Genomic DNA, 103,987 nt, shown 5'->3' with positions numbered 1-103,987 from the left:
GTCTATTCAGATCCTTTACCCATTTAAAAATTATTTGTCTCTTTATTATTGAGTTGTCAGAATTTTTTGTATTTTCTGGATACAAGTCCCTTATTGAAAACGGTAAAGAATTTGCCTGCAATGCAGGAGACCCTGGCTTGATCCCTGAGTCAGGAAGATTCCCTGGAGAAGGGAATAGCAACCCACTCCAGTATTCTTGCCTGGAAAATTCCATGGACAGAGAAGCCTGATGGGCTACAGTACATGGGGTCGCAAAAAGCTGGACATGACTGAATGACTAACACTTTCACTTTCACTTACAAGTATTTTCTTCCATCCTCTACTGCCCTCAAATGTTAGTGTTCCCGATTCTTGGACCTTCAGACTTGGACTGGGACTTATACCACCAGCTTTCCTGGGTTTTTAGCTTGCAAATCATAGGATGTAGTTTCCATAACCAATGAGGTGATCCCTCAAAATAAATCTCATTAAATCTCTTTTACACCATTGGTCCTATTTTTCTGGAGGACTATGACTAGTATAAGAAGTATGTAGCATCTTTTCATTATTCTTAGGTATTCTGAAATTCCACAGTACACGCTGTACATCCACTATTTGACTTCACTGTGCTTCACACTCAGAGTCTTCAATCTGGAAATACATCCTTAAGTTCTAGGAGACTTTAAGTATTTAGCTGGTGATCTGTCCTATCCATTTTTCTCTGTTTCTTTTATTTTCCTTCCTTCCTTTCATTCTTTCCTTCTTTTTAACATTGCCCCTCCTGAACTTGCTGTGTACTTTTTGTCCTATTTTCTCTTTTCTTTGTCTTTCATCTCTATTTTGGGGGATATTTTTCTATTTTTCAACCCTTCTATTAAGGTTTTCTTTTCTTTTTTTTAAATCAGAGTTAAGAATAATAATGTAGTTAAGTCTCCTTGAATGTCTGAAGATTGTGCAATGCAAAAGAATTCAGAAATGTGCACTAAACATAAATACACATATTAATAACGACTGGTAAATCAAACATCCATGTAACTGCCACCCAAAGGCACAAAATAGGATCATTTCAGAAGCCCCTGTGTGCCCATCCTTTATCATAACCCACGTTCTCCCCTAAGATGTAACCACAATCTCAAATTTGGAGATAAGAATTTTCTTGACTTCATAAGTTTTACCATTAACATATGCATCTCTAAAAATACAGCTTAGTTTTTACTATTTTTGCACTCTATATGGATGAAAACAATCCATATTCATTTGTGTCTTTCTTTTTATGCTCACTATTATGTTCATTGAGATTTATTGTGTTGCATGTCAGTACAGTTAATTGATTTTCATTGCTGTATACTATAAAATTCTTAAAAGAAAACAGAGTAGAAAATCTTTGAAACTTTGGGGTAGGCAGAGATTTCTTAGACAGAACACAAAAAAGCACAAATCATAGCAGAAAACATTTACAAATCAAAAATTTTAACTCTTTCCTTCAAAATATCCTCATTAAAAAAAAATAATAAAAATAGGACTTCCCTGGCAGCCCAGTGGTTAAGACTCTGCACTTCCACTGAGGAGTGTGGATTTGGATCCTTGATCGGGGAACTAGATCCCAAACGCCGAAACTAAAAGTTTGCATGCTGCAACTAAAGATCCTGGGTGCCACAACTAAGTCCTGGAGCAGCCAAATAAATAAATAAACGTTTTGTTTTGTTTTATTTAAAGAAATGAAAGGGCAAACCATAGACTAAGGCTTCAATATATATCTTCAAAGGACATAAAGCCTGAATATATGAAGAATTCTTGCTCTGAATAATAAAACAAATGACTCATTTTTTTAAATGGACTAAAACTTTGCCCAGAGACCTCATGAAATAGGATACGCAATGGCCAATAAGTGCATGAGAAGCTATTCAATATCATTAGTTTTCAGGGAAATGAAAATTAAAAGCCTACAGGAATGGCTAAAACCAAAACAGTTGACAATACAAAGAATCAGTGAGAATGTGAAATAACTACAACATACATTACTGGCAGAAATGTAACATAATAAAATTGGGAAGACAGTTTGGCTATTTGTTATAAAGTACACTTAGCATATAATAAAACAAAAGCCCTTCTAAGCACTTACTCAAGAGAAATAATATATAATATATATACAAAGACTTGCATATGAATTTTTATAGCAGCTCCTCTAATAATAATCCAAAACTAGAAATAACTTAAATACTCACCAAAAGGCAAATGGATAAACCATGTGAGTACATCCATAAAATGAAACAGTAGTCAGCAGTAAAAAAGGAAGAAGCAGAAGGGGCTGAAGAAGGTGGAGGAGTAGGTGGACATGGAGTACATCTCTCTCCATGGATGTATCAAGAATACATCTATAGATGCAACAGTTCTCACAAAACACGGCCTGAATACTAGCAGGAGTCCCTGACCACTGGAAAGGATTATATGGATACACGCATATCTGGGTAGGACAAAAGAAAGAAGGGAGAAGGAAGAGGAGAGTAAGCGCTGGGGGAGCTGAAGCAGGGGAGAGATTCCCACATCCAGAGGAATCAGTTGGGACAGAAAGGGAAGCATTTGAGGCTGTCAGGGGGTGAAGAAGCTGATCCGTGACAGTCTGAATAGAGTGAAAACCACACAGACCATCTGAGCCGCGGCCCTACATAACCTGTCCCGGGATGCATGTCCACCGACGCGCATGGCAGCTGGGAGCTGGAGCATGTAGACGGGAGAGCAACCCCAGGGCGAGGACTGCTATTGATTGTGGGGCGATGACCTGAAGGAAAGGAGGAAATCTGCAGCAGGGAATGCCTTTTAAGGGAAACTGGGAGCCTCTGGAAGCAAGGCGCTACTGCTGAGTCACATGCAGGGAGTGGAGCCATCTACGATGTAGCCTCTCTTTCCCCACAGACCAGCACTGGCCCCTGAGCAATAGAGAAGGACCCCAGCGAGGGCAGCCCTTCAAACACCAGCTGCCAGAAGCTAGAAAAGACTCCTAATAGAGTGGCATATCTTGTGCCCATGGCCACTGGCTTCCCTGTGCACCTGGTACTATGGGAGTCCCCACGATCAAGCAGCCATGCCATCTCCACTCCCGGTCATCGCTGGGGCGGACCCAAGTCCTCCAGGGCAGCCTTGGGAGTAGACTTCTATGGATGGCCAGCAGGTAGATGTGGGGATAAAACCACAATTGAGCTCCAGGGGCAGAGTGCCTAAGGAAGAAGATCAAAAACCTTTTCATCAGCCGCTCAAGCTGCAGATTAAATCCATACAATCAACTTGGTAGACTCTGTGTCTGTGGAATATATGAAGACAAAGAATGTTCCCCCAAAAGAAAGCCCTCTAGCTGTGGCCGCTGAAGACATTGGAGACAAGCATACCCAGTAGTAGGGCCAGATCAGAGTCTGTGCTCACAGCAGGTCCACAGACCAGTTTGCCCAGCACTGAGGGCCTCCTAGGGAAGTGGTGATGGGCTGTGGCTCACAGTGAGGGGAAAGGATGCTGACAGCTGAGACCTGAGAAAATATTTATTATTATTCTTATGTTTTGATTCCTTCTGTTGTGGTTTCTGGTTTTTTTCCTTTTTTGTTGTTTTTGGTTTTTTTCTCTCTCTCCTTTTTTCTCTGTTGTGGTTGTTATTTTACTACTATTATTATTTCTATTTAGGTTTTTGAGATTCTTTTAAATCTTACTTTTTCTTTTATATATTCTATTTATGTTTGGCTTTCTGCTGTTCTATGCTTTTTTTGCTTGCTTTATTTGTTTTCTGGGGGTTCTTTTTTTGTTGTTTTTCTTTAATATATGTGGATCTTTTTTACATACTTCTGTTTAACTTTGCTTTTCTAGTTTTTCTTTTTTTCCCCCATCATTTTTGTTTGTTTTGTTTTCTTTGCTTTATTGTTCAGTTGGCACTCTGCTTTGGTTTTGTTTTCTGTTTTAATTAGTTTTGTTTTTAACTGATTGATTTAATTTTTGTTTCTTTTGTTCATCATGTCAAAAGAACTGACCTGACTTTGTTGGACTCTCTTGGATTTTGTTTTCCTTGGTCTGTTTTGATTTCTTTTGTGTGTGTATATGTGGGTGGGTGTGTATGTGTGTTCCTTTGTTTTTGTTTCTATCTGCCTGATTTTTCTTTTACCCTTTGTCTGGGTTTTGTATTTTGCTTTCTTTTTTTTTTTTTGGTCTGTTTGTTTTAATTTCTTTTATTGCCATGACTGGAGAAGGAAATGGCAACCCACTCCAGTATTCTTGCCTGGAGAATCCCAGGGACGGCGGAGCCTGGTGGGCTGCCGTCTATGGGGTCGCACAGGGTCGGACACGACTGAAGCGACTTAGCAGCAGCAGAAGCAGCATTGCCATGACAGCTTGTGGGGTCTTGGTTCCCTGACCAGAAGTTGGGCCTGAGCCTCTGGGATGGGAGCCCTGAGTCCAGGATATTAGATCACCAGAGAACTTCTGACCCCAGGGAGTATTACTCAGAGAGAACACCCACGAAAGCCTCCACCTAAATCCAAGACCTGGCACCATTCAACTGCCTGCAGTACTGCAGCACTGGACACCTCACCTAAACAACAAGCAAGACAGGAACACAAACCCAACCACCAGCAGACAGGGCTACCCACAGACACCCCAAAACATACCACCTCACATGGCCCTTCCCATCAGAGGGAAAAAACTCACCTCCCACCAGGATGCAGGCACAAAGCCTTGACAAGCCACCAGACCAACCTCACCGATCAGGGGAAGAAACCAGAGATAATCTTTCTTTCTTCGCTTCTAGGAACCAACTCTATCCAGATATATCTCCCACCTCTCTGATCTTTCCTTGTCAATCTCTTTACAGACTTCCTTTCTTTCGTTTGTCCCTTAAATAATGGTTCTGTCTTTGACTCTCTTCTTTTTGTCAACTAGAATTTAATTATCTTTTGTTTTAATGATCATATATCCCTCTACCGTGTTTTTCTAGTTTCCATGTCCATCTGATTTCTTCCATGGTCCACTGAAGTTCTATCATCTGTGTCATGAAGCACTAAAAAAAAGTGTTGAGTACAGAATGTGACAGAGAGAGATAGTCAAGGTCAAAGGAAAGAAAAATCATCAGCACCCAAAGGACACCAGCTGCTTCAGCAATGTCCCAGGCCTGGAGGAAATGCTAACACAGATGAAGACCAAACCTTCATGTACAGATGTATCATTTCTGTGCCATCCTGCTGCTGTTCCTTACTTTTGATGAGCTACTTTTATGCTGTTGCTCCACAGCAAGAGTCCCTTTCTTAACATGGCATAAATGCTTGAGCATCTTGGTTTTCCTTTCCTGGTGATTGAATATTTTATCACACGATGCTAAAGAAAAAACACTGGGCTAAGTGCAAGAAGTGAGATACATACTGCTTCAGTGCCTAAACTGAAGTTAGAGGTAGGGTTAGTTCCACACCACTCAGGGCACAGACTCCAGGGGAGAATTTGTCATGCACATATCCCCTCCTGGGGCCTGCAAAAAGACTTTGACAAGGACATCCAGCATTTGAATGTAGGCATGCAGTAAATGGTAGCTATTATTTTACCTATAACATGCTTTTTATATATATCAACTCATATAATTCTCTGGTAGGGACCATTGTCCCCTCTTGACTAATGGGGAAACTGAGGCTTAGAGAGGCTGAATAATTAAGTAACCAGAGTTTAAAGTCATACATGTAATAACTGACAGAGCTAGGGGTCAAAAGAAGGGAGTCTAACTATTGAGCCCAGGTTATAGGAGGAGCATATTACCTGCTGTTAACCAAAGAGATGGCCATGTTGGGAATGAAGATATCACATATTCCCACCTCATACAGAGATGCTACCACTGATCTTCTTATTATCTCTATTACCTTTTCCAGGATGTCACATAGTTCAATATGTAGCATTTTCAGACTGGTTTATTTCACTTAACAATGTGCATTTAAGATTCTTCCATGTCTTTTCATGACTTAATAGATCATTTCTTTTTTAGCACTGAATAATAACCCATTATCTGGATGTACCACAGTTTATCCATTCACCTACTGAAGGACATCTTGGCTGCTTCCAAGTTTTGGAAATTATGAAAGCTACTATGAACATCTATGTGCAGGCTTTTCATGGACACAGCTTTCAACTCCTTTGAGTAAATAGCTAGGTGCACAGTTGCCAGATGGTATGGCAAGGGTATGTTTAATTTTTTAGAAAACCACCAAACTGTCTTTCAAAGTTATCAGTACCATTTTGCATTTTTACCAGCAATGTATGAGAATTCCTGTTGCTCCACATTCTCACCTACATTTGATGTTATCAGTATTCTGGATTTTGGCCATTCTAATAGGTGTGCAGTATATCTTATTATATGCATTTTCCCAAAATATGATGTGCAGCAACTTTTCTTTTTTAAAAAGTCTTTTCCATTATGTTTTATTACAGGATATAGTTCCCTGTGTTATGCAGTAGGTCCTTGTTGTCTATCTATTTTATATATAGTAGTTTATATCTGCTAATCCCAAACTCCTAATTTATCCCATTTCCCCTTTGGTAACTATAAGTTTGTTTTCTGTGTTGGTGAGTCTATTTCTGTTTAGTGAACAAGTTCATTTGTATTGTATTTTAGATCCCACATTTTATTGATATCATATAATGATATGCTTAAGTCTTTCTCTTTCTGACTTACTTCACTTAGTATGATAATCTCTAGGTCCATCCATGTTGCTGCAAATGGCATTATTTTATTTTATTTTTTTATTACTGAGTAGTATCCCATGGACAGAGGAGCCTGGTAGACTGCAGACCATGGGATTGCTAAGAGTCAGAAACGACTGAGTGACTTCACTTTCCCTTTTCACTTTCATACATTGGAGAAGGAAATGGCAACCCACTCCAGTGTTCTTGCCTGGAGAATCCCAGGGATGGGGGAGCCTGGTGGGCTGCCGTCTATGGGGTCGCACAGAGTCGGACATGACTGAAGCGATTCAGCAGCAGCAGCAGCAGCAGTATTCCATCATATACATTGGGGCATATTTTCATGTGCTTATTTGTCATCTGTATGTCTTCTTTGGTGAAATATCCCCTTTGTAAGGGAATTCTCTGGTGGTCCAGTGGTTTAAACTTGGTACTTTCACATTTTCTCTGCTGTGGCCCATGTTCAATCCTTGGTTGGGGAACTAAGATCTCACTAAATCACAAGGCCAAAATAAATAAAGTATTTTTTTAAAAAAATAAGATTTTGGCCCTTTAAAAAAATCAGATTTTTTGTTTCCTTGTTGTTAGGTTTTAAGATTTCTTTTAAAATTTTGAATAATAATTCTTGATCATATGTGTCTTTTGCAAATATTTTCTCCCAGTCTGTGGCTTCTTTTCTTGTTCTCTTAATATTGTCTTTTATAGAGCAAAAGTCTTTAAAAGTTAATGAGGTCCAGCTTATCAATTATTTCTTTCTAACATATGCCTTTAGTGTTGTATCTAAAAAGTGATTGCCAAATCCAAAGTCACTTGGGTTTTCTTTGATGTTCTCTTCCAGGAGTTTTATGGTTTTGCATTTAAGTCTGTGATCCATTTTGAGTTAATTTTTGTGAAAAGAATAAGGTCTCTGTTTGGCATGTGTGTGTCCAATTGTTCCAACAGCATGTGTTGAAGAGACTATTTTTACTCCATTGTTTTACCTTTGTTCCTTTGTCAAAGCGTAGTTGATTATATTTATGAGGGTCTATTTTGGGGATCTCTATTCTGTCCCACTGATCTATTTGTCTATTCTTTTGCCAATACCACACAGTCTTGATTTTCATTGTTCAGTTGCTCAGTCATGTCTGACTCTTTGTGACCCCATGGACTGCAGTACTCCCTTCCCTGTCCTTCACCATCTCCCAGAGTTTGCTCAAACTCATGTCCATTGAGTCAGTGATGCCACCCAACCATCTCATCCTCTGTCATCCCCTTCTCCTCCCGCCTTCAATCTTTCCTAGCATCAGGGGCTTTTCCAATGAGTTGGTTCTTTGCATCAGGTGGCCAAGGTATTAGCGCTTCAGCTTCAGCATCAGTCCTTCCAATGATTATTCAGGAATCAATATTCAAATATTGATTTCCTTTAGGATTGATTGGTTTGATCTCCTTGCTGTCCAAGGGACTCTCAAGAGTCTTCTCCAGCACCACAATTTGAAAGCATCATTTTCTCAGCACTCAGCCTTCTTTATGGTCCAACTCTCATGTCTGCACATGACTACTGGAAAAGCCATAGCTTTGACTATACCGACCTTTGTCGGCAAAGTAATGTCTCTGCTTTTTAATATGTTGTCTAGTTTTGTCATAGCTTTTCTTCCAAGGAGCAAGCATCTTTTAATTTCATGGCTGCAGTCACCATCTGCAGTGATTCTGGAGCCCAAAACCACTTTATTTTCACCAGGAAAACATAGTCAGTCACTGTTTCCATAGTTTCCCCATCTATTTGCCATGAAATGATGGGACCAGATGCCATGATCTTAGTTTCTTTTATGTTGAGTTTTAAGCCAGATTTTTCACTCTCCTCTTTCACCTTCATCAAGAGACTCTTTAGTTCCTCTTTGCTTTCTGCCATAATGCTGGTGTCATATGCATATCTGAGGTTATTGATATTTCTCCTGGCAATCTTGACTCCAGCTTGTGATTCATCTAGTATGGCATTTCATGTGATGTATTCTGTATATAAATTAAATAAGCAGGGTGACAATATACAGCCTTGATGTACTCCTTTCCAAATTTGGAACCAGTTCATTGTTCCATGTCCAGTTCTAACTGTTGCTACTGGAACTTTATAGTAAGTCTTGAAGTCAAGTAGCATCAGTCTTCCAACTTTGTTCTTCTGCAATATTTTCTTGAGTGTCCTGGGTCTTTTGCCTCTGCACATGAATTTTAGAATCAGGTTGTTGATATTCCTAAAGTAATTTTCTGGTATTTTTGTTTGGAATCCATTGAATCAAGTAGGGACTAGTTTTGTTCTGGAGATGACATATATGTATTGGGGGCATAGGGTTACTTTGGAGGTAAAAGGATAATAAATAAGTTAATTAAAATCAGCTACAGGCAAATGGAGAGATTTTAGCATAGACTGAATATTAGATAATACTGTTTATTTATGTTAAATTTCTTGGGTGTAATAGTAGTAATTTTATTATGCAGGAGCATGTCCTTGTTTGTAGGAGATAAATACTGAAGTATTTAGGAGTAAAGTATCACGATGCCTGCAAGTTACTTTCAAATGGTTTAGAAAAGTTTGTGTGTGTGTGTCATTGTGTGTCTATGTGTCTTGAGAGAAATGAAACAAAAGTGGCCAAATGTTATCAATTGGTGACTCTAGGTGAAAGATGTATGTGTATCCTTTAAGCCTTTCTGATTGACATATTCAAAAAGATTGAAAATAAAAAATTTTTATAAAGGGGAAAATACATTATCTGAAATCTGGGCATTAAGAAGCAAGATATATTATACTAGGAAGACATGAACTAGGGAGGTGCTTTGCAGAGTGTGAGTATATTTCTTTCCTTGTTTACCTTTATCTTTCTTGACTAACCTTTAAGATCCATAAGCCAGAAATGATTACACTTTTGTTTCTCATTGAACATCCAGCACTTAACACAGTGCCTGGTACACAGTAGGTCGCTGTATTAGTCAGCTAACACTCACTGCTTTAACAAAGTAACCGCAAAATAGTGGTAGCTTAACACAATGGAAGTTTATTTTGTCATCACCTAGCCATTCAATACAGCTATTTCAGGCAGACAGCTTCCCTCCATGCAGTGATTTCAGGGAGATTCCTTTCATGTTTTGGCCTCACCGTTCCAGGGGTATCTGTTGTCCTCAGCATTCAGTCAGCAGAAGAGGAAAGAGTGTGAAGAAATATAGCTACTTCTTAAAATCCTTGCCTTAAAAATAGCATACATCTCCACTCACATTTCATTGGTGAAAAGTAGACATATTGCCACTGAGAAAGCAAAGTTTGTGTATGTGTGTGGGGGACATCTGGAAAACCATAGTCCTTGGCCTGGCAGCTACTTCCCAAGGACAATTCTGTGATATTGAAAGGTGGTATATTATAGTGGACAGTTAGCCATCTCTATCATAATGTTCAAATATCTGCTGAATGATACGGTTTCTAGGACTGCCTTACTCTTTGCAAATGTAATGCCATGTAAATCTCAAGATGTGAAGGAGCTCAGATGCAGTCTATGCAACCACTTGAGATTTTGTTGACTTTAGAAGTTCTCTGGAAAAATGTAGTAACAAGGCCTAGAGTACCCTCCTGCTTCAAGCAACTGAAAAAACAGGTCAACCAAATGTATAAAACAGTAGTTTTCAGACACTGGACAACAATTAGTACAGAAGCATGATCCTCCAGAGAGATGAGCCTTGGGATTACCCTAGAATGCTGCCTAGAAAGAGTTTCCAGGTCACGACACTGGCAGAGACTGGTAGTCTCTTTAAATTGAGGAGACAGAGTCAGGGAGCCACAGTGGCTAGAGTTCACAGGGCAAAGTCCCAAAGGTGAGAGTGTCCCTCAAGTTTTCAGCTGAGTACTAATTAGTGCGTATGAGGAAGGAAATCATCCAAGTGTGGGGAAGAACTACCTGACAGGAGCAAAGGAAACAATTCTCAAAGCTCATACAGGGACAAAATGTTCAAATTCATATCACACAAAATGGAAAATCTTTTAATTTGTATTTCATTAAGTAGTAGAGAAAAATTAGTCCTAGACTAACAGTTCTATATAACAAAGCTGAAGAGCAAACCTCAGAACGATTTATCTCTTTGGGACTTCCCTGGTGGTCCAGTGGTTAAGAATCTGCTTTGCCATTTAGGGAATGTGGGTTCAATTCCTGGTCAGGGAAATAAGCCTATGCAACTACACAATATCTGCAACTAGAAAGTCTGCACACCACAACAAAGATCCTGCATGCTGCAACTAAGAACTGAGTCAGCCAAATAAATAAATAAATAAATATTTTTAAAACATGTAACTATTTATAAATAATTTAACTGCATTTCCAGACCAAAACTCAAAAATACAGCAATATCCAGCACCTAGAAATGTAAAGTTCACAATGTCTAGCACTTAACTCAAAAATTACAAGAAAATGCAAGGAAATGGGAAAATACAAACCATAAAGAAGACTTCAATCAATCAATAAAATCAGACTCAGAAAAGCCACAGATTATAGAAGTAATGGACAGGGATATTAAAACAGATACTATTCTATATGTTCAAGAAGATAGAGGAAATATTGAGCATGTTCGGTCAACATATGAAAGATTTAAAAAACCCATATTAAAATCCTAGATTCAAACTACAATGTCTGAGGTGAAAAATATATTGCATGAGGTTAGCAGCAGATGAAATATACAAAAAGAAAACATTAGTGAATCTGAAGGCAAAATAACAGAACTATCCAAAATGAAACATGTGGAGAAAAAAAAACTATCAGGGAAGTTTAATAAAACGTTAAGAAACCTAATATATATGCAATTGGAGTCTCTGAAAAAGTATGTGAGGGGCAGAAGAAAACACTGGAAGAAACAGTGACTGCAAACTTCAAATTAGATAAAAACTATAAATCCATAGATCGAAGAAACTCAATGAAACACAAATACAAGAAACATGAATAAAATGGTACCAGATAACATGAACAGTTGCTTTAAACCAGTAATATGAAATGACTGACTGGTCAACCTGTCCCACAACTTTCCTTTTGGACCAGAACTGACTGAACTATACACACGGTATTCCTGGAACTTCGACAAAATATGGAGTTTAGTGTCTGCTGCATTCTAGACTCTTTAAATGAATCAGATCAGCCCTAAAACATGAGATCCAGCCTCAGGCAATACCAGCTGTCCCCAGCTCTCACTCAGATGGTCAGTCATTTACCGTCCAGAATTGTCCTATTTATTTTCTTTGCTTTCCTGGATTGACAATCTCCTTGAATTTTAATCTATGTACACGTTCTTTGTAATTGCACAATCCATTTGGAAAGGATTTCCTATTTCTGGCTCTCAGCATTCTGTTCAGACCTGACTTGGAAATGTCCCCTACCCCAGTCCTCAGGAGCTAAACCAGACAGGTCATGACCATTTTTATCAGTTTTCCTTTGAAAAGTTTCTAGGAAATTTTTAAGAGAATAGGTCTTAAAAGTTCTTATTGCAAAGAAAAAAAAGTAAAACTGTGAGATGATGGATGTTAACTAAATTTATTGTAATATATACATACACCAAATCATAAAAGTTGATGCTGTTAAAGTGCTGCACTCAATATGCCAGCAAATTTGGAAAACTCAGCAGAGGCCACAGCACTAGAAAAGGTCAGTTTTCATTCCAATCTCAAAGAAGAGCAATGCCAAAGAGTATTCGAACTGCAGCACAATTATACTCATTTCACATGCTAGCAGAGTAATAATCCTCAAAATTCTTCAACCTAGGCTTCAATAGTATGTGAACCCAAAACTCCCAGATGCTCAAACTGGAATTAGAAAAGGCAGAGGAACCAGAGATCAAATTGCCAGCATACGTTGGATCATAGAAAAAGCAAGGGAATTCCAGAAAAACATCTACTTCTGCTTCATTGACTACGCTAAAGCCTTTGACTGTGTGGACCACAACAAGCTATGGAAAATTCTTGGAGATAGGAATACCAGACCACCTGACCTGCCTCTGAGAAACCTGTATGCAGGTCAAGAAGCAACAGTTAGAACCGGACATGGAACAACAGACTGGTTCAAAATTGGGAAAGGAATATGTCAAGGCTGTATATTGTCACCCTGCTTATTTAACTTCTATGCAGAGTACATCATGCAAAATGCTGGGATAGATGAAGCAGAAGCTAGAATCAAGATTGCTGGGAGAAATATCAATAACCTCAGATATGCAGATGACACCATCCTTATGGCAGAAAATGAAGAGGAACTAAAGAGCCTGTTGGTGAAAGTGAAAGAGGAGAGTGAGAAGGCTGGGTTAAAATTCGAATTCAAAAAATCAAGATCATAGGATCTGGTCCCATCACTTCATGGCAAATAGATGGGGAAACTATGGAAACAGTGACAAACTTAATTTTCTAGGGCTCCAAAATCACTGTGGATGGTGATTGCAGCCATGAAATTAAAAGACACTTGCTCCTTGGAAGAAAAGCTATGACAAGCCTAGACAGCATATTAAAAAGCAGAGACATTACTTTGCCAACTGTATAGTCAAAGCTATGATTTTCCAGTAGTCATGTACGGGCGTGAGAGTTGGACCATAAAGAAGGCTGAGTTTCAAAGAATTGATGCTTTTGAACTGTGGTGTTGGTGAAGACTCTGAGAGTCCCTTGGACTGCAAGGAAATCAAACCAATCAATCCTAAAGGAAATCAACCCTGAATATTCACTGGAAGGACTGATGCTGAAGCTGAAGCTCCAATACTTTGGCTACCTGATGCGAAGAGCTGACTCATTTGAAAAGAACCTGATGCTGGGAAAAATTGAGGGCAGGAGGAGAAGGGGATGACAGAGGATGAGATGGTTGGATGGCATCACCGACTCAATGGACATGAGTTTGGGTAAACTCAGGGAGATGGTGATGGAAGGAAAGCCTGGCATGCTGCAGTCCATGGGGTCGCAAAGAGACAGACACAACTTAGTGACTGAACAATGACAACAACCAAATCATTATAAAGTATACCTAAAACAAATACAAAGTTATATATCCATCATATCTCAATAAAAAGACTTCCAGAAATAATTTAAACCTTCTAACCACGTGACCAAATGCTAAGCAAGCAATGTTGGGATTCACCTCGGTGTTACAAAAATTTCATCAGGTTGAAAATTGAGAATTTCAATAGCATTTGTTATATAAATTTGGAGACTGAATTAAAATATGTCCTCACATCAAATATGCCTTAAGAGAAATACCTGTATTCTTGCTGCTGAAATCATAATTGAGCAATAAGTGGTAATGCTATTGGCACAAATACTAACTCTACAATAGGGCACTTTTGTATAAATAAAGTTGAAGAAAGTATTTGGGCCGCTTTTACATTACCGAAAAAATTAATTTTTTGGAATTGATGGCTTTTATAGTTGTTACTAAAAAATTCGCCTTCTCACAGTGAATTTGTAATCATGTTGCTCTTTGTTAAAAACACTTGGTCACACTTCTGCTATATAAACAATGCTTACCTGTAGTCACATGTGGCATATGTGTTAAATCCTAAAATAAATCAGAATGGGTGGTGCAGCTTCAGTGGTCCCAAAGGAGGCTAAAACCAAAGAAGTTTTGAAACACAACTTCATTTTTATTTTGGTGAACCTTTGGATCCATCTGGACCCAGAATGGGATGACAAGGGAATAGTGAGATGATAAAGACGAAAATACCTGGTCTTTGTCTCAAGGAGTTAACAGTCAAGAGACAAGATAACAGTCAAGCAAAGTAGAATGAGGCTGCTCGTGCTCAGTCGTGTCTGACTCTGTGCGACCCTTTGGAATGTAGCACACCAAGCTCCTCTGTCGACGGGATTTTACAGTCAAGAATACTGGAGTGGGTTGCCATTTCCTCCTCCAGAGAATCTTCCCGACCCAGGGTTCAAACTTGAGTCTCCTGTGACTCCTGCATTGCAGGCAGATTCTTTACTGCTAAGCCAAAAAATCAGCTTTCATTCCAGTCCCAAAGAAGGGCAATGCCAAAGAATGTTCAAACTACCATACAGTTGTACTCATTTCACATGCTAGTAACGTTATGCTCAAAATCCTTCAAGCTAGGCTTCAGCAGTATGTGAACCAAGAACTTTCAGATGTACAAGCTGGGTTTAGAACAGGCAGAGGAACCAGAGATCAAATTGCCAGCATCTGTTGGATCATACAAAAAGCAAGGGAATTCCAGAGAGAAACATCTACTTCTGCCTCACTGGCTATGCTAAAAAGCCCTTGACTGTGTGGATCACAATAAATTGTGGAAAATTCTTAAAAAGTTGGGAATACCAGACCACCTTGTCTCCTGAGAAATCTATGAAGATCAAGAAGCAATAGTTAGACCAGACATGGAACAGCAGACTAGTTCAAAATTGGGAAAGGAGTAAGATAAGGCTGTATATTGTCACCTTCTTTATTTAACTTATATGCAGAGTACATCATGCAAAATGCCAAGCCGGATGAATCGCAAGCTAGAATCAAGATTGCCGGGAGAAATATCAACAACTTCAGATATGCAGATGATACCATTCTAATGGCAGAAAGTGAAGAGTAACTAAAGAGCCTTTTGATAAAGATGAAAAAGGAGAGTGAAACAGTTTGCTTAAAACTCAATATATATATTAAAAAAAAATCATGTCATCCAGTCCCATCACTTCATAGCAAATAGAAGGGGGAAAAGTGGAAGCAGTGAGAGATTTTATTTTCTTGGGCTCCAAAATCACTGTAGATGGTGACTGCAACCATGAAATTAAAAGATGCTTGCTCCTTGGAAGAAAAGCTAAGACAAACCTAGACAGTGTATTAGAAAGCCATTGCTTTACTGACAAAGGTCCATCTAGGCAAAGCTATGGTTTTTTCCAGCAGTCATATATGGATATGAGAGTTGGACCATAAAGAAGGCTGAGTGCTGAAGAATCGATGCTTTCAAATCATGGTGCTGGAGAAGACTCTTGAGAGCCCCTTGGACTGCAAGGAGATCAAACCAGTCAATCCTAAGTGAATGCTGAATATTCATTGGAAGAACAGATGCTGAAGCTGAAGCTCCAATATTTTGGCCACCTGATGCAATGAGCCACTCACTGGAAAAGCTCCTGATGCTGGGAAAGATTGAGGGCAAAAGGAGAAGGGGGCAGCAGAGGATGAGATTAGATAGCATCACCCACTCAACGGACATGAATTTAAGCAAACTCCAGAAGATAGGGGAGTTTGGTGTGCTGCAATCATGTGGTCCAAAGAGTTGGACATGACTTACTGACTGAACAACAACAACAAAAATGGAATGAAGTAAATTGTAAATTGATTATAAACATTGTGCTGAGGGCTTGAAGAAATGGGGCTTATTATATTTGTGGCAGGAGTTAGGTTTCAGTAAGTAAGACAGGGAGTGAAAAGGAGTGTGGGACATCAGAGAAAACAGCCTGGGGCTTCAAGGAGTTGCTAGATGTTGAGCTTTGAAACCCTTGTGGCACTGCAGCCAAACGGATGTGGTTCATGTCTGAGCAAAGAGATCATGTCTCCTGAGCAAACAGATCATGTCTCAGTGTCTCCTGTGGCCTATGGAGACCACAGGACCCTGAGCACAGACAAGAATGCTTCCTGTTAATCTGTAAGACCAGGTCAGTCCCACTCTGTCATTCACAACTCTCTCACACAGCCCAGGCTGCCACACAAACCCACTATACAGCTGCAAAAGTAAGCCACTAGGTGATGTTAGCTTTTGTAACTCTTTGGAATCATACATTTTATTATGCTATTCATTAACCTTAGCAAGAATAATCAATTGACTTTGACAGGTAGTGGAAAGGGGGAAGAAATGATGTAATACATGAAATAAGTGTGGTAAATGCTTTTATGAAGATAAAAAAGAAAAGAGATGAATATATAAATTGGGTGAAATTCTCTAGTTTGATCAAGATGAAGATTTCTGACATATTATGAAACTCTCAAAATCTGATGGTTATGTTTTTATTTCCTCACGTACTCTTTTTTTTTTTTTGGCTTGTGCCAGGTCTTAGTTCCAGCATGCAGGATCTGTAGTTGTGACATGCGAACACTTAGTTGCAGCATATAGGATCTAGTTCCCTGACCAGGGATGAAACCTGGGTCCCCTATTGGACACATGGAGTCAGCCACTGGACCACCAGGGAAGTCCCCTCACTTACTTTTATTTCTTCCCCCTTTAAAGGATATATTTTAGGTGTTTAGGCAAAAAGAGAAATTTATAGTCCTCATAAACACTGATTTAAAAAAAAAATTTAAGTAAAACTACTTTAAATATGTTCAGTTCAATTCAGCAAATATTGAGGGTTTCCTTTTCACAAAGTATTGTGAAAGAAGAACTGCAATTTTGCATAAATAGTTTAAATGAGGATTTATACTCATTATAAGAATTGTGATAAAGTTTGTTAAAAAACAGAATTAATGAATGGACGTTTTTTTTAAAAGAAGACATACAAATGGCCAACAGGTACATGAAAAGAATGACAGATGAATGAATAAAGTGTGGTATGTATATATAAAATGAAACATTATTCAGTTACAAAAAGGAAAAACCTTGTCATTTGTGACAACAGAAATGGACCTTGAGAGAGAGAGTTTTATGCTAAGTGAAACAAGTCAGACAGAGAAACAAAAATATCATATGTGCAATTCCACTTATACGTGCAATTCAAAAAGACAAAAAAAAAAAAAAGGCAGCCAACCTCATAGATAACAGAGAACAGATCTGTGGGTGCCAAGGTATAGGGTGGGGGATGGGGGATGGGAGTCAAACGACAAACTTCCAGTTATAAAACAGATAAGTCACGGGGATGTAATGTACAGCATGGTGACTATAGCTGCTAATACTGTATTGTATATTTGAAAGTTTACCAGAGAGTAAATCTTAAATATTCTTTCTCATCATAAGAAAAAAATTTCTGTGTCTATGTATGATGATGGGTATGAACTAAAGATTGTGGATCATTTCACAATAAATACAAATAGCAAGTCATTGTGTTACATACCTGAAACTAATGTAATATGTTAATTATGCTTCAATTTAAAAAAAACTCAAATTAAGTCCAAATTAAACATTTGTTGAACTTTTATCATGTGTAAGGTACTGTATAGGAGATAAAAGAATAAATAAGGCAAGTTTTTCAAGGATTTATAACCTGCTAGAGAATAAAGCAAGTATAAAAGTACTACCTGAATTACAAGATAAGGCAAGATATATTTTTACTAGGAGGGTACAAAGTTCTGTGCAATTTTCAGGAGTGAAAGATCGCTGTCAGGAATCAACCTCACTGACTCAAACTGCAGAATCAGTTCCAAATATAAGGAAACACTTACAAGCCGTGAATGAAGGCATTAATACCTTGAGTTTAATCCTTATGTGGCTAAAAATACGAATTGTGATATGTTTCCTTGTTGGAACTTATTTAGCATCTACAGATACAGTTTTAGTTTTAAATTATGTTTCACTATAAAGCCTGGTCTAAATATGAAATCTAATTTTAAGCTTTTATATCTGTGTTAAACCCTCATGCTCTTGGATTATGTTACTATCACATGGGATTCCTAGGTCCAGGTGATACCACTGCCTGTGAACCTGATTCTTCCTCAGTAAGATGATTCCATCTGTGCTGATATAGGGACTCTTTATTTTTAGGACAGTTATTGCTATGGTTACTGTGAACCATAGTACTGAAGAGTTGGCCTTCAGTACTATGTCTCTGAACAGCTTGTATTTCCCACAGAAATTTTGTAGCAAGAGAATAAGTGAAATAAAATATATCATACATTTAACACAAGAAAAGCTATAATCACAAAACATGCACTTGTCACCATTTAAATATATAATGCAAAGATTTTTAAAAATCTCTTCGTTCTCCTACAATAACATAAAAAAGTCTGACCAACGTATTTAAAATAAGTACATTTACAAAGATATTTGATTAATTATCAAATCAGCAGGAAAATGCAAGTTAAATGCTGTTATTTCCAAATTCAGTTTGGGAACTGAGTAATTAAAGTAGGTGAAACATTTGCAGAGGGTATTAAATGTTTTATTTATAATGAGATTTAATTAATAAATTACAGATACTATAATAGAAGAATCCAAATGCAAAATATTTCTTTCAAGCCGTAATTTGCTTTGCAGAGCACTGTTTGAAACATGATTAAGAATTACTCTTTCAGTTTTAAAACAAAAATTGAAAACACAAGACTCTTCCAAATGACACAAAATCTTCAGATTTACATCTTTTTTTTTCTGATTTACATATTAAGTGTACTTAATGTTCTGATTTCACAATGGGATTTCCAGAAACCTAAGTCTTTAGCAACAACCAAAATCCTTCTTAGTCAGTTTGGGGGGGCCACATTTCCAAAGAGTTACTTTTTAAAAATTCTGTATGTGCTATTCACCAGAAAAATATACAGACCTTGAGACAAGATTGTGTTTGTTTTTTTAAATAGCTAAAGTGAAAGTGAAGTCGCTCAGTCGTGTCCGACTCCTTGCGACCCCATGGACTGTAACCACCAGGCTCCTCCATCCATGGGATTCTCCAGGCAAGAATACTGGAGTGGGTTGCCATGTCCTTCTCCATTAAATAGCTAAAGCCATGTTTTAAATTGTTTATACGTATCAAAGGTAATTCAATCTAGTAAGTGACATTTAATAATTTAATGAGTTAGCATTTTGAATAGTTAATTATATTTATAATATATGATAAATGTAATACTATATAAAAATAAAATATAGTACATATTTTATGTATAACATAATATGTTAAAACTCTTTACAGTAGACCCTTTCTAATAGAACTATTGGCAGGTAATGCAATTTCCATTGTGTGGTCTAGTTTCTAAATTCCTAAAGCTGATTTTCTGATCAAAAGAAAAATAAAAACAGAAGCAAAAAGAAAAAAAAAAACCATTTCCTTGTTGCTAACTGATATTGAGGTAAATCAGGTTCACATGGAAGATTGTGATCTCAATAGTACAGCTGTTCAATTTAAATGTCTTGAAATTCTAGAAATTCTGAGGACCCATGAGGATTCTATCAAAATTTGAAACTCATATTACCAAGTGAGTGAGAAGTCATCATGAAATAACATTTAATTTTTGTTGCTAAACTACCAAGCTTTTATATAATACACTATATATTTTTTTAAAAAAAACTTAATCTGATGAGTCCTCTGAATGCTATTTTCTAGTGATAGCTGAATACTCTGAGGAGAAAGTACAGTGAATTCCCCCATCTTTGTCTTAACATTTTATATGTAATATGTAAATATCATCTGCATTATGAATACAGAAATATAGAAATTAAGGGTAATACAAAAACATATTTTTAAGGTTAATTCAGTGATTTTTATTATATTCACAGACATTTGTACCATCATCACAGTCAATTTTAGTAATTTTTGTAAAATGAAATTTTAAGTGTTTTCCAAATCATGATGACTACATGCCATCATTAGTTAATATATCAGATTTATATACTCTTAGGGCAAGGTTCATTGCACTAATAGTGGGTCCAATCCAAATTTTGGTCTTTCTTTTTTGTTGTTGTTGTTGTTGTTTTTGGTTGACTTTTTTTTTTCACGGTTAGATCATTGTATTTACCTGGTAATATTATTGTCTAGTCAAGGCTCTGGTTTTTCCAGTGGTCATGTATGGATGTGAGAGTTGGACGGTGAAGAAAGCTGAGCACCAAAGAATTGATGCTTTTGAACTGTGGTGTTGGAGAAGACTCTTGAGAGTCCCTTGGACTGCAAGGAGATCCAACCAGTCCATCCTAAAAGAGATCAGTCCTGGGTGTTCATTGGAGGGTCTGATGTTGAAGCTGAAACTCCAATACTTTGGCCACCTCATGCAAAGGGTTGACTCATTGGAAAAGACCCTAATGCTGGGTAGGATTGGGGGCGGGAGGAGAAGGAGACGACAGAGGATGAGATGGTTGGATGGCATCACCGACTCGATGGACATGGGTTTGGGTAGACTCCGGGAGTTGGTGATGGACAGAGAGGCCTGGCGTGCTGCAATTCATGGGGTTGCAAAGAGTCGGACACGACTGAGCGACTGAACTGAACTGATTGCTAACAGAGTTCACAACTTATTTTCTTCTTGTTTGCTTATTCTTGCATATCATTATTAGCAATTTCTTTGCAAAACATCTTTTTAAGGCATTTATCCTTCACGAAGGTTAGTTTGGTAAAGCTGCTGCTGCTGCTGCTAAGTCGCTTCAGTCATGACCGACTCTGTGCGACCCCATAGACAGCAGCCCACAATTCCATGAACCAAGTACACATCAAGTATTGTATGTACTTCTGCATTAAGGTGAATTCTTCACTATCTGAGACATCAGGGAAACCGATAAAAAGTATCATCTGCAACAATTCACTTTAAAAAGTCCCTTTGTCCTCCCCTTTGGAGGGCTGAAGTCCTACTTTCCCCTCAGGATACCTTAGTTACCAACAATTCTGTTGGATCATTTGGTAGTCACCAAAAATGGGAAAACCCCACTGTCTATCTGTACATTAAACACTAGCAACATTAATTCATTTTTACCATATGTGAAAATAAATGTTTAAGTTTCTCCTCTTCTCACATCAATGCATAGTCTTGCATATCCCCTGAGTTATCTGTATCCCATTTCGGAGACCACCATGTTAGAAACCGAGTCTATTCTCTGATATGTAAATTTTTAAAAAGAAAAATGACAAGTATGACTAGTAATAGGAAAGATAGAGGAACTATTTCTACTGGAATAGTTTTATTTAGCCTCTAGTCAAGCAAGCCTTGCCAATGTCCTATCCTTCAGAAGTTAAACAAATTTATATTAAGATGTAGGCTGACGTGTTAAAAACTCAACATACCTCAGAGATTTTACAGATTTGGTTCTGTAAGGTCACTGCAATAAAGCAAACAGTACAATTAAATATATATATATAAAGCACCTTCTTTTTCCAAATATCATTAAGGTTTATATTTGATTGAAGTAGCAAGTTGATAATTGTAAATACATCCTATTACACAAGTACTGCTCATTTCTGCTGCTCCATCATGTCCATATTCTGCAATCCCTTCTTTCCCTTTTTTTATTTTCTCCTATTTCTTCCATTATAGTAACTGTCCACTTGGATAAACTCCTATTCTTTTCATGTTTTTGTCTTTGTATATATTATCTATGCCAACTTGTCCCCCAGCGTCCTCATGTTACTTTAAAAAAAATGTCTGAATCTGTTTCATTAGGTGTATCAAAACATAGTTCCATTCAAAGTACAAGTATACGGTAAAATGACTATATTCATTTGCTGGAGTCCTTCTCCAGCTGGTCCAGAGTTTCCCTCAGGATGGATGGCGTTGGCGAAGGGAAGAGAAGACACAGCAAGTCTAGGCAGGTGTGAAGCAGCGTCTGAGCTTTATTTTTCAAAGGGAGTTTTTATATCTTAAGTTGTACATAGAGGAAAACGTAAAATGTAGAGTCATGCCAAATCTGCTCAACATGTCAGCAGTTTTTGACACCTATCAAAACCAGGATACTTTTTGTATATCTTAATTACAAAAGTCTCATGTTGTTTACATCATCTTCTGGCCTGGAGGCCTGCTAACATCTTATGACTCTTTATTGATAAGGGTTGATCAGCCAGAACACCTTTTCTAAAAGTATTTTTGTGTCAGGCACAGAACGTACCAGCTAGATTAACAATTGTCTTATTATTTTTATATTAGTGCTAAACATTTATTTATATAAGCCTCTAACTATTATACTTTTATTATACAGGTTCAACATGTTAGGAGCAAAAACATAGCAAGTAAATATAGCTCGAACAACAGTTTTACAGAATAATATTTCTTATGTTTTTCTAATAGGCTTTCTCCCCCTTGAAGGGTTCTGTGCCCATTGGGACTTTTTATGCATTCAGGCTCTCAATGCTGTTTATTGTTAAGGAGCAGTCATGCACATTAGCTCTAAAGGCACAGGCACATTTATCAAACAAAGATGCTAACGAGAGGAGTTTAGATTAAAATACTCTCTTTTATGAATAATCTTATAGAGTGCCACCGTTTGGGGGGCATGTTGATTAGTTTTAAATTGACCTGGTTAGAAAAGGATCAGGGAAAGCCTTCTGTCTAAGTCACAGAAATTAGGGAGCAGTCTATTATAGCAAGCATCAGAAAGATAGATATCATCTTTAAGGTGAGTGCTGAGGCAGCTTATCGAGATCCCTGAGGCCTGAGTTGCCTTTCTCATCAGGTCTCCTCCTCACCCAAATTTACTGTCTCCATAAATCATTGTTGTCCTTGAGTGTTCCCTCTTAAGTGTCTTTGTGATGACATTGTAACTCAAGTTTGTCTCTGGGCTGTATATCACATTCCTCAGTTTATTTCTTATCTCTTTAAATCCTGTTACCCTCTAGTAACTTAAGCTCATCATCTCCTAAAAAGGCTTTTAGCTATTAGTATCTCTAAAATTCCTAGTTTCTATAAGCTATAGTAAAATATGCCAACACTACAACATACCTTAAACTTCTAGCTTCTAACTATTCTTAATTATTCCTAACCCCTAAACTCAGCAAACTTCTTTTGCCATAAACATTCCCCTTACAGGCAGGTTTCAGATAACGTTGTTTCCCATGGTCTCAAGCTGTAGCCTATGTGCTCATCCTGGAACATTCTTTGTAAAGATCCTTGAACAGACGTCAATAGTTAACTTTATGGATTATAACATTCTTTCCAGCCAACTCAACCGGAGGAAGGAAAGGACAAGTCAGAATCACAAGACCTAACTCCTTTATCCCGGGACTGTACCTGTGGGATGAGGAGAGGGGGTTGGGGCCGTGCCTCCATTTTGTCAGTAATGCCTATCGCGGCTCCCGACATTCATTAGTTCCTTTTTTCATAAAATATTACATTCCATACTTTAGATTTTTAAAAAATCCCTACTGCTTATTTCAAGCATAATTAGAAAGTAGCTCTGAGAAAAGATCCAAAAGGATACTTTTATGGCATCTTATAGTACTTATCAGATACATGATAGGTAACATAATTTAGTGGTAACTATGGATTATGGAGTCTGACCTGGATTCAAAATCTAACACTGGAACTTACTAGCTATGTCATCTTGGGTTTTGTTAACTTTACTATGGACTTGGCCAACATACAAAAAGGGATAATAATACTTTTAATAATCATCTACAGTAGTCATGTATGGATATGAGAGTTGGACCATAAAGAAGGCTGAGCACGGAAGAACTGATGCTTTTGAACTGTGGTGCTGGAGGAGATACTTGAGACTCCTTTGGACAGCAAGATCAAACCAGTGAATCCTAAAGGAAATCAACCCTGAATATTCACTGGAAGGACTGATGCTGAAGCTGAAGCTCCAATACTTTGGCCATCTGATGTGAAGAGCTGATTCATCGGAAAAGACCCTAATGCTGGGAAAGATTGAAGGCAAGAGGAGAAGGGGGCGACAGAGGATGAGATGGTTGGATGGCATCACTAACTCAATGGACATGAGTTTGAGCAAGCTCAGGGAGATAGTGAAGGACGGAGAAGCCTGGAGTGCTGGAGTTCATGGGGATGCAAAGAGTCAGACACGACTGAGCGACTGAACAAGAACAACAACAGTGCTTACTTGTGAGGCTAGTAAACATATAATTAGCATTATTCTCAAAAGTACTTTCATTTTAAGAACAAGAATCACATTTAATTGGCTCTAGTTCAAGTAATTACAACAGCTAAGATGACAGTGATTTGTAAGCTTTGCAACTCCTTAGAAATTCAGGCAATAATTTTAAAATTAAAGTATAAAGAAAACTTTACTTCTTGCTTCCGGCAAAAATTATGATGGACAAGGAAAACCAGTTCTAAGACTGGAGAACAAAACTGTTATCCTCTACTATAAATGTTTCAAGCACTGAATTTTCCATTTTTTTCTCTACCTAACAGAGCAAATGAATTTATAATTAACAAGAAATTCAGTTTCTTTAATCTAGATATGGCTATTCAGGTTATCTGCTTCTTGAGTGAGCTTTGGCAGTTGTCTCTTAAGGACATAGTCAATTTCATAAAAATTTATTGGCATAAAGTTGCCAATAAATATTATTGTTGTTTTAATGTCCCTATGGGATCTGTAGTGGTGTCTCTTCTTTCCTTACTAACATTCCTGATCTGTGTCTTTCTTTTCCCTTATTCTAGCTAGTGCTTGCGTGCTCAGTGGCTCAGTCATGTCTGATTCTTTCCAACCCTGCCGAGCTAGAGATCAATGTTTTCAGCTATACGCCATGAATTTTGCTAATTGTGTTTTCATTTCATTCAATTAAAGATATTTTCCAATTTCCCTAGACTTTTTTGAGCAGGGGGGTATTTATAAGTGTGCTATCCAATTTCTGCATATTTGTAGATTTTTCAGATGCTATTTTTACACTAATTTCTTTATAGCTTGAGAATATATTCTGTTTTGTTTCAATCCTCTTAAATATATTATTTTATGGCCCAGAACATAGTCTATTGTGGTAAATGTTTCATGAGCATTTGAAAAGAATGCTCTCCTGTTTTGGGGTGGTGGTGGTTTAGTTGCTAAGTCGTGTCCAACTCTTGGGAACCTATGGACTGTAGTCTGCTGGGCTCTTCTGTCCATGGAATTCTCTATACAACAGTACTGAAGTGGGTTGCCACTGGGTGGTATGGTCTATAAATATTGTATCAGAATATTTAAGGGATTTCCCTGGTGGTCCAGAGGCTAAGACTCTAAGCTCCCAAATACAGGGGGCCCAGGTTTGATTCCTGGTCAGGGAACTAGATCCTGCAAGCTGTAACTAAAGATTACCCACACACACACACACAAGTTAGTCACTCAAGTTGTGTCAAACTCTTTGTGACCCCATGGACTATAGACTGCTATGCTCCTCTGTCCATGGAATTTTCCAAGTAAAGATTCCACATGCTGCAACTAAAAGAGCTTGCATGCACACTATACTGTGTGTTGCAACCAAGACTTGGTGCAGCCAAATAAATATTTTTTTAAAAAAGATGTTAATGTTGTTCAAGTTTTTTAGAACCTTACTAATTTTCTGTCTACTTAAGTATTTCAATTAGTAAGAAAGCACTGTCGAAATTTCTAACTAGAGACTTGTTTATTTTTCTGTCAGTTCTGTTTTTGCTTTACACATTTTGAAGTTCTGAACATATTTAAATTTTTATGTCATCTTAATGAACTGACTTCTAGTATCATAAAACACCCCTCTTAATAATATCTGTTTTCTGATATTAGATAGCCACTTCAATGTTCTTTCCACTACAACTGGATTCATTAGCACTTGCACAGAATATCTTTTTCCATTCGTTTACTTTTACCTGATGTCTTTAGAGGGGTTTTCACATACACAGCTTATAGTTGGGTCTTGCTTCTTTCCCAAGATGGCAATCAATCTTGTTTTAGTTTAACTTTTAGACCATTTATATTTGGTATAATTACTAATATGATTAAGCTTAAATCTAACATTCTGCTATTTCTATTTGTCCCATTGCTCTTTGTTCCCTGTTAAATGCATTCCTTACCCTCTTTTGCAGTCTTTTTTATGACTCCATTTTAGCATATTCCATTTACCATTAACTTATTAAGAGTTCATCTGTTTCATTTATTTAGTGATTTCCCAAGTTTGTATTTATAAACAAGAAATTTACAAAGAAAAAAAAAATCACCCTGGAGTTTTATATTAGCTTTATTTTTCAAGCAGAATTATTATCCATATTCAGCAAGCTGAGTTTTAAGTCTCAACTTCAGTTAGAGATTTAATTAAAATTTAGAAATTCAATGATATGGGGAGAATGTCTGTTGTTAGAAAATATAGGAAAAAATGTCAAACTTCTCACTATGTGGGAACAATTAGGGCTAAGGAAAGAGTAGAAGGTATCATAAGAAAAACTAACATGATAGATGCACATGTTGTGTTATCATAAACAAGGCAGTCAAGTATTTTATAGTATAAGCTAGGTCCCTCTAAACTACCTACAGAGGATGGTAAAAGCAGCAAAGTCACCTCTTAAAAATCTGGGGACTTCTTTCTACCCGTGGACACCACCGAGAAAGCATTGTTGAAGTCTCCGCTCCCCCACCCCTCAACTGCCGTCATGTCTTAAGTCTGTGTCTCCCAAAGAGTCCGAACAGCTGCGGAAGCTCTTCATCAGAGGATTGAGCTTCGAAACAACAGATGAGAGTCTGAGGAGCCATTTTGAGCAATGGGGAACGCTCACAGACCTGTGGTAATGAGGGATCCAAACACCAAGCACTCCAGAGGCTTCGGGTTTGTCACATACGCCATGGTGGAGGAGGTGGATGCAGCCATGAATGCAAGGCCACACAAAGTGGACGGAAGAGTTGTGGAACCAAAGAGGGACGTGTCAAGAGAAGATTCTCAAAGACCTCGTGCCCACTTAACTATGAAAAAGATTTTTGTTGGTGGCATTAAAGAAGACACTGAAGAACATCACCTAAGAGATAATTTTGAACAGTATGGGGAAATTGAAGTGACTGAAATCATGACTGACCGAGGCAGTGACAAAAAGAGAGGCTTTGTTTTTGTAACTTTTGATGACCATGACTCCGTAGACAAGATTGTCATTCAGAAATACCCCACTATGAATGGCCACAACTGTGAATTGAGAAAAACCTTGTCTAAGCAAGAGATGACTAGTGCTTCATCCAGCCAGAGAGGTCCAAGTGGTTCTGGAAACTTTGGTGGTGGTCGTGGAGGTGATTCTGGTGGGAATAACAACTTTGGTTGTGGAGGAAACATCAGTTGTCGAAGTGGCTTTTGTGACTGCTGTGGTGGTGGCAGATATGGTGGCAGTGGGGATGGTTATAATGGATTTGGTAATGATGGTGGTTATGGAGGAGGCAGCCCTGGTTACTCTGGAGGAAGCAGAGAGACTATGGAAGTGGTGGACAGGGTTACAGAAACCAGGGCAGTGGCTATAGTGGGAGTGGAAGCTATAACAGCTATAACAATGGTGGAGGCAGAGGTGGCTTTGGTGGTGGTAGTGGAAGGAATTTTGGGTGGTGGAAGCTACAATGATTTTGGCAATTACAAAGATCAATATTCAAATTTTGGACCCATGAAAGGAGGAAACTTTGGAGCAGAAGTTCTGGCCCCTGTGGCGATGGAGGACAATACTTTGCCAAACCATGAAACCAAGGTGGCTATGGTGGTTCCAGCAGCAGCAGTAGCTATGGCAGTGGCAGGTTTTAATTACTGACAGAAAACAAAGCTTAGCAGGAGAGGAGAGCCAGGGAAATAACAGGGAAGCTACAGGTTACAACAGATTTGTGAATTCAACCAAGCACAGTGGTGGCAGGTCCTAGCTGCTACAAAGAAGACATGTTTTAGACAATACTCATGTGTATGGGCAAAAAACTTGGACTGTACTTGTGACTAATTGTATAACAGGTTATTTTAGTTTCTGTTCCATGGAAAGTGTAAAGCATTCCAACAAAGGGTTTTAATGTAGATTTTTTTTTGCACCCATGCTAAATGTAATAGTCTGATTATGACGCTGAATAAATGTCTTTTCTTTAAAAAAAAAAACCTGGGGACTTCCTTGGTGGTCCAGTGGTTAAGACTCAATGCTTCCATGGCAAGGGACACGGGTTCGATCCCTGGTCAGGAAACTAAGATCCCACATAAAAAAAAAAAAGTTAAGAGTACACCTATGTTCATAGTAGTATTATTCGTAATAGCTAAAATAGCTATTCGTAATAGCTAAAATGTGGCAGCAACTCAAGTGTCCATCAGCAACCCAAGTGTTCATCAATGAATGAATGGATAAGCAAAATGTGCTATATACATAAAACAGAATTATTATTCAGCCTTAAAAAGAAAGGAAATTCTGACACATGTAACATAGATGAACTTTGAGGACATTATGCAAAATAAAATAAGCCAGTCACAAAAAGACAAATTCTGCATGATTCTACATAGAGTAGTCAAAAATCACAGAGAAAGAAAGTAGAATGATGGTTGCCAGAGGCTGAGGGGAGGGGAGGATGGGGGTTATTAATTAATTGGCATAGATTTTCAATTTTAAAAGATGAAAAGAGTTATAGAGATGGATGGTGGTAATGGTAGCACAATATTATGAATGTATTTAATGTCATTGACTGTTCACTTAAAACCAAGATGGCAAATTTTATCACAATTTTAAAAAATTTAAAAAAAGAAACCTATTAGAACATATCCATTTGTTCAAATATATGCTGGTTGTCAGCTATTTGCAGAATGTACTGCTGCCAGTACTCAACCTCTCATGTATTCCAAGCCAAATCTGATATGGCTTGAGACGCTTTTTTTAAGAAAGAAAAAGCAGACTTGTACATGTTTTCTTATTTTATTAAATCTTACTAGTATTCCTTAAGGAATAAACACATAGGTGAGTAGGCTACAGTGAAGAAATCTTTTTATAAGAAAGTTAAGACATGAAAAGATATTTCCAGGCTTTATCTTCAGTGATGTTTCTTATCTTTTTTCTGGGACTCCAGGTAATATTCAGCCCCTACAGCTACCACAAATGCAGCAAATCCCCACTTGAATCCTTTTAATAATGCTCCAACAAAGGAAACATTATTTGCAAAGCCACCCATGTATCTCCAAGCTTCATTGCTAGAGGGGAAAAAAAAGGGGAAAATTATAATCACATATGACTTATTCATTAAGTAAAATAAATTTGATTTTCACCTTTCTAACGACTTAAATGCTACCTTATATAAGATAATTTAAGTGGATCACAATAGGAATTGTTCTGTGGTATAAGGTAAGTAGCTCTATATGCTCAGATCTCATATATGAAATACAAGAAAAAGCACTTGATGGTTTCATATTTCACAGTCATAATACTCAGAATGTTACAGAATTCTCAAATGCAAGACTCACCTTGGCCTATCCATCACAAGTCAGTTGTATAGCTTTGCCCATGCTAGTCATTATAGCTTCATGGAAAGAGGAAGTTAAGAGACTTGGGTATTAATCTTAGCTCTGCCACTTTATGAGATACACACCTTTTAAGCTCAACAAATTACTGTTTCTTCTACTCCGTAATGATTACTATCAACCTTATAGTGTTATTATAAAGATTAAACAGAGTAATGTATGATGTATTTCGGCACAAAGAGTACTACTAGATACTACTATTACTATTCAATGGGATCATTGCTTTTCCCTGTCATATAAGTCTGAACTTTAGAAGATTAATTTCTTGCTATTGGTAATAGTTCTTTTGAGTATCCAGAACACAGAAGGAAACAAATCAGAGAGCTCCAGTGAGAAAAAGGGTTCTATCACAGGTACGGATAAATCATCCTACTTAATGATGAAAGACTGCATGCTTTCCCCAGTTAGGAACAAAACTAGGATGTCCACATACACCACTTTTATTCAATATTATATTAGCAGTGTTAGCCAGTGCAATAACTCAAGAAAAAAAAAATTGAAAGAAAAGTGCAGTCTTTGTAGATGAAATCATCTTCTATGAAGTAAATTCTAAGAAATCTCTGAGAAACATCTGCTAGAACTAAAAAGTCAATTTAGCAAGGTAACAAGATAAAGTCAATATATAAAAAGCAATTATATTTTTATACACCAGCAATGGACACCTGGAAACAGAAGTTTAAAAATACTATTTATAATAGCATAAAAATATGGAATAATTCAGGATAAATTATGTACAAGACTGTATAAAAACTGCTAAGAAAATTAAAGGGGATCTAAATTGTCCATGGACTAGAAGATTCAACATTGTTAAGACATAAATCATCCTCAATTGAGCTAAAGATGCAAGGTGATCCCAATTAAAATTCAAGCAGGCTTTTTGCGGAAACTGAAAAGCTCATTCTAAAATTTAAATATAAATACAATGAACCTAGAATAGCTAGCACAGTATTTTTAAAAAAATCAGACATCTCATTTTATACTATCTGATCCAAAGATAGTGTTGTATTGACAAAAGATAGACATATTGATCAAGGTAACAAAAAGAATCCAGAAATAGTCCACACAGATATTGTCAATAGATTTTTGACAATGGTGTCAAGGTCAACTAATGGGGAAAGACAGTCTTTTAATATACAGTGCTAGAACTGGATGTTTATGTGCAAAAACTTTAACCTTCATCCTTACCTCATATGACATTAAAAATTAACTCAAAATGGATCATATACCTAAATGGAAGAAAGAACGCTATAAAAGCTTCCAGAAGAAAGATTAGGAAAATCTTAGGGTGCAAAAAGCACAAACCATAAAAGAAAAAAATGCTAAATTGGGACTTCATCAATATTTAAAACTGTCTTAAAGACATTATTAAGAAAATGAAAAGATAAGTCATATTCTGGGAAAAAATCTGCAAAACTTTTATCTGATAAAGGACTTGGGGACTTTCCTGGTGGCCCAGTGGCTAAGGCTCTGTGCTTCCAACACAGAAAGCCTGGGTTTGGTCCCTGGTTGGGGAACTAAGATTCCCACATTCTTCAGTGGGACCAAAAATAAATAAATAAATAAAATCATTTAAAACAACATATATATACTCTTATAATTCAATAAAAGAAAAACATTCTGATAAATAAAATGGGCAAAAGATCTGAATAGACACTGCACCAAAGAAAATATACAAATGGAAAATAAGCATATGAAAAGATTCTCATGATCTTCATTCTTCATGGAAATGCAAATTAAAACCAAAGAGATGTTATTATCACATTCACTAGAGTGGCTAAAATTAAAAGGCTGATAATACCAAGTATTTTTTTTTTTTGGCCACACCACAGGGCATGCTGGATCTTAGTTCCCCAGCCAAGGATTGAACCCACACCCCCTACAGTGGAAGCACGGAAGCAGAAGCATGGAGTCTTAACCACTGGACTGCCAGGAAAGACCCAATACCAAGTATTAATGAGGACACTGAACAATGAAATTCTCATACATTGCTGGTTGAGAATGCAAAACGGTACAACCATTTTGTAAAACAGTTTGGCAGTTTTTCTTTTAAAAAACAAACAAACAAAAAAACACTTTTCAAATGATTCAGAAATCCCACTGTTAGGTATTTATTCAAGAGAAATAAAAGCATATGCTCACACAGATTTGTACTTGAATGTTTAAAGCAATTTTACTCATAATAGCCCAAAACTGGAAACCCAGACGGAACTGGTGAACAGTAAATAAAATGACATATATGCATACAGTGGAGTAGTACTCAGCAATAGAAAAGAAACTATGCTATAAGTTAACAATGTACCTAAGTCTCTAAAGCATTATGCTAAGTAAAAGTGGCCAGAACAAAAGGTTATAGATTGTATAACTCCAATTGCATGAAATTCTAGAAAAAGCAGATCAAGGGTTGCCAGGGCCCAGGGGCAGGATAGCACTGAGTACAAAGGGTCATGAGGGAGCTTTTTGGTATGCTAGAAGTATTCTGTATCATGTCTGTGGTGGTGGTCACATAACTGTACATATCTGTCAAAACTCACAGAAAGATACATTTAAAATAGGGTGAATTTTACTGTAAGTGATATTTTAATAAAGCTGATCTTAAAACTTAAACGTAAAAAGCCATTTTCACTGATTTTTTTTTTAAAAGAGATATATTGAAAAGGAACATAGATACTGTTTCTCTAGGATAAATTCTATCTAAATTATTTGATTGTTCTTACCGGCCCCATGGATCCCTTAGTCCTCGTGCAGCCAGTTTCTCCTGGACAGTTTCTAATGGTGTCCCTTCTATCTTCCATTGTTTATAATCTGGAAGTTCCATTTTACTAGGACCATGTTCATGTCCATGTCCATGGGCCATGTCTATAGAAAAAAATTAATTTAAGGGAGAAATACATACATTACAGATATCAAGTACCCAAGTTTACTATTTTCTTTAAGGCAAAACATTTAAAGTGACTTTTGAAAAGAGAGCCAATATTTGAAAACTCTAAGTTAAGAAATTTTATTAAAGTGTCTTATTACATAACTAATACATGTTCATGGTTTGGAAATATACATACACAAGATATAAAAAGAGCCCATCACTAAGAGAGAACATTTACTATTTGGTTTATTTCTTAATTATAATAATAGGAAACATTTATCATGCCCTATGTGCCAGGTGCACTATGTTAACACAATTTAAGTGTCGACTCTGTTACAGTCTTCCTAAAACAACTCTTTGAACTTAGATTACTATTATTATCTTCATTTTATAGATGAAGCCAAAGAGGCACCAAGAAACTAAGTACCTTTCTGATGGTAACAAAAATAGTCAATGGTACAGCTGAGTTTTGAACCTTAAAGCTTCATTTCAGAGCCTTCGCTCCTAACTTTTAAGCAATACTGTCTACTTGTTTTTTTAAGTCTTTCACAGTGCATGAATACGTATAATAAAATATTGTATATACTGTTTCATTACTTGCTTTCTTCAGACAATTCTTTAAAACTGCAGTATTACTGTGGTTAATATATATGGATCACATGAACTTTTTCTGTGAAAAGCCACACAGTAAATATTTTAGGCTTTATTGGTCACGAGGTAAAATCAAGGATATTATGTAGGTACTTATATAACAGGAGAGAAAACAAATTTCCATAAATATCTTACTAATATAATTCAAAACATAACAGCTGAGTATAATTTTTGTAATACAAGTCTTCTGATGGAAAAAAATGCAATTCCCTCTAGGTGGGTAACATTTTGCTTAACAGGGGCTCAAAGTTTAGTGTTCCTTAGTATCAAATTGATTGTAAATGTTCATCTGTAAAAATTCTTCTTAGCTCACTGGCCACATAAAAACAGGCAATGGGCTGAATTTGGCCAGCAGGCCGTAGTTTGCTGACTCCTGTAGTAGATCAACAGAGACTTTTAAAAACATTTTTTATTGAAATATAGTTGACCTACATGTGTTGGGTTTCCCCAGTGGCTCAGTGGTAAAGAATCCACCTGCAATGCAGGAGATGTGGGTTTGATCCCTGGGTTGGGGAGATCCCCTGGAGAAGGAAAGGGCAACCCACTCCAGTCTTTTTGCCTAGGAAATCCCAAGGACAGAGGAGTCTGGCAGGCTATAGTCCACGGGGTTGCGAAGAGTCAGACATGACTTAGCGACTAAACACACACACACACACACACGTTGTGTTAGTTTCATGTGTGCAGCAAAGTGATTCAGACATATACATACATAAATATAAGTATTCTCTTTTTTATATTCTCTTCCATTAACAGAGTCCTAGGACCCCCTTTTAATCAATGTTTGCTTAAATAAAATTGCTCCCAATGATCAGTCCTGGGTGTTCATTGGTAGGACTGATTTTGAAGCTGAAATTCCAATACTTTGGCCACCTGATGCAAAGAGCTAACTCATTTGAAAAGACTCTGATGCTGGGAAAGATTGAGGGCAGGGGGAGAAAGGGACGACAGAGGATGAGATGGTTGGATGGCACCACCAACTCAATGGACATGGGTTTGGGTGGACGCCAGGAGTTGGTGATGGACAAGGAGGCCTGGCGTGCTGTGGTTCATGGGGTCACAGAGAGTCGGACACGACTGAGTGACTGAACTGAATGGGTATATAAAGATTTCAGTTTTCTAGTGTTATTTTTAAAAATAATACAGAAATAAACTTGAGCTCAGTCCCCAGCTACATTGTTATGAATTTCAAATTATGAAGGTATGAATTAATAATGCTATACTGTAATTTGTGTAAGATTAGCAGTAGCAATTCTATAATCACTGCTTTCCAGAAATAAAACCAAACCAAATAATTATTACCATTTTGTCTGCATTTATAAGTATAAACAAGTCCAATAATAAGGCAGGATTCCTACACTGCATTTTAGAAGACAGAGGTAATTATTAGATAGTGTATACTAAAGACATATTATGTGAAGCACTCATTTCATTAAACAATAGTTCCCAGAATATGGGGGACAAAATTGTACAAAGTAATTTCAACAAATCAGCCAACACTTATGTTTTTATTTATAGACATTAAATTGGTTTAAAACATTATTTATTTAAATTAAATTTATTTAAAACATTATGTTGATGACTTCACATTTAAAGGAGAATAAAAACCAATACCCAACAAACACAAGTTAAAACTACAACATTCACAGTTTTGAATAAAACATTTAATCCATTATTTCATTACTGTTCAGTGGATTCAATAATATAAAGGAAACAAATTATGGTTTCAGGTTTCAGTCTGACTTTTGAGATTCAATACATTATCACAAAAGAAATACTTTTAGAAGCATTTAATTATAATGATAAAATGTTGGCTTCTTCAGATTACGTTTTCAAAACTTTTTTTTAATTCATTTTTAATTGAAGGATAGGATAATTATAATATTGTGTTGGTTTCCGCCACATATCAACATGAATCAGCCATAGGGATACATATGTCCCCTCCCTTTTACATATGAGCCTCCTTCCCACCTCCCACCCCATCCCACCTCCCACCCCATCTCACCTCCCAGCCCATCCCACCACTCTAGGTTGTCAAAGAGCCCTGGTTTGAGTTCCCTGAGGCAAAAAAAAAATTTTTTTAAATAATGTTTCATTCCAAAAATCTTTGGATTACAAGGCAAATTCTTTTTTTGGAAATTCTAGAACATTAAACCTACTAAAGTATCAATGTACTTTAGAAGAAAATACAAAACCAAAGGTCAATTTTTTATTAAAAAACTTGATTTTTAAAATGAAAATTGAAATATTACTATGGTATAAAGGCTATCTCAAAGTTATAATATTACTATGCTCAAAATATTAAGTAATTTGGGAGATAAATCTTTGAAAAAAAAGTAAGTATACATGAACACTCATTTCTCCTAAACAAATTTCCTCTAATAAATTCAATGTATTTTCTCTTCTATCTAATTAAAATACTTCAGAAAGAGTCCCTTTATAGGGATTTACTAAGTATTTCAACGAATTTTCAAAAAGAACAAAAAGTTGAACAATATTTTTAGGGAAGCTTCATTTACTTTTAAAATTATTTCTCCTTCAGAATAGCCATAAATCAGACAATGATATCCTGATCTTGGAATTCTACTGAAATGCAGGCTTTGGTGCTGTACAGATCTGGTATTAAACCCTGCTGCTGCTGCTGCTAAGTCGCTTCAGTCGTGTCTGACTCTGTGTGACCCCACAGACGGCAGCCAACCAGGCTCCCCCATCCCTGGGATTCTCCAGGAAAGAACACTGGAGTGGGTTGCCATTTCCTTCTCCAATGCAGGAAAGTGAAAAGTGAAAGTGAAGTCGCTCAGTTGTGTCTGACTCTTAGCGACCCCATGGACTGCAGTCTACCAGGCTCCTCCGTCCATGGGATTTTCCAGGCAAGAGTACTGGAGTGGGGTGCCATTGCCTTCTCCGAGTGCACCATTAACAGCTGTAAAATCCTGGATAAATCATTTTAATCTTGCTGAACTTCAGTTTCTTCATAAAACATGAAGTTAGAACCAACCTTACAAGACTGTAAAAACACACTGTGATGATGTGACTTCCACTTTCACACCCAGGTGGTGAGAATGCAATTTAACACAACCACTGTAAAAAACCTTGGTATGACCCAGAAAAGTTAAAACATTTGAATATCTTGCATGTGTGCATGCTCAGTTGTGTTGAATGTGCGACCCCATGGACTGTAGCCTGCCAGGCTCCTCTGTCCATGGAATTCTCCAGGCAAGAATACTGTGGGTTGCCATTTCATCCTCCAGGGGATCTTCCCGACCTAGAGATAGAATCTGCACGTCCTGCATTGGCAGGTAGATTTTTGTTTTGTTTTGTTTTTTTAACAACTGAGCCCCGTGGGAAGTCCCTTGAATATCTTATGGCCTAGCAATTCCAGTCATAGGCACTGTGTTTTTATAAATACATACATACATACATATATATATATATATATATATACACACACACACACACATATATATAAATAGCATATTCTGTAAGGGTAAAATAAAATACACCAATTTTGAAGACAGCATGAAGAAATGCATTTCATTAGTAGCTTTTAAAACTGAGTACATTTAAAAATGATATTTTGAATATATATACTGGGCTACACAAAATATACTATTAAAAATAATTTAATGTTTCTTAACCAACACAACATTGTAAAGCAGTTACCCTCCAATTAAAAGCAAATAAATTTTAAAAATTAATTTTGTTTCTTTATACTTTTTTAATATGGCTATTAGAAAATTTTAAGTACGTGGTTTGTAATTATATCTGCATTAGACAGCACTGCTCTAGAGAAACTCTTGCATCTGTATAACAGGTTTATGTTATAAGAATCTTTCTAGTCATATTATTTACGCTTGCCCCAAACTGTAAACAACTCAAATTTACAACTATGGAAGAGTATGAATGAATTTCACAAACAATGAGCAAGGGGTGAGTCAGAAAAAATATATATAACTTTTAATGCCATTTATATTAATGAAAAAAACCTAACAATTCATTTTTTAGCAATGCATCGTGGAAAAATTTAAGTGAAACAAATACATGATTATTACAAGGTAGGAAAGTGGTTACCTCCTGGTGGAGATGGAATCACAGAAACTCATTCACAGAACTTCTAAGGCAGTGTTTTTCAAAGTATTGTAATTACTGTACCCCAAAAGAGCTTTTTTAGACCTTTTTTTCCGTTAGTCATATTCTCACCTTACCCCTCCACACGAAATTTTAATACCCCAGTTTATGTACTATGGCTTTTTGGAGGGCCACAAACCATTGTATTGTTAATATATCAGGGTGTTTTTTTTTTTGTCCTCTCATCCCCACCCAACAAGAACCAATTTTTACTGACTTAAAGACAATCATCTCTGTTGAGAATGCATATTTTAAACTTTTGCCGATGCTTTATTTCCTAACCTGAAAGTTGGCGAATAGATGGGGAAACAATGGGAACAGTGACAGATTTATTTTCTTGGGCTCCAAAATCACTGCAGATGGTGACTGCAGCCGTGAAATTAAAAGATGCTTGCTCCTTGGAAGAAAGGCTATGACAAACGTAGACATCATATTAAAAAGCAGAGATGTTACTTTGCCAACAAAGGTCCGTCTAGTCAAAGTTATGGTTTTTCCAGTAGTCGTGTATGGATGTGAGAGTTGGACCATAAAGAAAGATGAGTGCCAAAGAACTGATGTTTTTGAACTGTGGTGTTGGAGAAGACTCTTGAGAGTCCCTTGGACTGCAAGGAATTCAACCAGTCCATGCTAAAGGACATCAGTCCTGAATATTCATTGGAAGGACTGATGTTGAAGCTGAAACTCCAATACTTTAGCCACCTGATGCAAAGAATTGACTCCTTGGAAAAGACCCTGATGCTGGGAAAGATTGAAGGCAGGAGAAGGGGACAACAGAGGATGAGATGGTTGGATGGCATCACCAACTCGATGGACATGAGTTTGAGCAAGCTCCGGGAGTTGGTAATGAACAGGGAAGCCTGGCGTGCTACAGTCCATGGGGTCGCAAAGAGTCGAACACGACTGAGCGACTGAACTGAATGGGATCAATTGTTTGCTTGACTGTAATTTGTTTAAATGTACTTATGTTTTATATAGCCTTCTGTTATGTATCAGGCTCCTCTGTCCATGGGATTTTCCAGGCAAGAACACTGGAGTGGGCTGCCATTTCCTTCTCCATCTGCTATGTATATGTCACAATAAAAACTAAAATTAGATAAAGTGACTTAAATTGTGTCAAGGTTTCAGTAAGAGGTGATTAATTTCCATTTCAGAGCTGCTCAAATAAGAACAGCAAGGAAATTAGTTCAACAAGGAAAGAATATGTAATCACTAATTTTTTCCCCCACCTCATTCTATCTACATCTGAAGTGAACCTATAAGTTTGGTGAAGATCAACCTCCACTAAAGGGAGCTGGCTCTAGTACAGGAAGAGTGCAGGCATACTTTCCCTAAGAAGGAAATAAATGGGTAATGACACTTAAAATATACATAATTTCACAGTTTACAAAAGACTTTGAAGTATATGTTTCAATTTCTCATTTAAAAAATTGTGATTTCCATAGGAAAATTAGAAAATTAAAGATAAATGAACTGGTTTCACCTTTAGTGTCCCTTTCAGTCCCTGCATCTGTGTATGCTGCTGCCACTGCTAAGTCCCTTCAGTCGCGTCCGACTCTGTGCGACCCCATAGATGGCAGCCCACCAGGCTCCACCGTCCCTGGGATTCTCCAGGCAAGAACACTGGAGTGGGTTGCCATTGCCTTCTCCAGCATCCGTGTATAGGCAATTTAAAAAGAGTAATCACACTAAACATTAATATGATGACTTTGTATCTCCTTTTCATTTTAACTCTGTCATAAACATTCATGCCAGAAAAATCTTAGTTAAAAGTTACTACAGGGACTTCCCTGGTGGTCCAGTGGTTTAGAATCTGCCTTGCAATGCAGAGCAACTAAGCCTGGTGTGCCACAACTGCTGACTGCCACAACACTGATACCAAGCACTGCAATGAAAGGTCACACATGATACAACAAAGATCCCATGTGCTGCAACTAAGGCCCGACTGCAATCAGATAAATAAATATTAAATCTTCATAAATAAATAAATAAATAAATAAAAGTATACTATACATCCCAGGTGGCTCAGCGGTAAAGACTCCGCCTGCAATGCAGGAGATGCGGGCTGGAGCCCTGGGTCAGGAAGACCCCTTGGAGGAGGAAATGGCAACCCATTCCAGTAATCTTGCCAGGAAAAATCCCACGGATAGAGGAGCCTGGTGGGTTACAGTTCACGGAGTCGCAAAAGAGCCAGAGACAACTGAGCAACTCTCATGTGGCTCAGCGGTAAAGAATCCGTCTGCAATGCAGGAGATGCGGGTCTTGGGTCGGGAAGATCCCCTGGAGAAGGAAATGGCTACTCACTCCAATATTCTTGTCTGGGAAATTCCATGGACAGAGGAGCCTGGTGGGCAACTGGCCATGGGGTAGCAAAAGAGCCGGACACGAGTTAGCGACTAAAGAACAACAACAACAAACACAGGCTCGTGAGGAAGGCATTGTAAATTTACAAACTTTCAATTAGAGGATGCTTGTGCCATCATTCGACTCAAAGGTAAACCAAAAAAACACGGGGTGGGGGATGTTGAGGGTGGCAGAGGAGGGAAAAAAGTGTCTGGATCACTACAGTGATTCTCATTACATCCTTCTACAGCCACCCCTCACTACTCCAGGACTTCATAGTTCTCTCCTGCTAGTTCTTCGATTCTTTCCCTCTTGAACACTCTCATCATCCTCCATTTAGTCTCTCCCTTTTGACAATCCTCAGAATAAAGTCTCATTCTTATTCCCGAGCGAGAGATCTCCCAACAGCTCCCCAATTTACCTGACAGCAATCTGACCTCTCAGGACACTCAAAGATTCACCCCTCCAGTCAGAGGCAACCGGAAACGGAAGCTGTAACCTCGAGTTACTTACGGCAGGAAACTAGAGGAGAATTTAAACATGCTGGCCCGGTGTCACAGATCCCTAGACCAGTGGAGGTGACATGAAGGAGGCTTGAAGTGGACATTTTCCCCGCACATCTGCGCATCTGTAGTTTGACCGAGGTAAGGGAAACTGGAGGACAGAGGGTGGGGAAGACGCGACGTCGTCCTTTCTAGGAGTCCGGAATCTTTAGACGCTGCACAGGGGGAGGGCCGCAGGCATTCTGCTACCAATCAGCGGCACCGTTGTTGGAGCGTGGAATCACCCAATGAGAGGGCTAGTTGTTGCGCTGCAGTTGGCAGGCTGCTGCGGGAGGCGGTGGCGGTAAGAAGCCGGAGGCAGCGGGGTGACAGGTAGGCGGCGGCGCTGTCTTTGGGGGACGCGGAGTGCCAGATAGGAAGGATTTTCTTCTTTTCCGGCTGCTGGAGCTATAGACGGGATCTGCCGAGGGTGGTTTGGGAAGGCGTTAGCCCGAGTTTTGGTGGTTCCGGAACCACTAGGAGACAGGTAGCCGCTTGGAAGGGTCGCGAGGAGGAGAAGCAGCCGAGGCGGGTGGAGGCTGAGCCCTGCGGGGCGACGTGGAGCCTCGGGCGTGGGGGGCTACGGTGGCGCTGGCGGAGACCGGAGAGAGGCGGGAGCAAGACGGTGTTGTGAAGGCTGGACGAATTCCTTCTATGGAGCTCAGAGAGAGAAGAGGACGCGGCATTGCAGACACCTGAGAGAAATCCTAGGGCTTGCTTCTTCTTAGGGCCGTTTCTCACAGTGGAAACGGGAGTAGCGGAGAAGAAAGATACATACTTGGCGGTGAGATACTGAAGACTCTACATAGCTATACATTATGTAACCCTTGGCTGTTATTTACCCAAACAACTAGGTTGTCCCTCCTGGGAAGAGGAGGTCTTGGAACCTATTAATGTGTCTGAGTAGTTTTTTGGGTTTGTTTGTTTGTTTGTTTGTTTCGTTGATTTGACTGTTTTCTATACCGGCAGGCTCTGTGGGCGAAGAACCATGAGGGATAGAGTAGTCACGAAGAACTTATCCCAAATATGGACTTGGGTTGAGAGATGTGTTAGTTTGAGATGAGCGTGGCCAGGTTCACGTTTTGTAGTTCGTGAATTTATTTGTTTTAAGGGTCTTGACTGACTACAATTTTTTTTTTTTTAATCTTCAGGGAAGTGGAGACGCTCAAAAATCTATAGTAGAAGGTAAGTGCAACTTGGAAAATGAATAGAAAATTAGTTGGTAATTTTTTTTTTTTCACTCCCTAAATATTGTGGACGTGAGAGACTGAAAATGACATGGTGGTCTGATTGTTTTTGGAGGGGAAGGAAGGGGAAGTTATCTTTTAAGTAATTTGCTCCGTAAGTCTGAGAAATTAGTTATGAATTATTTATTTCTTAGGTTTAAAAAGTATGTCCTTTGACCCTCTCTGAAAGGTTGCCTTTAGCTTAGACAATAAAGACTAATGTAGTATTTATTAGCAAGTATATAATTTTCCTGAGCTTATTTTAATACTGCATGTCAGAAGAACTTTCCAAAATTCTTTTTTCCTATTATTGATGATTTATATTAGTATATCCCAGAAACTAAATTAGAAACTTTTTTTCTCTAAATGTCATTGGGTAAAGAGTGTTGGATCATTAGAGTTCTGAAACGTTTAGAGTACTGAAGTATTTATCAGTGTTTCAGATAAAATTTTGAAACTTGGTATTTCATGCTTTTTTATTTTATCTTTTGGCAAGAATAATACTGTCACAAAGAACAGTTCTGCTTCTATTTTAGGTGCAGTTCTGTAGTGTGAATACCTATGAACAAATCTCTGCTTTCATGCAGTTTATGTGTATCTTGTGTATATATGTATGTGTTTCTTCTTATTATGTAACCAGCCTACTAGAGATGTCTTAGAGAATGGCTGATTCTAAATGGCCAGTAGGTGTCACTGTAGAATGCAATAAAGTTGAACATTGAATAGGAAATTAGCAAGTGATTTAAGGAACACTAATCCAAATTAGAATATAATAATAATTGGCTGATTATTTATATGTGATTAGAAGTTCTCTTTTCTAGTACATTTCAGTATTGAAGCTGTTGATAAGGGATTTGAAACAAAGGCTGTGAAGAAGTATAATTGTTTGCTTGAAAATGGACCTTGATAGCCTGTTTTTTTAACCCAACTCTTAAACTGTCTTGACAAGCAATGTGGATTAGGATTGTTTGATTTTTTTTTTCATACAGTTTTGGCATTCTATAGTAGTTTATTAGGTTTTAAGATGAGTAAGGTTTTTAGCTTGACTGGGTTTTATAATAGAAAAATGAATGCTACATAATGAAAAACTAAAATAATAAAATATGGGCAGAAAGTCTCCAAACAGGTTATCAGCTGCACAAAATAATACTTTGTTATTGTTCTTTTAATGCAGGAACAGAGGAATTTTTGTTTTCTTTTTCTATGGCTTAGTTTTTTTGATATCCAAAATAGCTTCTTTTTACATTTTTATCTGACTAGTAGACTGTGTGTTTTTCTCAGGATGATGAGCTGAACATTCATCTAACATGTAATATAATGGGTTCTGGAGGGAGCTAGCAGAGAAAGCTCTAGGCTGCTTAGGGCTGCTGTTAGTACGGCCCCTTACCTACTACATTTTCTGCTGTGCTCTTGCCACTTTGTAGCTCTGCTTTCTTTTGTTTGCTACTGATACAGTGTTTAAAAATAGGATTGGAAAATATTTTAAAAATTTAAAAAAAGCAGAGTTGGACCTAATTCAGGAATTCTCCATGAAAGTGAGGAGTTACGTATATATCAGAATAATCTTAAGAGTTAAAAAAAAAAAAAAAGGTACACATGCATATCCATTATATCATCTCCACTTCGCTGAAGAATCTTAATGGTAGGGAGAATATGAGGGAGGTAGATATATTTTGAAGGAAAGATAAATCCCCTAGACGATACGGTTTACCACAGGCTTCCACTTGAGAATCGTTGATCTCATTTAAGGCTCTCCCAGTGTGGTGTGAACCAGAACAGTAGTTTTAGCTTGAGACAAAGGGCTTCTAAATCTATCAATATATTATAGCTCAATAAATTTTTAGCATTTATTGTCATAACTGGGATGGATTTTCTAGCCAGGAGCTAAAGTTGCCAGAAATAAAAATTGTGCTGAATGTTTTGCTTGGAATTAGTTTTTACTTGGCACTTAGCTCCTTTACATAAGCCAAGCTAATTTCTTTCATTATTCAAACCTGTTCTTTTAATGTCGCTGAAACCTATCTAGTTCTAAAACTAGAATTGGAAAATAAGAATTTGAAGTTTCTTCTTTTTGGTTGTGCTGGGTCTTTGTTGCTGCACAGGCTCTCTAGTTGTGGAGATCAGGATCTACTCTCTAATTTTGGTGCGAGGGCTTCGCATTGCGGTGGCTTCTCATGTTTTGGAGTGTGGGCTCTAGGGCTTCAGTAGTTGTGGCTCCCAGGCTATAGAGCACAGGCTCAATAGTTGTGGCGCATGGGCTTAGTTGCTCTGCGGCATGTGGGATCCTCCCAGATCAGGGATCGAACCCTTGTCTCCTGCATCGGCAGGTGGATTCTTTACCCTGAAGTTTTCTTGATGAAAGGGTTTTTCTTGCAATATTGCTGTGATATGATGAAAATACAGACTTATCTTTTGGTTAAAAAAAATAATATATATTAAAACTTGAAATTGTGAATGTGTTGACTTTGACACAGGATATGTTTAGAAATTCATGGTTCATCTCGATAAATCCTAGATGTTCTATTTAGGTGTTTGTCTTCCATGGAGACAGGTACGAGAAAAAAATTAATGTGTAGACTTTATTTTTGGAGAAAGGAGTAAAAAACTCAATTATGTAATATATTAAGAGGTGTGACTTTGTTTATAAAATTATAATTCTTTCTTAGTTTGAGATACAACTGCAAAAAATGTAGTCATAAAATAATGCTAAGTGGCACTTAAACTGTTAAATGGCAAAGCATGGATTCCCTAATAGTTATTTTATTCTATTGCAAAATACTGAACTTCCAAAAAGGTTAGAATCAAACTTACCTATCACTTTTATCATTATGAATCCTTGGCTTTTTTTATTGAGGTATAATTGACATTATCCATTGACTCTTGATATTGCTTGATTCTTATTTAGCTGCTAAGATTTGTCAGTTTACCTCTTTAAATTCCTTTCTCCGTATCTTTTTTTGAAAAATGGGTGGAGGGAGTTGGATGCTGATAGAGGAGTGAAATTTATGCTTTTTACATATTCTTTTGTACTGAGGCTTAATTTTATTTTTTAATTGACTTTTTAGAGTAGTTTTAGGTTCATAGCAAAATTGAGTAGAAAAGAAGAGATTTCCTATACACCCTTTCACACATGCATGGCTTCCAGTACACCCCACAGAGTGGTGCATCTGTCACAGTTGATGAGCCCACATTGACATCACCCAAAGTCCATGGTTTACACTAGGGTTCATAAGACTTTTTAATCAACTTGTATTCCTTTTATATTTCTTTTTAAATGAGAAAGAGAGTGGGGAGGGAGTATATTACTCTTTATACCTCATACTTTATAATAGCATTGTGGAACTGATAAAGTGGACATGAAGTGCTGTAGATCTAAAGTTAATATGAATTTGCAGTCTGTCACAGTACCTACTGTTTTATTGTTTGTGGGGAGAAAAACTAAAGGGAACAATTATTTCTATTCTTCAGGGTTCTGTTGTCAGATCTCTCGTCATTTGGACCCTGTCTCTCTGATGTTACTCAGCATCTAAATGTGATGATTCTCAAATCTCTGTCTCTAATCCAGAGTTTTTCTTGATACCTAGTTATGTTTTGTAATCTAGTTGCCTGCAAGTTGGGAATGATCTGCAGATCCCCTGTGCATGCGTGCTCAGTTGTGTCTGACTCTTTGAGACCCCATGAACTGTAGCCTGCCAGGCTCCTCTGTCCATAGGATTCTCCAGGCAAGAATACTGGAGTGGGTTGCCATTTGCTCCTCCAGGGAATCTTCCCAACCCAGGGATCAAACCCGCATCTCCTGCATCTCCTACATTGGCAGGTGGATTCTTTACTGCTGCGGCACCTGGGAAACCCTGCAGATCCCCTAAATACAGCATATCTAAAGTTCAGTTCATATTTTATCAATATCTAATGTGCTGAAGCTGGAACCTAGTGTTAGTCTGGACACTTTATTCATATACCCCTCATCTGAGCAATCTGTTGACTCTACCTCCTTACTGTTTCTTTGATTCCATTCATTTCTCTCAGTTTCTACAACCACTGGAAACAGTGTGAAGAGTTAGGACCTAGAGGCAGATTATCTAGATTAGAATCCCAGCTTCACCATTTATAGCTTCAGTTTCTTTGAAAAAACAGAGTTGTACAACCCAGAAACTGCACTATTGAACATTTATTCCAGGGAAATTGAAACTTAAATTCATATAAAAACCTGTACCTGAATGTTCATAGCAATTTTATTCCTAATCTCCAAAATTTGGAAACAACCCAAATGTTTTTCAACAGGTGAATGGTTAAACAAATGGTGACCCATTCATAATATACAGCAGTAAAAAGAATGAGCTATTGATACATGCAACAACTAGGATGAATCTGAAGTGAAAAAAGCCACTCTCAAAAGGTTACATTCTGTATGATTCCCTTTATATAGTGTTCTTGAGATACCAAAATTACAGAGATGAAGAACAGAGTGGTGTTTGTTAGGGGTTAGAGATCAGGGAGATGGGAGTGAGTGACTATAAAGAATCCTCTTGGTGACAGAATAGTTCTGTAGTTGTATAGAACTACACATACACATGCACAGGCAAATGAATGCTTGTAAAACTGGTGATACCTGAGTAATCTGAGTGATAGTATCTGCGGACTATACCAATGTTGGTTTCCTGGTCTTGGTGTTTTACTCTAGTTATGCAAGTTGTTACCATTGGGAAGAGGATATGTGGGACCTCTGGCACATAGTTTGGGAATGTGAGTCTGTAATTATTTTCAAAATAAAAAATTCTTTAAAAGGGTTGTATTAAGGATTAAATGAGCAAGTACATACAAATTTCTAACTACACTACTGGGTGCATCATAAATGTGTTATACCACTACTATATATAAAATAGATAACTAACAGAGACTTACTATTTAGCACAGGGAACTATGTTCAGTATCTTGTAATAATGTATAATGGAAAAGAGTCTGAAAAAGAATGTATATTCTGTATATACACATCTGCAATGGCACCCCACTCCAGTACTCTTGCCTGGAAAATCCCATGGACGACGAGCCTGGTAGGCTACAGTCCATGGGGTCGCTAAGAGTCGGACACGACTGAGCGATTTCACTTTCACTTTTCCCTTTCATGCACTGGAGAAGGAAATGGCAACCCACTCCAGTATTCTTGCCTGGAGAATCCCGAGGGTGGCGGAACCTGGTGGGCTGCCGTCTCTGGGGTCACACAGAGTCGGACACGACTGAAGCAACTTAGCAGCAGCAGCAACAGCAGCAGCATATATGTAACTGAATCACTTTGCTGTATACCTGAAACTAACGTAACATTGTAAATCAACTATACTTCAATAAAGATAAGAATTTTTAAAAAAAAGTCACCAAGGTGACATTCTATAAAAAATAAATACATAATGCATGTAATAGTAGCAACAGCAGCAGCAGTTATTATAGTCTAGGCACCTAATTTCCTACTAGACCTCTCACTAGGACCATTCCGACAGTATTCTTATTGGTCACCCCCCTTTGTAGGTCTTTCCTCCCTCTAGTCCACTCTACATTGTAACCAGAGTTCTCTTTTAAAGTGCCTATTACATATTACTTCATACAAAATCCTTTAATGGCTCTCCATTGTGTTTTCATACATTAATTTCTTTTTTTTTTTTTAATTGTAGTAGAATGAAGTGTTGGAGTCAGCATGGCTTACAGGATACTATAATAGGTGAACTAAAGATAAAAACAGAAAAATCTCAAGCAATTGTTCTCACCTTCAAGAAGCTGTTGTTTTAAGTATTATCTTAAAGTTTGTTGCTGCTGCCTAAGCCAGTACCCCAAGATTTAATGACTCAGGACTAAAAGATTTTTTATGTTTCATGATTCTGTAGGAAGACTAGCCTACCAGAGGATGAGAAGTCACACTGAGAAGAACTGAAGCACTTTAATGAACAGCCAGCTCCATGTGCAAATGTGTGAGTGCGAAGATCTTGGACCTTCTAACTCAGTCAACCCTCCAGGTGGATTCAGCTGCATGAGAGAGCCAAGTGAAACCAACAAGGAACTGTTTAGCCGACCTCCAAATGTTTGCACTCGCACGGTTGCATATGGAGCTGGCTGTTCGTTAAAGGGCTTCAGTTCTTCTCAGTGTGGGTTCTCATCCTCTGGTAGGCTAGTTTGGCATCCTTACAGGGCATTCTTAGGGTAGCCTTCTAAAAAGATGAAGGTGGAATCTGTAAGGCTGCAAGGCCTCTTTGAGGATTAGGCTTTGGAACTTATATTACAGCCCTTCCACCATATTCTGTTGGTCAAAGCAATTCACTAAGCTAGCCCAAATTCAAGGGAGTGGAGAAATAGAAAAGGACCTTTCTCTCAATCAGTTTAGGCTACTATAATAAAGTACCATAGACTGGGTGGTTTAAACAACAAACATTTATTTCTTACAGTTCTTGAACTTGGGAAGTCCAAGATCAAGGTGCCAGCAAATTTTATGTCAGCTGGCGACCCATTTCCTATACCTGAGATGGCTGCCTTCTCACTGTGTTTTAACATGTGAGAGAGCTCACTGGGGATCTTTCTTATAAGGGCACTAATCCCATTCGTGAGATGCTACCCCATGAGCTAATCACCCCCCCAAAGGCCCCACCTCTTAGTCACATTGGGGATTAGTATTTCAGTATATGAATTTTGGGGAGACACAAAAATTCAGTCTATAATAGTCCACAGAGAAATCAGATTATTTTCTATTTTCTTAATGTATGGATGAAAAACAACCCCAAAAATTATACAGTCACTATAAAAATGTGAAAATTTTTGTTGATTTAACAAAAATAAAAACACAATTACCAAAGACATAAAATGAAAGCCAAGAAGAAAAGGTTCAAAATCTTTATGAAGTAGAATATTGATCATAATATGAGAGAATCAGCCTTATTGAACTGTTGTGCTACAGTAGTATTTCTCGGAAGTTTGAAGGGGTTAATATGTAGAAAATTCCCTGGTTTTTATTTGAACAGGTTTTAATAGCTGATTTAACATTTTCTATTAAAATGTTTATTTTTTCTAACCTCTTATTTACATGTCATTTGGTTTTGGCCAGTCACAATAAGTCACGTTACTTTTCTAGAACATAACTCCTAAATATTGGCAAGAAATTATAGTACTGTATTATGCAATCTTTTCAGTGTACTAAACTATTATAAACACCCCTCCATCTGAGCTATAATGGTGGTGTACTTTCACAGAGTAGATTCTTTAGTCAGTCTTGCTTCCTACACTCCCCCCCAACCCCCCCTGTTTCAGTGGAGATGAACACTTTATTAGCATTGAAGCATAACTGAGATGGCTTGTTGGCATCTTAGACCATAGATTTGTTGCTGGAGTCTCTTTCTTACCTTATCAGGTAGGAATTGTTTGGGCTGCTAGAAAGAGAGATAAGAAATAACCATTGCTTAAATAAGATAGTAGTTAATTTCTTTGTCTTGTAAAAACAAGTTCAGAAATAACAATTTAAGACTGATACAGCAGCATCATAGGCTTGTCAGGGACCAGTCTCATTCTCTTTTTCCTTTGCCATCCTTAGCATGTGGGTTCTATTTTCAAGATCACAGAATGGATGCTGTATATCCAGCTGTCATATCCATGATCTAGGCAGAAGAAAGGAGGAAGAAAAGCAGAAGATAAAAGGGGCATACCTTTCATCTTTTAAGAAACCTTTCTAGGGATTTCCTTGGTAGGCCAGTAGTTAGGACTCAGTGCTTTCACTGCCATGGACCCGGGTTAAATCCCTGATTGAAAAACTAAGATCCTGCACATCATGTGGCGTGGCCAAGGTGGGAAAAAGGAAAGAGAGAAACCTTTCTATAACTCTGATCTTGATGATCAAAACTTAGTCATTTGGCCATACTTAGCTGTAAATAAGATTCAGAAATGGCTTTAGCTGACAGTATAGACTAGATCATTGCAGGTGGAGTGTGGATCTATATTAGATAGGAACTAGTAATCTTTGCCATACTTGTCTCCCTGTCTCCTCTCCTGAAGGGCTTCCCAGGTGGCTCTGACGGTTAAGTATCTGCTTGCAATGCAGGAGACCTGGGTTCGAACACTGAGTCGGGAAGATCCCCTGGAGAAGGGAATGGCAGCCCATTCCAGTTTTCTTACTGGAGAATCCCATGGACAAAGGAGCCTGGCAGGCTACAGTCCATGGGGTCACAAAGAGTTGGACATGACTGGGCGACTAACACTTCAACTTTTCACTTGTACTCCTCTCCTGAGTCTGCTGCTGACTGACCACTTGTTGCTGTTAAGCCCTTCATTCAGTAGTCATGAACTAAGTGCTGACTATGTGCTAAGCCCTGTTGGGAACTGGAAATACAGATACGTCTAAGACATACTCCCAGTCTGGAGAAGTTACAGATCTTCTAGTTTTCCTGCCGCGACCCCAACCCCAAGCAATCACAGATCTCTCCTTAGAATGTTACTGATATCCTGGTTCTAGTCTTTGACTTGCCTTTTCATTCCCTTAGTCTGTCTTCTAATGACAGGTGTGATGGAGTCCAATTTATTGTTACTGTGGTGGTGGTGGTTAGTGCCTTTTTGTTTGCTTAAAAAATATTTGCCTGCTCTGTGGATGGAAATGAAATTTGGGCGAGAATGGATACATGTATATATGTATGGTTGGGTCCCTTTGCTGTTCACCTTCAACTATCACAACATTGTAAAAAAAAAAAAAAAATGCCTGATTCAAAGACACAAAGATATTTTGCTATGGTTTTTTTTTTTTTTTTTTTGGTTTGTTTACTTTCATTTTTAGATCTACATTCTATTTGGAATTTATTTTTGTGAATTATGTAAGGTTAGAGATCATGATACAATATTTTCTATACGGATATCCAGTTGACCCTGCATCTTTTATTTAAAAGACTGTTTTCCCAAATGCACTGCAATTTGCCTTTGTCATAAATCAGACAATCCTACTTGTATGTGACTTTCTAGGCTTTACTTTTTCATTGGTAAGTTTTAGTTACTATACTTGTACAGTTAATTACTGTGGCTTTATAATAGGTTTTAATATTTTGGAGTATAGTCCTCCAATTTTTGTTGTTTTTAAAGGTTGCCTTGGTTATTCTTGGCTCCTTATATTTCCATAAGGATTTCAGAATCAGCTTATGAATCTGTCTTTTAAAGAAGAGCAGTGGGATTTTAAAGGAGATCAGTGGGATTTTGATTAAGATTGCTTTGAAACTAGAAATCAGTTAGGGGAGAATTGACGTTTTTACTGTGAGCTGCCAAATTGTGAACATGATGTGGCCTTCAGTTTATCTCTCAAAAATGTTTTCTTGTTTTCAGTATAGCAGTCTTGCATATCTTCTGTTAGATTTTTTCTCTCTCTTTTTTTTAATGCTGTTGGAAGTTGCATTTTTGTTTATTTGTTTACTTTTTTTTTTTTTTAAGTTTTTTGGCCATGCTATACGGTGTATGGGATCTTAGTTTCCCAACCAGGGATCAAACCTGTGTCCCCTGCATTTAGAGCATGGAGTCTTAATCACTGGACCGACAGAGAAGCCCCTGATTTTGGCTTTAATATCTTCTTTGACCCATAGATGTTTAGAAGTATAATTTAAAATTTCCAGGTAGCTGAGGTTTCTTTAGGTTTTTATTTATTCAGTTCAGGTCAGTTGCTCAGTCGTGTCTGACTCTTTGCGACCACGTGGACTGCAGCACACGAGGCTTCCCTGTCCATCACCAACTCCCAGAGCTTACTCAGAACTCATGTCCATCGAGCTGGTGATGCCATCCAACCATCTCATGCTCTGTTGTCCCCTTCTCCTTCTGCCTTCAATCTTCCCCAGCATCAGGGTCTTTTCAAATGAGTCAGGTGCATCAGGTGGCCAAAGTATTGGAGTTTCAGCTTCAGCATCGGTCCTTCCAGTGAATATTTAGGACTAATCTCCTTTAGGATTGACTGGTTTAATCTCCTTGCAGTCCAGGGGACTCTCAAGAGTCTTCTCCAACACCATAGTTGAAAAGCATCAATTCTTTGGCACTCAGCTGTCTTATGGTCCAACTCTCACATCCATTTGTGACTACTGGAAAAACCATAGTTTGACTAGATGGACCATTGTTGGCAAAGTAATGTGTCTGCTTTTTAATATGCTGTCTAGGTTGGTCATAGCTTTTCTTCCAAGGAGCAAGTATCTTTTAATTTCATGGCTGCAGACACCATCTGCAGTGATTTTGGAGCCCCCAAAAATAAAGTCTATCACTGTTTCCATTGTTTCCCCATCTATTTTCTATGAAGTGATGGGACCGGATGCCATTGATCTTTGTTTTCTGAATGTTGAGTTTTAGGCCAACTTTTTCGCTCTCCTCTTTGACTTTCATCAAGAGGCTCTTTAGTTCTTCAATTTCTGCCACAAGGGTGGTGTCATCTGCATCATTGTCGTCATTTAGTTGCTAAGTCGTGCCCAACGCTTGGAACCCCATGGACTGTGGCCTGCTAGGTTTCTCTGTCCATGGAATTCTCCAGGCCAAGAATATTGGAGTGGGTTGCCATTTCCTTCTCCAGGGGATCTTCCCGACCCAGGAATCAAACCCAGGTCTCCTGCATTGCAGGCAGATTCTTTACCAACTGAGCTACAGTATTTCTCGCAGAAGTCTTGATTCCAGCTTGTGCTTCATCCAGCCTGGCATTTCGCATGATGTACTCTGCAGAGAAGTTAAATAAGCAGGGTGACAATATACAGCCTTGACGTACTCCTTTCCCAGTTTGGAACCAGTCTGTCGTTCCATGTCCGGTTCTAACTGTTGCTTCCTGACCTGCATACAGATTTCTCAAGAGGGAGGTCAGGTGGTCTGGTATTCCCACCTCTTTCAGAATTTTCCACAGTTTATTGTGATCGATACAGTCAAAGGCTTTGGCATAGTCAATAAAGCAGAAATAGGTGTTTTTCTGGAACTCTCTTGCTTTTTCGATGATCCAACGGATGTTGGCAATTTGATCTCTGGTTCCTCTGCCTTTTCTAAATCCAGCTTGAACATCTGGAAGTTCACGGCTCACATACTGTTGAAGCCTGGCTTGGAGAATTTTGAGCATTACTTTGCTAGTGTGTGAGATAAGTGCAATTGTGTGGTAGTTTGAACATTCTTTGGCATTGCCTTTCTTTGGGATTGGAATGAAAACTGACATTTCCAGTCCTGTGGCCACTGCTGAGTTTTCCAGATTTGCTGGCATACTGAGTGCAGCACTTTGACAGCATCATCTTTCAGGATTTGAAATGGCTCAACTGGAATCCCATTACCTCCACTAGCTTTGTTTGTAGTGATGCTTCCTAAGGCCCAGTCGCATTCCAGGATGTCTGGCTCTAGGTGAGTGATCACACCATCGTGGTTAACTAGGTCATGAAGATCTTTTTTGTATAGTTCTTCTGTGTATCCTTGCCACTTTCTTAATATCTTCTGCTTCTGTTAGGTCCATACCATTTGTGTCCTTTATTGTGCCCATCTTTACATGAAATGTTCCCTTGGTATCTCCAGCGGATCTTCCCAACCCAGGGATCAAACCCAGGTCTCCCGCATTGCAGGCAGATTTTTTACCTGGTGAGCCACAAGGGAAGCCCTTTTGTTTATTATTGTTATTTTATTTATTATTAGTTATTGTTAATTATGGGCTTCCCTGGTGGCTCAGTTGGTAAAGAATTCACCTGCAATGAGGGAGACCTGGGTTCAGTCATGGAGAGGGGAACGGCTACCCATTCCAGTATTCTAGCCTGAAGAATTCTGGGAGAGCCTACAGTCTGTGGTGTCGCAAAAAGTCAGACAGGACTGAGCGATTATTGTTATTATTTATTAATTATTGTAGTTAAAGAACATACTCTGAATGACTCAGTTTTCATATCATTTGCCCTGTTGGGTTTTCTTGTTTGGTTTTGTTTTCCTCAATTGAGAGCCTAGTATCCTTAACCTTGAAAGTCTTATCAGAGACCTATCGCTATAGAGCTTCCCAGCATAGCTCTCAAGTATGCCTGCCTGCAGTGCTTCAAAATCTGGCAATTGTCTTGGTGGTTCCAAATTCCCAAAGTTCAAAAAGACAGAGTCTCCTTGACATCAAATGTCTCTTCCCACAGTGTTACCAATTTCTTGTATATCTTTGCAGAGACATTCTGTTAGTCCTTTTCAAGTTTTTTCCCCACGGCAAAACTTCTCATGAAATAAAAAATTTCATGCGATAGCCCAGTGTGTAAGAGATGAAAAGTCAGCTGCCATCCTTGGAGTAGGTTTCCCGATGCATCTTCAGTTTGAAAAACTTTGGAGACTTTAAAGTGATAACGTCATTTAACTCCAAGAGAATTTTATTGCAGTATTCCTTGTATTAAAAAAGTATTTTGTGATGAACTATTTTAAAATGTTAATTTGCTTTTGATGTTTTAAGATTCTGAAGTTGTGATGAATTTTGAATCAGAGAAGTAGAGTATAATGTGGTCAGCAACTGCATGATAGTAGTTATGACTTTATGAGAAAAGTATACTTTAAGCAGTTTGAAAATGATTTTTAATGTTTTTGTGCTAGAACTTCAAGTAATAGCATTTTATGTGTTCTTTCTCAAAATGATAAACTTTTCAGTCTGTGAAATTCATGCAAAATTGTAATGTAGCTGTTATTTAAGCTCTATTTTATACTGCATGTTAAAATTTTATTGATTGTTACGTGTGTGTGTATAAGATCACTGTAATGTTTGAAAAATTGGATTTATAGGCTTTTTGACTAGGAAGTAACTTATTTTTGTAGATTACTCAGGTTAAGCTCCAGAAATTTTAAATAGCTTACTCGAAGTCTTTACAGTATTTAATGGTAAATTTGAAACTAAAAAATAATCCTAATTATTTTTTAAATTAGGTACACTGTATTATAAATGTATTTTCAAAATTATTCTTTCTCCTTTATTTTACATTCTTGATAATATTTTCTCTCAGTATTTCACAGTTTTTCATTTTCATTTTTTTGTAGAGTTGGAAAATATTTAAGTCTCAACAAATGAATTCCACACTTGAACTCTGCTGCATTCCTGTGCCACCTCCTCCATTAGAACACTGATCTTACAACAGAGGTAAAATTATAGAATTTGACTTTTTAAAGGATAAAGAATGAAGTTCCCATAGTTAAACATGTTGGACTTTTTCGTAATTTTTGGTGGGGAGCTTCTATTTACTAGGCAGTTTTTACCTAGGAGACTTGAAATAATCACATCTTAATTATTGACTTTTAATTTTACTTTTGAAAGTGTTTCCTTTTTAATTGTTGTCTTTAAAATTTTTTGTTCCCTAAACTTTGCAGCTCTTAAATTATTGAATATACTCAGCATATTTGTATTGTCTAACTACATCTAGATCAATGCTGTTTATAGAATTTCTTTGATAATGTCTGTGTTCTACATCTGTGCTTCTAAAATATGGGAGACACTAGCTACTGCAGCTACTAAGTGCTTGAAATGTGGCTAGTGCAAGTAAGGAATTGGTGGGGGTTTTTTTTTTAATAGTACAGGTTTTTTTTTTCTACTTTTTTTGGCCATGCCATGTGGCTTGTAGGATCTTAGTTCTGTAAACAGGGATCAAACTGAGACCCTCTTCTGTGAAAGCTCTGAATCCTAACCACTGGACAGCCAGGAAATCCCAGGAATTGATTTTTAAATTTTATTTTAATTAATTAAAACTGGACAGTGCAGCTCTAATGTTTTACTTAGAGTTTGGTATTTACAATAATAGCATCTATTAAGTGCTTTGTTTCATACTTATACCTTGAAATATGTAGATAGTTGTTAACCTTGTTTGAAAATTTGCAGTAACAAAACTATTTTTTACTGTCATATGTCACCCTGATAATAGTATAGCTTTGTTTATCCAATAATTTTGGTCCATTAGAATCCTTGAGAGCCTTTAGAAATCCTTGAGAGCAGTTATCATTGTTTAGCTCACTGCTGTCTGTTAACTTATTCAATCTTTAAAAAAAATTCTTTGACATAGGTAATCCCCATTTTATAAATGAGGGATTTGAGACCACAGATTAGTTAAGTAACTTTCTCAAGTTAATATAACTTGTAGGTCATGTAGCTGGAATTCAAACTCCGGCAGTCTAGAGCAAAAGCTGTACACTTTATAACCAGTAGGCCATACTGCCTGTTATATCCTGTTAGTCACTCAGTTGTGCCCGACTCTTTATGACTCTTTATGACCCTGTGGACTGTAGTCAACCAGGGGCCTCTGTCCATGGAATTCTCCAGGCAAGAATACTGGAGTGGGTGGTCATTCCCTTTTCCCGATCTTCCTGACCCAGGGATATGAACCCAGGTCTCCTGCATTGAAGGTGGATTCTTTATCATCTGAGCTACCAGGGAAGCCGAGTCCTCTCTAAATTGTCAGTTTCTAAAGAATTTGCTTATTGCCAAATTCAGACTTAAATTGAAGAAAGTAGGGAAAACCACTAGACCATTCAGGTATGACCTAGATCAAATCCCTTATGAGTATACAGTGGAAGTGACAAATAGATTTAAGGGACTAGACCTGATAGACAGAGTGCCTGATGAACTATGGACAGAGGTTCGTGACATTGTACAGGAGACAGGGATCAAGAAAATCCCCATGGAAAAGAAATGCAAAAAAGCAAAATGGCTGTCTGAGGAGGCCTTACAGATAGCTGGGAAGAGAAGAGAAGCGAAAAGCAAAGGAGAAAAGGAAAGATATTCTCATCTGAATGCAGAGTTCCAAAGAGTAGCAAGGAGAGATAAGAAAGCCTTCCTCAGCGATCAGTGCAAAGAAATAGAGGAAAACAACAGATTGGGAAAGACTAGAGACCTCTTCAAGAAAATTAGAGATACCAAAGGAACATTTCATGCAAAGATAGGCTCGATAAAGGACAGAAATGGTATGGACCTAACAGAAGCAGAAGATATTAAGAAGAGGTGGCAAGAATACACAGAAGAACTATACAAAAAAGATCTTCACGACCCAGATAATCACGATGGTGTGATCACTCACCTAGAGCCAGACATCCTGGAATGGGAAGTCAAGTGGGCCTTAGAAAGCATCACTACGAACAAAGCTAGTGGAGGTGATGGAATTCCAGTTGAGCTATTTCAAATCCTCAAAGGTGATGCTGTGAAAGTGCTGCACTCGATATGCCAGCAAATTTGGAAAACTCAGCAGTGGCCACAGGACTGGAAAAGGTCAGTTTTCGTTCCAATCCCAAAGAAAGGCAATGCCAAAGAATGCTCAAACTACCGCACAATTGCACTCATCTCACATGCTAGTAAAGTAATGCTCAAAATTCTCCAAGCCAGGCTTCAGCAATACGTGAACCGTGAACTTCCAGATGTTCAAGCTGGTTTTAGAAAAGGCAGAGGAACCAGAGATGAAATTGCCAATATCCGCTGGATCATCGAAAAAGCAAGAGAGTTCCAGAAAAACATCTATTTCTGCTTTATTGACTATGCCAAAGCCTTTGACTGTGTGGATCACAATAAACTGTGGAAAATTCTGAAAGAGATGGAATACCAGACCATCTGACCTGTCTCTTGAGAAACCTGTATGCAGGTCAGGAAGCAACAGTTAGAACTGAACATGGAACAACAGACTGGTTCCAAATAGGAAAAGGAGTACGTCAAGGCTGTATATTGTCACCCTGCTTATTTAACTTATATGCAGAGTACATCATGAGAAACGCTGGGCTGGAAGAAACACAAGCTGGAATCAAGATTGCCGGGAGAAATATCAATAACCTCAGATATGCGGATGACACCACCCTTATGGCAGAAAGTGAAGAAGAACTAAAGAGCCTCTTGATGAAGGTGAAGGAGGAGAGTGAAAAAGTTGGCTTAAAGCTCAACGTTCAGAAAACTAAGATCATGGCATCTGGTCCCATCACTTCATGGGAAATAGATGGGGAAACAGTGGAAACAGTGTCAGACTTTACTTTTTTGGGCTCCAGAATCACTGCTGATGGTGATTGCAGCCATTAAATTAAAAGACTCTTACTCCTTGGAAGGAAGGTTATGGCCAACCTAGATAGCATGTTTAAAAGCAGAGACATTACTTTGCCAACAAAAGTCCCTCTAGTCAAGGCTATGGTTTTTCCAGTGGTCATGTATGGATGTGAGAGTTGGACAGGGAAGAAAGCTGAGCGCCGCAGATATGATGCTTTTGAACTGTGGTGTTGGAGAAGACTCTTGAGAGTCCCTTGGACTGCAAGGAGATCCAATCAATCCATCCTAAAAGAGATCAATCCTGGGTGTTCATTGGAAGGTCTGATGTTGAAGCTGAAGCTCCAATACTTTGGGCACCTCATGCGAAGGGTTGACTCATTGGAAAAGACCCTAATGCTGGGTAGGATTGGGGGCGAGAGGAGAAGGGGACGACAGAGGATGAGATGGTTGGATGGCATCACCGACTCGATGAACATGGGTTTGGGTAGACTCCGGGAGTTGGTGATGGACAGAGAGGCCTGGCGTGCTGCAATTCATGGGGTCGCAGAGAGTCGGACACGACTGAGCGACTGAACTGAAACTGAAAGAAGAACATATATACTGATCAGCTAAGACACAATATATATTTGTGTAAGTAGTGGAGAACTTACTGTACTTGTACAAGTATTGTGAGTTTGCTTTCTGACAAGTAGTTATTGACCTCTTTAACATCATATTTCAGCACTTTATTATTTTTTTATTATGTTTTATTCAGATCTTGCTAATAAAGGTGGCCATTTCCATGGTCACCAAAAAGATAATCATTTTCTGTGATAGCCTTTATAATTTGTTTCGTACTCTGGAAGTGAGGCAGTATGGGCCTGAATTGATCTGCATGCTAGAATATCAGCTTGATTTTTGCTTTTAAATATAGCTTTTATATACCAGGTGATGGGATGAGTGTAATATGCAGCAGAAGAAATGATTTTCAGAATTCTGTATTGTCTGTTTAAATAAAAAGAGGACTTGCAGTATGTTAATAACTATGTTCATAGCCACCTCTAAATGCTAAAAGATGCTGACTCTAGTTAGAAGCTGCTGCTAAGTCGCTTCAGTCGTGTCCGACTCTGCACGACCCCATGGACTGCAGCCCACCAGGCTCCGCCATCCCTGGGATTCTCCAGGCAAGAATACTGGAGTGGGTTGCCATTTCCTTCTCTAGTGCATGAAAGGGAAAAGTGAAAGTGAAGTCGCTCAGTCATGTCCGACTCTTAGCGACCCCATGGACTGCAGCCTACCAGGCTCCTCCGTCCATGGGATTTTCTAGGCAAGAGTACTGGAGTGGGGTGCCATTGCCTTCTCCGCTAGTTAGAAGACATATATTTAAATTTTTTCTTTGTAACCTACTGGTTACAAAAGAAGGTACTAAAATATATTTATAGGATTTTAGATTTATAAAGTAACTTAGCATTGTAGCGACCTGAAGCCCAAAGGGTTTAAGTTATTTGTCCAAGATCATATAAGCTTTGTGGTTCATTGATTCAGCAAATAGACATTAAGTCCCTGTTATATGTCTGGATACCATAAAATACTTGTTAGCTTTGAGTTCATAGTGAGTACTCAATTGTGAGCAGAACAGAAAAGGACCCTTCTATTCTCATGGAATTTGTAATCTGTTAGGAAAGATAGACGATAAGTAATAAGGTTTAGTAAGCAAGGTATAAAATCCTTGTCCATAGGAAGAAAATGAACTGTATTTGTTGGAATGGAAAATACTGGAGAAAGGGAAAAGGGCTTCTGTCTAGATAAAGTGGTCAAGAAAGGCCTACCGAGACTAACAGGATTGGAATAGTTATTGTAGGACAGCACTACAGGCTGGAACAGAATCCCTGGTGTGAAGGTGTGCATGAAGCAATAGAGACACTGAGAAGTGAATATGGTCAGAACATAGAAAGCTCTGGGGGGAGAAGTATGAGCTGTTAAGAAAGGGACAATTACATTTTTCAACCATAGATTTTAGTAGGTATTAAATTCAAATTCCAGCTCTGCCACTCAAATTGTGTTGCCATGTGTGGATCACTCAAACTTTACACTTGAATTTTCTTATCTGTTAGATGGGGATAACAGCTATTTTATAGTACATAGTATCCTGAAGATTAATTATATACTGCTTGTAGTAGATACTTATGCAGTGTTTACCTTAGGACCTCTATGAAAGAAATGAAACACAGGGTTTAAGTATAGCTAGTAAGGGGATAAGATGATTTAAACATAGTTAGAATGATGTCCAAACTTCCAGTTCAAAGATAAATAGGTCATAGTTATGTAATGCACACATATGGAACATACTCAATAATATAGTAACAAATTTGTGTGGTGAGGGTTGGTAACTGGTCTTATTGCAGTGATCTTTTCATAATGTATAAAAATATCAAATTGCTGACATATACCTGGAACTAGTATAATATTATATGTTAATTATAACTCAATTAAAAAAAATAAACATAGCTAGCGTTAGTGACCTGAAGCTTAATCTGGCTCCAGAGTCTGTGCTCAGTATGTGTCCTGGGAATCCTTTAAGTGGATCTGTGGAGTTAAAACTATTTTTCGTATTAATACTAAGATAGTATTTGACTTCTTCTTCACCATCATTCTCTGGTGAATATACCTTGAAGATTTCCGGAAACAGATTGGATGCAGAGGCAAGTATAAGATTTGCAGAAATTGTAAAGCAGCACTATTCTTGTCACTATAGTTGTTTTTGTTTTGGAAAAATAAAGTTTCTTTTTAAAATGTTATTTGTTAACATGTAATGGGCTTATATAATAAACTTGAATTTAATGGGTTTATGTAATAAGCTTGAATTTAATGAATTAATAAACTTGTAAAATGTAGGGGTGAAATAGTGTCTACTGAGACAAAAAATTGAGTCTAAACCACTACATTCTATTTCCTGTCATTAAATCATATAAAGTCCAAAAAGCAGCTGATACAGCATTTATACTTAAAAGGCTCACTGATAACTTTCTTTTTTCTCACTTTCAAGACACATTTTTTTCACATTTTTGAAATCAAGATGTATATTGTCCAAATATGCTTTTCAGCAGCCAGGCAAGTAAATTTTGAAATAGCAGTAATCATTCATATTTGGTGTTTTGGGAATTTAGCTTTGTGTATTCATTTATTCAGTTATGATTTCAGTTGATTTTAGTAAAACCACATAGGGTTGAATTGTTAACTGAATTTTTGCCCCTAATTATTACTTAAAATGTCTACAAAATATCACAGTATAATACAGTTTTGCAGTAATGATTTTCTCAGCAGAAGATTGCCTGACACATGGCAGTTAATTCAAAGATGGAAAAATTGCCATATCTGTGTCTCTAATTTCAAACCTGAGCAAGGTTAGTATGAATGACTCATAGATCTGGGAGAATATCTGCCTGTCAGAAGTTTCTGGATGATTTTGAAAGAGGCTCTTAGCTTCCATCTGTATTTAATTTGGAAAAAATAAAATTATTAAGCTTAATTAAACAGAAAATGCAGAAGATATTTCAGGTTTTGTTATGACCCAAAATAAGTGTCATTGCAAAGGTGCTAAATAAAGTGAGTTCATGAGCACAAATAATTAAATCAGATGTTTGAGTGCCTGCTATGTGCCTGGCACTTGGGACACAGTGCCTATCCTTGTGAAGTACAAATTCTAGTGGGAAAGCCAATAATAAGTAAATAATTATAACATTGTATGTCAACCATGCCTCATTAAAAAAAAAAGATTATTTACAGGTTTTGCTAAAATGATATGAAGGAAAGGACAGAGTGTTAAGGGTTGGAGGGAAGAGCATGTAGAGGCAGCCAATATAAATGGAGTAGACACAGGGGACTTCTATGAAGAGGTTAACACTGAAGAGCCATATACGAAGAACTAGGAGAGTGTGGCAAGTGTAAAGACTAAAGGTGGCCAGAAATGTAAGGGATAATTTTTTAAAGTCTTATGGGATTATATGGATAAGCTTGTGCTCTTATCCTTTAGTTAAGCATTTTGTTTCATTTTAATAAAGGATTATTTCTTATTTTCTACTTAAATCTGTTAATAAACTACTGTCTTAAAATTAGTATCATAAAATCAGGGAAGTATTGTGTTTCAGTTATAATTATTATTAACACCACTATATTCTTCTGTCTAAAGTTAATTAACTTGCAGTCACATAAAAAAACAGTATTGATAGAAACCAAAGTGATTTGACATGGCAAATTTGTTTTTATGGGAGATATCATATAGAAATTTAAAATGAGAAATTTAATTTGGATGTAATACTTTTTATTTTTTTAACTGAAGGTAGTCATCAGGATTACTTGGGGAACTTTTTCAAAATGTATGCTCCGGGCCCTTGTGTCAGTTAGGGATTCCAGTGCAGTATATATCAGATTAAAAAGTTTTGTGTTTCTTTCAAAAAATAATGTTTAGTTTTCTTTTTAATTTTAAAAGCTGTTGATGTTTTTTGTAAAGAATTTGAAAATTTTTTGATTATTTGTACTTCCTTTTTGTTGTCCTTTTCTATAAGGGAGTCAGTGTAGTCAAAGTATAGCTATTTCCTAAAACATAGAAATAAGTCTTAATTTAAGTCAGTTTCAGTATTTTAAATATTTATCTAAAAACTTGTTGATTGTCATTTTGATCTTTTTAAAAAGTATTTATTTTTGTGTGTGAAACAATAGCTAGTTTGAAATAATGAAAAAGAATCACAGTCGTAGCAAGAAACTATAAACTGTTGACCCTTGAACAACACTGGTTTGAACTGAGCAAATCCACTTATACTCAGATTTTTTCAATAAATAGATGCAGTGCTACATGGTACATGGTTGGTTGAATCTGCTGATAGGGGGGGCTGGCTATGGGAATTGAGTATCCTTGGATTTTGGTATCCACGATGGATCTGGAACCAACCAACAGAGAAGGTTTTACTTAGGAATCACCTTGATTTGAATGTGTTGATCTGTGTGAAGAAAACACAGAGTTTATACAAGCGTAAAAAAGAAGATTTTTAATAAAGAGCAATGCTGTGCTTCTGTATTGGATGAGTCAATGATGTGAGGATGTCATTTGAAATTAATTTATAAATTTAATTCCTATGAGGATGGAGTATAGAAAAGAAACTTATCAGTAGAAGCCTAATATTTAACTGGAAGAATAAAGCAGGCAATAATAATCAAATACATTTTTAGGAAAAAATTAATATGGAACTTGTACTATTATAAAGTGTTAGTCATTCAGGCGTGTCCAACTCTTTGTGAACCCATAGACTGTATAAAGTGCATTATAAAGCCACAGTAATTAAAATATTATAGTCCTGGTACAAAATTGGGAATAATAGCTCATAAATAGTTCCAAATATATGTGGGACTTTTTGTTGTTGTTCAGTCACTGAGTCGTGTCCGACTCTTTGTGACCCCAGGGACTGTAGCACACCAGGGTTCCCTGTCCTTCACTATCTCCTGTTGTTTGCTCAAACTCATGTCCATTAACTTGGTGATGCCATAAGGGTATGGGAAATTTCCTAACTATAGTACCATTATTAAATATAAAATAATTAATCATTCCTTGATTTAATATCATGCAGTAATGGAGAAGGCAGTGGCACCCCACTCCAGTACTCTTGCCTGGAGAATCCCGTGGATGGAGGAGCCTGGTAGGCTACAGTTCATGGGGTCGCTAGGAGTCAGACATGACTCAGCGACTTCACTTTCACTTGTCCCTTTCATGCACTGGAGAAGGAAATGGCAACCCACTCCAGTATTCTTGCCTGGAGAATCCCAGGGACAGTGGAGCCTGGTGGGCTGCCGTCTATGGGGTCGCACAGAGTCGTACATGACTGAAGCGACTTAGCAGCAGCAGTATTACATAATAAGTCATACAATAAGTCATGTTTAACCTTTTCCAGTTATGTTAAGCTCTTTTTTAATGTTTGAATTGGAATTCAAATAAGATTCATATTTTGGTTATTGATTTTAACATCTTTTTTAATCCACTCATTTTCCTCTTGCAGTTTACTTGAATAAATCCGCCAGCCTATCTTAAAAGTATTTGCTACTTGAAAATAAGGAGCATTTCTTACTTCTTTTTGTACTCCTTGTTATAGTGCATTATATATAGATATTTAGGGAATGTTGGGGGGATTAGAAAATCCAGTTTCTTTTTTTTAGATAGAAATTTATTATGGAATGTGACACATTCAGGAAATATTATCTTTTTAGTAAAGGAACTTTCATTTCAGTTGCTTTGGAGACATTTCCCTCCCTACTCAAGAAATTTCTTTTTTCTTTTGGTTACTTGGTTTCCTTTCTTTCTTCTTTCTTTTGAGTCTTAAATTAAAAACCCAAAACCTTTTGTTGTCTGCCTCACTTAAAAAATAATACATATGTATTTTTACTTCTTTTGTAATTCAGAGTTACACAATTAGAATATCCTCAGTTAATCCTTCCCTCTGAGGCAAACACTGAATAGTTTAGTGTATATATTTTTCCTCCCAGCTTTTCACATTTATATAATTTTTAATGTAATTATAACTTATATATTATTGTACAACTTGCTTTTTCTACCTGGACATTTTTCCATTTTATAAAACATAAATCTACCTTCTTCAATGGCCTTATTTTGTATAGTGTATATATATGTATATGTTTATCATCATTTTGCTGTACATATATGACCCTTGATTTCTAACTTTTTTACCTTTGTAAAAATCTGTCACATTGTTTATTCTATTATGTATAACTTATTCCAGTTGTATATTTGGTATAAGCAGGGTTTCCCTTGTAGCTCAGTCAGTAAAGAATCTGCCTGCAATGCAGGAGACATGAGTTCGATTCCTGGGTTGGAAAGATCCCCTGGAGAAGGAAATGGCAACCCACTCCATTATTCTGGCCTGGAAAATCCCATGGACACAGGAGCCTGGAAGGTTACAGTCTATGGGGTCGCAAAAGTTAGATACAACTGAGCAACTAAGCACACACACTAGGCATGGACTGTACATTTGTCTTGGGTACTGTGCAGTTTGATTTTACTTAGTAAACTAGCTTTTGTTACTGGAATATAATTGTTGGGGAAAATATGAAAGCATTAGGAAATTAGGTTTCAAACGTATCATTAAAGATAGAACTTATTTCTTTATAAACAGTTTTGTTTTAATTGAACAATAGTCTGAAACTGGGGCTTGCCTGATGGCTCAGCAGTAAAGAATATGCCTGCGATGCAGGAGCTGCAGGAGACACAGGTTCGATCCCTGGGTTGGGTAGGTCTCCTGCAGTGGGGCATGGCAACCCACTCTAGTATTCTTGCCTGGAGAATTCCATGGACAGAGGAGTCTGGCAGGCTTCAGTCCAGGGGTCACAAAGAGTCAGACACAACTGAAGCTACTTCAAGGAAGGCAGTCTAAAAGTAAGCCTCCTTTTCTAAACTATGTACTAGATGAGTTTCTCCTTCAATGAAAGGCACACGTCATTTACTTTGATAGTTTCTGTAAGTAACACTGTCCTCAAGCTCAGTGCTTTTTTTTTTTTTTCCTTCCAGAAAAGAGGAATAGAAGGTAGAAGAAGATGCTGGGATCTGAACGTGGTGTTGTGGAAGAATGGTTATCAGAATTCAAGGTAAATTGCATTGAGGATGAGCATGTGTCATATGATTCTGTATGTTGTAATTCAGTGTATATATGTTCATGGAGAAACTGAAACAAAAGTTATAAAGTGGGAATGGCAAAATATGAAATAACTTGTTTCTGTAATTGCACCTCTTTAAAAAGACACTAATGTGAATAATTGCAAAAGACCCTGATGCTGGGAAAGATTGAGGGCAACAGGAGAAAGGAGCAACAGAGATAGTTGGATGACTTTACCGACTCAGTGGACATGAGTTTGAAAAAATCTGGGAGATAGTGTAGGACAGGGAAGCCTGCTGTGCTGCAGTACATGGAATCACAAAGAGTTGCACATGGCTTAGCGACTCAACAACAACAACAAATGTGAATTATGGCCAGAATATAATATGTAAAAAATGAATCTAGTTGTTAGGATTGATAAGGTAATATATAAATTTTAAGATATATTCAATAAAAGAAGGGAAGCCTCCAAGCTTTAATAAGGCACGGAAATTGAATTTGTGCCTTATGTTTTTATTTCCTGTGATTAAAATCACTCATTAATTTGACTAAAAACTTTAATTTATTAACACTATAGAAAGAAGTGTTTTGTGAAAATAAAGTATAGGAATTGAAATATATCCCACACTGTTTTTTTTAGATTAAAGTGACTCATTTCAGCAAAGCTTATGTAATACGTGATTTCTAATCATTTCTCATGGTTGACTAGTTAGAAGAATTGTATAACATCCTAATTTATTTGTTTTATTAGCTCATGGTTATTTCATGTATTAATTATTTTTTACTTTTCTTAATTGACTCTGTTATAAATCTTTTTGACAGGGACTCATATAAATTTAAGTTTTTGACTTCTCAAATATTAAGTTCACTTTAAGTTTCCTTTGATGTTTCTTTTAGGCATTACCTGACACTCAGATCACCAATTATGCAGCAACTTTACACCGGAAAAAAACACTGGTACCAGCCCTCTATAGAGTTATTCAAGACTCAAATAATGAGGTAGGACAGTTTATAAGAAAAGTGATTTCATTGTACTACATAAGAAATACGTGTACTAAAACACATATATGTAAGTTTTGTAGTTTTCCTTTTTTTGTTTAATCCTTCCAGTGGGACTGGAAAGCTTTCTTTCTGCTTTTTTTCATTCTGATAGTTGCTTTGGCTTTCCCCATGACCTCCCTCTCCATATTTTTTAATGTTTTGATTAAATTTTTTCTGGTTGAGGACAGTATATTTTGATTCTTGGTTTGAGTGACCACCATCTTAGGAGAGTATTTATTTAATTTGAAACTTTACTCTGTTTCCTGTTTTGGAATGTTTCCTTTCCTGGAATCCAAATTTTAGCCATACACGGTTTGAGATTTATTTAAATATTGTTTGCAGTCCTTCTACTGACAGTATAGAACTCTGTGTAATCACTCTAATCAGAGAATTCAGTCAAACTGGTAACATGAAATGATGCTGCTAGTAAATGTAGCTTGAAAATTACCAGAGAAAGCCTAAATAGTCACGATCAATAAACTTAGAGTAAGAGTTTGCTGTTGTTTAGCCTTGTGCTAGAAGGGGAAAAAAAGTGCAGCTATTGACTCTGTATGTTAACTTATGCAAAATACACACATTATTTTTCCATTAACACAATAGTATGACATAACAGTTTTATCGCCACTGGATTCATGTATGCTTTAAAATGAAATGAAAGGAACACACAGGAAAGTAGCTTCTTATCTTCCCAGATACAGCCTCCAAGAGTGCCTCTGCTGTGTACTGGAGTGAGTTTGAAGAAGTTCAGGTAATCATCTCCTAACCAGCAGCTTAACTTAAAGTGCATCTTCATTTTTGTCCTATCACTAAAAGCTTGCTTATTGACCTCTTTCTTTCCTATCTCCTAAACTTGGATTGGCTCTCAGTTGGGCTTGCATCCGTTGCTATTTGTAGCAGCAACCACAGGACTCATTTGCTTCTTTTTCTCTTGCTGTGTATTTTTGAATGTTTTGTAGCTTTAGGTATGGTAATGGACACATATGCGTATCCTTCTTGGTCAGGAGTTTTCAGAATTCTGTGTGAATATTGAATGTATATATTCCCTTGTTTTGTCTTAACATTAAGCTTTGCTTATTAAAATATATTTGTTTTATGCTTTCTTTTTAAATTGTAAGTTCTTCATGGGCAGGGGTTATATATTTTTATATCTGTTTATATGTATATATGTATGTTAATTCCCTAGAATGTAGTATTTTATCACTAGTAAATATTGATAGAAGAAATAGTGAAATACATGGAAGGAATTCCCTGGCCGAGTTCTAACCACTGGACTGCCAGGAAGTTCCTGTAGAAGTTTAATATTCCGTATCATGGCCAACCTGTACTATAACTCGTTTAATCTCTAGACCAACATGTTACTTTTTCTCCGTTCCCTCCTTCCAGATCCCTTAGTCACTGCAGCAGTTCTGCTTCTTCCACTTCCAGGAAACCATTGACCCTACTGCTTCTTTATGATTTAATTATTCTTCTGCCTCCCTGCAAATGTCTCACTTCCCTCTTTTCTTAGCTACATTTTCTTGGTCCATCATTACAGTCATTCCCTTGCACACATTCTCAGCTCCTTTGCTCCTCATTCCCTTAATTCATATTCTTTGGGCAAAATCTCAACACTGGATAAAATCCACCCATCCATCTACTTCATGCGTATACCTGAGCAACTCAACGTACCTGGAGAAAACAGTTTTGTTGACTTTCTCCACTTAAATGCAGGACTGAAAATTTAAAATGAGCATATAATATTTCATTGTACACTTTCCCACTGTTCATTTTATTCCTTCTTTTTCCTCATACTTACCATCCTTCCTCATTTTCAGTTTGCTTTCTATGTCGTTATAAAAGAAGGAAATAGTTGGAAACTATTTTCCTACTCAAATCTGCCGCTCTGCCAGCATGTCTAGTCAAACTCTCCTGCTATTTCTGCTTTTTAGTGGATGAAGTGTCTCAGATTGTATCAAAAACTATCTCTTCCACTTAGGCCTGGATCTCATCTTTTCTAACCACCTCAAAGATTGCTTCTTCAATTGCCTGCTCTTTTTCTTCTGTCATTGATTTTATTTTTCCTTTCTTGATCAAAGGAATATGATAAACAACAATATTCTACTTTTTAAAAACCGTCTTTGGTTTGCCTCCTATTTTATTATCTACACCATTTTTCTGTCCTTCCCAGTGAACTTTATAGTATTGCTATTCAGCCTCTGCCTACTTGTGCTCATTTCCTCTCCTCATATTTTTTCATTACCCACTCATATTTGGATTCAGTCTCCATTATTCCACCCAAACTGCTCTCAACACATTCATCGTATGGCATGCCTCTTAGTAATTATCATGTCAAAACTATTTGCTAAGTTTGAGGAAAGTGTAAGTTATTCTTAACATCTTTTGCTGTAGGTGATAGCACCATTTAAGGGTAAGTGTTAGTTGCTCAGTTGTGTCTGACTCTTTGCAACCCCATGAACTGTAGCCCGCCAGGCTCCTCTGTCCATGGAATTCTCCAGGAAAGAATACTGGAGTTGGTTGTCATCCCCTTCACCAGGGGATCTTCCTAACCCAGGGACGGAACCTACATCTCCTATATTGGCAAGAGGATTCTTTACCATCTGAGCCACTAGGGAAGCCCTATCTTCCTATATTTCTGTCAGTTTATTTACTTATTTATATGGTGTGCCATGTGGCCTGTAGTTCCCCAACCATGGATTAAACCCACGCCCTTGGCAGTGAAAGCACAGAGTCCTAACCATGGGACATGCCAGGGAAATACCTTTCTCTTTTTCAAACTCTGTGGGGAGGTCATTTCTGATACTGAGAAACTGAGAACATGATGGCATGATACATACACTTGGAATTAAAGATTTTAACATACATTGGCAAGTTTTTAATAGTCTTATTTTGCAGTGGTATCTGATGAAAATTTACTGGATTGCCAGTCACTCCTCCTCCCTCCTTTTAAACAAAAAAAGTACTCATTTTGGTTAATCTGTATTTCTTTGTAGTGCTTATTAAAATACTGTCTCTACCTGCTAATGTACTTGCTACTGAGGAAAGGAAATAAGGTCTTTATAACACAGGCAATTTGTAATAGTACCACAGCCAATGAAATTTGGAGAAGGCAATTTTAGAGTCTTACTAAAGAGGAAAGTAGATTTAAAACATGGACATATATTTTTAATACATAAATTTTTAAAGGCAACAATGTTTAATTCCCCTAAAGAGCTGAATGTTGTTGTCAGTACTTTAAAAAGTTACCAGCAGTTGGCCATTTTCAAAAGTTCACTACTTCATTATTGGCACTACATAGACTATACTGCTTGAAATTAAGCAATCCTCACCTCTTCCTCCACCTCCTTTCTGGTATAAGAAAGAGTCGCATAGTGAAAACATCATCTGTGTCAAAAGATCTGAATTCTGGTGTATTTCTCCACCACTGATTTCTGTGACCTTGGGCAAATTGTCTGACTGGTCTAGACTTCAGTGTAAGGGGAGAGTTGGCATGTTTTTTAAGATTTTAAATCCTATGATAGTGATTTCATATAAAGCATTTGGTGGTTAGTAGACTAGAAAGTATGTACATTTTTTTTAGCTTTAGAGTTCTTAAGAGTTAAGCTTAAGTCATCTAAATAATATTAACTGTACAATCAATATAGGATTTGTTGACTTTACCATTGTGAAAGTAATGACTTTATTCTGAAGTGTTAGATTATTAGAAACATATATATCTACATTCGAGCAGTTTTACAAGTGTGTATATATATTATCATTTAGAATAGAAGTGTATAAATTACTGAATTATTCCTTTTTTTAAAGCTAGTGTTACATTATTTATGTAAAATAGATAGCTAATATGGACTTACTGTATAACACAGGGAACCCTACTCAGTAATTCTGTAATGACCAATATGAGAAAAGAATCTAAAAAAGAGTGGATATTTTGTTAAAATGTCTAATTTGAAGAATGTCTCTCATGACAGCCACTAACAGTGAATGCTCCTCCTTCAGTATGTTAAATGATACCTTTGACCTAGTCCAGTAATTTTTTTCCCCTATTACACCTAAGCTCATCCTTTAGTCAGTCACTCAGTTGTGTCAGTCAGTCATGTCCAGCTCTGTGACCCCATGGACTGTAGCCCACCTGGCTCCTCTGTCTTACGAAACTCCAGAATACTAGAATGGGTAGCCATTCCCTTCTCCAGGGGATCTTCCCAACCCGGGGATTGAACCCAGGTCTCCCACACTGCAGGCAGATTTTTTACCTTCTGAGCCACCAAGGAAGCCGAAGCTCATCCCTTAGGTCTGTCAAACTTTAACAAATTTATTCAAATACAATTCTGTGAGCACTACCGAGGGCCAAGATGGTATGTTTCATCCTTCTTAAAAAAAACCACGAAGCTACTTCCTGAATCTCACAGTTTGAATGATGTCAGGCCCTCTCTAAATTTTAGATGGTTAATAAATACAAGAAGAGGATTCAGCAAAATAAAAAGAGTGGTTATATGTATATGTGTAATTGATTCACTGTGCTCTATACCTAAAACTAACACAACCTTGTAAATCAGCTATACTCCAATAAAAATTTTTTTAAAAAACAAAAAGCTGGTGTTAAATTTTAATTTAAGCATTATTTTATAGTTTCCTCTCAGTGTTATATATGCATTTTAAGATCATAGGCAGTTTTGTGTAGTCTAGCAGTTTCGTAAAGTTATTCTAGCAACACCATTCTAAATTAGCAGGACAAGTTTAGGAAGATGGAAGAGGTTTATTTAAACGGCTCATTTTCTTCTTAAGATTATGAAATTCCTTATGTCATATTTTGTGATATTATACAAAAAATTACCACGTTAAACATTGGAAAGGCTATTTCTGTATACTTCCTCCTTTTCAAAGTCTTTCCAATAAATACAGTTAGCAAGATTTAAGTCAGTCTTAAAATATAAAAGTAATCTATTTTATTTATATGTATTTAAAATATTCACTAGCACTTTAGATGTCCAAATATTATGTATTGCAAGGTGCCTTTATCTACTAAGTGGTATATAATTTGTTTAAATCATAATCTAAAGTTGAGATTCAAGATTGCAGGGAGACATATCAATAACCTCAGATATGCAGATGACACCACCCTTATGGCAGAAAGCGAAAGAGAACTAAAGAACCTCTTGATGAAAGTGAAAGAGGAGAGTGAAAAAGTTGGTTTAAAATTCATCATTCAAAAACTAAGATCATGGCATACGGTCCCCTCACTTCATGGCAAATAGATAGGGGAACAATGGAAACAATGACAGACTTTATTTTCTTGGGCTCCAAAATCACTGCAGATGGTGATTGCAGCTGTGAAATTAAAAGATGCTTGCTCCTTGGAAGAAAAGCTATGACCAACCTAGACAGCGTATTAAAAAGCAGGGACATTACTTTGCCGACAAAGGTCTGTCTAGTCAAAGATGGTTTTTCCCATAGTCATGTATGGATGTGATAGTTGGACCATAAAGAAAGCTGAGCGCTGAAGAATTGATGCTTTTGAACTATGGTGTTGGAAAAGACTCCTGAGAATCCTTTGGACAGCAAGGAGCTCAAACCAGTAAATCCTAAAGGAAATCAGTCCTGAATATTTTTTGGAAGGTCTGATGCTGAAGCTGAAGTTCCAATACTTTGGCCATCTGATGCGAAGAACTGACTCATTTGAAAAGACCCTGATGCTGGGAAAGATTGAAGGCAGGAGGAGAAAGGGATGACAGAGGATAAGATGGTTGGATGGTATCACCAACTCGATGGACATGAATTTGAGCAAGCTCTGGGAGTTGGTGATGAACAGGGAAGCCTGGTATGCTTCAGTCCATGGGGTTGCAAAGAGTTGGACATGACTGAGTGACTGAACTGAACTGAAAGTTGAAATTTAAAGTTTATTTCCAGCAATATCATTTGACATTCTTTTCTTCCAATAGAAACTTTTAAAAATGGAAGATTGTAAGGGTTGGTAAGAACAGAAAAAGAAACTCACTGAGTGTATTAGTTAAAAGGCTGATTATCTAAAAAGTTAAATAGTACAGTGTGTTGAAAGAGATGTTGATATTATATGGACATGAAGGACTTCTTATAGTTACAGAATTGGTCAGTTCAATGTGTAATCTCTGTATAAATAGAGATTGAGGTTTTGGTTGCACTGATTTCGAATAAGCAAAAATTAATATTGAGAATTTATTTTTAAAATACAAATATATTTGCCTTAAAAAAATACAGTTTCAGCCAAAAGAATGAAAATAGCTAATGCACTTAATTTTCTTTTTAGCTCCTGGAGCCTGTCTGCCACCAGCTGTTTGAGCTCTATCGTAGCTCTGAAGTTCGACTTAAGAGGTTCACACTGCAGTTCTTGCCAGAATTGATGTGGGTTTATTTACGGCTTACAGTTAGCCGAGACAGACAGAGTAATGGTTGCATTGAAGCACTTCTGTTAGGAATTTACAATTTGGTAAGTGGAAAATGATAGTTTGGAAAATGTCAAATATTTTTTTAAGTCCTCTGAAATAATACTTACAGAATAGAGGAAAAGAAATTTAAATGTCTATTGAATAACTTATTTGAATTAATTAAATTGAGTACACAGGTGTTCAGTATATGCTAGTAATGCATTTTATAAAGTAGGTGAAACTATTATTGACTAAATTATTAATTTATGGCTTATTTTTCTGATTTTTAAATTGACTAATATTTGTAAATGCCTTGCATTTAAAATTTGAAAATTTACTTTTAATAATCATTGGATAAAACATTATGTATTTGATACTGTATTGTTCATGAAATTGTTTTCTTTTAAGGAATTCTTAAGTACCTTAAACATTCTGGGTTTTTTTTTTTTCTCATGGTGTCCCGTTTAGAACACTGGTGTTGAAATTCAAGCCCCTTGAATTCTTGTATTCTGTGTATTCCCTGTAAACAAACACTCTGCATAATAAAACTATGTTTGTAGATGAGAGGTACCTCAACTGAAGTACCTCATAAAACATTTGAGTCTACAAAAAATATTCTTCTGCACCAGTGCCCATTTCTCTTAAGCATTATCTCTTTAAAAATCATTAAGGAACATTTCCATCACTGAAATGTGAAGGAAGAAGACTGACTGGCCTTTGAAGTCACCTGTATTTTGTTTAAAAATAGGCCCTGCCACTTATTGGCTGTTTTAAATTTAATCAAGTTACTTAATATCTTGATTTCAGTTGCCTCATCTGTAAAACAGAAATAAGACATTGATAGTAGTATATTAAAACCAATTAGAAGAACCCAGTGTGTTGCCTGAGGTGTTTATTGAATGTTTACCACTATTATTATAAGTAGTAGTAGTAATAGAAGTGGTATAATTAAAGGCGAGTTGTTTTAATGAAAAGCTGGTGTAGGTATAAAATTATTTTGCTACCTTGCCTGATTTTTTTCTTTGAAAATAGGAAATTTTGTTCCATCTATCGTCATGTCTCTAGTGCTTAGCACAGGTGCTTAGTAAATGTTTATTGATTTTGTAAGTTATCATTTGTATTGTTTGGTATAATAAACTTCAGTGGTGGAACAAATGAAGCAAAAAATTTGGGGATGCCTGACAGGTTCTTGACAGTACTTGTTGGTGCTATGGTTTAATTATCTTTTGGTATCTTAAAAATAGTTTACTATTTTAAAAACATTCAATTATATATCATAAATGTAACCTCGGGGTTCTATCTTTTAATTCCCTTAATATCTTTGTTCTCTCATCTCTGTGGTTCTCAATTTTTCTTACTACCCTGGATTTCTTTTGTGTATTCATTTCTCTTTTTTCTTTTCTCACCCCAGCACTTCTCCCTTGCTTCAGTAGCCCCAGGAAGAGTTTTATATTGCCCACAACTTTAAAAAAATGTCATAACACCTTCTCTGGATAAAAATCAAAAGTATTTTACTTAATTTGAAAGTTAGGGATAAAAATTAAAATTTTATTCCCTAACTTAAATCAGGCCTATTCATCTTAGCCTAGAGTTTCTCTGAGACACAGTGGCTCAGATGTGGTAACTAGTTTGATTACAGAGTGATTAAATGATTTCTCTAGGGATTTTTAAACCACCTTCCTGCCAAAATTAGAGATATGGCCATTGTTCACATGCAACTGATACTCTCCTATGACATGTTAAACTCAGAAACTGGTTCTCAAGGAAAGTTCTTTTGGGTTTATGTTTTGGTGCTGATAGTTGTTTTTTATTGTTGTTTCTTCTTTTTATGCTGTACAACCACTCATCTCTCTGACCACCTTCCTTCTAGGTCTACTAAGGGTAGTCTCTCTCTGGATTTTATGCCAGTCATGTATACTAACATGGTTTTAAAAGAAACAGATTAAGACAATAGACAAAAGGATTGGTGCAGGAGGGGCATTTCACCCCTCTAATTACTGGCATCTGTAGGCAGATTTTTACTGATACCTGTAGAAGACTGGAGGTGCCAGAGACTGTAGAAATGAAAGCCATGATCTTTTCAGTGAAAGATAAAGTGCCTTTTAAAAATCACAGGGATGTTTCTGTAGTTCAGTAAAAACTATTAAGTATGAACTTACGATTAATTACTTGGACTAGTACCATGTAATTATGTTAATATGTAGCTTATTTCGGGTCATTTGTTTATTACTAAATAATTGTAAGATTTTCTTTTAATAAGTGTAGATCTCTTGGCTAAGACCTTTAATTTTAATCTTTTATATGGGCATTCTATTTTTAGTTTTCTGAGGAACCTCTATACTATTTTCCATAGTGGCTTTACTAACTTACATTCCCACCAACAGTGTAGGAGGGTTCCATTCTCTCCATACCCTCTCCAGCATTTGTTATTTGTAGACTTTTTAATGATGGCCATTATGACTGGTGTGAGGTAGTACCTCATTGTAGTTTTGATTTGCATTTCTCTAAAATTAATGATGTTGAGGCTTCCCTTGTGGCTCAGTTGGTAAAGAATCCACCTGCAATGCAGGAGACCCTGGTTTGATTCCTGGGTCGTGAAGATCTGTTGGAGAAGAGATAGGCTACCCACTCCAGTATTCTTGGGCTTCCCTTGTGGCTCAGCTGGTAAAGAATCCTCCTGCAGTGCGGGAGACCTGGGTTTGATCCTTGGGTTGGAAAGATCCCCTGGAGAAGGGAAAGGCGACCCACTCCAGTATTCTGGCCTGCAGAATTCCATGGACTGTATAGTCAATGGGGTCGCAAAGAGTCAGACGCGACTTGCACTTTCACTTGCACTTTCAGCATCTTTTCATGTGCTTACTGGCCATCTGTATGTCTTCTCTGGAGACGTGTCTGTTAAGGTCTTCCCTTTTTTCAATTGGGTTATTTGGTTTTTTGTTCTTGAGTTGTATGAGCTTTTGTATATTTTATCTGTAACATCATTTGCAAATATTTTATCTTATTCCAGAAATGTGGAACACTTCACAAATTTGCATGTCATTCTAGTGCCAGGGCTATGCTAATCGTCTCTGTTATCATTCCATTAATCTTTTAAACTCAGCTATGTTTCTACTAAAAGATGTGATTACTTGTAATCTCCCTGGCTGTCCTGCAAACTTATCATGAGGATTTATATGTGTGCCTATTTCATGTCTTTACTGTCATGGTATTTTTGATTAATTGTATTATTATATCTCTCAATGTCTCCCAAAGGATGTCAACTACCAAAAGCATACAGATTTGCTAATTGGTTAAAGATACAAAAGGGTAATAATATTTTTATTACCATTTCTAAAAGTCTTCCTCAATTGCCAATTATATATTTGTTAAATTAAGAAAGCAATTATTATTTCTTTTAATAGAGTTGTATGACTATTTCATTATCTCTGGATTTTTTTGTTTACCATAGGAAATTGCTGATAAAGATGGAAATAATAAAGTTCTGTCTTTTACCATCCCTTCCTTATCCAAGCCATCAATATACCATGAGGTAAGTAAGATTAGAGAGGTAAAATTTTTTAAAATTATCAAGATATTGAGCAAAAGTCAGTTTTTTACTAGAGGTTAATTATTCCTAACACATCTTTACTGATTTGTTTCTTTAAATGTAGATGTTTGTTATTAGTGATATAAAGCTGAACTGTTGTCAAGAGAGATAGAAATTAATTATTGGAAAATTTTCCTCTAGTACTGGTTTATTTCTTTTTTATTCTTCTACCAATATCAGTTCAGTCAGTTCAGTTCAGTTGCTCAGTTGTGTCCGACTCTTTGCAACCCCATGAATTGCAGCACGCCAGGCCTCCCTGTCCATCACAAACTCCCGGAGTTTACCTAAACCCATGTCCATCGAATAGGTGATGCCATCCAACCATCTCATCCTCTGTCGTCCCCTTCTCCTCCTGCCCCCAATCCTTCCCAGCATTAGGGTCTTTTCCAATGAGTCAGTTCTTCGCATGAGGAGGCCAAAGTATTGGAGTTTCAGCTTCAACATCAGTCCATCCAATGAACACCCAGGACTGATCTCCCCTAGGATGGACTGGTTGGATCTCCTTGCAGTCCAAGGGACTCTCAAGAGTCTTCTCCAACACCACAGTTCAAAAGCATCAATTCTTTGGCACTCAGCTTTCTTCACCATCCAACTCTCACATCCATACATGACCACTTGAAAAACCATAGCCTTGACTAGACGGACTTTTGTTGGCAAAGTAATGTCTCTGCTTTTCAATATGCTATCTAGGTTGGCCATAACCTTCCTTCCAAGGAGTAAGTGTCTTTTAATTTCCTGGCTGCAATCAACCATCAGCAGTGATTTTGGAGCCCAAAAAAATAAAGTCTGACACTGTTTCCACTGTTTCCCCATCTATTTGCCATGAAGTGATGGGACCAGACGCCATGGTCTTAGTTTTCTGAATGTTAAGCTTTAAGCCAACTTTTTCACTCTCCTCTTTCACTTTCATCAAGAGGCTCTTTAGTTCTTCTTCACTTTCTGCCATAAGAGTGGTGTCATCTGCATATCTGAGGTTATTGATATTTCTCCCTGCAGTCTTGATTCCAGCTTGTGTTTCTTCCAGCCCAGCGTTTCTCATGATGTACTCTGCATATAAGTTAAATAAGCAGGGTGACAATATACAGCCTTGACATACTCCTTTTCCTATTTGGAACCAGTCTGTTGTTCCATGTCTGGTTCTAACTGTTGCTTCCTGACCTGCATACAGGTTTCTCAAGAGACGGGTCAGATGGTCTGGTATTCCCATCTCTTTCAGAATTTTCCACAGTTTATTGTGATCCACACAGTCAAAGGCTTTGGCATAGTCAATAAAGCAGAAATAGATGTTTTTCTGGAACTCTCTTACTTTTTCGATGATCCAGCGGATATTGGCAATTGCATCTCTGCCAGTTTGAACCAGCTTGAACATCTGCAAGTTCACGGTTCACGTATTGCTGAAGCCTGGCTTGGAGAATTTTGAGCGTTACTTTACTAGTGTGTGAGATGAGTGCAATTGTGCGGTAGTTTGAGCATTCTTTAGCATTGCCTTTCTTTGGGATTGGAATAAAAACTGACCTTTTTTAGTCCTGTGGCCACTGCTGAGTTTTCCAGATTTGCTGGCGTATCAAGTATAGCACTTTCACAGCATCATCTTGGATTTGAAATAGCTCAACTAGAATTCCATCACCTCCACTAGCTTTGTTCGTAGTGATGCTTTCTAAGGCCCACTTGACTTCCCATTCCAGGATGTCTGGCTCTAGGTGAGTGATCACACCATTGTGATTATCTGGGTCGTGAACATCTTTTTTGTATAGTTCTTCTGTGTATTCTTGCCACCTCTTCTTAATATCTTCTGCTTCTGTTAGGTCCATACCATTTCTGTCCTTTATCGAGCCCATCTTTGCATGAAATGTTCCCTTGGTATCTCTGATTTTCTTGAAGAGATCTCTAGTCTTTCCCATTCTGTTGTTTTCCTCTATTTCTTTGCACTGATCGCTGAGGAAGGCTTTCTTATCTCTCCTTGCTGTTCTTTGGAACTCTGCATTCAGATGGGAATATCTTTCCTTTTGTCCTTTGCTTTTCACTTCTCTTCTTTTCCCAGCTATCTGTAAGGCCTCCTCAGACAGCCATTTTGCTCTTTTGCATTTCTTTTCCATGGGGATGGTCTTGATCCCTGCCTCCTGTACAATGTCACGAACCTCTGTCCATAGTTCATCAGGCACTCTCTCGGATCTAGTCCCTTAAATCGATTTGTCACTTCCACTGTATAATCATAAGGGATTTGATTTAGGTCATACCTGAATGGTCTAGTGGTTTTCCCTACTTTCTTCAAGTTAAGTCTGAATTTGGCAATAAGGAGTTCATGATCTGAGCCACAGTCTGCTCCTGGTCTTGTTTTTGCTGACTGTATAGAGCTTCTCCATCTTTGGCTGCAAAGAATATAATCAGTCTGATTTCGGTGTTGACCATCCAGTGATGTCCACGTGTAGAGTCTTCTCTTGTGTTGTTGAAAGAGGGTGTTTGCTATGACCATTGCATTCTTTTGGCAAAACTCTATTAGCCTTTGCCCTGCTTCATTCTGTACTCCAAGGCCAAATTTGCCTGTTAACGGCAGGTGTTTCCTGACTTCCTACTTTTGCATTCCAGTCCCCTGTAATGAAAAGGACATCTTTTTTGAGTGTTAGTTCTAAAAAGTCTTGTAGGTCCTCATAGAACCGTTCAAGTTCAGCTTCATCGTTACTGGTCGGCGCATAGACTTGGATTACCGTGATATTGAATGATTTGCCTTGGAAACAAACAGAGATCATTCTGTCGCTTTTGAGATTGCATCCATGTACTACATTTCAGACTCTTGTTGACCATGATGGCTACTCCATTTCTTCTAAGGGATTCCTGCCCACAGTAGTAGATATAATGGTCATCTGAGTTAAATTCACCCATTCCAGTACCATTGCTGGTCTTTTTTATTATATGAATTTTTAGAAATATTCCTTTAAATTTTTAAAGTCTTCCATATTAATTAGAAATCATCTATGTTAGATTGACTTATTTTTTATTATTTTTTAGGAAAATAACTACCTAGAAGAATATTAACACAGTAATTATTTTATTTCCATTTAAAGTAGTCTGATTGATGCATTCTAGCTATTTAGTAACCTTACACTTCTGATTTTTCCAGTATTTATTTGAAGATTGTGAGAACACTGAAAATTATGTAGGTAGATGGCTCCTGTTGACCTGAACTCCTGCCTGCTCTCTTTAAGGATATGTGTTATGAATCAAGCTTCTTGTCCGTTGGGCCTTTAGTGCATAAAGTTGTGAGGAAAACATTTAAATTAACTAATTTACTAGTAGTCTAAAAATTAGATTCAGTTTTCTTAATAGCAGACAGTATCCAGTTGCTTCATAGCTCAATGCAGCTATTTATTTTTTAATTAATTCCCCTGGGACTTTGTTTTTCATTGGAAATAGAATGTCTCTTACTTAACCAAGGCTGATTTTAGCATAGAACATTTCTAAATATTAGATTTTAACTGTGGTCTGTGTATCAATTTATAAAATAAAATGGAGGGTAGTGAGACATTTACAAATGAATAGTTCTAACTTTAGAAACATGAAATCAATTATGTCACTATTAAAGAGACTTTTGATCATAGTATTTATTCTTGTTTGTATTATGCAATTATAACTCTCTACACCTTGCTTTCTTAACGTAAGATTAATGAGAGTACCAGCCTCCCTGAAGTTAGACAAGCCTCTGGGTTTGAATGTGTAGTCCCCAAGAGTGCTCTGAGTTCTGGAAACAAACAAATTAAAGTTGTTGCATCTCTAGTCTTTATTCTTTTAAGCAACTTTTCTTATTCTGTGTCCTAAATATAGATTCATTCCATAATATTTCAAAAACCAACGCAGTGTATTTTTAATTTTATATATTGTATATGTGTTTTAAAAGGAGCTATAGAACATATATAATTGAAAAATTGAAGCGGTTTTGAAAGAGAAGAAGAAATGGTCTGAAATTGCCTTTTGTTGAAGCAGAATTAAATATCCTCACATTACAGATTTTTACTTTATTTTAAAGACCCAATCTCATACTTTACCTTGTTTTTATAGCCCTCCACAATTGGATCCATGGCCTTGACCGAAGGGGCATTGTGTCAGCATGATCTCATCAGGGTTGTTTACAGTGATCTTCATCCTCAGAGGGAAACATTCACTGCGCAAAACCGGTAATAATCAAAAACTCTAGATGTTAAAATTGTTAATTTACACTTAATAGTTAGCTGTAATTACTTTGGTTTATGTTTGGTATGAGAAGAGGCATACTGTTTTCCAGAATTGTGTACCATTTTGCAGTCCCACCAGCAATGTATGATAGTTCCAGTTTCTCAACATCTTTACCTACTCTTTTTCCATCTTTTTTATTATATCTATCTTAGTGGGTATGGAAAATGGTATCTCATTGTGCTGTTGTTTTTGCTATATATTTTACTCTTTTGTACAGTCAACTATATCAGAAATACACACTTTTTTTTTTTTTTTCAAAGTTAAACATGCATTAGTTCTACAGAGTTTATTAAGAAAAACTGCAGTCTCTGGCTCCCCCTCCCTTCCACTTCTCCTTTCCTAGGTGTAAAAACTTTTAACCAGTGGTTCTCAACCAGGGCACTTCTGCCCCTTCAGCGAACATTTGTCAGCATCTGGAGACTTGTTTGATTGTCACAACTGAGTGAGAGGGAAGACTACTACAAGCATCTCAAGTGTACAAGTCAGGGATGCTGTTCAGCATCCTACCACGCCTGGGCTGCCCACAACAATCACTTATCTAGGCCAAAATGTCGATAGTGCTGAGGTTGAAAAATCTTGCTATTAATATTTACCATCTTTGTAGTAATTTACTGCTTTAAAATTTTTCACTTTGGGGCATTATCTAATCACTTGTCTCTATGAAAGATAAAAATTTAGGTTGTTGTCTCTCTCGTCCTTTCTTAGTATAGTTATCTTGTAATTCTGGAGAATTCATTATTTAAATTTCTCATTATTATGAATGACTTTTTTTTTTTGGCCATGCTATACAGCATGCAGAATCGTAGTTCCCCAACCAGGGATTGAACCCATGTCCCCTGCACTGGGCCTATGGAGTCTTTAACCACTGGACCACCAGGGAAGCCCCTTGAATGAACATTGCTCATCAGAGCTATTCAGAGCTGAGCTTTGTTACTGGTTACTTTTCCTCTCCTGCGTATCTTTTTGCTTTCCTTGAAGTTCATCTTTGACCTTTTGTTTTCTTTGTTTACTATGTGCTTTGTAATTTAGCCCTGTAAATTTTCTATAAATTTTCTACGTAGCCTTCCAAAACTTTGTTTATACCAGTTATTTTCTCAATTTTATATTTCTAAAAAAGGAGCTCCCAGAGCCCTTTTTGACTTACTGCAATCTGGACTGTGTTTCCCTCTTTGCCTGGTGTATACTTGTTATCTTGGTATTTCCCCTCACTATTACCCTGGGAATTCCCTTTGTCTTTTTCCAGTGTGGATGGATCCACTGTTTCTTGCACCCTATATCCTCATTCTTTGTTCCTAATATTCTGAAATTCCATGTGATATTTCTTGGTATGGATTTATTTCCTGTTTGTGCTGAGCAGTACATGGGCCTTTTCAATTTGGAAACTCATGTCCTTCAGACTGGGGACTTTCCTGAATTATTTTTTGTTAATTACTTTAGCCTCTCCATCTTATCTAGTTTTTTATTATTTGTCCTTTATTTATTTGGTCTTTTATTATCTTTCTTGTGGAGCTTTTATTATTTGGAGCTCCTGTTGTGGTACTCTTTCCTCTTCCATATGCCATATCTTTTTCTTTTGACTTCACTTGCTATGGTATTTCCTCAACTTCATCCACCAGTTCTGTTCCTGAGTTTTTAATTTGTCATCATATTTTGTATATCTGGAAGAGAATTTGACCACCCTAAGAGGAAAGACTTAAAAGATATGGACAAAATACATCATATTTTGTATATTCTGAATGGTCTTTTAAAATAGTTCCTATTTAGATTTTTTTTGTTTGTTTTTTTATTTTTGAAACATCATCTCTTTTTTTAGAGTATTAATGATAACTTGCTTTATTTTAAGTTATTTTTTCTCTTTTATGTTCATATTGTCCTCCAAATTGTGTTCCCCTGCTCCTGTTTCTTTATTTTGACCTCATTTTCCTGTTAATGAAGTTCATCAGATGTCTGATAATCCATTTTTCCTTACTTATGTTTAAAAGTAGGGAATTTAAAAAAATGAGAAGCTATGACCATGTTGGTAGGGGCTGATTAAGTATGAACTTCACAACTTCTCACTGGGCTGTTCATTTGGGGAACTTCCCAAGTCCGTACCTTTAAGTCTTTCCTCTTAGGGTGGTCAAATTCTCTAAAGAAAACTCTTCTAGTTTCTTAACCAGAGGGCTGCTAGCATTCTGATGGCCAAGTGGGGAAGGAAAACTTGAGGTCTCAGTATCCAGTAAGACCTATTTTACTTAAGGTTTCTATTTTCAGTATCTTTCCATCCAACCCACTCCAACCCAAACCACAATTGTGCTTGGTGGTTCCCTGGTAGAAATTTCTCTTTTATCCTTTCAGAAAATAAGTCTTCAGTTTCAGAAAATAAATCTTCAATGAACCTAGCAGCATAGAGAAGGAGAAAGGATCTGAAGATGTGAACTGCTTCTGTGTCATACTTTGAACTCAATTTTTAACTTTTCATTTTAAAATAATTTCTGACTTAAAATATTTCAGAAGTAGCACAAAGTAGCTACAAAAAGTAGCACTTTCAATATACTCTTCACCGCCTATGGAAAGCTTTTTAGAAGTACTGTGTTCCTGGGTCCTGCCCTCAGAGATTCTAATTGGGTCAGTCTGTGTTGAGGCACAGGAATATATTATTCCAAAATGTCCTTAAATAACTATAATGTGCATTCAGGCTTAGGAGCCACTTTCTTAGTGATTGTACAGATTAAGAAAGCATTCATTTATTCATTCAATAAAAATTAATTGAGCAATAATAATGTATTAAACACCATGTCTGACACTAGAGTTAGAGATGAGTAAATTAGGGTCTCTGTCCTAAAGTTGCATATTACTGAATGGATAAAACAGAGGTAGAGACAGAGAACTGATTTAGTGGGATAAATACTGTACTAGAGCTGTAAAGATGAACAGTTTTTGTTTGTTTTAGTTGGGAGAATTAAGAATGTCTTTATGTCTGAAATTAAAATTTGAGCCAGGATTTGAAACCTTAGTAGGAGTTTTCCAAGTGAAAAGTGTCATAGTAAGAAAGGGTAGCATCGGTAAAAGCAAGGAATTATGAAAAATTATGACATTATTCTTGGAATGATACAAGAAAACTGTTATCATACGGTGTATGTGGTAGACAGTGGAGGGAAATAAGGTTGGAGAGGTAGGTTGAGGGTGGATTTTTAAAAGACCTTGTATGCCTTGATGAGTTTGGGCTTTACAATGCAGTCAGTACTAACAGTGGATTAATGCAGATAGGAGAGTCATCTATTCAAGCATGATGGGGGATTTTTGAGGAAGAAAATATAGATGGCAGCAAGTGCTGTGACCTTTAACAAGGCAAATGGAAATAGGGAAATTATTGAGGAGGATATTACAATGATCTGATTGAGAAATAATGAAAGTATTAAGGCATTGTTATAACCATCCAATGAAGAAATCATTTACTACAGTCTGTAAGTAGAAATAATTATTTGTGATCTTTTTCTCCTTGTTTTTGTTTTTTCTAGGTTTGAAGTCCTGAGTTTTCTCATGTTATGTTATAATTCTGCTATCGTGTACATGCCTGCTTCATCTTACCAGTCTCTTTGCCGAATGGGCTCCAGGTAAGCAGAATACTTATCATTATTTCATACATTTTTCTTGAGCACATTCTCGCTGGTAGGCACTGTTCTAACTCCTGGTGATACAGCAGTAAACAAAACTCAGGGAACTTATATTCCTGTAGGAATTCCTTATCATTCCTTATACATCATGACTTCTTGAAAATACTTCAGTATTAAAGAAGTATTTCGTAGCTCAACATCAAGCTAAGCCAAGATGATTTAGGTTCAAGGTGGTTTATTGATATACTTGATCACTGCCTGGATGCCAGTTTTTATAAATCACTTCGAGTGTTTTGAATAAGTAGTCTTCTCTGTAGAGAAAGTAAAGAAATGTGAACTTTTTCCTTTTTGTATCTCACAAATAACTGTCTCTTCTTTGGATGAGATTAGCAGTAGCATCAATTATGTGTATATCTCATTTATATTTGTGTATTCTAATCTTCGGAGAAGGCAATGGCACCCCACTCCAGCACTCTTGCCTAGAAAATCCCATGGATGGAGGAGCCTGGTAGGTTACAGTCCATGGGGTCGCTAGGAGTCGGACACGACTGAGCAACTTCACTTTCACTTTTCCCTTTCATGCACTGGAGAAGGAAATGGCAACCCACTCCAGTATTCTTGCCTGGAGAATCCTAGGGACGGTGGAGCCTGGTGAGCTGCCGTCCATGGGGTCGCACAGAGTCGGACACAACTGAAGTGACTTAGCAGCAGCATTCTAATCTTTACCAAACCAGAATTTCTAACAATTTGAACAGACCTGAGCTAAAATTTATATTTCCACTATTGAAAAAAAAATTAATATAAATTGGTTTGGAGACAGAGGACGGGAATTTTAATTATAGAAGGAACACTCAATTTATCCTGCCCAGTTGATTTTTATTTGAGGAAATGCAAATAAAAAGGGTGAGCCTTCTCTACCCCCTGAAAGTTAAACGCTGTGTTAGTTTTTCTATTGCCTCATAACAAATTGCCATAAATTTAGTTGCTTAAAATAGTGTACATTTATTATTTCAGTTTTCTTTGGGTCAGGAATCTAAGTATCACTTAGCTGGGCCTTCTGCTTAGGGTATTACAAGCTGCAGTTAAGATGTCCACTGGAGTTGCCATCTTATCTGAGGTTCATTTGAGGAATTATACACTTATCTTGGCAGAATTCAGTTCCTATAGTTGTAGGACTAAGGACTTCAATTTCGTGTGGACTGTCTGCTGAAGGCGTCAGTTCCTTGCCATGTGAGCCTCCCAACTTAGGCAGCCTACAGCATGGCAGCTCACTTCTTCAAAGCAGAGGAATAAGAGAGGATGTGCTACAGTCTTATGTAATATAATCACATAATCATGTACATGTATGCATGAAAATCATATCACCTTTGCCATGTTACAAGCAAATCACAGGTTCCATCCATGCTCAAGAGGAGGGGATGACACAAGGGTGTGAATACCAGGAAGGTATCATGAGGATCAGCCCCACATGCCCCACCCCCAACCACTGCTACAAATGCTTTGCACAGGTTCATACTGGTGTATTACTGAGAAGAAACTGTGGTCCTGTTTATAACAAAACTCACTTTTGCTAATTGGAGGTAGGCCAGTCTAAATTAGCTGTTAATTTGATTTATAGATTTGTAGATTATTTTAAAGTGTATTATTTCCACTTGTGTATAATAACAAGATTAATGACTAACAAAATTCTTGTCCCTAATCTACATGTTGTTTGTTTTTTAAAACTTTTTATTTTGTGTTGGGGTATAGCTGATTAACAAACAATGGGATAGTTTCAGGTGAACAGCAAAGGAGCTCAGCCATCCATATACATGTATCCATTCTAACCTAGATGTTCTTATCAAGAGAGTATATTATTTAAGCACTTACTGCGTATCTACAGAAAAATTTATTTATGGATGACTATTTTGGGCTCAATTAAACAAATTTGCTGTATCTCTAATTGGTAACATTTAGTATGGCATCTTACAGAGTTCCTTAATAACAAATGATGATAGAGTTTAGTAGTCCTCAAACTTTTACTCACATATCCCCTAATGAATTTTGAAAAACTTTATAGCCTTTGTACATTTTTAAGCTAACATTTAAATTTTTTATTCTTTTTTAAATAGTTGTAAATTATATGATTTCCAGTATGTAGATATTAACATAATAAAACAAATAATTTTTAATTGCTATTTTAAATGTATATAATGTAAATACACAGTGATCTAATTGATATCATCATCTATATATGGAATACATGAAAAATAATCTTTCTTCTTTAATAGTCTTTCTCCTTAAAATTGAATATCTATTGCACTTTATCCACATAAATTTTATCCTAATATAGTGCTGTTATACTTAAAGATCTTTTATTGATCAACTAATTATAAACCTCTGCCACAAAGAAAATATGTAAATTAAAAATATAAAACTATTTCCAGAGACCAGAATGCACTAAACACTAAAAAATTTCTTCTGCACTCACCATTGCAGTTATTCTAATAAATTATTAAAATAGTAGAGGTATGTAACATCTCTGCTAATTATTAAACATAACTTTTCTGAAAGCATCTTTAAATGAGATGGAAAATAGAGGATTGTTTATGACACTTTAAATTTGTTTTGAGAGTTCTGTATCATCCACTACTCCATCCTGATAAAATTTAGACGTGTGAAAGTTATGCATTTCTTTTCTGAAGAGGGAGAAGGAGGATTATGAAAGAGATACCTATTTGAGAAAAGTTGTTGTTTGGGGGCTTGCCTGGTGGCTCAGACAGTAAAGAATCTGCCTATAATTCAGGAGACCCAGGTTTGATCCCTGGGTTGGGAAGATCCCCTGGTGAAGAGAATGGCTACCCACTCAAGTATTCTTGCCTGGAGAATTCCATGGACAGAGGAGCCTAGTGGGCTATATAGTCCGTGGGGTCACAAAGAGTCAGACACGACTGAGCAACTTTCACTTTTTCATTGCTTTTGTTGCTATAGTCCACTAGAATGTGTGTTTTGTGAGAGCATAGATTTTTTTTTTTAATCTATCTTTTTACCTTTTACAACTGTATGCATAGGCCCATGATAGTGACTGACACATAACAAGTACTTAAAAAATATTTCAGTAAGTGTTGAATATGTGAACTTATAAAAACAAAAATGTTTTATTTAATGAATCAGTAAATCACACTTAAGTAATGTATTTTCCTAGGGTTTGTGTGAGTGGGTTTCCACGGCAACACGAAAAACAGTGGAAAGAACTCTGTGGTCGAATAGTGTTGGATCCCGAATTTATGGTGCAGCTTCTCACAGGAGTTTATTATGCCATGTAAGTAGGTGTACTGTGAAATTGTGTGGATTCTTTCTAGTCTTTGAAAACTTAATATTTCCCTTTTTTCCTTATTAGTTTCACAACATTGAATTTTTTGTTCCATGATAGAACCATTATCTTATTTTTCTAACATGAATTTCTTTTAGTAGTTTTAAATGAATTATACTTTTTATATCTGCTCTCTCAACAACTTTCTAATATTCAATACTGTGTTGTTAACTATAGTTAGCATGGTATACATCATATACCCAGGATTTTATCTTTATAACTAGAAGTTTGTACCTTTTGACCAATCCTTTTGTACCCTTTCTGCCTGCCTCTGGCAACCACCAATCTTTCTGTATCTATGAGTTCAGTTGCTATTTTGTTTTGTTTTGTTTTAGATTCCACATGTACATGAATGAGGTTATATAGCATTTGTCTTTGTCTGACTTATTTCACTTGGCATGATGCCCTCAAGACCCATCTATGTTGTCACAAATGGCAGGATTTCCTTCCTTTTTTTTGACCATGTGGCATGTGGGAGTTCCCCAACTAGGGATCAAATATATTCCCCCTGCATTAGAAGTGTGGAGTCTTAAGTCCTAGGATTTCCTCCTTCTTTTAAATGAATAATATTCTATCGTGTGTACATAATTGTATATATAACATGTGTGTGTATAATAAGTATATATACACTTATGTGTACATACACACTTTATTTTCTTTATCCATCATCATATGTATGTATAATAAATATATTTATACTCATATATACATGAATAGCCCATGTTTTCTTTATCCATTCATCTGTGTGTTTGTCTAATACATACTTATTATTCAGTTGCTTAGTCATGTCCGACTCTTTGCAACTCCATGAATTGCAGCACGTCAGGCTTCTTTGTTGATAGTTATCTCCCTGAGTTTGCTCAAACTCATGTCCATTGAGTCAGTGATGCCATCCAACCATCTCATCCTCTGTCACCCCCTTCTACTCTTGCCCTCAATTTTTCCCAGCATCAGGGTCTTTGCCAGTGAGTCAGCTCTTTGCATCAGGTGGCTAGAGTGTTGGAGCTTCAGCTTCAACATCAGTCCTTCCAATAAATATTCAAGGTTGATTTCCTTTAGGATTGACTGGTTCTATCTTCTTGCTGTCCAAGGGACTCTGAAGAGTTGTCTCTGGCACCACAGTTCAAAAGTGTCAGTTCTTCAGTGTTCATTCTTCTTTATGGTCCAACTCTCACATCCATACATGACTATTGGAAAAACCATAGCTTTGACTATACGGACCTTTGTTGGCAAAGTGATGTCTCTGCTTTTTAATACACTGTCGAGATTTGTCATAGCTATTCTTCCAAGGAGCAAAGCGTCTTCTAATTTTGTGGGTGCAGTCACCATCCACAGTGATTTTGGAGCCCAAGAAAATGAAATCTGACACTATTTCCACATTTTCCCTATCTATTTGCCATGAAGTGATAGGACCAGATCCATGATCTTCGTTTTTTGAATGTTGAGTTGTAAGCCAGCCTTTTCACTCTCCTCTTTCACCTTCATCAGAAGGCACTTAGTTCCTCGTCACTTTCTGCCATTAAAGTGGTATCATCTGCATATCTGAGGTTGTTGATATTTCTTCCGGCAATCCTTATACATACTTATATATGCATATATGCCACATTTTTTTTATCCTTTAATTGTTAATTTACAATTAGATTGTTTCCATGTCTTGGCTGTTGTATATAATGCTCCAGTGAACATGGGGGTGCAAGATATCTTTTTAAGATAGTGATTAAGTTTCTTTCCAATGCATAATAGAAGTGGAATTGCTGGATCATATGGTAGTTCTATTTTTAGTTTTCTTAGGAATCTCCATATTGTTTTCCATAGTTGTTCCACCAATTTACACTTCTACCAGTAATGCACAGGGTTCCCTTTTCTGCACATCCTTGTCAACATTTGTTATTTCTTGTTTTTTTGATACTAACCATTCTGACAGATGTGAGATGATGCTGATTTGCATTTCCCTAGTGATTAGTGACATAGAGTGCTTTTTCATATACCTGTTGGCCATTTGTATGTCTTCTTTGGGAAAAAGTCTATTCAATTCTCTGCCTATTTTTAATTGGATTACTTGTTTTTTTTCCTATTGACCTGTATGAGTTGTTTATATATTTTTTATATTAACTCCTTGTCATAAAATTGATTTGCATATATTTTCTCCCGTCCCAAAAGTGCCTTTTCATTTTGTTGATGATTTTCTTTGCTGTGCAGAAGCTTTTAGTTCAGTGTAGTCCCACTTGTTTATTTTTGCCTTTGTTGCCTCTGCTTTTGATGTCAAATCCAAAAAATAATTGATGGGACCAATGTCCAGCATTCGTCTTATAAGCAATAAGGGGCTTATTGCTTTTGTTTTCTTTTAGGAGTTTTGTGTTTTCAGATTTTACATTGAAGTCTTTAATCCATTTTTAGTTGATGTGTGATAAGAGACAGTTGTCTAGTTTCCCTCTTTTTGCATGTGGCTGTCCAGTTATCCCAGCACCATTTATTGAAAACACTATCCTTTTACCTTTTTTATATTCTCATATTTGTTTAAATTAATTGATCATATACATATATGTTTATTTCTCAGCTCTCCATTCTGTTCGTTTGATCTATATGTATTTTTATGCCAGTACCGTACTGTTTGGAGAAGGAAATGGCAATCCACTCCAGTATTCTTGCCTGGAGAATCCCACGGACAGAGGAGCCTGACAGGCTACAGTCCATGGGGTCGCAAGAGTCGGACACGACTTAGCGACTAAACTACTAACTACTACTACTACCATACTGCTTTTATTACTAAAACGTTTTGATACAGTTTGCAGTTAGTAAGTATCATGTCTCCATGTTTATTGTTCTTTCTCAGGGTTGCTTTGGCTATTCATTGTTCTTCGTGGTTCCATATAAATTCTAAGATTGTTCTGTTTCTGTGAAGAATGTCACTGAACTTTGATAGGCATTATATTGAATTTGTAGATTTCTTTGGGTAGTGTGGACATTTTAACAATTTTAATTCTTTCAGTCCTTGAGCATGGAATATCCTTCTGTTTGTGTGTTCTTCAGTTTCTCTCATTGAAGTCTTATATGAAAATCATAAGTGTACTGTGTTCAGGTCTTTCACCTCCTTAGTTAAATCTATTCCCAGGTATTTTTTATGCAGTTGTCAATGGGATGGTTTTCTTAATTTCTCTTTCTGATAGTTTGTTACTAGTAGCTTCCCTGATAGTTGGTAAAGAATCAGTTGGTAAAGAATCCGCCTGCAATGCAGGAGATCCTGGTTCAATTCCTGGGTTGGGAAGATCCTCTGGAGAAGGGATAGGCTACCCACTCCAGTGTTCTGGCCTGGAGAATTCCATGGACTGTACTGTATAGTCCATGGGGTTGCAAAGAGGCAGACGAGATTGAGCGACTTGACTTTACTGAATGGGACGGTTTTCTTAATTTCCCTTTCTGATAGTTTGTTATTAGTGCATAGAAATGCAGTAGATTTTGTATATTGTTTTTATACCTACAACTTTACTAAATTTGTTTATTCTAACAGTTTTTTTGGTGTTTTCTTTAGCGTTTTCTACAGTTGACTCTTGAACAATGAATGGGTTTGGGTGCCAGTTGCAGAGTTGAAAATCTGAGTATAACTTTATAGTCAGCCTTCCATATCCATGGCTTCAATCAACCACAGATTGTGTATTACAGTAGTTGGTTCTTACTGAAAAGAATTCACATATAAATGATCTCATGCAGTTCAAATCTGTGTTGTTCATGGGTAAACTGTCTATATATCATGTCTTCTGCAAACAGAGACAATTTTACTTCTGTTATTGTTTATTTGCTTGAACTTCAACACTGTGTTGCATGAAAGTGGCAAGAGTGGGCATCCTTGTCTTGTTCTTGATCTTAGAGAGATCTTCTTCTTGATCATTTGTCACTGTTGAGTAGTTGTTGACTATGAGCTTGTCATATGCAGCCTTTATTATATTGTAGTACATCTACTCTGTACCCACTTTTTTGAGAGTTTTTTTTATCATGAATGGATTTTTAATTTTGTCAAGTGCTGCTTCTACATCTGCTATTATGATGAAGGATTTAGCCTTCATTTTGTTAATATGGTGTATCACAGTTGATTAAATTGCAGATGTTGAACCATCCTTGCATCCCAAGATAAATCCCACTTGATCATAATATGTGATCAGTTGTTGAATATAGTTTGCTAATATTTTGCTGTGGATTTTTGCATTTATGGTATGTTTGTCAGAGGTATATTGGCTTGTAATTTTCTTTTCTTATAGTGTCTTTGTTTGGTTTTTGTACAAGGGGGATGCTGGCCTCATGATATGACTGTGGAAGTGTTCACTCTTGGAAGAATTTAATGATTGATATTATTTCCTTAAATGTTTGGTAGAATTCACTCATGAAGCCATCTGGTCCTTATTGGGACCATCTTTTACTTATTGGGAGGTTTTTGATTACTGATTCAATTTCCACTGGGTACAGTGATGGGTGTGTTCAGATTTTTATTTCTTCATGATTCAGTCTTGGTAGGTTGTATGTTTCTAGGAATTCATCCATTCTCTAGATTGTCCAGTTTGTTGACATAATTACTCATAGCCCTTTCAGTACTTTTAAAATATAACTAGTCATTAAACTGAAGTCTAAATACTGTCACATAGTTCATAACCCAGATTTTCATGAATTCAAATAGATGACCCAAAATATCAATACATGATAAAATCCAGTTATTTTGAAGAGATATCTGTGAATATTTTAAATGTTAATATTTTTGAATTTTTTTTTTTTTTGCTGTTGTAGCCAAAAGTGGGATAGTTTAGAAATGCATGATGCAAAAATTAATGTGAAAATCTTGTTACAGAACCAAAATAATAGGACTTGGAGCAATAAAAAAAGATTATTATGAAAATGAGAGATATTTGCTAGAGACTGTCATCTGCTTCTCCATAGGTATAATGGACAATGGGACCTTGGCCAGGAAGTCCTTGATGACATCATCTATAGAGCTCAACTAGAACTCTTTTCTCAACCACTATTGGTAAGTTATTATATTTACTTTTTGTTAAATTTTCCTGCGCCTAAAAAGAGTACTCAGTTCAGTTCAGTTGCTCAGTCGTGTCCAACTCTTTGCAACCCCATGAATCACAGCACGCCAGGCCTCCCTGTCCATCACCAACTCCCAGAGTCTACCCAGACCCATGTCCATCGAGTCAGTGATGCCACCCAGCCATGTCATCCTCTGTCGCCCCCTTTTCCTCCTGCCCCCAATCCTTCCCAGCATTAGGGACTTTTCCAATGAGTCAACTCTTCGCATGAGGTAGCCAAAGTATTGGAGTTTCAGCTTCAACATCAGCCCTTCCAGTGAACACCCAGGACTGATCTCCCCTAGGATGGACTGGTTGGATCTCCTTGCAGTGCAAGGGACTCTCAAGAGTCTTCTCCAACACCACAGTTCAAAAGCATCAGTTCTTCGGTGCTCAGCTTTCTTCACCGTCCAACTCTCACATCCATACATGACCACTGGAAAAACCATAATCTTGACTAGATGGACCTTTGTTGGCAAAGTAATGTCTCTGCTTTTCAGTATGCTATCTAGGTTGGTCATAACTTCCCTTCCAAGGAGTAAGTGTCTTTTAATTTCATGGCTGCAATCACCATCTGCAGTGATTTTGGAGCCCAAAAAATAAAGTCTGACACTGTTTCCACTGTTTCACTACTGGTATAAAATTCAGTATGTAATGTATGAAGCAGTACTAATCATTGAGGGGGGGAAACAGGTTTATTCCATACCAACAGTTGGAAAGGAAACAAAATTGTTTTAGATCCTCTTCTTTTACAACATAAAAAAATAAAGTTCAAATAAATTAAAGAGTTAAGTGTCTTGAAAATCCTTTAAGAAAAGAAAGAAGAGAGGCTATAAATATTTGCTCAAATTTCTGGAGAAGGGAAGGCTATCTATATTTAAGTGATGGAATGCATCACCAAAAAAGGCTGACTTTTTTTTTTTTTTTTTTACTACATAAACATCTAAATTCTAAACCATCAGTTTTTTTGTTTTGTTTTGGAAGGGGGAGGGGGGCGTTGTTTTATTTTTTGGCCATGCAGTACGGCATGTGGGATCTTAGTTCCCTGACCAGGTATCAAATCTGTACCCTCTGCTGTGGAAGCACAAAGTCTTAACCACTAGACCTACAGGGAAGTCCATAAACCATCAGTTTTCTAAAACCAAAATTAATATGAACTAATTATCAACAGGCGTGACAAAAAAAGCAAGTTAATATTTAGTTTTATATAAAAATTTCATACTCTTCCACAAAATAACTATATCTCCAAAAGGTAAATGATCAATCAAAAAATAAATTTGAATGTCCAGTAGTAGGGGAGGAAGGCATTTTCTATGTTACCAGTAACAGTATGACATAACTCTGCACATCCTTTTGGTAATGTATATGTGTTTTCTTTGAGTTACTATCCCATCTTTACCAACATTTCCCAAGAAACGACTTAAAATTTTTTTGAATGTATTGTGAACACTAGATCAAGGTTTGTTTTAAATGCAAAGGAATCCGAACCCTAAACATTATTTTACAACAGAGAATCATTAAGTTATGTTATTTACTTGATGAAATTATATATTTGAAAATTAATATTAAGGGAACATGCTAGCTGTATTAATAGCAAAGTAGTATACAGCTATTTTTTTTTAATCTAGACAGGACAAAAGAAACATAACAAATGTTAATAGTTGTCTAGGTGATTCAGCTATGGATAGTTTCTAATTTCTTTGCAAGTTTCTGTATTTTCTAAACTTTTTCTAGTATTTTTAGAGTTGTATTTTTTAAATTATTTATATATTTTTACTTGCAACAATGTAAGAGTATAATTTTTGAGTCATTTTTATAGTTTAAGCTAAATATAAATTTATTGAAGTAACATTTATATTAATTCTTTCATATTTGAATTTTCTTTTTTCCTCATGTCAGCATCCCTAATTTTACCCTAAAGGTTACTGTAAAAAAAAAAAAAAAGATTGCATAGGGAATTCCCTGACAGTATTAGTTAGGGCTCTGCTCTCCCCCTGACAAGGGCATGAGTTCCATCCCTGGTTGGAGAACCAGGATCCCACAAGCTGCACAGTGTGACCAAAAACAAAATATAAGTGGACAAGAAGATAAATTACATCTTGATAATAACACCTTGCATTTGTGAGACTCTTTAAATTTATAATGTTATCCCTGTGAGTCTTATAAGTTAAGTAGAAGTGGCATTTCCAAGGCAATATAGGTAAAGAGATTCATAATCTATAGTTCTAGAATAATCCTTTATTGTTATGGGTCTCCAAAGGACCCAGTAAATGACACTCCTTTTCTCTCTTCAAAAATAGAGCCAGATGATAAATAGATAAAATAGTTGGTAGATAGAAAAAAAGTACCATCTTTATTGCTGACTAAGGTTAGATGGAAAGACTTCACTCCTTACCCTTTAGTCTAGATGTTGGAACAGCCCACTGGAGAGAAGGTTTGAGTTGGCAGAGCAGGTTTGAGTTGGCAGAGCAGGCAAGGGTATCCAGCTTGCTGCATTTCACTTGTCCTGTCCAAGTGGAGAGTGAGGGAGAAAGATGGTCCTCTAGGTCAAGATCTTTGCTAGGTCAGCACTTCTCAGTCAGGAAACATGGAGCAGCCAATAGCTATTACTTTCCAGCCAGATACCTCACTCTCCTCCACAGAGGGCAGAACTTGGTGGAACGTGTTTAGGGAAGATGTCTCCTCATGAAAACAAAGCTAATTTTTTTTATTATAAATTAAATTTTGCATGTTATGTATCATCTGAAGAGTCAGAAAGAAACTTACTCCAAATTTTCTTGTATCAGGGTTCAAATGTTAAAAACTCTTTGGAATGTATTTTCTCCTTGAAAGCCAGAACTTCAAAAGAGTCCATGAGGGTGTGTGACTCATATTTTTAAATGAATTCTCATCTTAGAAGCCTACCTAAAAGAATACAGACCAGTGGAAATATAAACATTTCTGACACATTATACTTTTCTATTTTATAGAACAACTTTTAAATACATAGTCAAGAAAGTATGAAAACATGAAATGTACAGTAAGCATAAATTGTATATTGGATGTAAGTACATATAGACTTATCATTTTAGGTTGCCAATGCCATGAAAAACTCATTACCATTTGATGCTCCTGATTCTTCACAAGAAGGCCAGAAAGTACTTAAAGTCGAAGTCACTCCAACAGTGCCGAGGATTTCTCGGACTGCGATTACAACAGCTTCAATCCGTCGCCATAGATGGAGGAGAGAAGGTGAATATAAAATCCCTATAGCCCACTCACGGGTTAAAGTAAATTTATCACTGTTTTTACAGACTATATTTATGCATGATATTATAGTACTCTATGTAGTTAAATTGTTTAGTTGTTAAAAATAGCACTAGAAATGTGGTTTGTATACCTGATTTCATTTTAATATAAATATGTATATATATTTTATAAAGTAGAAAGATGTTATTTAGACTGCTCTCTGAATGTTAAAACAGAAAATAAGGTCAAGTTAATTTTTTTTTAACTAGTAATAACAATAGAAAAGAAATTTCTTTAAGCCTGTTTCCGAAAAAAGGTACCTGTATGAGCAGTGTGGGAGAAAATTATATAACTGGCCAAACTAATGGTATAATACAAGCTATACATAAAATAACTGATTTTTATCTTTCTTTTCCTTGTCTTGTAAGTGCTGAGTCCAGCAGTATTTCATAGGCATATGCTACTTGAATAGTCAAGCTGTCTTGCCTAAGAGAGATTAATTGCCATTTTAATGATCTCTATTTTTCTCTCCTATTCATTTGCAAACCTCACATTGTTCATCTGCTGCCTTATGTGTGTGCATGCTGTGCACACACATGTAACTATATAAATAATGTTTGTGTTTATGTCATATCCATAAATACATTCTCTTATCTGCCTGGGTCAAAATGCTCAGAAAAGAATAGAGCAGCAAAAAAGCACTAAAATTTTATATGTTGAATCCCAGATGGCTTTGACTTCTCAAACGAGGCTGACTCGAGTATTCCTGGCTCCCCGATCCAACACGGCTCCACTGACCTAGGGATCAAACGTGTGCAAGAGGGGGAGGTGCTGGTGCACAGGACTCCTGAGCACGGCTCACCGGAGCCCAACTCAGCAGCAGCCACAACAGAGGGTAGGACAGAGATGAGGAGGCAGAAGTCAGTGAGGCAGTTGCTGGAGAAGGATTCTGGCTCTCTGTCCCCAAGCAGAACATCTTTCCATTCTAGTGTGTGTTTCCACTACCCCAGGGTGTATTAGACTCTCCTTGCAAAGCGCACTCCCCCCACCCCTATATGCTAGCACCAGGTCAGGTACAATCTTAGTTACCATTTGTGCTGGCCTAGAGTCTGCATCCCTGTGTAATTAAAGAGCAGCTTGGCATGGCTACTAACAAGGGAGAGGCCTGTCTCCAAAAGGTCTGCAAATGCTTGGGATTTCTTCATTACTGAGCATGTTTATTCTAACATCAGGAAAGGAAAAATGCAACCAATGGACCTGAGCCTTATTATTCAATATGTATCAGTTTTATTTATTTGATAATGTATTATTTGGAAAATAGGTGAGGAGAGTTTTAAACCTTTAATACATTATCTTTGAGAAATGGGACTGAAATGGAGCTGGCCGATTTGTCTCTAGTCCCAGGGTGGCCAATTAACAAAAACTTCTTACTTCTTTGACAGAATAAACCAGTATTGATTGGCTTCTTATAATCTTCAAATCAAGTTGCCTAGGTCTGAACTACTGACATCTTTCCTCTATAAAAGTACTCTCCTGGAGCACACTACATTTTTATCATATATTGTAAATAATGATTATCTTATCTAGCTCCCCAAAAGAAGTGAAATGTATTATTTAGAAGTCATAAATCCTAATAGATCCTCGTTTATACAGTATGAGTATCTCAAATGAGAATTTTTTTTTACCCTTCCACCACCACCATAGCTATGACCGTTATCTATAAAAGAACACTTCTCTCTGATAGGAAAGTATTTATTTGGTGTTTAACATGGGATGCCATAAAAATTGATTTTATGAAAGAGGAAACTGGCCTAATAGTTTTTTCATTATTTAATGTATTGCTGCTGTGGAACTTGTACACTAACTTATGAAATATAGCAAGTAGTTTTAAAATAGGTTACATATTTTTATTTATTCCACCTTAGGAAAATCTCTTGCTCTTTGGTGCATTAAAAATTTGAGCATGCTCAGTAAGAATCTAAATCTACCCTCTGTTCCCTCGCCCATTTGCCCAGAGTGACCTGACTTCATTTAACAGTGTTGCATGTGCATGATCTAGGGACCCAAAGAAATTGGTACTATAAAGAGAACCGTGTGAAAGAGCCTTTCCTTTTCATTTTTTCTGTATCCCTTTATATTATCCCTGGGAGTCAGTTGTATCTTGTATAAGGCTTAAAAATAAGTGTATGAATAGATGTCAAATTCAGAGTTGGCCTAAATTGATCAACATCTGTTTCTCCACTTTCTTGATGACTAAATGAGCCACTTGAAGTGTATCTAATGCCATTGTTAGAATATTGGAGTATCTGTGCTAAATATAGTACAATATTCACTAACATTGATGAAATTTTAAGAAGTATGGGATTGGGTAGAATCATTTCTTCCTATATTAATCATAAGTCATACACTTTGAAAAAGCAAAAAATAGTAGTTCCTTTAAAATATCCTATTAAATGTTAAAACATCCTGTTTTAATATCTCCTATTACTGGTAAAATTTCAGTTTGTGAAGGTGGGGTTTAGCCATTTGGAAAAGGAATGAGTCCCATTGGTGTGTTTGAAATTTCTCAAGTTATTTTGCCTTTTGATTTAGTTTGATTGTAGCTTTAAATCAATATTAGTAAAAGCTAATTTATAAGGAAAAGCAAACATGAATAGGAAAGTTCATTAAAAATCCTTTTGGTTGTCTCATCTTTGGATCATGAATAGTATTATCACCCAAGGAGAAAATCAGAAAGGAAAATGTTATTAGACACAGTAGCCTTTTTATTCCTTGAGGTTTTTTAAACATAAATATGGAAATTATTAAAACTAATGAAAAGTTTTGGTAATTCTGAAGTCTGCTGGAGCTTTTGGATTAGCATCAATAATTGACCCTCTAAAAGAAAAAGAAGGGAATTTCACCTGGCACTGCAGAGGTTAGGACTCTGCTCTCCCAACTGCTGAGGACCCAGGTTCATTCAATCCCTGGTCAGAGAACTAAAATCCCACAAGTCATGTGGTGCAACCGAAAGAAAAAAAAACACATGTTATCTAATGGTTTTAAATAGTTTTACAGTTAAAGTTGTATTTATTACATGTTGGAATTGAAGGGAGAATTCATCACCTACCTTTATCCTGATTGTTAAGTAACATTTATGACTTTTAAAGCTGTATTTAAAATTATTACCAAACTGAGGACCATGCTTGTGATTAAAGTATATTCAGTGTTCCACTATACTGAAATAGCATTTCTTACTATATAAAATATCAGTAGGTTCTCTTGCATGGTGGTTTCTACGTTGTCATATCTCTTTTATGGCCATATTGCTTGGGCATCATATCTGCATGTGGCAAAATTCAGAAGCTAGCACTAAGTCTCTCAGTCTCCTTTCCTAACCATACATGTAGCCAATGACATATTTCTGTTCACTTCTAGTTTTATATTACTGATATTAATTCTGAACCAGTAACTATCTTTTCCTGGGCATTGTGGAGTTCTTCATAGTAATTATAAATAAATTGCTTAGATGTCATATAAATATAAAGTCTTTATTTTGATGTACACTATATACTGTTTTTGAGGAAGGGGTTGAGAGAAGTGGTGTCAGCTGCATTTTCATATGGCTTTGCATGATGAATAAAGATTACTAAACTGCTGGATATAACAAGAAGATGCCTTTTGCTCTAAGGATAGCCTATTTCATTCTTCTTTTGAAGGAAAGAAATAACTAATCCATGTGAGAAAATATTTATATTTTTCCAAGTACTATGTTAAATAAAGATTGTGTTTAAGTATTTTGTGTATATTTTACTTAGGTAACTTGTATCTCAAAGTGATTTTTTTTTGGATTTCTGTCCTAACAGTTTACCTTAGCTAAAATATTGATATCTGTATGTAGATTCAGACTGAACTTTCTTGCAATCTGGTAAACATATTTTAAAGGTAGCAAACTTCTGTCAGTTTTTGAAAGAAGCAAATGTTCTATTTTCTAAGAGAGTGTTGATCATACTTTCAGTAAAGGAATCAGGCTTTCTGGAAACCCCAAACTGAATACATGCTTCTTTTCTTACAAAATCCCAAGATAAGAATTCTTTTGTTAACTGCAGTTTCTGCATGAAACTTAATAGAATACTATAAGTATTTTGTGATCCCAAAATAATATATCTCGATATTTGAAATCTAAAATATTATATAAATATATAAAAAATTATTATATATTATTTATTATATTATAAAATAGTAAAAAATTCTTCCTCAGTATCCTTGTTGGTTCTTACCTTTGTTCTCTGGTAATCAAATATTTTCACATTAATTGATCAAGAAAATATGGAAACCAGTAAGTAGGCATGTTCATAAGACAAAATATGACTGAAGTTACTAGAAGCAATGTAGAGTTTTTAGAGTTAGAAAATGTACTGTTTCCATGTTAAAGATTTTAAAGCCATTTAGAAGCAATTAGCTGTTAAATATAAAATTTCATAGTAGTTAAAAGGGGTTTGGGGATGAGTTTTTGACATTATTGTGGGTGACTGAAATTAGAAGGGTCTCATTTTCAAATTCTATTTTATGATAGGTTAAGGAAGATAGGAAAATTTTTGTTTTTTTAGATAGATATGCTCACCTCAAATTGACAAGGTGTATCATAAAGTTTTACAATCACTAAGTATTGTATTTTACCTAGTTATGTGTCTAAATATTGATATTAATAGCATGCTAGACTTGTTTGTGAATAGTTTTACATAAGCTAGCCTAATTAAAGCTAAATGAACAGAATGAATAATACTAGAATTCTGTATAGATTGAGGCTCCTTCCCCTAAATTATTTTAGGGAAAGTGTTGGTAGCAAGGGTCATTGCTGACCTATAGCAAACATTACCTAGGAGAAAAGGTCAGTTGAGTTGTTATTCATGGCTGCTTCTTATTTAATTTAGCTATTGCTGAGTCTGTCTGATTTGTTTTTTAGGTGCTGAGGGTATAAATGGAGGAGAGGAGTCGGTAAACCTGAATGATGCAGATGAAGGATTTTCGTCAGGGGCTTCCCTCAGCAGCCAGCCAATTGGGACCAAACCATCCTCCTCTTCTCAGAGGGGAAGCTTAAGGAAAGTAGCAACTGGGCGTTCAGCCAAGGATAAAGAAACAACTTCTGCCATCAAATCCAATGAGAGCCCTCGAGATTCAGTAGTTCGCAGGCAGTATGTACAGCAACCAACTGATCTTAGTGTAGATTCAATTGAGCTGACACCGATGAAGAAACACCTGAGCCTGCCTGCTGGCCAGGTGGTGCCAAAAACTAATAGCATTAATCTAATCCGGACAGCCAGTGCTTCCTCAAGTAAATCATTTGACTATGTAAATGGCAGTCAAGCAAGTACCAGCATTGGGGTTGGCACTGAGGGTATTACTAATTTAGCAGCTAACAATGCTAATCGATATTCAACTATCAGTCTACAGGAAGACCGGCTAGGTCAAGCTGGAGAAAGCAAAGAGCTCCTCAGCCCAGGAGCTCCCTTAACCAAGCAGTCTCGATCCCCAAGTTTCAATATGCAGCTAATATCCCAGGTGTAGTCTTGATATCTTCTCTCATCTTTCTGCTTATCTTCTAGACTGAACATTTCATTGTGCAAGAAGACACTTCATCCCACATTGTGAAAACATTGGTCATCATAAACAGATCTGATTTAGTTTAGGTATCTTCATACTGTATTTTGTATGGAAACAGCAATAAGGTGTTCTTTTCCCTCTTTCCTATATCTCCTCTTCACCAGTTCCTTGTAAACGTGTTTGTGAAGCAGTAGAAAATGTTTGCGTTTTCCACACCTTCCTTTCTCCTTGGGTGATGTGCAATCCATCGTAGGCTGATCGGTCCCATTTCAACACTGTGAGACTGAGGTTATGTTAGAGGAAATGGTGTATATGATCCCTATGAATGATACTTTGGCTTTTGTTTTTTTTTTTAAAAAAAAAAAACGGGTTTGTTCTCATAATCTGTAGAACTATGAAGATAACTGGATCATATTTTTTCTCTCTTAACCAGGAGTGCCTCAGAGATTCTGCTATGACTTTGGACTTCTCTGAGTCTGTGCAATCATTTTCTTGAGAAGCATGGGGAAAGGTGGTAGACTGCTGCACTTTTTCATTAAAATGAGGGTGGCTCTTTTTTCCCCCATCTCCTTTATCTTGAGGATACAATGTTCCATTACTGAGGCATTTGAATCAAGTTGTGGCCACCTCTGTTGGAGGACAGGGCTCTAAGTTGATTGTGTAATAGATAATGCACTTTCTCAATGGCTCTACAGTCATTATTAACATGTCTTCCCTCCTCCCCACAAGGACATAAGGTCATTTCTGTGCTTTGAGTTTGAACAGCTAATAAATCAGAGAATCCAAGGGGCTTGTTCTATTTCCCAGGAATGATTGACACTTCGGTGCTGGAGTTTTATGGGGGGGAGGGGGCAGTTTCTGTTTAGCTCGTGTGGGATTGTTTGTGTGAGGGGAAGTTTTGATTGTTTTTTTTTCTTTTCCTTTGTGAGCTGATGATGACTGAAGTAGAACAAGTACGTCTTCAGGTAAAGAGAGGGATTTCTCAACCCACTTTCTATGATGTCAGACTATTGGAGAAACCCTTTCAGCTGCTTTCTAGATGTACCTAAATTCAGTCAGATATTTTGGATTAAGAAACCTGAAGTCCTGATAGGTCATATACTCCAAGGAAATACATCAGGGACAGATAATTGGCTGAAAACACTGACGCTTCAATGTGACACATTTTTATAGAACATTTCTACCAGGGGGTACTGACTTGATTTCTCCTATAAGGACCACACTGCCTTTGTGTTTAATGTAATGCAATTTGTGTACCTTCTAATCATATATCTGCAAAAGTTCTCATTTTTATAAATCTTTGAAATCATGCCAGTAAGCTAGATGTTGAATGTATGTAAGTAGCATTTGGTAACTGTGCTAAGAGGCTACGAAAATGCATTATTGGTTTCTAAAAAAATTTTTTTTTTTTTAGTTCCGATTTGGTTGGATAAGATTTCATTATGACCTCATCTGGGTCCCAGGCTCTAATGCTTGATTGAAACAGAAGAAAATACATTGGTTTTTGAAAATCAGTGTATTGTGACTTGAACTGCTATACATTCTTCCACACAATATTCAGAGCGATGAATGCTTTGTACATTTAGACATTCTTATTTTATTATTGTAAAAGAAAAATATACTGAATTTACAGAAAGCAAGTATTCTCCTAATTAACAAAGTTTGAAATATTACCTCGACTGATTAAAATTCCAATAGATTTTGATAAATAAAATAACCGAAAAATGCTTCTCGTTTTTTTCACACCTAAAAATCCAGCCCCTTCCGTTTTTATTGTAAGAGGTTTTTATTTTGGGGGTTTTTGTAAGGTACTTAGAATCTTTATGAAAACAGTGAGATGCTTGTTTGAATTTGGTGGTGTGTAATATTTTTCAGCTCATATGAAAATGGAAAACTAGAACCTGAGCTATTATCTATAACATTGCCAAAGTCTGAAGAAAAGCTAAAAGTTGATAAATAGAGATTTATTGATTTGTGTACATATATATGTGTATGCGTATGTGTGTGTATATATATGGTGTGTATATGTATATATCACAAAGACATATTTTAGATATATTTTCTTTTAATTTAACTAAGGGATTGCAGATAAATGAATTAAAAGCAGCCAAATAAATGAGGTGTAAAGATCTATAACATAATAAGGAAAGCAAAGTTTCGGATATGAAAAGAAAAGAGCATTATACTTAACAGGAGGTGAGATCTTGGCCATGGCTGGAAATCAGTCACTTTATGGTAAAACTGCCTGGTTGATTTAAGAGGCTGAAGGGTTGTTTTTAATTTAGCAAGTTGTACATTTATTGGCACCTAAATCTAGCATGCTTTTAGTTACAGCACAAAAAAACCCAAATAATACCAAATTACAGCAAAAACTGTAAAAGACATAATAAACTCTCCCTCTGATTTGTTAGAAATCTTATGTTACACTTGAAAAGTTGGTTTTGAAAAACTTTCAGCTTAGAGGATTTCATTTATCTCTATGTGTATTCATATATATTTTGTACACACACATACCCATTAATGTTTCATGACCCTCTAACATTTGTGTTCCATTCTTTTAAGTGGTATAATTTGGCCCCAAAGAAGAAACATTTCATTTAGTTCAAATTTTGCATTCGGTGTGTTAGAACAGATTTCCTGTGCAAGATATAGTTAAAATGGAGTGAGTCAGTCATAAACCGTAGTCACATTTTCTAAGAGATTTTTAAATATTCATTTGCATTATTGCATTTAATGTAAAATAGTTTTCAGATATACAACTGTTACAAATATATGCCAGCAATATTCACGCTTTATCCTTTAACAACTTTTTGTTTTTATACTTCCTAACTTCCATTTTAAAAAATTCTTTCATTTATGGACAAGCTAGTTAGGGAGAAAATACTTGTTTTCTATAATAAAACAATTTGATTGATGTTATCTATGCCAGG

At 36.9% G+C, this 103,987-nt stretch overlaps 2 protein-coding genes, 1 non-coding gene and 1 pseudogene across 24 annotated transcripts; 2 read left to right on the top strand and 2 right to left on the bottom strand.

Annotated features, from left to right (window-relative positions):
- Window positions 1-14,213: 14,213 nt before the first annotated feature.
- Window positions 14,214-27,865, top strand: LOC145540492 (heterogeneous nuclear ribonucleoprotein A1-like 2; annotated as a pseudogene).
- A 1,176-nt stretch (window positions 27,866-29,041) lies between these two features.
- Window positions 29,042-40,333, bottom strand: NDUFB3 (NADH:ubiquinone oxidoreductase subunit B3). 2 transcript variants are annotated; one of them, XM_081581861.1, is made up of 3 exons: window positions 40,149-40,333; window positions 32,374-32,515; window positions 29,042-29,332 (listed from the first exon to the last, which is right to left on the bottom strand). In XM_081581861.1, exons 1-3 carry the CDS (start codon window positions 40,261-40,263, stop codon window positions 29,176-29,178), a joined length of 414 nt encoding a protein of 137 aa, XP_081437987.1. In that variant the 5' UTR covers window positions 40,264-40,333; the 3' UTR covers window positions 29,042-29,175. The 2 variants fall into 2 exon arrangements, with proteins under 2 accessions (XP_081437987.1, XP_081437988.1); XM_081581862.1 differs by lacking the exon at window positions 40,149-40,333 and adding an exon at window positions 40,057-40,106.
- On the top strand, window positions 40,138-102,782 carry HYCC2 (hyccin PI4KA lipid kinase complex subunit 2). Of its 21 annotated transcripts, XR_014079987.1 has the most exons (16): window positions 40,449-40,510; window positions 41,329-41,362; window positions 54,391-54,490; window positions 64,908-64,984; window positions 65,890-65,991; window positions 66,726-66,781; window positions 72,311-72,490; window positions 75,877-75,957; window positions 80,068-80,183; window positions 83,742-83,837; window positions 87,022-87,138; window positions 92,113-92,200; window positions 95,318-95,477; window positions 96,202-96,369; window positions 100,420-102,022; window positions 102,472-102,782. XR_014079987.1 is itself a non-coding variant. In XM_081581836.1 (15 exons), the coding sequence occupies exons 7-15, from the start codon at window positions 72,404-72,406 to the stop codon at window positions 101,019-101,021; spliced, it is 1,515 nt and encodes a 504-aa protein (XP_081437962.1). In that variant the 5' UTR covers window positions 40,449-40,510; window positions 41,329-41,362; window positions 54,391-54,490; window positions 64,908-64,984; window positions 65,890-65,991; window positions 66,726-66,781; window positions 72,311-72,403; the 3' UTR covers window positions 101,022-102,782. The 21 variants fall into 21 exon arrangements, 15 of the variants coding, with proteins under 15 accessions (XP_081437958.1, XP_081437962.1, XP_081437953.1 ...); XR_014079983.1 differs by lacking the exon at window positions 66,726-66,781; XR_014079988.1 differs by lacking the exon at window positions 96,202-96,369.
- LOC145543923 (U6 spliceosomal RNA) lies at window positions 75,434-75,536 on the bottom strand. The gene has a single exon (XR_014081165.1). It is a non-coding gene; the product is annotated as a U6 spliceosomal RNA (small nuclear RNA).
- Window positions 102,783-103,987: the final 1,205 nt, after the last annotated feature.

The sequence above is a fragment of the Giraffa tippelskirchi genome, chromosome 3, assembly GCF_054371585.1.
Source record: "Giraffa tippelskirchi isolate mGirTip1 chromosome 3, T2T-mGirTip1v1.2.pri, whole genome shotgun sequence".
NCBI lineage: Eukaryota > Metazoa > Chordata > Mammalia > Artiodactyla > Giraffidae > Giraffa > Giraffa tippelskirchi.
This window is presented reverse-complemented; position numbering and strand designations above follow the sequence as displayed.

Excerpts from the sequence above, each read along its gene's own strand:
- NDUFB3 (XM_081581861.1), bottom strand. The coding sequence starts at position 40,263 with ATGCGCAGATGTGCGGGGAAAATGTCCACTTCAAGCCTCCTTCATGTC. Across the intron at positions 32,516-40,148 it reads TTCTCCTCTAGTTTCCTGCC|ACATGGCCCATGGACATGGA; the intron begins GTAAGTAACTCG and ends TTTTTTCTATAG. Across the intron at positions 29,333-32,373 it reads CTAAGGGATCCATGGGGCCG|CAATGAAGCTTGGAGATACA; the intron begins GTAAGAACAATC and ends TTTCCCCTCTAG.
- HYCC2 (XM_081581827.1), top strand. The coding sequence starts at position 64,934 with ATGCTGGGATCTGAACGTGGTGTTGTGGAAGAATGGTTATCAGAATTC. Across the intron at positions 64,985-65,889 it reads AATGGTTATCAGAATTCAAG|GCATTACCTGACACTCAGAT; the intron begins GTAAATTGCATT and ends TGTTTCTTTTAG. Across the intron at positions 75,958-80,067 it reads AGCCATCAATATACCATGAG|CCCTCCACAATTGGATCCAT; the intron begins GTAAGTAAGATT and ends TTGTTTTTATAG.